Source organism: Marmota flaviventris, chromosome 4 (assembly GCF_047511675.1).
Source record: "Marmota flaviventris isolate mMarFla1 chromosome 4, mMarFla1.hap1, whole genome shotgun sequence".
Taxonomy (NCBI): Eukaryota; Metazoa; Chordata; class Mammalia; order Rodentia; family Sciuridae; genus Marmota; species Marmota flaviventris.
Window position 1 is genome coordinate 88,268,218 of NC_092501.1, and position 129,849 is coordinate 88,398,066.

Genomic DNA, 129,849 nt, shown 5'->3' on the forward strand with positions numbered 1-129,849 from the left:
CCTCACCACTCCAGTCTCTGTCTCCATGTTCATTTCACCTCACTATCAAAGTTACCTGTGTCCTCTGAGGAGGAGATTTGTAATTACCTCAATATTTAAGGATATTCTCCCCACCTCAAGCTTCTTAATTTGATCATATTGTCAAAGTCCCTTTTGTCAGAGAAACTGATACTTCCAAGTTCCGGGGACTAGGATGTGGACACAATCAAGAGCAGTTAATTAGCCCTGAACATTGGTTATCATTAATTCAGGCTAGATAGGCACTTTTCATGACCTGCCTTAAAGCAGTGTGCTTGGCTCTGTCTTTCCTCAATGTCGTGTCCATAATGTGAAGGAAGATAATGAAAGTAAGTTTATTAAATAGATAGGTACCACTAAGGTAGAAGGGACTTGCTGAATGGGAGACTCTTGAGTCCACATACCTTGCCATTTGGATTGTTAGGCTGAATCCAACTATGGAGTCTACATGGAGATCAAAGTATAAACCTGTCCTTGAGTACAAAAAAAAATCAACCTGCATTAGTACAAGACTCACATGTGCAAAGCCTCGATGGGGATTCAGAAACACAGATATCATGCAGCTGGCAAGATAGAGGCCAGGTCTCCAAGCAGGACTAAGGAACAAGAGGCCCTCCCACTCTTCCTGCACCCAAGTCTGACCCACTTGATTGTGACAAGGATAAGGAGCCACATTTTTCAAGAGTGATTCACATGCTAGAACCACTCTAGTTGAAGGCCTGACAACCAAGGGGGTGCTGCAGAAGGAGTTAGCAACATTGAGCTGTCAAGGAGAGAGCCTATGGCTGTCCTGTACAATCCATATTGTATATGGCTGCCCTATATCATCCATATCCAGGAGAAGATGCCCAATGCCTGTTGGGCTCCAAGTTGGCAAAGTCTTCAGAAAATCAGAAAGGAAGTTCCTTGTACCCACAATAGCTATCTAAAAAGAAAATACCTCAGTGGTAGTAAACCCCCACCCAGTTGGGAAGCTCTTGCTTCCAGAGGGTCCATTCTGCTGGCCTGTAGAGGAGCATATTGACTTTCCCTAAGTCACTTTACAGATATCCTCACCCACTTGGCCTCCCAGTTGACCATGATAGACAGGTGAGCAGGCCTTGCTGCCCGTTCAGGAGATGCCCTTCAAGGGACCCAACCCACTTGGCTTCCCCAGGACCCCAGACTGGACTCCTGTGCAGCCTCCAGTCATGCCCAATTTAGAATCCACAGAAACAAGGGGTAGCATCCTGATGTTTCAGTTGAAAGATCAAAGAAAGTCAAGATTTGACCTAAAAATTTATTTTAGTTCACAACAGTATGTGGAATATGTAATCAATAAGGCAGTGTTTTTAGTTAATAAGTACAGTTGATAAGGAGCAGGCTCCATGGAGGTTCAGGTCCTTGGATGCAAACTCAGGTGTCCTTCACTACATGGCAGTTACTGTCAGAGCCTAATGGGGCTACAAAGGCTGCAGAAGCAGTTCCTGCTATAGAGAAAGGCAGTTTGTGGGTGGGAAGAAGCAGAGGAGGGAGATGAGAAGAGACAAGGAAGGGTGTAGCATGAAGATCTGTCACTCCTCAATGGTAGACCCTAAGTGAAATCATGGAAGCCAAGCAGAAAGAGCTTGGCATGGTTGGACCTCACTATGGTGGAGTCCTTCTGAAAATACCCTGCATTTTGAAAACAGCCACACCAGGAAATCTAAAATTACTGGATGCTGATTGTAGCCTGAAGGGATGACCCTAAGTGGGGTTACTACGTACATTTAGGTGCACCAACACTTGCAAAGCTAAAGACTCCATTGCATAGTATCTAGTGGTTGTTCAATTTCAGTTTGTACAAGAATCACCTGGAGGTCTTATTAAAAACAGATTTGTAGGCCCCATCCCTACAGTCTCTATTCAGCAGATCAGGATGGTACCCAGGAATCTGTATTTCTAACAAGCTTACAAGTAATGACAATGCTACTGGTATAAGTACCATAATCAGAGAACCATTGTCACTCCAGAGATGCACAGTGAACAATCTGCACAACCATACACAGAGACCCTACTTACCATAAAAGTTCTCTTTAAAAACAGCTTTCAGGCCTGCATTTGGGAGAAGAGCCAGACTGAAAAAATGACAGTGAATAATGTCCATTATCCATTAGTCAGGGACAGACACAAATGTACAGGCACACCTCAGACTAATGACAGATTTGGTTTCAGACCACTACAATAAAGTAAATATTGCAATAAACTAAATCACACAAAGTTTTCTGATTTCCAAGTACATATAAAAATTATGTAATTATGCATTATTAGTGTAAACACTATGCTGCAATCTATTAAGAGTGCAACATTATTTCTAGAAAACAAAGTACAGACCTTAACTTTAAAATATTACATTACTAAAAACTGCTAACAATCATCTGAGCTTTTGTAAGCATGTTGCCAATAGACTTACTCAACAGAGTCGCCACAAACCTTCAATTTGTAAAAAAAAAAAAAAAAAAATGCAACATCTGAGAAGTATAATAAGGTAAAGCACAATAAAATGAGCCATGCCTGTTCCTGCAACCTAGATAATTCTGGGCTACCTATCACGCCTCCTTTTTAGGGTACTGTCACTCTGACATTTTTGACAGAAATGACATGTACCTTTCTCAGTATACTGCACCAAGTGGTGCATGATATGGATCTGACTTAAAATTGGTAAAGCAGACCTTGATCACTTGGTTAAGGGAGCACCTGCCACTGTAAAATTAACAACTTGAGGAAATACTTTGAGATAATATAAAGCCTGATTTCAACATTCACCCTGATTTTGGCATCCATCACTGCAATAATTACTCATATGGGGTTTACCTAGTACTGATTTTCTTTTGTTCCCTCTACATCTGTGAAGTACTGGTCACTGCTTTCCATCTGCCATAGTCTCAATGTTGTCCCACAGTAGTCTTTCAGACAACAAAATCCCAGGACTTTTGCTGACAAAATACCTAGCTTTTGTAAATTCACAGTTTACACATGCTTTCACTTCTACTGCCTCATTTGATTTACTCACATGAACAGCTAAGCAGAGAGGCCTCTGCATTCCAGGACCCCTTCAATGGGCTTTAATCACCCAACCTAAATGAAAATCCCACATTATTGTCACTAAATCATCTTGTTAAATAGGTACCAGCCCCCACTGGCTAGTTAAGTTTGGAAACTCGAAAACATCATGTATTGTATCAAGCTGGTATCCTTGGAATATGAAGTAAAGAGACTTTCTCCGTCCTTATTCAAGTCATTGATAAAATATGTTGAACAGAATAGAACCATGAACCTGTAATTTTTTAATTTCAATAGCACATTTACTATTAATTGGACTACCTAATTAATACTTAATGAATTTTTTACATAGCATTTCCTAGTCAACTTCTGCAATTCTGAAGTCCAAATCACATACATCTGCAACTGATGAAAATTTTCTACCTATACAGAATTGTATGATTTTGGTTAGTTTCTCTGGCATCCATAATAGCTACCATGTGATAAATGAAACAAAAATCTTGTTAAAAATATGTATGCTGCACCATCTTTAGTATGGAAGTGTACAGTCAGTCTGCATTATCTTATCACTCAGGGTAATTTTAGTATACTGTGTGCCTGACAAACAGTGGGGATTAATAAATACCTGTTGAATTAATAAATGAATGGGTGAATAAGTGTGAAAACTAATGAATGAATATAAATGTAGCTTATTCTGGCTATAACAGAATAACTGAGACCAGGTAATTTATAAATAAAAGAACTTTATTTGACTCCTGCAAAAGAAAAAGGGGGCAGGATTCAAAAGCCTCAAGCCTTTTCATAATTGGCATTAATCTATTCATGGGGGTGAGTCTCAGAACCTCTCAGACCCCACCTCCCAACACCATTGCATTGGAGATGAAGTTGGCAGCACGTGAACTGTGTGGGCAACGTTAAAACCATAGCAAAATATAAACAGTAAGAGGTTTAAAAACACAGGTCTGTTTTCATTCATTTTAAGGCAACATATAGCGAATGGGATGACAATTAAATGAAGAGGTTATTGCTTAAAAATGTCCAGGCAGTAAACCCATCTTGATGTTGAGAAAAACATCTGCTGAGCCGGAAAACCAATGCCATCCTTTCAGTCTGTTTGCCCACTGCTTCCAGGATGCAGTCCCTTCCTGCTACCTTCAGTATTAAGGAACTGCTCCAAGCACCATTTTCACTCAACTGGGATCCTGCTTACATCCTTGTCTCCTGAAAGTCTACTGCTAATACAGTAGCAAATAGTCAAATCACAACTCTCTTTCAATAAAACATCCCCCAGCCACTTCCTCCTCGCTCAAAGTAAAAGCTGACAGAATTCACAAAGGTCTATCAGGCACTCTGGTCTGGAGTCCCAGGCTTCTTTGACCCCTACTGTCCCTCCATTGCAATCACAGGTCCTCAGCTTGGACCATTCTTCTCCTCAAGACACCTGTGTCTCCCCTCCAGGTCTCTGATCCAATGTCATCTTCTCAAAGGGGCCTTCCCTGATCACCCAATTTAAAATTGTAGCTCCTCTCCCACCTCTTCTCAAATGTTTTTCTACCACACTTGTCACCATCCAGCGCACTGCATATCTGATTTATATTGATTAGTGCCATTCTTTCCCAATATTCATTCCCTCTCAGAGAGCAGGAATTCTGATCTACTTTGTTTACTACTCTTTTCCCAGCACTTCACATAGAGTAGCATATGGCTGGCACATAATAAGCTCTCAATAAGCACACATTGAATAAATGAATCAACAAACCATACATTTTCATATTTATAAAATATTTTGGAGGTCCTTAGATTGGAAATACTAAAAGTTATCTCATCTGGTCTTGGACTCAGCCAAAACAGATTAAACATCTATTTTGAAATAAGGACTTTGCTTACACAAGACTTCTATTTCCCATTTAATTTTTCCATTTTTTTCCCTGTTGGATGTCATTATTTCTTCTACAGAAATATCTCCAACTGGGCTGAATGACTTTTTCAAAAAGAAAACTTGTGTTAGTTTTCCATTACTATAAAAAAAAACAAAAAAAAAAACACCTGAGATAATGAACTTATAAAGAGAAAAGTTTTATCTTGGCTTACACTTTTGGAGCTTCCAGTCCATGATCAATTGGCCCCATTACTTCTGGGCCTGTGCAGAGGCAGCACATAATGGTGAAAGTACATGGTGGTCAAAACCACTCATGTCATGACTAGAAAGAAAAGAAGGAGAACAGAAAAGAGGAAGGAAGAAGATGAGGCTGGAGTCCCATAATTCCCTTTGAGGGAATGCCCTCAGTGACCTAAGAACCTCCCACAAAACCCCACCTCTTAAAAGATTTCACTGCCTCCCAGAAGCACCACCTTGAGAACCAAGATTTTGGGGGATAAATGATTAAAATGTGCATCTTCCTAATGTTCTTTTTAAAATTCCTCTTCCTGGGATATTCTCTGGATAAAGAACAGAGAAGTTCCCTGTTAAGATTCCTTCCTAGGGATCTGAGTTAATTAAATCTACTGAGAACAGGACAGGAAGGAACTGTCCCACAATATCCCTCTTCCAACATAGAATTTAATGAAAATAAATTTAAATGTTTCAGTTCTCCACCACCTCCAGTAGGTTCTTCAAATATTTCTCTCTAGTCTGAAAAGAATTTCATAGGTTTAAAATCACATAGCTCTAGAAAGAGACTAGGAGTCAGCTTCATCCAGTCATCTGACTTTGTGGAATGGGAGAGGCAGAGGTTCACAAAGACCAAAACTTTCTATCTATTCCTAATTCAACAAACACTAAGAGTCTACTACTTGTCAGGGATTGCACTGGACTGTGGAGATATGGGAGTGAACAAAACAAAGTCTCTAGGAAAAGCACTGTCTTTTCAACAAGTTGTATTGGAAAAGCTGTATATTCACATGCCAAAAAAAAAAAAAAAAAAAAACGGGGATTCTGCACATCCAATGCAAAAATTAACTCGAAGTGGATCCAGGACCTAAACAAAATATCTAAAACTATAAAACTGGAAGAAAACAGGAGTCCTTCATGACTGGATTTGGCAATAATTTCTTATCTATGACACCAAAATCTCAGGCAACAAAAGAAAAAAAAAGATAAACTGGACTTCATTAAAATTAAAAATTTTGTATATCAAAAACATTGCCAACAGAGAGAAAAGGCAGTCCGCAGAATAAAATATATATATATATATATATATATATATATATATATATATATATATATATATGCAAACATCTAACATGAGGCTAATATCCAGAATAGATAAAGAATTCAACAGCAACAGAATAACTCAACTCCTATAGAAAACTCCTACAATTCTCCAATTAAAAAAATAGCTAAATAAAATGGGCAAAGGACTAGACTAGACATTTCTCCAAAGATGAGATATAAATGACCAATAATCACATGAAAAAATTGCTCAGTGTCACTGACCATCAGGGAAAATGCAAATCAAAACAAACTCACACTTGGGGCTGGGTTTTGGTTCAGTGATAGAGAGCTCACCTAGCACATGTGAGGCACTGGGTTCCATCCTCAGCACCACATGAAAATAAGTAAGTAAAATAAAGGTATTGTGTCCATCTACAACTGAAAAGTATAAATAAAACAACTCACACTCATTAGGATGATGTGCTATAATAAGAAGTGTTTGATCTTTGTTTCCAATGCCTGGCACAGAACTCCCAAGATCTTTGGAATTTCTTGAATGAAAGGAGATTCTTACTTTAATTATAAAAAGCTCTTCCTCTTTCAAGATCATCTCTGAGTTTTCACTGATGAGGTGACTTAGAGTGGAGTTCCTGAGTAACCTCAGGATGGGGCTGGTCACTAGAAAGAAGTGTAACCACTCAGAACTTTCAAGTCCATCCACTGATCTCTGATAAGGAGGGGAGCACTAGAGATTAAATTTTATAAAAACTCTTGAACAAGGATATTTGATGAGCTTCCAGGTTATTAAACACAAGGAGGTGCTGGTAGGGTGGAACACTTTAAGAAGCACTCCCACCACCACCCCATATTTTGCCCTCTGCATCTTTTCTATCTGGTTATTCCTGAGTTGTATCCTTCATAATAAATGGGTTAAAGGTAAGTAAAATACTTTCCTGAGTCACTCCAGCATACAATTAAACTAAGGAGAAGCTGTGAAAACTATTGACTTCTAGCCAATTGGTCAAGAATATGGGAGACTATTGCATTTTAACAGTCAGAGAACAAGAAATACAGCATATTAGTTATCCATTTGTTATCAGGGGCAGTCTGTGGGACTGAGCCCTTAAACACATTAGGCCTATATGCTCACTTGGGATAACTGATGTCAGAACTGAATTGAATTGTAAAACATTTGGAGGACTCAGCAGAGGGTTTGGACATTTTATTATTTTTGTGTTCCTCATATATAATGGGACAAAATATAGGGCTATGCCTATGAACAGAGGTAATATCCAACCAATGGGGTAGGTTGAATGCCTACTGCATGGATGAATTTCTTCAAATATTATGAGTAGGTTCTTTAACTTTGCAAGCAAAGTCAATCTGCTTTGATTCCCCGACTAAAGATTGGAGACAAGGGAAGTGGTCAGTTTTCCCTCTGTTTCTTTCATTATCATATTCTCTGGAGTCCTTATCTCACCTTCAGAAACAACAAGACTTCTTAGGCACTGATTAGTGTTTGTCCCAACAGACATTCAGCTTGAGCCTGGACAATTAGAGAATTGCTTGGTGTGGATAAGCCCACACCTTTGGTGTCAGTGTTTTGTGTGTTTTTCCCAAAGATGACTAATGTAAAAAAAAATTAAAAATTAAGAAAACAACAAGTGTTTGTTGGTGGGAATAAAAAGTGATAGATCTGTGGAAAACAGCATGATGGTTCCTCAAAAAATTAAACAAAATTCAACTTCTGGATATATAACCAAAATAATTAACAGTAGGTCTTAAACAGATGTTCGTACACTCACTTTCATAGCAGCATTATTCACAATAGCCAAAAAGTGGAAGCAGTCAAAGTGTCCGTCAGTGGGTAAATAGATAAATAAAATGTGGTATGAACAAACAATGGAATATTCTTTAGCCTTATAAATGAAGGAAATCCTGACACATGCTACAACATGGATGGACCTTGGGGACATTATGTTGTTAGACAGCTGGGGTCTTTTGAGAACTGAGGCAATGTGAAGATCCATTTCCAGCCCCAATTCTCATGACCAAGTCAGAAAGATTTTAGACATGTCGCTTAGAGTAATAGGCATGAGTTTATTGAAGGGATAAGAAAAGGGAAAGGGGATATTCTCAAGGAAGAGAGTGGGTCCTCTTGGAAAGGAGAGACACGTTGTGCCTGCACTTCAGTTTTATTGGGGATCCCAGAGAAGTTTCCAGAGTCCCACTCAGGTCCACCTCTTGGCTTTTGACTGACAGTAGGGTAGCATCAGATTTTCAAGTCCCCATTGTCATGGCAACTGTAGGTCACCTTGGCCCATGCCAACTGGTTATAATTGGATTCTTAACCATACATTATTACAGATTTTATGATTAAGAGGAACTATCCTAATCTCCCATAGTTTCAGGACCTTACAAAAGTCTCCTGGGTTCCTCCCATCAACATTATTTGGGGCCTGCATTTTTGCAGCTAACAGGTAGTTTGCTGAGGAAAGTGACATATCCTGTTTGCTCAAGTCAGGCAGGGCTACAGGTAAATTGCTTCTTGGAAAAGAAAGCATATGGGAGTCAGCACAGTGGGCCCATTTTATAGAATTATTGTCTTAACCTCATGTTCACCCTATCCTCATCGGTCTGTTCCCTAACAATACTAAGTGGGAAAAAAAAACACAAAAAGACAAATACTGTATGATTTTTTCTTATATGAAGTGTCTAAAGTAGATAAGGTAGAGACAAGAAATTTAAAATTATTGACAGGTACTAGGACAGGGGATTGGGAAGTTAATATCTAATGGGTACAGAGTTTCAGTTTGGGAAGATGGGAAAAGTTCTGGGGATGGATGCTGGAGACAGTTGTACAATGTTGTGAAATGGCTAACACCACTGGCTCACACACCTAAAAAAGGTAATGATGATAAATTTTATGTTAGGAATATTTTACTACAATAACAAACAAATCCCCCTTTTTGAAGTAGTTTACATTCTACTGAATACAGACTGATGAATATACACTGTCAGGAGATGTCAGTAGTTGGGTGAGATAATTACAGCAAGACCAGGAGGTAAGATCTGAGACTCGGGTGAGTATCTACAAGAGGAACATACCAGACTGAAGCAGGAATGTGCTCAGCATTCCTGAAGAATAGCAAGGGGGCTTTTGTGGCTGGGCCATCCCATGAGGGTAGGAATGTGCCATGATGAAGTTGGAAGGGAGCCAAAGGATGATGCATATACGGAGTTTGCATCTTTTTTTTTTTTTTAATAATGCAGTCCATGGAGTTTTTAGTAGGAGAGAATATGCCTATTTACATTGAAAAGGTTCATGCAGGCTGTTATATGAGGACTAGAGTATATGGCAATAAGGATGAAAGCAAAGGGAACAGAAAAATACAATGATGGCTTGACTAGTATGGAAATGATGAGAAATGAGGAGATTCTGGATATTCTCTGGAAATAGTCAATGGGATTTGCTAACAGAAATGCTGGGTATCAGAGGGGCTGGGATTGTGGCTCAGAGGGAGAGTGCACGGCTTGCATGTGTGAGGCACTGGGTTTTATCCTCAGCCCCACATAAAAATAAAATAAAGATATTGTGTCCACCTATAACTAAAAAAAAAATATTTTTTTTTAAAAAAAAGAAATGTGGGGAATCAGAGAAGTCCAGGATAACTCTAAGGGCTTTGGCCTGAAAAACTAGATCAATGAATGACTTCAAAGGTGTTAAATCTGAGATGCTTATTAGACATCCAAACATCTATATCCATCTAATTTGGATATATCATCTGTAGTTCTGGGGAGACATTAGAACTGGTGATAAAATTTGAGAAGCCTCAGCAACCAGATGCAATAAACGACTAAGCTCTATTGCATTTTAACAGTCAGAGAACAAGAAATACAGCATATTAGTTATCCATTTGTTATCCAGCATTACAACATATCCAGCATAACAAATCATCCCTAATTTAGTGGCTTAAAACCATGATAATTATCATCTCTTCTAGTTTTCTGGGTTGGGGATCACTTGGCTGGGCAACTCTGGCTCTCACTAAGTGGCAGCTGCAAATCAGCTGGGACTATAATTACCCAAAGCTTCCACCAGGATGAAGGATTCATTTCTAAGTGTCTCACTTTTTTTTTTTAAGGTTACTATAGCTTTCACTTTAGTCATTCATTATTATTCTGTGCAGTTGATGTAGTTTTATTTTACAATGAAAAAGTTTTTTTAAAAAAAACAACATTACAGGGGCTGAGGCTGTTGCTCGGTGGCAGAGCTCTTGCCTACCACCTGTGAGGCACTGGGTTCAATCCTTATCACCACATAAAAATGAACAAATAAAATAAAGGCATGCTGTCCATCTACAACTACAAAGATAAAAATTCAAAAAAAACCACTAGAAGCAAAGTTAAAAGACAAACTGGGGAGAAATATTTAATTTCATATTATGAACAAAGGATTGCATTTCCCCCCCTCGATAATGGCGCGGCGGGGGGGGGGGGGGGGGGCGGCAGAAAGAGTCCCTAGAAATTGCTAAAAAGATAAACCACCCAGTAGAAAAGTGAAATACAAGAGTTTCTGAACAGGAAAAACAACTGGCCCTTCAACAAATGTAGAAAGTCTTTGTCTCGCTCCTGGTAAGATAAAGGCAGGTTTTTGAAACAGTCAGTCTCTTCCTAAAGATCCCTTGAAAATCAAGGTCAAACCTCTTTTTACTTCCTGGTTTAGAACCTGCTAAGGGCTACCCACCTACTCAGGTGTTTGTTTTGTCTTTGAGACAGAATCTCAATATGTTGCCAGGCTGGTCTCAAACTTAAGGCCTCAAGTGATCCTCCTGCCTCAGCCTCCTGAGTAATTGGGACAACAGGCGGGCACACATCACACCCAGGTAGGTGTTTTTATTTTTATTGACTGGAATCATATTGTAATCATATTGTATTGGCCATGTATTATCTTTTCCTCTATCCAGTCAGTTTTGTGTATCTGGTGACCCTGAAGCCCTATCTTTTGTCTTTCACTGCCACTCTTTGTTCAGTGTTTCATCATCCAGGAATGGCACTATAGTTGGCTAATCTATGAGGCTGTTTAATTGTTCATTTAACATAAACAGCCTTGTACCTGTCCCCTGGGAGAGGGTGTCCTATGAGAACATGGGCCTAGAAGTAGTTCCAAAGAAAGTGTCTTTCAGTATTATTCAGTGTATGAAGAAATATTTATAGCTCATATTATGAATATAGGATTAAAAACTTTGAACTTCACACCTAACAAGATCAAAACCATGAAGACCAAGGACATTTTAAGGAGGGGGCATTAGCTGGAGGGGAGGTTGAAACAGGGGCTAATTGTGAAGGAAGAATGCCTGAGAACAGGCAGCCAAATCCATGAACAGCTGTGCTGAGTTCCTACCTCCATGGACACACATCAGGCAGCCCCAGGCTCCAGGTGCTTAAGTTTCTCTTGGGGCTTGGGAGCTGGCTTTCACCCCAGTCAGTTCCTGGGAGCTGGCTTCGGCCTCCACAGACTGCGAAGAACCAGGATTCCAAACCAGTCCGGGGGTCCTGTGGGGCTGCAGAGAGCTCTGGCTCTGGAGTTTTGGTAAGGGCCCTTTTGCCTGTGCAAAAGCTGACTCACAGGGCCCCACCTCCTTTGGAGTCTGGGCATTGACTCTCACCACCCTGAATGTCTGAAGTCCTTCCAGGGTCTTACTAGCATACACACATACAGACCTGGGACTCCATGAGAGAGGCATACTGCAAGGGCCCTACTGACTTGGCACCTATTGCATAGCGAGCCTTTTCCAGCGAGAGCCAGCCCTTCTCCACTCGGGCATTCACTTCCAGCTCCTCCAGGTCTCTGAGCAGCTGCAAGATTAGTGAGTCTGGCTCCACCTGCAGGTTGGGCACCACCATGGGCCAACCACCAAAAGTGTCTCACTTTTGTGACTAACAAGTTGGTGCTGGCTGTTAGTGATTGGATCCCCTTCATGAAGGCATCTCCATAGGGCTACATGTAGCTGGTTTTCCCTAAAGCACCAAACCAAGAGAATAAGGCTGCAAACCCTTTCTTGACCTAGCCTTAAGAGCCACTCACCATTATATCTGCTGTATCCTTTCTATGGATTTCACAGAAGTAACCCTGATTTGATGCAGAAGGATGCTACATTAGGGCATGTGGTCCAAAAGGTCACTGAGGGCCATTGCAAAGGTTACCATGAAGACCACCCAGCAAAGGTAACTAAGAAGCAGTCATGATCTAAGAGGAAAACCAAGAGAATGTGATATCCCAGAAGCCAAGTGAAAGATGAGCAAAATAAGGCGGCAAGCTCCTTCTAGCAGAGGAATCTCTCAGTCTGGTTCATGAAGTTTCTTTTTTCCATTCCCTAGTCAACCTGAGCTCACAAGAAAAAGATCACTCTCACCTCGTATATCCCAATAACACACTCTTCCTTGTGAATGATTCTACAGAGAAGCCATGGAAGTAACCATTTGTGTCACTCTCACCCACCTCATCCGTAGTGTCCCCAACAGAAAATACACCAAGCTGTTCTTTTGAACCATACCCAAATTCTGCTGCAAACTTGAAAGGAATGTTTTGTTTGTTTGGGGGGTACTGGGGATTGAACTCAGAAGCACTCAACCACTGAGCCACATCCCCAGCCCTATTTTGTATTTTATTTAGAGAAGGGTCTCACTGAGTTGCTTAGTGCCTCACTTTTGCTGAAGCTGGCTTTGAACTCATGATCCTCCTGCCTCAGCCTCCCAAGCCTCTGGGATTACAGCCGTGTGCAGCTGCACCCAGTTGAAAGAAACGTTTTTTTGCACCCAAGAATGGAAGAAGCGTGAATGGGGCTAAAAGACACGAAGTCAGTGGGGTAAATGTTGGCAGATAGAGCAGCCGCCGCTCTCCTGACAATTTCAACTGTCCTGGACCTGCCTCCTCCCTTCCTCACCAAACTGGGGGCTGGGGCCTTGTGGTGGATCCAGAGCTGGGGAACAGACATGTGGGGGAGGAGAAGACAACTGGGGGAAGGGCAGGAACTGGTGCCCCCAGAAGCTCTCTGGGACTAAACTGATTTGCCCATCTCAGTCCACCTCTGCTCCCAGGCTAGAGGAGCTGGAAGCCAATTCTGTTGACTTCAGCACTTTTGGAGACTCCTCTGACCAAAGGAAAAAGGAGAGCATGACACCAAAGCCCTGGAGAAGGGAACGGAACTCCTTCCAACAGAAGGATCTGCTTGATCTGGTTCCAAGAGGTTTCTTGTTTCCACTCCCTGATCAACCTGATCTCCCAAGAAAAGGGTCACTTTGTACCCTTCCAGGTATTGTCTACCTCTGATGCCATGTTGACTTTTCCATGGTTTATGGTTATCTATTGCTGCATAACTAGTTACTTAAAACTTAGTGCCTTTCAATCATAATGAATATGTATTATCCCATATCATTTTCATGAGAATGGAGGCGCTTCCCTGGGTGGTTCTTGCTGGGGTGCACTATGTTAGAAGTTGGGTTGTTGGTCAGCATTGCAGTCTTCCTAAGGCTTAGCCATAGCTGTAGGATGCCCCTCAGAACAGAGTACTTACCTGTATATTAGTGGAGATCTCCATTCCAGAGACAGCTCTCAGCTCTGTCAGCACCACAATTGCTTCCCCGCCACCATCAACATAAGTGACTGCTGAAAGGAAGGAAAGGACAGCTATATGCCTAAGATGACCTCTCTGAGCCTGGGTAACATATGGATACCTGTCTGAAAAAAAAAATCTCTCTATTGAATTCTGCTTTAGTAATTCAATGAAATATTGCTGCCAGGACCCCAGAGAACACAGATTTCTCAAGGTCTGAGAATTTACCCAACTCTTTTTTTTTAAGCAAATTTTTTCTTTCTTTCTTTTTTTAATATTGTTTAGTTGTCAATAGACCTTTATTTTATTTACTTATATGGAGTGCTGAGAATCGAACCCAGTGCTTCACATGCTAGGCAAGCACTCTACCACTGAGCCACAGCTCCAGCCCTGGATTTACCCTACTCATTTTTTTAATTAATTTTTTTTAAATTTATATATGACAGCAGAATGCATTACAATTCTTATTACACGTATAGAGCACAATTTTTCATATCTCTGGTTGTATACACAGTATATTCACACCAATTCGTGTCTTCATACATGTACTTTGGATAATAATGTCCATCACATTCCACCATCATTTCTAACCCTATGCCCCCTCCCTTCCCCTCCCATACCTCTGCCCTACCTAGAGTTTATCTATTCCTCCCATGCTCCCCCTCCCTACACCACTATGAATCAGCCTCCTCATATCAGAGAAAACATTTGGCATTTGGTTTTTTGGGATTGGCTAATTTCGCTTAGCATTATCTTCTCTAACTCCATTCATTTACCTGCAAATGCCATGATTTTATTCTCTTTTAGTGATGAGTAATATTCTATTGTGCATATATGCCACATTTTTTTATCCATTCATCTACTAAAGGGCATCTATGTTGGTTCCACAGTTTAGCTATTGTGAATTGTGCTGCTATAAACATTGATGTGGCTGTGTCCCTGTATATGCTGTTTTTAAGTCCTTTGGGTATAGACCAAGAAGAGGGACAGCTGGGTCAAATGGTGGTTCCATTCCCAATTTTCCAAGAAATCTCCATACTGCTTTCCATATTGGCTACACCAATTTGCAGTCCCACCAGCAGTGTATGAGTGTACCTTTTTCCCCACTTCCTCGCCAACACTTATTGTTGTTTGTCTTCATAATAGCTGCCATTTTGACTGGAGTGAGATGAAATCTTAGAGTAGTTTTGATTTGCATTTCTCCAATTGCTAGCGATAATGAACATTTTTTCATATATTTGTTGATTGATTATATATCATCTTCTGAGAAGTGTCTGTTCAGGTCCTTGGCCCATTTATTGATTGGGTTATTTGTATGGCTCAGTTGGTAGAGTGCTTGCCTCGAATGCACAAGGCTCTGAGTTCAATCCCCAGCATTACAAAAAGGAAAAAAAAAAGATTTACCCTACTCTTGAAAGACAAAAGGCTTGACAACCTTGAGCCTGAGTCCTCAAAGCAATGGAATTACAGTGGCCTCTCTCTAGGGAAATGTACCTCCAGGCCAACTGGTGTCATGGGATTTGTGCTTTGCTGCCCCCTCTAAGGTCTGGCCTTCTGGTGAAATGTTCATTCTTTTTTCTTTCTTCTTTTTTTTTTTTTTTTTTTTAGTACTGAGTACTCTACCACTGAGCTACATCCCCAGACCCATGTTCATTCATCGATGTTATACTTTAGAACCCCTTGCCTCCAGGAGCCCTAGTGATACATTGATAATAAAAAATTAAGTGACAAGGAGTCGTCTGGAGGGAGTGTCTGTTGGACAAGAGTGTGAGATTAGTGCATGGATATTGTTACAACCTAAATAGGACCTTGAACCTCCAGCTCAACCAAATTATGATGTCCCCATTTTCAAGAGAAGTAAGCAGGGTGACAGACTCCAAACAATATTGGCTATTCTTAAGAAAGTCAACCTCAGGGCTCTGGGCCTATTGAAGAAGAGATGTGTTGATATTCACATTGACATGAAATTTTTATCATTGCACATCTCCTGCTTAAATTTGCTTTTGCTTGAAAACCCACTTCCAAAAATTACATCTATACTAAACATGTACAAACTTTTTTCTTGTCATTATTTTCCAAACAATACAATATAACAACTATATCCATAGCATTTACATTTCACTAAACATTACAAGTCACCTAGAAATGATTTATCATATACCAAAGGATGTGCATAGGTTCTATAAATACTATACTATTTGATACAAGGGACTTGAGCATCCTGAAAATTTGGTGTCATGGGGAGGGAGTTTCCTGGAACCAAACCTGTGGGTACTGAGGAGTCACTTACAGATATGAGAAAGTTTTTTTCAACTCTACCCACCAAAGGATTGTCTATTATGATTGGCAATGTCCATGGTACCTCTGCCTCCCACCCACTTCCCTTCTGTCCTCTCATAGAAGGGTTTACCTGAAAGCTAATAAGCTTGAGTTTCAAGTATCTCACTTACCTGGGCTCTTTCCAGGCCTTCAAGGGGGCGGTAGCAATATATTCAACAGTCAGATGTTCTTTTAAAATTTTTCAAAAAAATAAAAATAAAAATACTTAACAGCAATGGGTTCAACTCACATTTTTCACTTGACTCCCCAATTGCTGAGAGCCATAGCCCAGTCAGAATGACGCATGGCATTTTTGCCAGAACGGAGTGGTTGAGAGGTGACACCAGCAAGCCATTGAGATGATAATGGTTATGTTAAGCTGTGTATTCAATTGTAATGTTAGACCCCTGCTGTCCACCTCGGCCTGCTACTTTGGAGTTCTGGCGGGGATTCCGGAGAGTTCCCATTGGTTGGGGAAGTGCTGGAGGAGGGATTTCCAGTTGGTGGTTCCTGGAGGAGCCGCCTAGAGTTTGGGAGAGTTCCCAGAGCGTGTGTGAAGTGTGCTGGTGGAGTTCAGAAATAAAGTTTGTTCCTGCTTCAGTGGCTCTTGATTTGTGCCCAGCCAGACTGCGGCACCCAATCACACTTCCCTTCCTGCAGATGGAGTACCAGAGGCATCCTAAATCATTATCACTCCTCACTAAATTAATTTCCAAATAAATATTTATCTTTATTCTTAATTTTATATTTGTGCTTGTGCATTATTTTTCTTAAAGACCTTCAAGCACCACAAGCCAGGCTCCCTCTGTCGACACAATCTCTTTAATAAGACTGTCTCCAAGTTGGCTCTAACGATCTGGACAGAGTGGCACCTCTGGATCTACTCCATGGCAGACAAGCCTTTGGGTCAGAGCTGAGTCCAGAACTGCTCAGGTTTTAAGAATCTACAGGTGGCAAAAGGTCAAAAGTGGTGACTAGAGGTCTCAGCCGCCGAAGTGACAGTAGTCCCGAAAGGCCAAGCCCCTTTCGGCTGGCAGCACCGGTGAGAGGGGGCCGCGAGAGAATGGTCAGCCAGGTAGGGACAGAGGAGCCAAGCAGATGACCTGGGCTGGGCAGCGCGGCTTCATCCTGATGCCCTGACCTGAGGGCGGCTGCCTGGGGAGGGTACCAAGCCCAGCATTCGAGTTTAGACCACTCGTTGAGTCTCGGGAGAGCGCGCAACACCCGGGTTAGTGGTCAGAGCATGAGGGGCTGCGTCTGGAGGGAATGACAGACTGTGTGAACAGAAGAACCTGCGGGGCTGGAGAGCAAACCCAGGTTTCATCTTTTTCTACTGTAAGCTGTCACCATGACCCTGACAAAAGGTTCTTTCACCTACTCCAGTGGGGAGGAATATCGTGGCAAGTGGAAGGAGGGCCGCAGGCATGGTTTTGGTCAACTGCTGTTTGCAGATGGTGGCACCTATCTGGGTCATTTTGAGAATGGGTTCTTTAATGGCTTTGGGGTACTGACCTTTTCAGATGGTTCAAGGTATGAGGGGGAGTTTGCCCAGGGCAAGTTTAATGGCGACGGAGTCTTCATTCGGCATGACAACATGACCTTTGAGGGGGAATTTAAGAATGGCAGAGTAGATGGTTTTGGCCTGCTGACTTTTCCTGATGGTTCTCACGGAATACCCGGCAACAAAGGTCTATTTAAGAACAATAAGCTGCTATGGTGGGAGAAGTGTTCTATGGTGGTTCAGCGGGCCAGAGTGCCTCCAAGTCCGCCAGAAAACTCACTGCTTGATGGGGCAGTGGGCACAGCTGGAATAGTGTCAGTAAAGCCCATGACCACCTGAGATGAACAGAATAAACCAGATCTCAGATGAGATGAGGATAACCACAGAGCCGAAGCCTGTGATGTGCCCCCGTCACCTGCCAATCAGCAATTTGATCACAGAAAGTGCTAAGGATTTTTGCCCAAAGACCCCGCAGTGGTTAGCAGTTCTGTCTTTTCCTGATGCTTATTTGCTGAAGACAGGAGCTGTGTTTTCTTACTTGTCAACATGTCCTTTCCTGAGATCTGGGGTTACCCAGTACAGACTGGCTGCGGCCTTCACTCCATTTACTGCCAAGTGATTCAGAATCTCCTCATTCTGCCTATGTTTGGGGCACATGACCCTAGCCCCCACTTAGGGCCAATGCTGTGTGCTGCCCTGGCAAAATGAGGAACAAGATAGACAGTACAGTGACCCTGTGAAAGTCGGGCCAGAGCTTCTCTGTACATGAGCCCCTCATTCAGTGCAGTTTGAATCCTGGCTCCAGGCTCCCACTTTGTCTGATCAGACTAGTCTTTGTGTCTGCTTATTTCCCCTGTGAAGGATCTGGTAAGAGTGTTGTTTTCTTCTTTCTTGACTTTACAAGTCATGTTCCTTACCTGAGTTAGGGCATATAATCCAATCTCCATTTGTGTCTCTCCGTCCTTAGAGTCTATCAGACAGAATCCCTTTGTGGCATAGTCAAGAAAGAAACTGATGTAATAGTAACCTTGAAAGTTGTATTCGTTACTCACTCCAGGTTAAGGGGCAGATATATCCAGCCTCGAGGCCTTCCTGGGGAGTGGACTGAGTGCTGGGGAAGGCCTGCATCGAGGCAGTTATTTCCCTGTAGGTAGTAGATCAGACTCACCTACACCCTGGGTGTAGGTAGACTCACACCCACCCTGGGACTGCGGTGAATTAAAAGCATTGGCTGTTCCTCGCATTTGGCTTGCTATGACTCTCCCACCAAGAGCCTTGATCTTCAGGCCTTGGTCAGATTTTGGCAGGTGGAATCCCTGTACAGTTCATCATGAGGCCTCCAGTTACTGCAGGACCCAGACACACCCCCAGCTCCCATTCTCACACCGAATCTCCCTCAACAGCAGACTGTGGTGGAAATTATAACTGTGTGCCTCTATTTATTCTGTGAACTGTATTGTAGAATCAAGTGTTCATAGAAATAAACAAATCACCTATAAAAAAAAAAGTGGTGACTAGAATATCCAGCTGTTGCTTGGCAATAGTCCTACCATAATAAAGAGAAAGTGAAATGGAATGGCAGGGGAAGACAGAATTGTCATCTGTATGAGTTTTCTGTTGCTGCTGTTACAAATCACTACACATTTAGTGCTATGGGTTGGATCTTGAATGTCCCCCAAAGACCTAAATGTTTAAAGGTGTGGCCCCAGCCCATGGCATTATTGGGAAGTGGTAGAAGCTTTAGGAGGTGGGGCTTACTGAAAGGCACTTAGGTCATTGGTTTCATGCCCTTGAAGGGAATATTGGGACCCCAACTTCCTACTGTCTGTTTCTCTTTGCTTCCTAGTTGCCATAGGTGAGCAGCTTTTCTCTACCATGCACTCCTACTATAATGTGCTACCTCATCACAGGCCCAAAGGCAATGGAGCCAATTGACCATGGGTTGAAACCTCTGAAACTGTGATCCAAAATAAGCCTTTCCTCCTTAAAGGTTGATTATCTCAGCTCTTTTGTCACTTAATGGAAAGCAGACTAACACACTTGGTGACACAAAACAATACAAATATATATCTTACAGTTCTAGAGGTTAGAAGCCCATACTGAGTCTCACTGGGCTGCTTAGTGTCTGCAGGGCTGGTTCCTTCTGGAGACTCTAGGAATGAAAGGCAAGTGACTCACCCGAGACAGAGATTCAACCAAGAGATTTTATTGGGGGCTTCCCAAAGGGGAAGAAAGGAGAGGCAGAGAGAGGAGAGGAGGAGGAGGGCAGAGAGAAAGAGAAAGAGAGCAGAGAGGGGAGAGAAAGAAGAGGAAGAGGGCAGAGAGCAGAGAGGAAGAGGGCAGAGAGCTGAGAGCTTGCAAGCTTCAGCTTAAGAAGGGCGACGTGGGGTGGGTGCTGATTGGCAGGGTGACTCAGGAACAGTGAGCGGACACTGTGTCCAGTGGGGATTAGTTGAGAAAAATTTTGAATTTGGTGCTCTTCGGAGAGGAGGGAGAGGGGTAAGGGATTCCATGATGTTCTGGCAAGAAGGAAACTTAACTTCAGTGGAGAGTCTCCCACACACCCAACAAGGGAAGCATCCACTTCGTTGATTTTCTTGCTCCTAGAAGCCACTGGATTCCTTGACATGTGGTCCTTCTTCCATCTTGAAAACCTGCAATGGCTGGCTGAGCCCTTCTCATATTATACATTCAACCTCCTATCCTGCCTCCCTTTATCATTTTGAAGAACATTTGTGATTACCTTGGGTGCACACTGGTAATCTTCCTATCTTAATTTCAGTTGATCAAAGACCTTAATTACTGCTTTGCTAAGTAACCCAACATATTGACAGTTCTGCAGGTTGGGATTTGGATATCTCTGGAGGTGGAGGGGACATTATTCTACCTATCTCATCCCCAAAGCAAGCACAAAAAGCAGTAAGGGAGGCAATCTTCATTTCTGTAGTCCCTCAAACTGGACACTGCCACTTCTCAGATAGCCAACTCTCTGTTCTGTTTTGTTTTGTTTTACTTCAGTATGATTCTTCTCTCTGTTTTGAATTATTAGATGTCAGAAAAATTACATGCAGGCATAGAAAGTATTATCATTCTTAGTACGGATGTTAAACCCTTTTAATTGTCCGAACTGCTTTGGACACATATTCCTACTCATTCTTGGAATAAAAATGTGAATCCTGCCATCTCTATCTCTTTTCCCTTGCTGCAAACAAGTTTTACGAGAACTGTCTTCTTCAAAGATGGATCCAGCAGCCATGCAGCCAGAAGTCCTGCTACTCTTTCGTCCTCAACTTCTTCATTCCTTTCTTTTCTCCATGACTGTCCTCTTTCTTCTAACCTATAAACAATAAAGACCAAGCTGATGAGGTTTTGATCTCATGGAATGATTAAAGTTCACCCATGTTATATCCTGGAAAAGAATTTAACTGCATTGTGTCCATGCTCTGAGACTTTGTGGGAGGTGGAGTTTAAAAGTGATGGACTGGTTTTCCCACCTCTGAACATATTGCACTGGGACCAGTCCTTCAATATATGAGTTTTTGGGGGACATTCCAGATCCAAATCATAATACCCAAGTCTTAATACCAGCCTTAACTCTGACTTGTCATTGTCACCTTCAGAGTGAGCCACTTAGCACCTCTAACCTCAGTTCCATACTTTTATGCAGTGGCGGGAGGGGGGAGGATAGAGACTGTTGGTATTGATGCCTAAAACTGGAAAGAGGACATATTGAAGACCACTCATTCTTTCCCCTCCTTGCTTCAGGTAGGCTGGGACCAATTTTGTCTGGACCATGTCTCGGCATGCATTTGTCTGTTTTCTGTTTCTAATAACTAAAATACCATAAACTGAATAAATTATAAAAACAATGAGGTTTATTTTGGCTCATAGTCCTACACCAAGATCAAAGTGTTGCATCTAGTAATGGCCATCTTGGAGGCAGAATCCTGAGTCCAGTCAGGGCTTCCCATAGCAAGAGACAGGGAATGTGTAAGAGACTTAGCTAAGCTGGTTTTTATAGAAAACTCACTCTCAGGATAACCCATTAAATCATTAATCCATTAATCACATAAACTAATTAATCTATTTCAAAGGGCAGGGCCTTAATCACCTCCTAAATGTCCTCTGAGTCTCTCATAATGGGAATTAAATCTCAATATGAGTTTCAGAGCAGACAAACCATATGAAACCATAGCACCACCTGAACCTCATGTGACACAGATCGGAACATCAAAGAACATGCTATTAGAGAAACTCATTCACTTGCCAAGTCTGGGTAATTCTTTTATGTTTTTCAATCCACTATACTTATATTATTTTTGCCAAATGTGTTATGTAGCCATTGCCACAATCAAGAACATTTCCATCATCCCAAAATTTCCCTTGTGCTTCTTCGCATCAATTCTCCCTTACCAACAACCGCAGGCAATAACTAATCTACTTTCTGACACTGTAGATCAGTATGTTTTAGAATTTCATGTGTTTACCATTTGGATCATTCTATGAATTCTGTCTTTTTTCACTGTTTTCAAGATTCATCTCGGTTGCTGCAAGTTTTAGTAGTTTGTCTCTTTTTAACTGCTGAGAATCCCATTGTTCATTCACCTGTTAATGATTTTTTGTGTAGTGTATCAGAATTCTCCAGAGAAAAAGAACCAACAGGACATTAAGCGGGAAGAAAGAGAGACAGAGAGATAGAGATGAAGGAAGGAAGGACAAATTTATCATAAAGGAACTGGCTCATAAACTTATTGAGGCTGAAACAAACTGAAGGCCCAGTAGAGCCAATTTTGTAGTTTCAGTAGGCTTGGGACCAGAAATTGGTTGTATTTCAGTTTGAGTTTGAAGTCAGGAAAAAAACAATGACCCAGCTGAAAGGCAGGGAAGTAGCTGGACACAGTGGCACACACTGTAATCCCAGCAACTAGGGAGGCTGAGACAAGAGGATCACAAGTTCATAGCCAGCTTCAGCAATGGTGAGGCACTAAACATCTCAGTAAGACCCTATCTCTAAATAAAATACAAAAGTGGGCTGGGGATGTGGCTCAGTGGTCAAGTGCCCCTGAGTTTAATTCCTGGTACCAAAAAAAAAAAAAAAAAGGGCAACGGAATAGAAGAAATTCCCTTTTCCTGGGAGGAAGGTGAGCTTTTTGTACTAGTCAAGCTTTTAATTGATTGGATGGGGCCCACTCACACTAGTGAAGGCAATCTACTTTATTTAGTCAAATGTTACTTTCATCCCAAAACACTACATTAGTACTTTTCCATTACTATAATGAAATATCTGAGGCTGAATAACTTTACTAGGAAAAAAATATTTATTTAGTTCATAGTTCTGGAGGTTCAATGACATGGCATCAGCTGGGCTCTGATGTGGTCCTCATGGCAGGATTGTATGTAGGAACATGACGTAGAAGCAGCTATGGAAGGAAGAGATCATATGCTAAAACATTTTAATTTTAACTAAAATTAAAAAAAAAGAGAGAGAGAGAGAGAACTACCTCAGGGTTCAACAAGAAGTACCTTAATCCCTTCTGAGGACAATGCCCAAGGTAAATACTCACCTCTTAAAGTTCTACCTCCCATCATTACCACCAATGTCCAACATGAGAACCTTCAGTGAACAAACAGCCTCTAACCTATAGCAAACATCTTCACAGAAACACCCAGAGTAATGTTTGAACAAATGTACCCCATGGCCCAGTCAAATTAACACATACAATTATATGTTTTCCAGTTTGGACAGAAATAAATGAATGTTTGTGTATAATCTTTGTGGAGACATATGTTGTTGGTTCTCAAGATGCAATGGCTGTGCTGAATAGTGAGCATATTTTCATTGTTTTAAAGATCCTGTGAACTGTTTGCCCAAGTGGTTAAGAGCAGGAGAGTTTCAGGTAGAGCTGCCCAAGTCTTGGCAAATAGATAAGTTTTATAACTATAAGCTGATTCTCACTCAGATTTGCTCACTGAATTCACACCACTAGATGGACAAACCCTTTCAAGCTTAGTTGCCTTTAAGTTGTCTCCAAACTGGGAGAGGAATCTGTAAATCTTTTCTGGATGAATTACCTTCATCTTTCATCTCGAAGAAGCCCACAAAGAATTTTCCAATGAACAGCTGTGGAAGAAGACAAGAAAATTCATTTTTTACTTATACAGCTCACAGATAAAACTCATTACCTGCACAAAGAAATGAGGCTCCATGGGTGAAAATAAACAGAAACAAGAAACAGGGGAAACAGACCTGCAAAAAGTTCTGATTTGAGAATTATCAGATGCAGAATGTAATATATTTAAAGAATTGAAAGTATGTGCAGAGAGCAAGAAATTATAATTGCTGAATAGAAGTTAAAGAGATTAAATAATAATAATTGAAATTTAAAACTCAGACTTGATGTACAGCTAAAAAAGGGAATTGGTGAACTAAAAAAATATAGCTGAAGAAATTATCCAGAATGTAGCATTAAATATATGAAAAAAAGAGGTTCAGGGACATGAAGACTAGTAGGGAGAGAAAACTTCACATATGTGTAATCAATATACAAGAAAGGAAGGAGAAAGGGAGCAGAGACAGTATTTGAAAGATTACAACTGATAATTTGCCAGGATTAATGAAAAATTCTATTCATAGATTTACAAGCCCAACAAATTCCAGGTTAAAAACAAAGCAAAACAAAAAAGAACCATAAAAAGACACATTATCGTGAAAGTACAAACACCAAAATATGAAGAAAAAATATAAAAGCGATTCTTATTTCTCAGAAGTAGGCTCTGCTAACACTCTCATTTATTTTCTTTGAAGTATTTTTAAGTGTATATCTATACAAAATTAGATCTGTCTCTTCTACATTTTACTTATTATATTATGAATATCTTTCCATATTAATATATTTTCTTCAAAACCATAATCCTAAAGGTTTCATGATAGTCCACTGTATAAACATACACAATTTTTTAAAGCAGAATCTAATTGTTAGGCATTTAAGTTATTTTCAATTTTTGACTATTTTAGATAAATGTTTTTTAAAAATATTTTCCATATCACTGATTATTTCTTTAGGACAGATTTATAAAAGTGGGATCTCTGAAGTAAAGGATATAATCTCTAACACATTTGAATGCACATTGCCAAACTACTTTCCAAAAAGACTATATGGAATCCCCCACCTCTAACCCCTGCCATCAGGACCCTACAAGGGTATATCTCACTCATGGAAGGACTGCTCTTACCTAACTTTAATCAAGTAAATTTACAATAGGTTGGTGGACTTACGCTCTGTTAATTGGCTTTCATCCATGCATCCATCCCCAAAATAAAAGACTTTGATGTTTATAAACTAGTAAGAGAACCCTACTTCACATCTCACTGAAGAACGAAAGTAACCCAATTCACTCAGGAATTAAAAAAAAAAAAATGTGAAAATGCTTTCAACAGTTTCAAAGCTTTGCTTTTCTATTTTCCAAAATGACTGTGCTTCATTTACTTGAACAAAACGTTTCAAAATGCAGTTGTCATCTATTCCATGCCTCTGAGAGCCCGACAGTTTGTTTTATGATAAATGGTGGCCTTAGTTTAGATCACGTGATAAAAGGGATTCAGCACACATCCCAGCCTCTAATCACAGCCTATAATCTCGTTTTTTACATTTCTCTCTGGTTATCCTGCTTGACCCTGCTGACCCAAGCACTTTTATTGTGCTGGCTAAAAGGACAAGGGATTGAGCAGAAACAAAAGTGAGGTCTGAGAATTGTTTTTATACCATGTGCCCTGTCAAGCTCTGCTGCTAAATGAATAGAAACTATCTGGAATCCAGCCAAAGCCACTTGATGGAAAACTCTGACTTCTAAAAAGTATTCCCGGTGCTTTTTTTTTTTTTAAACCACAATTAGCTCAGGTTGAAAGAGAAAGACTCATCTGCTCACAGTAAGAGCACACAACTGGCTAGTTGGCTGATGACCCAAATTCCACAAGCCTTTTTGTAAAGAGCTAGATGGTAGATATTCTAGATGTTGTGAGCCAAATGGTGTCTTCAGCAGCTACTCAATTCTTCCTGTCATAGGAAGCAGCTATAGATAATATGTAGATAAATCGGGTATGACTGGTATCAACATATCTTTACCCAGAGAAGGCAATGGTGGAATTTGGCTTGCAGGTAGTAGTTTTGCCAATCCTCTTTGTAATCTAACTCTGAATCTGTTTCTGGGCTTGGCCCATGGGAGCATGTGGTATTTTGGATTTCTGTTACCTGGTATTGACTGATGGTAGAGCTGAAGGTAGAGGGAAAGGGGAATCTGTCAAAGGCAGAATGGCCGAAGGCAAACAGGGTCAGTGAAATGCACCAGTTGGAGGAAGGGAAACTCAAGTTTATTTCCTCTTCTCTTATGGCTTGTCTGTTAACATCCAAGTTTTTCCTCACTCTATTCCTGTTAACTTTCTGTAATTGAGATAAATCTTGCAGATCCACAGATGGAATGCACTTGTTTCTACACCATGCTGTGATGAGAGGCAGCCAATGGACCCATCCCCACTTCTGGGGACAAGCACAGGACAAAAATATAAGAGCCCAACTCTTAATCACATGACTGGTCCCTACCTCTTCATGAATTCATTTAAAGGAAATAAGAGACTCTGAAGCACCAACTTCCATAAAACTCTCAAAAGAGAAACTGAGCTTTTCTCACTCCTCCACTTTTTACTGGCAAAATTCTCAACAATGGGACTTTCTCAAGTTCCTGTCTGTGTTTTCAACTCCAAGTTCATATTGTCCACCGGACATCTGGTATCAGTTTCCCCCCCACCCCACCCCCACCCCCGCTTTCTAAGTGCTCTTCTGAGCCTCTCAGAAACGTATTTTGGGGCATTCCCCAAAGTTATGTCCTTTGTTTTTTTTTTTTTTTTTTTTTTTTACTGTAAACATTATCTTTCTGAGGTCTCATCCATTTCTAAGTCTGTATCTCACTGTGACCAACTTTAACCTCTTCCTATCTTTCCCTAGAGTGTCACTATTGCACCTAGATCCCAAACTCAACAGCAAGAGCTAGATTTAAGATTTACCTCCAAGTTGGTCTTCCTCCTGATGATCCTCTTGCAGTTTGTGGAAACTTTCATCACCCTAAACTTAAATTTTAAGAATAATCAGTCACTTCTCCCTTACTTTCAATCCTGAATGCTATCTGTTCCTCTGTCCCAATACCTCTTCTGGCAAACCCTACTTCCTACTTCTGCTACTCTGGTCTTTTAACTGTACTCTCTGCTGCAGATGACCCCTATTCAGTCATCTTGAACAAAACTACTCAGAATATTTCAAAACAACATTTTGAAGCTACTCATCTACTTAAAAACAATCTGTATTGCTATGGTTTAGGTCTGAAATGTACCCCAAAAGCCTGTGTTTAAAACACCTCAGCTTGGCACAATTTGGAGCTGGTGCAACTTTTAGGAAGTGTAATGAAGTTATGTCATTCAGGATGTGCACTTGAAGGAGGGGTTATTGGGCCAGATCTTCTTTTTCCTTTCTCTCTTCTTCCTCCACCATGTGCTCCTGCCATGGTGTGCAAAGGCAACAGGCCAACTAACTATGGACTGAAATCTCCTAAACTGTTAGCCAAAATAAACCTTTCCTCTTTTTAAGGTGATTATCTCAGGTATTTTGTCATAGTGATGGAAAGCTGACTAACACACCATTTAAATAAAGTTTCAAGGCCCTCTATAATCTGATACAAAGCTGTTGGCCAGCATTTTTCACATGATTCATTGGTGATTCTTTAAAAATTGCTCTAACAAAGCTGGGAACAGTGGTATATGTCTGTAATCCCAGCCATTAGGAGGCAAAGACAGGAAGATCACAAGCTCAAGACCAGACTCAGCAATTTAGCAAGGCCTTTAGTAACTTAGTGAGACCCTGTCTGGAAATAAAAAGAAAAAGAAAAAGAACTGGTGATGTAGTTCAGTGGTAAAGCATCTCTGAGTTGAATCCCCAGTTAAAAATTAATTTTCTCTTAAATTGCTGTAACAACAACTACAACTGGGAAATAGAATGGCAGCTCCTTCCCAATGATGTTGTACTTAAAAAAATTAAGGAAGTTATAGTAAACTGTGAATTATTTGTTTTTATTTTTGTTCTTTTTAAAGTTATACATGACAGTAGAATATATTTTGACAGATCATACATACATGGAGTATAACTTCCTATTCTTGTGGTTGTACATAGAGTTACACTGGTCATACATTCATATATAAACCTAGGAAAATTATGTTTGATTCATTCTACTGTCTTTTATCTACAGATAATTTCATATAATCAAAAATCTCCAGAGGAACTATGTAAAAATACTTGTATCAGGGAAAACATGAAAAATAAAAAATGATTGTATTTATAGGTAAATAATATAAATATATGGATAAGGACTAGATGGGGGAAATAGTAATATGTTAGGGGAAAATTTTCAGATATATTTGTTGTATTAAAATTTTTCTTCTTTGTGGGTATAGTTGTGTATCTTTATTACTTTTATAAAATAATGACTCAAAACTTTTAAAGATCTAAGGCAGAATACTTTTTATCAGAATAAGAAGTGTCCAGAAAATTGTTATTTAGAACTCCTAACTCCAAAAAGTAACTAGCCACTTTCTGCTATCTCTGACATAACTCTTTAATCTTTTGTGCTTCACATCCCTAACTTCCTGCATTTCACTAGAATGTGTTTCCACCATGTCTTTCATGACAGGTCCATTTATGGCTGCAGTTTGTTGTTGTGTGCTCATTGAAAGCTCAATCTCATGATGGTCTCAGACTTATCATTCAATAGAGTGGAGAAGCTTCTGCCTGTATAATCAGCTTCAGGGCAGAGAAGAAGAAAAAAAGCAAGAAGAAGAAAAAGAAGACACACAGAGAGAATTTAAACAGAGTTTGTATTTTATTTCAGAAGGTTTGGTTCTTCATAGAAAAGTCTCTGAGTAAAAACTCACCTAGGTTTTGAGAGCTCCAAGATTTACCACAGGACTGAGATTTCACTTATAAAATAAACCATTTCATTTATGATGCTGGTAGAATATATGGGAAGACCACACCATATGATCTTAGAAAACTATACATGAAGAAATGAAGTCATTATAATAATATTATAGAATTACATAAGCTTAGTCAACTTTCTGTATAATAACAACAGCAGCTCTTGTCATGCACCTATTGTGTGTCAGGAATTGTCATCTGCTGCAACATGCTCCCCACCAGAGCTTGATGGGAAGAGTGAGCCAGGCAGCCAGCTGTGGGGATGCCAGTCTAGTGAGGGTCATTGGAACATGGCCAAAGATAAGCTATATCTTTTCAGCTGAAAAGAACACTTGACTTTGCACAACCTCTCAGCAAGACCAAATGAGGAGGAAAGAAATGCTTTTGTCAGCCTTCAAGGCAGAAAGCAGAACCCCAGAGTTGCCTAAACCATGATAGATGGTCCCCAGTTCTGCCTTTTATGGAGGGTAGATCCAGGTATCTATTTGCTGAGTGGGCTTTGCAAACTGGGGGTCAGAGCTAACAGAGAGATCTCTAAGGACCATTAGGGAGAGGCCAACCCCTCCCTCCCAGCCTCCTTTTTCACCACTACCAACCCCAGAGCATCATCACTATTAAATAAAAACTGAGCAAATGTTGAAGAATATTATTTTAAAAGGGCACCAAATAATTAGCCCACACAGCCATCAATAGCCTCAAAACTAGCCCTGCTCCCCGTGTTTCTATAACAGTGATGCTACTTCCTTATTTACCTGTGGCTGCCTTTTAGTGTCAGACTGAAGAGCAGTTTCCAGAGCCTGTACTAAATCTCCTGTCCTTACAAGCTGGCTTACTTAGACCCACAAAATCCCAGATATCTAAATGCTTTGATCCTACAAATTCCATCTACCGCCTCCCCAGTAAGAAATAGGCAAAGTGTTAGCCAATGTCAGCACTGCACTAGTGCCCAACAGATGCAGTCTGCCTGTGCCTGCTGGGGACTGGATGATGGAGAAGCAAGCAGGACCCAAGCCCCGGGCTCTGGGTGAGCTCTCACACAGGCTGCAAAATTGGCATAGCGAGAGCTGTACTCAGGGGCTGGGATAAGGCCAGGCTGCTTGCCTGACTAGAGAAGCTAGGCTTGGCGGCAGCTGTGAAGGGCAAGGTGTCAATGTGAGATCCGTACTCCAACCTTGTCACATGGCACCTCCATCTTTTTCTCATACCAAACCATCAAGGATGCTATCTCCTTCCCTACCCTTCCTTTCCCTCTCCCCTCCCCTCACCCCCCATTTCTTGAACACCTGTTTGGTCACTTCATTCCTCTTGGGTAAGTCTCTGCCAGTAAGTTCTATGTCCCCACAGACATAATGATTGCAGTGGAAACATCTCAAGATGTCAGGCACTTCTTCCAGTCTCAGTCATGGGGATGACCTTCCAGAAAGCATTTAACACAGTCCTCACTAAACCAAATCAAACAGCACAACTTGAAAACACGTTCAAGATTGACTAGCCTACAGTAATGACAGATATAGAGGCAGGAGTACAGGAGCAGGGTTTAGCTCCACCCTCGTTCCGGTGGCCACAGGGCAAATTCTCACTCCCCTTTACAGACCTGGCTCCAGTGCTCTGTGGCATGGTCCCTAAGCTCCTCCACTAGGCTAATCTGACAGTGTCCTCTTGTCCTGCTGTGAACTCTGCCCACTGTGTGCTCACATGGGGTCATGTTAGATCATAAACCCTGTCTTTCTTATTTATCAGGTGCCTAGTAGGACTGAAACATAGCAAATCCTCAAATCTTCCCTTAATGATATCTAACATGGCCATTCAGCTAGTCACAAAATGTCATATTGAAACTTGCTCTTTTATATGTGTTTTTCTCCAGTATAAATAAATGCTTGAGATTAAGTAAAGTAAGGTAGTAGACATTTGATATTAAGACAAAGTTAGAGGGTAAGACAGAGAGGAAAGATAGCTTTGATATAGTAAATAATAAATGAAATGAAATTCCCAAAGTATCATTCTCAAAGTAATGCTTAATTTCCTCAGATTATAAATTGTTACATCAAAATTAATAATCTTTGTAGCAGAGACCCATATTTCAAATGCACCAATTTTAATAAATTTATTACTTATTGTGGTAAAAAATAAAATTTGTCATTTTAATCCTTTTCGAGTGTACAATTCAGCTAAATATATTCACAGAGCTGTGCAATCATCACCACCATTCATCTCCAGAACTTTTTCATCTTCCTGAGCTCAACTGAAATTTGTATTCATTAAACACTGATTCTCCATTTGCCTTTTCCAGCCCCTGGCAACCACCACTTTACTTTCTGTTGGGGAATTTGCCTACTCTGGGTGAATAATATTTGTTCTTTTATGTCTGGCTTGTTTCATTCAGTGAAATGTCCTCAAGGTTCACCCATGGTATAGCATGTGTCAGGATTTCCTTTGTTTTTCAGACTGAATAATATCCCATTGCATGGATAAGTCACATTTTGCTTATTCGTTCATTTGTGGATGGACATTTGGGTTGTTTCCACATATTGACTTTTGTGAATGGATTAAAAAATTTTTAAGTAATACATCTAAATTATTTTAAAATAAAGTAGTACTAGTGGGGCACCATGGCACACTCGTGTAATCCCAGCGGCTTGGTAGGCTGAGGCAGGAGGATCACAAATTCAATCCCAGCCCCTATGTCATGCATTTATAATATCTCGATGTTTATATTTCTTTGTCAGGATCCAGAAAAAAGACAAAAACCATATCAGTAATATAAATAGAGAAAATATAATATAAAGAATTATTAACTAGTAATTATGGAATTAAGTACTAAGAGAAATAAAGAGAACTCTAAATAACACAGAAATAGCAAGTTCAGGGAGCAGATGCTACTTCTAGAATGCAGGGAGAGCACAAAGGCTAACTAGTAGACTTAGTCCACAGCCTGGTAAAGTAAGCAAGGTGCTGAAGCTGGGCTGATGAGCAGAAGCCACCAATGAATTGCCAGAAAAGTTCACTGGAAAGCTGCCCACTGGGGTCCCAATGAAAGCCTGGGCCATAAAAACAAGAGGCTAAGCCTTTTGCTCTTGCAATGTCCTCTAGAGCCCTCTATGGACAATCCTTGACATTGAGACAATCATCAAAGGAGAAATGTTTACAGGATCCATCAGTTCCTGTATCACAAAGCAGAGCAGAAGGATAGATTTAGACCTGAGAAGCAATAAAATGATAACTGGTACATTATAATTATGTTTTACAATTGTCCTGAAACCCCTTCATCACCCTTCAATGTCTCTTATCTGGGTTTCTGGGTTGGATAGCTTATTTCCTAGATCCATATCTTCCTCTTTTCTCATTGATAATCTCATTTTGGCGGAATATATATATATATATATTTTTTGTTTGTTTATATGGTGCTGAGGATCAAACACAATAACTTTATTTTGTTTATATGGTACTGAGGATCAAACCCAGTGCCTCACACATGCTAGGCAAGCACTCTACCACTGAGCTAAACTTTCTGAAAATTTACATATCTGAAAATGCCCTTACTCCCCAATACTTGGTTAGACATAGAATTATAGGCTGGAAATAATTTTCCTCAGAATTTTAAAGGCATTACACCATTATTTCCTAATATCTAGCACTGTTGCTATAAAGCCCAGTGATCATCTGATTCTTGGCCTTTTATATGTGATCTGGGTTTTTTGTTTTGTTTTTTAATTTTTTCTTCTTTTGCGGAACTCTTTAGAATTTTTTCTTCATACCCAAATTTTTGAAATTTCACAATAATGTTATTTTAATATTTTTTAGTTGTCAATGAACCTTTCTTTTATTTTTATGTGGAGCTGAGGATCAAACCCAGTGCCTCACACATACTAGGCAAGTGCTCTACCGCTGAGCCACAACCCCAGCCCCGTCACAATGATGTTTTTTGGTCTGAACCTTTTTAAATTAATTAATTGCCCTGGGGACCTTATGCCTTCTCAGTCTATACCATCCTGTTCTTCTACTCTGGGAATTTTTCCTATTACTTACTTTTTTGCTATTTTCATTCCCTGAACTTTCTCTGAAACTTGTAATTGTTTAACATGTAACCTCCTGGGTTGAATTTCTCTGTCATTTTCTCAACATTGCCATCCGATCTATGAAAATTTTATTTCTGCTATCATGTTTGAGTCTTTGTGATCTACCCCTGGCCCCTGCCCACAAGTGCTCAGGATTGAATCCAAGGCCTCATGCATACCAGGCAAGCACTCTACCACTGAGCCACATTCCCAGCCCATATTTGAGTCTTTTTGATTAATATTCCTTTTTTATATCCCCTGATTCTTGTTTCCTGGATGTTTATCTAAAAAGTATAAATCTAATTCTTTAAAGGTTTTCTTGTGTCTCCTACATTGTAGTTCTTTCTTCCTCTTTCCTTTTTACTCTGGATCCTCATATTGAAAGTCTTCCTCAAATATCTTAGCACATTCTTATTCCAGGGTGAGAAAACTCCTGAAAGGAAGGTCTGTGGGCCTGAGGAGGGTTTCCTGGCTGCTGGGGTTCACAGTGAGGTCACTGTGCAGGAATTTAATGTCAGCAACTGAGGTATGGATGTCTTTGTCCTGTGTTGCTCTATGTTCCCAGAGAGGAATCCTCAGATTTTTTGCCAGATGGGCTAGAAGCCTGGCCTCAGGCCTCCTAGGAACCAGGGACAGGGGTCCTCACAGACTTACATAAAGCCCTCTGTTTTGAAAACAGCCTTCTGCTTCTGCATCAGTCTTTCCTGGTCTCTGAGTCCCTCTCCAGAAACTAAACTTCAATTCCTATGGGTCTGGATAATGACTGCATAGACTGGGGACAGCATCTTGTAAAGGGCTGAAGGGTTTCTCTGACAGACTTCTTAATCTCTTAGACCCCATCTGCGCATAATCTGGTGCTTCCAACTCCCGAGACTTTTGGGAGTTCACAAGCATAAATTACCAGCTTTAAGTTAACTTTTTTGGAGATACATGCAATTTTCTAGGCACCATAGTGATTGTAAGTGCACTCTGGAACCCAGACTACCTGTTGGAACCCTAGTTTCATCACATGATAGTTGGTGAGCTCAGGCAAGTTATTCTCTTTGTGCTTCTGTTTCCCCATCTTTAAAATAGGGACAAAAAATACAACTACGCGGTCTGGGGCTGTGGTAAAGGGTTTGCCTCGCATGTGTGAGGAACTGGGTTCGATCTTCAGCACCACATAAAAATAAAGATACTGTGTGTTCATCTACAACTATATATATATATATATATATTTTTTTTAATACAACTACCCTCTGATAGCTTATAGCAAGGGTCAGCACACCATAACCTACAGGGCAAATCTAACCCAAAGAATGTTTCTGTATGGCCTGTTAGCTAAGAATGGCTTTTACATTTTTAAATGGTTGAGGAAAATAAAACCTCATAGAACAGATAAAAAATGTTAGGAGGCCCACAAAGCCTAAAATAGTTGACCCTCAATAGAAAAAGTTTTCTGATCCTTGGTTTATAGGGTAGTTACATTAATAGAGTTAATACATTTAATACAGGTAAATACTGGAACAAAATAAGGTAATCCATTCATTCTCTAGGGTTTGTGTGTATTTTTTTCATACATGTAATGGAGTTTCAGTGTACTGATGATATTTAAAACCATTGGAACCACATGAGAACTCCAAAGGATTAAGTTAGATCAAAAAGAAGAGGCCCAAGAACTGTGCTCTGGACACCTGTGTGGCTAAGGATGGTGTCAGCAAAGAATATTGCTAAGCAACATATGAAGGAAAAAAAAATCAGAATGTAGAATACTGGAAATGTTTTTTTTTGTTTGGTATTAGGGATTGAACTCAAGGGCATTCAACCACTGAGCCACATTCCCAGCCCATTTTATTTTTCGGATAAAGTCTAAGTTGCTGAGGCTGACTTTGAATTTGAGGTCATCCTGCCTCAGCCTCCCAAGTCACTGGGATCACAGATGTGCACCACCATGACTGGTTTTGAAAGTTGAGTTATAAAAAGTGTTTCAAGGTGCTGGGGCTATAGCTCAGTGGTAGAGTACTTGCCTAGCATGTATGAGGCACTGGATTCAATCATCAGCACCACATATAAATAAAATAAAGGAATTGTGTTCCCCTACAAATAAAAAACATTTTTTAAAAAAAGTGTTTCACCAGGCGCAGTGGCACATGCCTGTACAGCTCTGGAGGCTGAGGCAAGAGGTTCCCGAGTTCAAAGCCAGCATCAGCAATGGTGAGGCGCTAAGCAACTCAGTGAGACCCTGTCTCTAAATAAAATACAAAATAGGGCTAGGGATGTAGTTCTGTGATCGAGTGCCCCTGAGTTCAATCCCCAGTACCCCACCAAGGAAAAAAAAAGTTCAAAACAGAAGAAGTGGGTTGTGGATATAGCTTAGGAGTAGAGTCTACGTTTAGCATTCTCAAGGCCCTGGGCTTAATCCCCAACATTGAAAACAAAACAAAAAGAAGTGATCTACAATTTTAAATGTTAAGGAATATGATGACTGTTACCCACTAGAGTTCACAACACAGAAGTTTTGGGTGACAATGGTAATAGTAGTCAGTGGAATGTTGGTAAAGACTTAAGTTTAAGAGACAACAGAAGAGGAGTTAAGAGACTCTGAGGACAGACACCTCTTTTGAGGAATTCTACTACAAATGGAAACAGAGAAATGGGGTGGAGGGATGTGGAGGTTAAAGATGGTTTTTTAAGATAAACAACAGTTTATGTGCTAATGCAACCAACCAAATCCTCATAAGTGGGTAGAAGAGATGGCAGAATCAGTGAAAATCTTTTTCAGTTGCTTTAAAATTGCATTAATTTGGGCTGGGTTATGGCTCAGTGATAGAGCTCTTGCCTAGCATGTGTGAGGGAGGTTCTGGGTTCAATTCTCAGCATCACATATAAGTGAACAAAATAAAGGTCCATCAACAACTAAATATCTATGTATGTGTGTGTAAATATATACGTGTGTGTATATATATAAATATATATAATTTTTTTTAAATTACATTAATTTTTTTTCATTAATATAGAGAGCAAGGTAAGCATCTTAAGCCAGGATTGGCAAACTACAGGCTGCAGGTCAAGCCTTACCTACTGCCTGTTTTTGCATGATACATAACCTAAGTATGATTTGTATGTTTTTAAATAGTTGGGAGAAATGTAACACACAAAATTCAAATTGCAATGTTCATCAAGTTGGACTGGGGATGCAGCCACATTTTTTTATATATACTCTCTACAGCTGATTTTGCATTACCAAGGACAAGGTGCAATTGTTACACAGTAGTACCCAGAGCTCCTATAGCTTTGCACTGTTGCTCAAAGCACTACAAATTGCATGACAGTATTTCAAAAGAGATGCATATTGTTTCACTGCAGCATTGCATTATTCCCTTTACCAGTGAAAACAATTAAGGTGTTGTCACCTGTTAAAAGCACAGTGGAGAATGGATTATATTATTGAATCACATGACATTGTGTTTATTGTGCACTAACACTAGAGATCCTTAAAGAACACAATACCCATTGATATTACCAGACTGAGAACTTGTCACAATATTTTCAACTCAAAGGAAAGCAATGGTCAGAAATGTTAGAAAATTTAAAACAGAATATCTCATTCCAGCAGAATTCTCTCACAAAAATGAAAAATTCCAATGAGGCTGTAATTAAAGCCTTAACCGTTATCCATAGTAAATTAAAATGTTATTTGATTGCAGCAGCTGAAGAAATATAACCAGAGAAAATAAGCTTAAGATTATTGATCTTTGGCAAGTTTATTTAAGTGTTTTTAAAAAAATTTAATACAGCAGATGCTTTTGACTTTTTTCTTCAGTTTTGATGAGTCAAATTCTTTATCAGTCCTGCTTGTCTTTCCAAGGACTCAAAGCCAAATTTGAAGTAAGTAAAGACTTAGTCTCTACCCACACCACTTTCTTGGGGAGTTGGGGTCCAACCCAAGGCCTTGCATATATTAGACAAGTGCTCTACCACTGAGCTATATACTACCAGCCGAAAGAATTAGCTTCTAATAATAGGCCTATAGGTATAATTACAAGCAAGAACATTTTTAAAGAATTTAGTAAAACCTGAAAATAGAATCTGCTAAGATGGGTGTAACTAATGTGTATGGAGTAGAAGTCCTAGTTGAAATGTAAATGTTTAAATCCTAAGGTTGTTAGTGGTACTATACATCAGCAGAAACTGATGTAACTGAATTTATCATATTCTATTGAATCAGTAGTGTCAACAGTGAACTTTATTCACTCTATGAGAGTCTATGAGGCTTCACCTGTCAGTTCCATGGGATTAGCAGTAGTTATTTCATTGCAATGTTTTGAGCTTAGGGCCAAAACTGAAATTTTTTCTTAGTGTGGGGAAACACACACACACACACACACACACACACACAAACATCAGTACTGAACACTAAATAGCTTTGGAAATCAGCTTTGGTGTAATGTTTCTTAATGAACTGAATCTAAAATTGCAAAGCAAAACAGTACATTAAAAATATAGTGCAATAAAGCAATTTCCAACTCATATGTCTTCAATTACAAGTTACATCAAGTTGTGTATACACTTCTCATGTTGAAAGTTAAAAGCAATGAGTAACATCATTTCTGCACACATTGGCAGCAAATTTTCCAGCCTCGGTTACATTTTTAACATTGTATTTTAGAGCTCAGTGCATGTGTAAAGGAATTTTCATATTTAAAAATCCAGTTATGGGGCTGGGGATGTGGCTCAAGTGGTAGTGCGCTCGCCTGGCTTGCATGCGGCCCGGGTTTGATCCTCAGCACCACATACAAACAAAGATGTTGTGTCCGCCAAAAACTAAAAAATAAAAATCCAGTTATTATGCAACTGAGATTTTCATCTCTCAATTTGAAGTGGTAAATCTGTAACATGACATGCTGAAAGGCAAACAGCAATAGAATCTAATAGAATTGTACAAATAAATGCCTTACAAGAGATAGATATGCCGATTAAAATCAAATGCACAAGGCTTGATAAGTTTTCAGTTGTATTTACTTATGTGATGATTGTGTGTTTGTGTACTGGGGCACTCTACTACTGAGCTACATATCCAGTCCTTTTTATTTATTTTGAGACAGGGTCTTCTGAGACTAGCTTTGAACTTGCAAAGCCTCCAGAACTATTGGGATTATAAGCACCACTGTACCAGGCTTGAAGTCATTTTCAAGGTAGAAATATAGAAAACCTAACAGATAAATATTTGCACTCAATTTTGATGATGGCTAACTACTTATTAGCTTTGAGCCCCAATTAATCAAAATGGACACCCACAGGCATTCCATCCATCTCATTAGTCCTGTATTAAAAAAAAAAAAATTGTTCTCAATTATTATTTCTTTCTTTTTGAGTAACTACATGATATCCTTCAGTTGCCCTTGGTCTCAAAGTCTAAAATACTGATTTGACTCTGGTCCTTTACAGAAAGCTTCCTGAGCCCTGACCTTACAGATAGTAAGTTGTTTCTTTCGAGACACTAAACTATGGAACGCCAGGTGGAATAGGCAGGGCAAGTATGGCTATTACTAGCTCTCCTTACAGCCATTTCCACTTACCCATCTGCTTTCTAGCTTCCAAGATTTTGCTGCAAGCTCATTTGTGCATCATAGATCATATTTCCAATGGTTTCTTTGTTTTGGCACATGCCTACTAAACATTTGTTTGATCAATAAGAGGAGGTTCATGAGCACATATGGGCTTAGAGGCAAAACCTAAATGTAGATAATAGCTGTGCCATTTACAATTTGTGTGACTCCAGGCATGGATTGATCTTTAAATCAGGGATAATACCAATATCTCACTGGTTGACACACAGAAAACACTCCAGTAATTGCTCTTATTCCCATGGTAACTCTTGTAGGGATGGGGGAAACCTCAAATTGAGGGCAAACAGCCAGAAAAATGGATCTGTTTATATAGTCCACACACCGACTTTGGCTAGCCATTATGGCAAAATGAAGAGCATGTATCCTCACAGTCCACAACTCTCTGAAACATGCAGATAAAGTAAGTGGTATCTGTAAACAAAACAGAGGCACAAATTAACCCCAAACTTTTCCAGTGGGGAGTTTCTCTTACAAAGTCAGGGAAGGCTTTCAAGCTTTAAAAATCATAAAAATTGATTTTATATTTTCCACCCACTGCAAAGATCTATAAAACAAGGATGATGAAAAAAATACCTTTATTATGTTTTATTCCATGCTACTCTATTTTTCATTTAAAATTACTGTGGACTGGGCTGTGGTTGTAGCACTTGCCTCTCATGTATGAAACACTGGGTTTGATTCTCAGCACCGCATATAAATGTCCACTGACAAATAATTTTTTTTTTTTTTTTACATACTGTGGACTGATTTTTGGACTGTGTAGGTCACCTTGAACCCACTCAGTGTTCAGGGAGTAGACCAGGAATTTCACAAATTTCACGTGTTAGATATGTTTATCCATTGAGCTATTACAAACCACCAGGCTCTGTATCCCAATCCCCTTGATTATCACAAATTGAAGTTTGAGGCATTCTAGAGGTATCAGTGTGTGGGGCAAGTCACAAAAGACTCAGAGGCTGGGGGCAGTGGCACACTGGAGGCTAAGGCAGGAAGATGGTGAGCTCAAAGCCAGCCTCAGCAAAGGTGAGGCACTAAGCAACTCAGTGGGACCCTGTCTCCAAATAAAATACAAAATAGGCCTGGGAATGTGGCTCAGTGGTCAAGTGCACCTGAGTTCAATCCCCAGTACCAAGAAAAAAGAAGACAAGACCCACACAGAATCAAACAAAAGAGACAAGTGCTCAGAGGCACACCAAAAAATAGGCACTTTTTCATGCATCATAGATCATATCTCCAATGGTTTCTTTATTTTCAAAGTTCTTGAACTTAATTGATACTTAGGATCACTGATTCATTCAACGAGCATATTAACACCTAGTGTGTGCTAGAAACTTTTCTAGGTACTTGGAAAAACAGCAGGGGAAAAAAAAAAAAAAAAGAAGGGGGGGAACCCCAAACCTCTACATTACATTCCAGTAAAATGTCTTGTTCTTGCAAGATACCTGGGTAAAAACTGAATGGACCAACACCAATTATTAACCTCAAAAGATTGACAGCCTTTCCATCTGGTAGATGTTCATTGCTAATTTTCATTATGCATCTATCTGCATTCAAGTAGCTGGCACCTCCCCCTTGCCAGAACAGAAAACAGGTGTAATAGAGAAATCTGAAACCACAGTCTGGAGCCAGAACTTTTTAAAGTTCTTGATAGAATATTTTTAATTTAAAAGCACAAATGATTGTCCTCAATAAGGCCCAAGGGCCCGTCTTATTCTGATTCTTTCCACCACACTCTTTTCTCCCCAGCTGAACTATGGCCCAGAGAGGAAGGGCTGGGTCTAATGTTCTAATGTGTTCCCACTACCCAGGTTCATTGCCTAGAAGGATAATCAATTTGTTAATAAATAAATGACTATAGCTCTTCTTTGTAGGATATTTATGCTACAAATGCTGAGGCAAGATGGAAAGTAAAAGAAAGCATGTTACTTGTATTTATGTGTGTTCTAAGCATTTCATGCATTTTTTTCTTAAAATCTAATATGCAAATTTTACAAGAAACCTTTCAGTTATCTTTAAGCAATGGAAAAAAAAGAGAAAAACTGGTAAATATTTTATTAAGGGAAAATACTACATCTATTCAGTTTCTTATACAGATCAGCATTTCCTTCTCAGTATTAAAAAAAAAAAAAAAAAAAAAAACTCTGAAAACCTAGTTTTCTCCTAAGTTTGTGACAAAAACTGACCTGAATGAGGTAAAGCAGTTTACTCCAGTTACTGTCTAATTTATAACTGCAGAAATAATTTTATTATGGGGTGCTGCCCCAGATGCCATTGAGTTTTTGTAATCTACAATGTACATTTCATCTTTGAAAAGGAAAAAATATGAATTCCAAAACCCCCAAGGATTTCAGATAAAGGATTATATCCTTACAGCATAAAGCATTTGAAACCTTGTGCTGTGTGCACTGTTGCCACCTGCTGGCATGAATTTAGAACTATGTAATCAAAATGGAAAGGATTTACCTTACATATGGGGTTAAGAGGAGCATACCCATGACTTAGAAAATAGTTATTTTAAATTGCCATGGAAAAAAACCCAAAATCCTTTGTAGATGAAATTTTTTAAAAAATTGAACCTTGTACATTCCACCTATTCTACATAACCTAGAAATTGGATCACACATGTTGATTCAACATAGTTGAATACCTTTTAGACTTACCTCTAATGCCTGGAGAGAGTATTCTAGTCCACCCTTTGGGTGCCATTTTTAACTACGCATGCACTGCACTGGGCTGAAAGCCAGTGATAAGAACCGATGCCATCTAAACAGAATATCAAATTAATCAGAAATGGCAGTTATAGAAATCTCATTTTACATACTCACAGGTGGTAGTAATCCATCAAAACCTACTCTAGACCATAATAATAATAGCCTTTTGGAGTACTTATGAGTGTCCACAACATTCTCTGTTCTAAATTATCATGCATAATATTCTTTATCTGTTCCCTAGGTGTTCATTGTGTTTGGTTTATCTTGTTCATACTGCCCACAAAGATGTAAGGTCTGCAACAGTAATATCTTCTTAATCTTTCACTTTCTCTTTGTCCATACCATAGAGAGCAGAAGTTCTTTGGCACAGTGGAAAAACACAGCAAATATTAAGTTTGTGATAATTTCTGTATGCTAAGTTTACTTACGCAGTTACCTGAGTTGGAATTTAAAAATTAGGTCTTACAAGCTCAGTATTAAAGCTGTTTTAGAAAAGATCCTTCCCCTCTTCAAGAAAATGTGTTTCTAAATAAATCACAAGGATTCATACATAAATCTGTAAAGTTTACTATCGACCATGCTTAATTTGAAACTCCAGAATCAGCAATTAAGGCGATACTATCATTTACAGATGAAGAAATTGAGGCCCAGACAGAATAAAGAACCTAAGTTTTAAAAAGAGCTGTAATTGTTCTTGTTACTATAACACAACAGAAAATACTCTTTAAGATTTACATCTCCTGTCGATAACACACAAAGGTCTCTGGACCTCTCTTCAGGTCTGTTAATACAGGTTAAGCATCCTTTGTCTGAAATGCATGGAACCATAAGTGTTTCAGATTTGGGATTTTAGAACATTGGCATAGACTTAAATGGTTGAGCCAAGTAAGTATGTTGGCAAAGTTTTAGATTTTAGAGCATTTCAGATTTCATATTTTTCAATGAGGGATGCTCAACTTGTATTTTATTCACGAATTAAATCTTAGCTTCTTTTGTTCTCTTTCAAAAGGCCTAAATTTACAAACTTTTAAAAACTCAGTAATAAATTAGGGTACTACCTGCCTTGATTTTAGGGATGACATTTTCCTTTCTCATTCATTACAAAGTGGGGAATCACAGCCACTATTTGAGATATCACTCTAAAACCTAATTTCCAAGTGAAGATGAAGGGAGTAGGGGAAAAAAAAACAAACTAAAAATTGGAACACCTCTACAGGCATTTCTATTCCCAACCCAGAATGATGCAGCTAACCTATTCTGGACATCAGCTTCTAAACTGGTAAGATTCTGTTAGTAGTATGATATACCCAGAAACAACACAAAAGTACTTGAAAATAGCATTTAAATTGGTCTAATCTTAAGGATACAGTAGAATGGAATAAATGAAATTATAATATTCTCTATAAATGAATGAGGAGCTTATGGAGGGGAATACAAAAGTATTATAACTTAAAGAAATTTATTCTTTAAAAATACTTTCATGTACACTTTCATGACTACTTTTTTTGAGGGGAGCAAGAAGATTTTCCTATAGTCAATATTAGCTTAAACATAACTGGCTTATATATAACAATACATTTTGGAAATAACTGGGAAAATAAAAATGTTTATAGTGATTTAAGACTGCAAGATATTTAAGATCTCAGATTAAATGGACCCACATTAGAGTAGTGCAAACCCAAACTTGAAAATTTCTGACTCCTTGATTACTATAGTCCCTAATACTATGTATGAATAAGTTATCCCCATCTGCAAATCACAACTGGTGGGGGAAAAGGAAATTCCATTAGTAAAAAAGTGATAAATTTGAATGCATGGTACAATATTCATCCTCCTATTTCAAAGTTAAACACACTGGTAACAACTCCATTTAATAAAACATGAATTACTACTTAAAGAGTATTTTTTAACAGGGGGGAAAAAAAGCTGAGTTTGATGCCTTAAAAAAAACAAAAACAAAAAAACTTTTAATATCTTATGTTACCTACTACAGAAAAAAAGTCTTTAAAAACCTGTTAATGAAGAATCAATTTGCATGGGAATTCACCTCCCTCAATATGTCTGATCACTTTTTCACTAAATGATTTTAAGTGGAAAAAAATTCTCCTTCAAGAACAGAAAAATATAGTATTTTCAATAGACATCTCAAGACAATAAAGTTATATTTACAGGCTGTTATCAATAATCAGAAATCACCAAGAAGCAAAAATAAACTATCATTTCATTGTCCCTTTTCTCAGCAGTCAGGTATGACCACACAAACTAGGGAGATCTAGGAATCAATGAAATATGTTCTAGGTGAAATAAATTTCCCAGAACAAACAATTCTCATAAAATAGTTTTTTTTTTTTTCTTTTCCCCCTGAGAATCAAGTTAATCTATCATTGGAATGCAATCGAGACAAAGACAAGATCTAAATCCTTTATCATGCTAAGATCAAAATTATGTAGTCATTTCCACTTAGGAAAGCTAAAATGTACAAATGAAGAAAATGTAAATAGCAAAAGACACAGTGCTTAATAGCAGTACCATGGTAGGAATTTATGGTATTTGGTAAAATATACAAGAAATGACATTTGGGAAGAAGTTTATTGCTCTTGATGGAATATAGCACCACTTTGAAGAATAAAAGATGGTTAGTATTAACCACCTTTTAATCAACAATATGCATTTGTAGGAAAAGTGCTTAAAGAAGTAGTTCTGGAAAAAGTTTGAGGAGTTTTTGTATTATATATTTTAAACGTTACCCATTTTTTTTCATTAGACAATTGGCAATCTATTTTAGTAAAGTAACTTATATCAGATTTTCTACTGATTATCACTCAACAAATATAAAATTGAGGGACTGAAAGTTATTCAAACTTATAAAACAAGTTAGAATATTATAAAGTAATTTTATGCCAAAAACATTTTAGATAATTATTGCTTAAATATACAGTGATTATACCTGTGAAATTTTCCAACTCATGATTGGGAAAATTTCCTTAGTGTGCTAATATTTATCCTAAAAGAGAGACATATCTAAGGGATGTGTAGATACTGCCTATGCACTGTGGAAAACAGCCCAATTTCCCCCTAAACAATTTTTAAAAACTAATGTCACCATGGTGATTCAGGATTTAGAGACAAGAAATTAACATGATTACATACATGCTATACAAAGTCAGCCAAATGATTTCTTTATGATAATTTGCAGCTAGCACTTTACTTAGTGTTTAGAAAGTAGGATTTTTAAGTAAACTTCCTTATTCTAAAATAAAAGATCTGGACAGATAAATTGCTATGCAGAAGCACAAAGGTTTTTTTTTTAATGCAATCTTCTATAAGAAGTAAATTTTTAAAAGCCAAACAATCTAACACCAAGTGTGATTTCCTCTGAAACAGACTTTATCCAGTTTTTCTTTGCTCTTCAATCATCTGAAATAATCAGAATTACTACACTGGTAATCGTCATAGTAAAAAGTAATACTATCTTATTTAAAGTAGCTTGACTTTCTATAACAACTATTTTAGGAGTGGCATTTCTAAAAATAATTTTACTTAATGTATGCATCAGTCATATTTGGAAGCAGGCACAAGAATTCTAATAAAATTGGTAAAGGTATAGAGTACTTCACAGGTAATATTGCAGCATGATCTATATCCATAACGGAAAGGGGAAGAAAAAAATTTGAATCTATTAATGAAGGGGATTTCAGATCTTAATGGTTGGCATAGAAAAAGAAAACAGAATCTTCTACTTTCATCAGACATTTTTACAAACAAAAATGTCTTAATGACCTGTTTTCAACTTATAGTCATTCTTTGTGTGTGTGTGTGTATATATATATATGTGTGTGTGTATATATATATATATACACACACACACACATATATATATATACATACATATATATTTTTAAAATTGGGGTGATGCAGAAAGCCACAAAATGAGAAAAGGACACTAAGGTTTTAATAAGGGGAACAAAAAGTTGTTTTCACCAGTATAGATTCACATTACAGTACACCAATATTGACAGCATTCTCTTGTCTATTTTTGGTACAGAAGATGGTATCTCTCTACATAACTTGTAAGGCTTCAGTAACTAAAACATAAAAACAAACAAACAAAAACCCCCCAAAACAAAACAAAAACCCAGCCTATTAGTTTACATTTTATTTTAAAAATTCTGAAAGACACTGCAAGTTCTAAACTTTTAGTAGTGCTACCCATACACAACCATCTGGTCAAGAACCCAGTAAAAGCGCCCCTTGTTGAGGAAGCTTTGCAACAGTAGAGTTGTGCAATATGGATGTTTCTTACTACAAGAAAAAAATTATACATGGCACATTCTCATTCGTATTTTGTAATGTAAAAAGTTACAAACATACCTAATCAAATAAATAATAATAAAAAAAAAGGATTTGAATGTATTTGTTAAGTATTCTAAAACCACTACATAGAATAATGGCAACTTTCACTCACAGATTATTTACATGGTAATACCCAGTGTGGGTACACTGCTACAAAACTCAAAACAGGAGTAAACTTGAAATGTTTTCCATAATGAAGATCTAGCAGCATGACTATCTAATGCTGTTTTATCCCGATTGCTTCTGAAACATTCCTTTTTAGTCTGTGTCTTCATCCAGTTCATAATTGTCTTTATCATAAATATCTTTTACTAGAAGAACCCGTACAAGCATATTTTCCAAGGTGTTTCGGTCCAGTGAAGTAGATGTATACCAGACAGGGCTATCTGTTGAACTAGAGCATTCTGGTTGCAAATAAAAAACATCCATTCTCTGATTAAGATTCTGTGGACTTTGGGGAAAAAAAGAGAAAAGGTCAATTTCATAAAGTTTATAAAAATCCCTTACTACTTTTTGTTCAAGAATAATTTAGACCCCAGAAATCACATTATTTGGTCAGATACTCTGCCTCAATTGTCTAACATTAAATATCCTGACACTACAGCATTTAGTTATTTTCTGTGGTAAAAAGATTACTTACCTACCATAATATAAACTGTATTTCACTGAATTCAAGACATCATTTATTTTAATCACTTTTTAATAGTAATAATACAAATTGAAGATGAATCAGTTTAAACATTTACCCTGCGTCAGGGATAGTGAAATGTGAAAAATGTCTTAGTATTAATGAATATGGCAACACATAAAATAAAAAACCTTATTGAGCAAAAAAATTTAAAATAAACAAGATAAGAATAAGACAGGAATTTCCACCTAATCAACAATACCATGGGAAGTTCCTGAACCTGTTGCAACTGAATGGAGCTATACTTAAACCATGGTCAGAAATACTTCTATCATTCTATAGATGATGTAAATGTTTTTATAAATTCTTGAGAACCATCCTAGGAGATGAATTATAAAGTTATTTTTATAAGGAAGTACATTCTGAGTTCATGCCTATCTTCTGAAACCAGTGGTTTCTGAAAAGTATAGTACTTTCAGAACACTACTGGTCTTTGAAAAGTACTTTCAAAACTCTACTATATCCTTCAGAACTTCCTAAAGGGCTATTTTCACTTAAATATAAGTACTTCATTTTCATCTCCAACCCCTTTATCATTTATTTTTTCTTTGTGGCACAGGAATGTAAGGGTACTCTGTCAGATATATAATCATCTGGCTTTCTAGCTCTAACACCAGAACCAAGTACATGAAATAGAGATTTGAGATATTTTTTATCTGACCTTTAACCGAAAAAGTTGTGCCACTGCTTCCTTGAATTTTTTGAAGAGGACAGCAGTAATTTCCTTAATACAGAGTAATTTCTTAACATATACGTGCTTGAATCCTGAAGTATGATGATAAGCTGGGTATTTCGTAATAATGGGACTCAAAAGTTACAACTGAATGGACTTAAGTATAAGCCAGAAGAGAAAACTAAAAAAGGATCAGGGGAAAATATCACCTCTTGGTCATGTTAAATTCAACCAACTTACACTACCATCTTTAAAAAGCTACATCTTTATTAATACTCACCTTTTAGACAAGTAGCATTCAAACATTTTCACAGGACATCTAGAAGGATTGGATGTGTTTTCAATTTGCTCAAACACTGGCTCATCATCTTCATGTTTTCTTTTTCCAGTAGTAATTTTATCTTTAAAAAAATAAATAAATAAACCACCTAAAGCCAATCTTGAAGGAAAGATACCATACACTCTTAGCATCTAGTTAAATGGGAATACATGCCCTTTAGCGTTCTATGTTGTAGATTCTGGTAATGCACAATTTTTCAAACAAATGGACCTGAGATGACATAAGATATTATAATTTGTCTTATTTTATGAAATGACAATCCTTAGGTTCTCAACAAGTGACACAGGTGGGCTTTGGTAAAATAAGGTTTAAATAAACCCACCACAGGTAATCTCAAAATAAAAATCTGTTACACTACCTTCATTATCTGTTCCACATAAAGAAGATACTTGGTATCGAAGACATGCTTTGTTTTCCATTGTTAAAGGATTTTTTTTCCAATGCCTAAACACAGTGCCAAAGGAAAGTCTTAAGTGTTGTTCCACTGTTTTGAGGCCAAAATACTTAGTGTTAAAGTAGAACAGGGTATTCAAAAGAGCTACTGGAGAGTGTGATCCTAGTTGTTTTATCCTCCAGAGATAGTCTTCTTCAACTCGAGAGAATATTGACCCTTAAATAGAAAGAACTACTTTAAACAGAAGTATCATAAATAAAACCATGTACATTAACATTACAAATCATCCATAAATAAAGGTAATTTAAAACAAACCTATACCAAGTCTCCATTCACACCAGATCAACTGGAATGAATTTCAGAATTATCCATGTAACTCTTTAGCAACACACAAATTAGAAACATAGCAATCTATGGAACCATCAGCTCTAAAATAAGGAACAGTTCCTCTAAAATAAGGAACTGCCCTTTGGTAGGACAAGCAGATAGTCAGAAAATAATTTAACTATGTGAAAGGCTTGGGGAATAAAAGGTAATTTCCATATATACACATTTTCTTCACATCACAGTGGTAAAAAAAATTTACATCCTCACTGTAGGGTTTTTGACATAAACATTCAGCTTCATAAAGTAGGTCATATTCTTACAGAGCTCTTCATAAACACTACTAACCATATTCATTTCTAGTTCAACAAAAAATGAACAGATAAACTGATGAGTAAATGCTCTAAAAATGTCATCTGATTTATTTGCTAATTACACAGTTTCTGTAAAAATAACAATCCCAGTATCAAGTTATCGATACCTATATTTAAAATAACATTACCATCTGGAAGTATACTTGGTTGCCAACTTCGTAGTATTTTATTCAATTCTTGCTCAAACATCTGGTATCCTGGATCAATAAATATGTTGTCCTTTCGATTACTACCACACAAGTACTTAAAAAAATAAATAAATAAACAGAATATATTACACATCATATTTCTTAAGAAAAAAAATTTTAAAAAGCTTTGTGTATAAGAAAAGCAAGCATATTAAAAATGAGAGATTACTGGCTTTATGTGTATACATACAAAATTATCAATTAATCTGTGGCTTAAAACACTCAAAGCTATACACTCCGGAATCACAAATACAAAAAAAAGGAATAAGAAATCTTTAGTTTATCAACCAAAAAAGACTCTCTGTGTTTATTATATAATTCATGGAGAAAACTAACAATTTTAAAGAAAGAGTAAGTTAAGATTAAGGAAAAATACTAAGGGGTAAGGATGGGATGAAATTTTACTCTGGCTTTTAAAAGCTCTCTTCAAGCACTCTGACTTTACTAGGCTAACTTTCCCCCACCCCTTACTGTCTCAATATGCTCAACTATCTCTGTATGTAAAGGCCTGTGAGCCAATATAAATTTGCAAATCTTACACCTTCCTATGACAAACCTTTATTTTATTTTATTTTTTTGGTGGGGGAAGGGCTACCAGGGACTGAACCAAGGGGCAATTATTTTCTGTATAGACAGGGTCTTGCTGGGTTGCTTAGGGCCCCACTAAGTTGCTGAGGCTAGTAGCTTTGATCCTCCTGCCTCAGCCTCCTGAGCTGCTGGGATTACAGGGATGTCCTACTGTGCCCTGCCAAGAAGATAATTATGTTGGGATGGCACTGTCCTTCCTTCATCCTTTCTGTCTAGTAAATTTCTACATGTATTTCAAAACTCAATTCAAAATGTCTTCTACATTTTTAGATTTTTTTCATATTATACACTTAGATAAAATTAATTCATCCCAATTCTGTGCTACCAATATACCATGAGTATAGTATCATGACTTTTCAAATATTATTTGTCTATATATTTCAAATCCTTGAGCAGAGCATATTACAGTGGCTTTTAAGTCAAACTGCTGGCGAGATTCAAAATTTATAAGGTGTATAACTTGGGCCAATTGACTTAACTCTACTTCCTCATCAGAAAATGGTGATAACAGTAGGTTGTTAGGAGGATTAAATGACATGTCCTACACTTAGCACAGTGCATGGAAAGCAGTAAATATTCAATAAATGTAAACCTTTAACATGCTACCTAAATCTCCAAAGCCCACTCTGATGTCCAGTAAACAGGCACTTTACTGATTTTTGTGGAATTAACCATTCACCTCATCATTGCTATTAAAAAATAAAGCAAAATCCTGAGGTCCTATAGACAGTTTAAATTTAGAAATGTTATGTTTATTTTATTTTATTTTTTTAGAGAGAGAGAATTTTTTTAAATATTTATTTAAGTTTTCGGTGGACACAACATCTTTGTTCGTATGTGGTGCTGAGGATTGAACCCAGGCCGCATGCATGCCAGGTGAGAGCGCGCTACCATTTGAGCCACATCCCCAGCCCTATGTTTATTTTTAATAGAAATATTTAAAATTATCCATTTACACAGCATCATAAGTGAGTTTACTATATTTTTAAAAATTTAGTAAACAGAGTTCACTCCTCTTAAAAATACACATTCCTACCGATAAAAGATTTAACATGTAAAAAAAAAAAAATCAAAACCTGGAGGGAATATTTGTGAAAATGACAAGAGTTACTATCTAGAACAAATAAGAAACTCTCACAAAATGAAAAGGTTAATGAAAAGAAAATCATATTTCTTTTCAACATTTTCTTATTACTATTGTCAGATGTGAACAAAACCAATAAAATATGAGAACAGAAAAATATGCACAATCTTCCAAAACCAGCTTCTAATTCTGTTTATGTACTTGAAGTAACATTTGATAGCACTGATTTCTGGAAAGTAGTCTAGAAATCTTTATACTGAGTTTTAAATAATTTTTTTAAACTGCTTACAAATACCAGTCTTTGCAAATGCATCCAATGAGACTACTATACAATTTTTAAAAATTGTATTAAATAGATTCAAACATAAAATTTACCATCTTAACCATTTTTAAGAATATAGTTCAGTAGTAAATCTTTTTATGAAGAAACATTTATTAGTACATGAAAAACCCAAGAGAAAAGGTTGGGGGTGGGGGGTGGCTTCTGACATATCCTAAATGAAATAAGCCAGAACCAAAAAGGACAAGTGTATAGTTATACTTCTATGAAATAAACTTATAGAAACAGCAAGTAGAATCATGGTTGCCATGGGCTGACAGAGAAAGGGAGTTTTTTTTTAATGCATACAGAGTTTCTGTTTTGCCAAGATGGAAAAGTTCTAGTGAAGGATGGTAGTGATAACACAGCAAGTGAATGTACTTAATGCCACTAACCTGTACACTTAAAAATGGTTAAAATTGTAGATTTCATGTTGTACATATTTTTATCACAGTAAAAAAAAAAAAAAACAGTGGAAAAAGATACTAAAGATAGTAGTAATATCATAATCATTCATTATGCAATCCATTTATTTGGCCCTCATAGTATTTAGAGCTCTAATATTTAAAATAATCCATTCAACAAAAAGCAATATAGAGACTCAACTTCCCATCATTAAGTCAAGGAAAATATAAACACAACATACCAAAATTTGTGGGATATAGGTAAACTAATTTTAGAGAGACATTTATATCTTTAAATGTTTCCTTGAAAAGAAAATAGTTCTAGGGCTGGGGCTGGGGCACAGTTGTAGAGCACTTGCTTAGCAATTGTGAGGTTCAATCCTCAGCACCACATTAAAAAAATAAATAAAATGAAGATATAAATTTTTTTTTTTTTTTAAGAAAATAGTTCTAAAAGTCCACGATCTAAGTTTCCATCTGGGGGGTGGGGAGGAGGGAGGTTCACACAAATTAAGAAATTATAATAAAAAACAGACCCTCAAAAAAGAGAAGATAAGACAGGTATAACTGTAGCTAGATAAGCTGTCCAAGCAAACTATAGCTCTAGCTTCACTGGGCCAAATTCCAGCAACTACCTATTTTTGTTTTAAAAGCTGTGAGCTAAGATTTTATAAATGTCTATAAATGATTTTATTTAAAGCAGTTGTCTAAATAGCTATATAATATCCTAGAGCTTTGCTTGTTGGTCTACAAAGTCAAAACTATTTATGATCTTTCCCTTTAAAAAAAAAAATTACTGGGCTAGGGTTGTGGTTCTGTTGGTAGAGTGCTTGCCTGGCACATGTGAGGCACTGGATTCGATCCTCAGCACCACATAAAAAATAAAATAAAGGCATTGTGTCCATCTACTAGACAAAAATATTTTTTAAAAAATTGCTGATTCCTGAGTTGGCCTATTCAAGAAACAAAAAGCACAAATTATCAATACTAGAAATGAAAATATGGTTACATTCTATATTTAAATATAAAACCAGCCTCAGCAACTTGGCGAGGACCTAAGCAACTTAGCAAGACCCTCTCTCAAAATAAAAAAGGGTTGGGTATGTGGCTCAGTGGTTAAGCACCCCTAGGTTCAATCCCTGGTATTAAAAACAAACAAACAAAAATCTACATATGGCATCATATTTAATGGTGAAAGACCAAAGACTTCCCTCTCAAGATTAGAAACAAGACAAAGGATTCAGCTCTCACCACTTCCTTTCAACAATGTTCTACAGGAGGTGGGAAAGAGGTTATCTTTAATAGTATAATAAGGAAAAAAAAAATGCATATTAGAAATAATGGCTGGGGCTATAACTCTGTTGGTAGGTGTTTGCCTCACATACACAAGGCCATGGGTTCAATCTCCAGCACCACACACAAGAAAGAAAAGAAAGAGAGAGAGAGAGAGAGAGAGAGAGAGAGAGAGAGAGAGGGAGAGGGAGGGAAAGAGAGAGAGAGAAAGAGAGAGAGAGAAAGAAAGAAAGAGAGAAAGGGAGAAAGAGAGAAAGAGAGAAAGGGAAATAAAACCATGTTTATTCATAGACAACATGATTGGGTATATAGGAAATTCTAAGGAAAAAGAAAGCCACCTACTAGAACTAATAGTAAAATGGTACAGAATACAAAATGAATATATAATAATCAACTGTATCTCTAACATGTGAGTAATGCCAGAACTTGAAGAACAAAAAGTATCTGCATGAAGAGAGAGCAACTAGATGACAAAACACAGGGCTGGGGTAGGCAGAGAAACCCCCATTTTGACCTCTGGGTCAAATCTGTAGTATTTGTTCAGAGCTGGAGGTCATTATTTCAAGTTGATCTTTGTGTTTATTGTGGGAAACAGACTCAGATTCATAGACATGTGGATAGTTTACTTCAAACCCCTAAAAGATTGCCCCTTTTTACGATATATTCCCAAAGAATTAGTAATCAGGAACATATCATGAAACAGACCTTTTATACACAGAGCTAAGACATTTTTTTGTACACATATAGATCAGCATGGGTCTATAGCCAGAATTATGTGAATTCATTTATTTGTAAAAGAAATAAAGTCATCATAATTATCACCTATACACTGTGGCAAATATACAACTTTGTGACTAGTGGTAAAAGATGCATGAGTTTAAGCCTATCCATACCCTATTTTTTCCATTAATTCTTTTTGGTACACAGTCCTGGAGAACTTGAAAAGTTTTAGGAATATATATATACTGTGTTAGAATACAAACAAAAAAGTAGATGGAAAAGTCCTTTATAATATCTTGGTATTTCCAAATAAAAAATTTCTTTTTCATCCTTTCCTGTGCTGGGGATCAAACCCAAGGTCTCATGCATGCTAAGCAAGTGCTATGCCCCTAAACTAAATCCCTAGCTTTTTTTAAATTTTGAGACAGTCTCTCTCTAAGTTACCAAGACTGGATCAGCCTCTCAAGTAGCTCACTTAAATGCTTATCTTTCTTGGTAAGCCAATAAAAAAGTTAACAGAAAACTATCCTTAAGGCAAATGTGGACTTTAGGCTCCATTATTTCATGACTTTACATAAGCCATCTCTCAATATTCTGGAAGCACATTTTCTCTCCAAAAACTACAACAATAACTTTCCTTATAAATGTTACATTTGAAAGGAGCCAACAAATTACTAACCTCCTGTATTCCAAGGCAGAGATAATAGATGCTGTCAGGTGCATAATTCTCTCCATTTGGTCGTCGGATCTCATTGACAAAATGAGCTAACCCATAGTTAAGCTCAGCTGTAGTATGAGACAGTAGATCTTCTTTTAACTTTACTGATTTAGCTAAAAAGAAATAAAAGTCAATAATTGTTATTAATTCTCACATAAGGCTAAGAAACTTCCTGAAAATGATTTATTCTTTAAAAAAATGCATTTTAGAATTGTTTTGAACTACTTTTTTTAAATGAAAATCAAAAGTTCAAATAGGACTTAGCAAAGTAAAATCAAACACTTACAAGATTTCAGCTCATCTAATACTAGAAGATCTTCATCAAGTTGCCTAGTTTTGACCCAGTGTTTCCAAGCATTCACACCATATGTGTATTTGAAAGGAAAGCTGCATTCTGAATTATCAGAACTATCGTCATGAGACTGGTATCCTGATACAGCTTTTCTCTTGGCTCCCTATTAGGAAGTAAAACACATGGCAAATGCGGACTTAGGCTCCATTATTTCATGACTTTACATAAGCCATCTCTCAACAAAGGCAAATTTAAAAAAAAAAAAAAAACATACTTATTTGCTTTAGAATTGGCTGAAATTCCTGAATCCGACAATAGATAGAATTCCATTTCAAGAAAGGTAACTAAGAATGTCATATTTCTAAACAAATCACTTTGTACAACAAAATCAAATAAAATATCCATATGGCCAAATGATTCTAAGTATTAACTGAAGAACTTTTCAACAACTACCCCTTATAGGGAAGGACCATTCAACTTCTTTTCACCTTTTTCCTGTCATTAGGAATTAAATCCAGGGCCTCATGCATACTAGGCAAGTGTTCTGTCACTAAGCTACATTATCAGTTCCCTCCTTTTCTTTTCCTTTTTTTTTTTTTTTTTTTAAATACTGGGGATTATACTCAGGTACACTGCCTATGAGCCACATCCCCAACCCTATTTTATATTTTACTGAGAGACAGGGTCTCATTCAGTTGCTAAGTGCCTGGCTGTTTTGAGGCTGGCTTTGAACTCGAAATCCTTCTGCCTCAGCCTCCCAAAGCCACTGATATTATAGGCGTGTGCCACTGCGCCCAGCAACTTTTCACTTTTTGATGACAGTTTGCAATACAAAGTTCTTCATTTTACTTCAGTCCAATTTAATTTTTTGTCTTTTCTTTCTTGTACTTTTGGTGTAGATGCCTGCTACAAAGTCATGAAAACTTAGACCTGTGTTTTTTTCTTCTAAGAGTTTCATATTTTTAGTTATTGTGCATGGGGTCATATAAGAGTTCACCTACACCCTAAAATAAACAACTCCTTTTTCAGTTTTTTCTCTTTTGTGGGAAATTTGTGAAAGCTATCTTTGTTACAGTGTCTTTTGATCTTGCCTTATGTTGTAAATCAGAAACTTGTTGATACGAACAATTACCATGTACATTAGTTTACATGACATTTAGTTTTGGTTTACATGAAGAATCAAGTGTCCAGCATGTCTTTCTCTATGTTGGCATGCTTAAAAGAGACCACATACCAAAAAAACCTGACTCTCGTCCTTGTTAATTAATCTCAACGAAAGTAATAGTAAAAAAAGGAGTTCACTAGAAAACAGTCTAAATTCCTCTCAAAGAACTGAATTTACTTCGTTAAACAACTAGTTTCTATTTTGACCTTATGTCAAAATAAATTTTAAAAGAAAATCTAAGTAGTCATAATATTTGCTCTTCTTATATGACATTGACACCGCTATTACTTAGAAATAAATTTGTTAGTCTTAAACCTAAAAAACACTCTTATCATATTCTCAAGCACACAAAATGATCACTATATCTTATGTGCCTATACAGATATTAAGTAAATGCAAGAATGATATTAAATTTTGTACCTTTTTTTTAGATCGAGGTCTGGGCTGTTCCTCATATTCTTCTCCAAAAACAGGTGGTAATAAAAACTCATTTTCCATATCAAGCTCCTCAGCAGCTGACAATTAAATCAGAAAAACTTATTTCAAATGCAAAGCCACAGGTTTCTGTTACATAAACACAGCCAACAAAGAACCTCAGAAGGTGAACAAGTATTCACACATGGAGATAAGCTGAGTTGGGATGGGGAGTAGAAGAGTTGCTGTACCTAACATGATCTCTGAGTTGTGATAAACGCTGTTCAGATTCCTAAAAAAACATATATATAAAGGATATCAACAGGAATTTTCAAAAATAAGTACAAAATCAGAAAAATTATTACAACCTGAAATTCAATTAAAAGATCTAAAAAGTTACAGTGTAAATGTTTCAATCTATTAAATCTTTCCCAAAACAATGTTTTATACCCTACTCAATGTGTTCATTAGTCATTCATACATTTAGAAAATAAATACTGAAAAATGGAACATATTTCTTTTACAAAAGACCTGAAGTAATTTTCCCCTTAAAAGTGAATTTTCAAAAAGTCTTAAGTAGAATGTTATTTGTACTTTTTAAACACATAACTCTATTCTTTGCTCTATCTTCCAGACTTTCTATAATTCCAGAATTTTTTTTTTTAAACTCAAAGGAATCACTTTTATATCCCTACAACTCAATTCTATGCATTATTTTGAAAGCTAATTGTTAAGTTTTATTTGGATAGAAAAGAAAAAAGACTGGGGATAGCATAGCTTAGTGGTAGAGGGAAATTCTAGTATCAAAAAAGAAAACATAATTATGAACAATAGGACAATGACGTGAACATTAAAAAAAACAACAATGATTACAACTACAGTTATAATCAGTTAATTCAATAATCAAAGTATTTTGAGTACCTCTGGGAAAATCTATCTCAATATCCAAATCTGGTTCATACGGTACATCAGGCATGTTGGACTGTGTCTCTGAGTCAGAGCTTTTAATGAGATCTGAACCAATTATATCACTTTCAATAATTACACCTGTAATTAATCCAGAATTTCATTAGAAATCAAAATAGAAAACTGCAACAGTATCTATATTTAATCTGCAAAAGGGAACTCATTTAATTATAAATGCAATACAAAAATACTTAAAGGAAAAGGCATATAACTATTTTAACATGTAAAATACTGAAAAAACTAATTTTAACTGCATGAAAACTGTCAATGTGATAAATCTGAGCTGTCCCTTTTCAAAAGTTAATAGGTGTGCTCTGATGGTAAAATAATTCCAATATGTACTGTGAAAAATCTCATCAGAAATACACTAATGAGGGGTAAATAATTGCAATTTTCAGCTAGGTGTGGTGGCGTACACCTGTAATGCCAGTGGCTTAGGAAACTGAGGCAGGAAATTCAAAGCCAGCCAACTTAGCAAGGTCCTAAGTACTCCTCGGTTCAATCTTTGGTACAAAAAAATAAAAACAAAACAAAAAAAGAAACCCTGCAATTTTCAGATACTCTTTTTGAATTCTGACCTAGAAATCTCCATCATTCAATATATGCTTATACACAACTTCTAATGTTTCAACTGCTTGAAGTTTTTGTGCTGTAATCAGTAATGCACAGAAATGTATTTTATCCTGCACATACTACAGTATGATTAATGGTGGAGGACAGAAAGATAAATAGACACATGCACACAAACTGAAAACAAAGGTTTCAAAAATCATTTACCCACTCTATAAAGGATTCATTGATATTCACCCCCACTTTTTTTTTTTTTAAAACTGGGGACTGAACCCAGAGGCTCTTTACCACTGAATTACATCCCCAGTCACTTTTACTTTTAATTTTGAGAGACTTTCACTAAATTGCTTAGGGCCTCATTAAGTTGCTGAGGCTGGCGCTGAACTTGCGATCGTCTTTCCTCAGCCTTTCAAGTTGCTGGGTTTTCAGGTGTGAGCCACTGTACCTGGCTCCATGTCATTAAAAAAAAAAAAAAAAGAATACTGCTAACAACCCACTAAATTAATCTCACAACAACTTATCACAATGCTTCAAAAACTACTATAATTACAAAATACACTCTACATTTCGATTGTTCTCTAAGGTAAAGGGAATTAGGCATCTCATGATTCAAATAGAATGCTGGGTGTCACGAGAGGGATAAGGACAGGAATAAACTGTACTGTTCGAACAGAACTACACACAATACACTCACATAGAATCATGCTTACCATGTGGCAAGCAGTGTTCTAATAGAAGGTAATCGACTTATCTTAAAATAATGCAAATTACTTTATTAAGAAGAAATTAAAACAAAATTGGGGATGAGAGTTTGTATCATTTCAAAAGCTTACTGCAGATTAGTTTTATATCTATGCTGCTCTATTAACAATCATGAGTCGGTTCTAATAGTCAAATCCTGTTATAATTAAAACAGGGAGCATAGGGCTGGGGATGTGGCTCAAGCGTGCTGGCCTGGCATGCGTGCGGCCCGGGTTCGATCCCCAGAACCACATACAAAACAAAGATGTTGTGTCCGCCAATAACTAAAAAATAAAAATATTAAAAATAAAATAAAATTTTAAAAAAATTCTCTCTCTCTCTCTCTCTCTCTCCCCCCCTCTCTCACTCTTTAAAAAAAAAAAAAAAAACAGGGAGCATAAACCAAGTGCAATATGTGCTTTTAGCAGCTACTTGGTAGGCTAAAGCAAAAGGATTAATTAAGCCCAGGCATTTGAGCCTAAGCTGGGCAACACAACAAGACCCCCATCATCTCAAAAGCAAATCAAAAATATAAAAATAAAAACAGGAGCCAGGCCTAGTGGCACACACCTGTAATCCCCGTGGCTTGGGAGGCTGAAGCAGGAGGATGGTGAGTTCAAAGCCAGCCTCAGCAATAGTGAGGCATTAAGCAACTCAGTGAGACCCTGTCTCTAAATAAAATACAAAATAGGGTTGGGGATGTGGCTCAGTAGTTGAGTGCCCTGAGTTCAATTCCCAGTACCCACCTCTCCACCCACCGACCCCCCCAAAAAAATCCCCAAGAGGATAAAAATTCCTGCATTGGAGATTGGGCTTGGCAGAAGAGGGTACTAAATGTAGATGAATGGTGCTAGATGTAGAATGGATCTCTTAATATAAAACACATTCTTGTTATTTTTTCTTTACTCCCATATCAAGTTGAAGTACAGTAAGACACGAAAACCCATGAACCACATATTGACATATTGTAGCTCACTATTGATGTTGGATGTCTCTGTTTTCTCCTCATCTTCATTCATCATATCTGTCATTGTAAGCAACTCTGTATCAAGAGGATCTGAAGAAACTTTGCTTTTTAGCTCCTCAACTGCAGCTGGAATTTTCTCAGTGCTATCCAATGGAGCAGGCAGAAAAACAGGAACGGGCACCTAATTAACCAAAGCATTTAATGTTAACGTTAAAACATTAAAAGGATCTCCCCTGCCCTCACATTCACTTTGCTACATCATCCATTTTACAATGTCATACTGAATAAAAGCTTTGCAAAGAACACATGTCAAAACTAAGATGTTACTGTAACAGGAAAGCCCAGAATATAAACATCTACTTTTTGAAATAAAATTTTGGAGAAAATAATTCTTTAGATATTTCTGTCTCCCAGGGTACAGCCAAACTCGACTGACCAGTGTTTTAAGTATTAAAAGTAATGTGAGGTGAAATATAATGTTATTTTATATGAAACTGATGTTCCAGTTTTAAACTTTATGGCTTCACAAATATTCCTTTTGAAAATGAACCCAAATATAAAACATAAATGCACAGAGCAGACAGAGACATTTGCTAAACATAAACATCTCTCTCACGGATGCGTATACATAGATTAAACAAAAAGTATGATTACCACAAAGATTCAACCAAATCTAATTGTTGAAGAAAGGTAAACATAGTTTAACCAGCTTCATTAAGCTAATAATTCCAACTACATTACTTTCCCACCCATACCTGATAAAATCTCAAAAAAAAAAAGAGCTTAAAATCTGACTTACAGGAACAGGAACTGTAGTAGGAACAGGAATATTCTGGCTGTACATGTGCATAGGTACTGGGATATACACAGGCACGGGAATAGGCACTGGAACATATTCTGTCTTCCAATTATCATCTAAAAACAATGCACATATGTAAAAAACAATATTAACTGGCACTTAATCACAGCTGCTCAATGTTAAACTAATTAGACAAAGAAAAATTTAACTATCATCCATTTAAAAGAAATTCCTAGTTTTTATAAGATTGCTTAAAAACAACAAAACAGAAACCATTTTTAACTTAGAAAAAAGAGAAACTATTTTGTTTCATATTTGGTGAAAGAAAGAAAGAAAGAAAGAAAAAACTTTAAAAGCAATATAAATCCAGGCACTCTACTAGCCTGTCCCTGCTGTCCCCACCAATTAAACAATTAAAATATAGACTACATAGTAAATTTGATGAAAAAATATATTTTTTGATTATTTCATTTCTTTCTGACAGGAAAGAAAGTTACCATTATAGACCATAAAGAGATGACTTCTCAGAAGTAACAACACAATTTTAGCAGGTCCAAGAAAATTTGTTGTGGTATTTTTTCACTTTTGATGTATCAGCTTGGTTAGTCATAAATTATTTTAAATGATGCTACATTCAAAGTAATATTCAAAATTAGGTAAGCAAAAATCAAAATAAAACAATGAAATGACCCAAGATTTTCTCTGTAGCCTATCATTTCGGGGCAGGGGGACATATCATTCAAGTGAGTTTTGAAGTATAAGGAAGCATATAGGTCAAAATTTAAGTTACCTGTCTGACAAGATTTGGTCTGCATGTGAGGCTTACAGTAAGTAGCTTTTGTCATTGTTAAAGGTTTGCAAAGAACTGCTTTGTTCTTCATCTCTTTGTTTGGTGTTGGAGAAGGGGGTGGTGCTGAACCCTAAATAGAAGCAAAGAGAAACATTTCACTTTTTCCTCTATTTTTCATTACTCCTGAGTTAATGAATATCTGATTTCTACACCCAAAGATGGAACACACAAAAGTCAAAGGGGATAATGAAATTATACCATTCATACTAAGTTCACAAGTTTTAATCTGGGAAGATCAATGCGAATCTATCCTAACAACTGATAAAGTTATAGGAATTATTAATTCTGTAGGTCTCACTTTCAAATGATATCGTCAGCAAGCTTTTAGGAAAATATGAGAAGACAACACTACTTGAGGTACAAGAGGTACAAAATCATAGCTGTAAACCTATACTGTGAAAATAATTAAGACTCTTCAATATATCTTAATAAACGTTCTCACAGTTATAATGGCTGATATTCTAGCTCCTTCTAATTACACAAAAGCTTAGTATGATACTAAATTTGAAATGTAAGAAAAACAATGCGAAGAATTACCACAGGAATTGTCAAACTTTAAGTTGTATATTTCCCAAGAACTGCAATGTTAGAAACTACATCTAAAGATCTACCCATAGGGACTAATGGTAAAGTATTCTTCATACCACCTATATTAAGGAGGGAAAGTAAGTACAGAATACTTATGCAGCCAATCCTAATTATTCAGGGTACTTATGTTCTATATAGTTGCCCTGAATGCTGAATTGGTGAATATTAAACTGCTGCTACAAAGAGGAATGCAAGGTTACCAAAGCACATTTTCATTAACTATTCAACACTTAACCTTGCTTAAAGACACTTTAATATGGACTAAGGCATTATCCAACAATAAAATTTTGAATGCAAAGTTTTCACCGTAAGACAGTGTTCAATTTCTAGAGTGAAGCAGTTGTGGAACGAATCCCAAAATACTTCAGACACCATCCATGCCTTTTCATCCTACCTTCTATGGTAGGACATACAACTCAAGTTTTCCTCTTGAAGTGTTTTAACCTCTGTATGTCATTGGGGGTTTGTACTTAAAAGTTGTTCTTGGCATTGGTGCACAATGGCAAAGTTGTACAAAACTGAATTATTTAAAGCCAAGGGTTTTGAAGACTATTTTCAGGTTTGTTTGCCAACAACCTTGTTAAAAAAACAAGCCAGTCTCATTAGTATTGAAAACTAGTTCTCCCACATAACCCTTATACTGTATAACATTTAGATAATAGATGTAGTGTACTGATCCCCAGAACCCACCTCATCTTCAAGTTCAATTCTTAACATGTTTCAAACTGAAAAGCTCACGATGTTGCAACAATGTTATTTGCTATGCTTTTTGTAATGGGTCATTATCTCATATATCCACAAATTTTGTTGCAGTAGGTGTTACTTCAGCTTTTGGAGTGATCGGCAAATTTGTTCTTCCTTTCTCTGGTTGTACTGTTGATTCATTAATACTGAATTCATATTAATTGCATTCTAGCTTATGCCTGAATGAGACTTATTATCTAATACACATATTTTCTCCATAACGGACATTACAGCTTTCTTGTATTCAGGGATACTTGATAGCACTTCCACATCATACTTGTGGACCCTGGGAAATAGCAAAATTACAAACAAAAAGCACCAAAAAAATAAAGCACTAATTAAATTGTAAAAAGGACATTTGTGCACAACATGAGAGCTGAAATGGGAAGGCACAGCATTGTCTTGATCTATCTCAACTGGAACACATGTATCAGGTGACTTAAAAATTTTTCTGCAAATGATTCTCAAAGGACACTACATATTAATTTAGGATTACAAGAAAATTCTGCAAAATAGACAAATTCACAAATACAGAACCACAAATAATGAAGATTGATCATATTTAAATTTTTTTTATCTGTGACTTCTTCCAGCCCTCCTAGAAGATCTTTGTTACTGCGGACTGAACCCAGGGGTGCTTAACCATTGAGCCCTTTTTATTTTTTTGAGACAGAGTCTCACTTAAGCTGCTTGCTTAGGGCCTTGCTAAATTGTTGAGTTTGGCCTCAAACTCGTGATCCTCCTGAGTCACTGGAATTACAGGCATATACCACCATGCCCCACTGTGAGGGTTTTGGTGTTTTTTTTTTTTTTTTTTAAGGTATGGAAGGTAGAGGATAGGAAAGGCAGCAGAATACAACAGACACTAGTATGGCAATATGTAAATCAATGGATGTGTAACTGATGTGATTCTGCAATCTGTATATGGGGTAAAAATGGGAGCTCATAACCCACTTGAATCAAATTGTGAAATATGATATATCAAGAACTATGTAATGTTTTGAACAGCCAACAATAAAAAATTTAAAAAAAAAAAAGGTATGGAAGGATGTGAACTGTTTATATAGCAGGTAGCCCATTAGTTACAAATTAGTTACAAATAATATATATGACCAAGGAGGCTGGCACAAAGATGAATTTATGCCAGATTTATCAAATGTACTAATCAGATCTAAGAGAGTTCTGTACAAGGAGCTAGTGAACTTGGTGCTAACACTACTGCTGTGGAGACCTGGGGCAAGTCAACCTCCTTGAGCTCTTTGATTTTATACTTGAGAGGAAAAACTTACCAAAAGTATTTACTATATACCAGGCACTGGGTAAACTTTTTCTAACTGAAATAACAGGGAAGTCCCAAATCACAAATATCCTAGAACTGCTTAATGTTCCACCCTTACCATTCTGCAAATATTACTTCATATCAATGAACTATGCTACCTGATGAAAAAACATAAGACTCCAACCTCTGCTGTAGAATATATTTTGCTTTACTGCTTGTCAACAAGTGGGATCTATAGCTACTTATGCTGAATATGGAAGGATCCAAACTAATGAAAATTATAATGACAAAATCTACCATCTGTTGAGTGCCTGTTATGTGTCAGGAACTATGTAAAACAGCAAAATCTTATTTCATCATTTTAAACACTGCAAGAGGCAGGTCTCTATCACTACCATTTTAAAGATGAGGAAACAGGGAATTAGGAGTTACATAATCTGTCAAGGGTCACAAAGTTAAAAAGTTCTGAAATTAGAATTCGGATAGATTCATCTGATGTGAAAGCCGATGTTATTAACCACCATACATACTACTACTATGAGGTCTATAACAAAACAGCTACAATGTTCAGTATTAGTATGTGACAAACCTGATGTGGGTACAATTTTCATCTTGATCTTACAAATAAGGAAACATACAACAACAGTAAAATAACTGGCCGCAAAATTATCTAGCTACACTTTGAGGCATATGGGTGCATATTCCAAAGGTTTACAAAGGAAAAATGGAAGGGCACTTAATAATACAAATGCAATAGTCACAATGGCACCCTGACTTTCCTTCCTCTTCAAAAATGCACCCCCCATCTCTGTCATATAATGCAATTTAAACGCTGTGGGCAGAGAATGATGTTTAACATTGTGCTGGGAGAAATCATTTCTTGAAACCTTGGTCAAAACCTTGCACCTCTGAAACAGGGTTAAAGAAGTGCCTAATTGGCTGACTGCACAAAGATAAAAAATAAAAGCTGAGCAAGGTAATCCTAGCAAATGAGGTAGGCTAAAGCAGGAGGATCACATGAAAGTTCAAGGCCAGCCTTGGCAACTCAGTGAAACTGCCTCAAAATAAAAAGGGCTAGGAATGTAGCTCAGTGGTAGAGCACTTGCCTAGCATATGCAAGGCCTTAGGTTCAACCAGCAGGACCATTTAAAAAAGGAGGTGGGGGAGAGGAAAAATCATTTTTATATTCTTTATCAAGGGTGAAAATACCTGGTGTTAACACCAGATAATTCAACTGAATACTTTAAGTTCTTCTGATTCTCTGACTTAAAAATGTTATTTCACAAAGAGTAGAAAGGGGAAAGCAAAGAGAAAAAAGCACCCTTGCTTTTCTAGGACTACATCCAGTTATTAATATCAAAACAAACACCGAACAGAATGAATGTAAAAACACTGATCTTTCATCTATAGTCATCCTTTAGTATGGTGGAGGGGGCTGATTTCAAATCCCTTATATAAATATAAACTGCTCTATTTGTCTAAAACCTAACACACACATCCTCCCACGTACTTTAAATCATCAAGACACATGGTATTATTTCTCAAATTTAAAAACTCACAGTTCCTAACACCAACATAGAGCATCAGATCTCTACTTTAAAAATACATTATCTGGTTCAGTCTATCCTTTCAGTCTCACTTTCCATCATTCAATCAAACATCCCCTTCCAAGGTTGGCCCCAATGTATAGTTCTGTCAAATACATGTGTGCTGTGCACATTACTATTCCTCCTACTTTTCATACTATCTACCTGAGAATCTCCTATCCATCTGTTTGCAGTCAGCTTATTCATTCTTTGGGAACCATATATAGCCCATCATCTCAAGCATATATTATAAGAACTTCAACTCAAATGCCATTGATATGTCTATCTTCCTCATATGGCAAGAGGCTGGAATTAATTCCACTTCTGTTTCCTAGTATGTATGAAAGTCTCTGGTATCAGCTGAATACTTCCAATGTCTCAACAAAGGAAATAAGAATAGCTTATTATTATAATCACATTACATTGTCCTAATTATTTTTCCCTAACATTATAATATCACAAACTGAACACTCTATTTAAGCAATACTTACTGTCATTTTGGTTCTGGATGTCTGACAGCCCTGATCTAAAAAATAAACAAACAAACAAAAAAAAAAACTTAAATAAGACAAATATCATTTTAGAATTAAAGATGTTACTGAAGAAAATATTTAAAATTAGTTTAAGAATTTAAAATTTAAGTAGAAAGTATAGTAATACAGATTTACTAGGTAGTTAACTCTTTTCTCATTTTTCCACCTCTGAATATAACTACTTTGGGGAAAATCCTGTTTGTAGATGTAGTTCTTAAATAAAATAAAAAGTAATAGCTTCTAGAGGGATTTTGTTCCATTCAGCCTACCCCAGGCACATATAATTTGATAAACCTGTTTTCATTTAAAGTTACAAAATGCCACGTGGTTGATAGGAGATTTTTTAAAATTTTTGTTATAATTTTATTCAGCTTCTCTCTGGTCCAACTAGGCCCTATTTTTTTCAACTAGCAAGAAAAAAACTGTATCTATTAAAATATCACATGGGGTTCCTCCTTCTAGAGAAACCATGGAATTTAAGTTGCTATTAAGCCATCTCCAAAATCAACTATTCATTATCAGTGCTTTAGATTCATTCAACACTAAGAAAATAAACTGATTCACAGGATTTTAAAGTTCCCACCTAAATTACTACATACCATAATGTAAATTTTCAGGTCCTTTCTGAGTTGTCATGTTGGGCTCATTTTGTTGACAATAAAAACGTAACAAGCAGTGTTGATCACAAAAGTGTTTCATTTCCCCACGCCACTGCACTCGCTCTTTAAGAGTTCCTTGAGATTTACAACAGTCACACCTTGCAGCCTTAAATTAAAAAGAAATGACTTCAGATGTTTCGAATCACAATATTTAAAATACCACACATATAAATTTATCAATGATTATTGTCAAATGTGACAAAATAATATCTGATAAAGAAAAAATATCAGGTCATACCAACAATAAAATTCTCTCTCTCACACACACACACAAAAAAAAAAAAAGGAAAAAATTGGAGTCATTCTCTAACTGATAGTAAAGTCCCTACATTTACCATAAGTCAAGACTAGGATTATAAAGATGGATAACAAACATACCAAATTAATACAACCCATTTCATTATTTTTAAATAATTTAGAGGGCCTTATTAATAGATTAGTAAATACTCCTATAATTATATTTATTTGAAATTTTCTAATTAGTTAACAGATTTCCTAGCTTATTTGTACAAGACCAGAGTAATTTTGAAGTAAGCTCTTCTGATGGGAAAATTAGAAATGTTAACTTTAAGTATTTTAGTTTTTTAAGTTTAATGAAAATGTAAAAAGTTAACATACTGATATAATATTAATAACAAGATCTTTATTTTTAAAAAAACAACTAAATAGTTATCTTTAAACCAGCCTGATCTACATCTAGCAATCAGCCCCACATGGTTCACAGTTTAACATAAAAGGGGGGGGGGGGGGGAACGGGACACACTGAAATTCATACACAATTACACTTTATAATGCCGAGTCCAATAATCTAGGGACAGATATTTTTACTTTTATTTTATAAATTTATCTCTCGATTTTGTCCATGTTCATACTTAACAAACATCTTCGTCAATAAACGGACCAAAAGATAAAAGTAATTAATTTCAAATATGGTTCTTTTCATACTTGTTTCTGATGTAGAAATAAATTACTATAAATTTTAAAACTGATCTCCAGTTTAACTAATAACTAAGAAATTGATAGAACAACAAATATTAAATATTCTGTAATTCCTAATAATTGTGGCTGTGGCTTTTCATGATTGCTTTAAATAATCTAGAGTTTTATGCTGTGGGTTTTGAAATCTGACTTTGTTTCAGATGAAGTTCTATAAATAAATATTTTATTAAAATTCCTAGTCAGGAGGGCTGGGGATGTAGGGTCAATGGTAGAGTACTTGTTTAGTATATGTGAGGCACCTAGCTATAAAATAAATAAATACAACCCCCTGTGCTGCTAAATAAACACATATATACAACATACTAAATATTGGAGAGAAAGGTACATTTGTGTGCATAAAACTAAGTTTACGACCCTCAAAGAAACATTTTATTGCACAAATACTACCTACAATAAGAACAAACCACTGGTTTAGATCCTTACACAAATGAAAGTGACACAATGTTTGTGACTTTGTCCTCTCTGTATTTCTAATATTTGAACCTGAACTTGAAGAATTCATTCATTCAGAAGCAGGAGTAAAATAATGAAGTAATTTTTTTAAAAAATACACCAAAATTCTCAATCATTTTACCTCTGACAAATTATCTTCCTTTTTATTCATAAAATATCAGTTAATTTGGTTTTAGATATTCAATCATTTTAACACTAATCAACTTTCATAATGTGAACTAAATAACAATTTTATTGTTTGTTTCTGTAGAGATATCTATCACAATTTTGAAGTCATGGTATCTATCATCACATGCAGCTGCACATGGAGCTTTAGCATTGATATGGCTTTCCATGTTATCAACACAGGAAAATTAATAATTTTTTCTTGGTTAATATCCAACCACCCAAGTCCAAATTTATATTCATTTTCTTATACACACACACACAAAAAAAAAAAAAAAAAAAGAAAAAACTAATATAGTGGGCCAAAGGGGACTTAAAGTCTGACTTTTTAAAAGTAGATTTTCATACAAATTACAGTAAATAATTTTTAATATCAAAGAAAACAGTAGATTTTCATAACACACACACAAGAGTTGGGGAATATTATGCCAATCCCCCAAAACCAAATGCCGAATGTTTTTTCTATTATAAGGAGGCTGATTCATAGTGGGGTTGGGAGAAGGAGCATGGGAGGATTAGAGAAACTCTAGATAGTGCAAAGGGGTGGGAAGGAAAGGGAGGGGGCAAAGGGGTAGGAAAGATGATGGAATGAGATAGACATCATTAGCCTAACTACAAGTATGAAGACACAAATGGTGTGAATATACTTTGTATACACCCAGATATGAAAAAATGTGCTCTATATGTGTAATATGAACTGTAATGCATTCTGTCATATATATCAAATTTGGGTTGTGGCTCAGTGTTAGGGCACATGCTTAGCATGGATGAGGCACTGGGTTCGATCCTGAAGACTACATAAAAATAAAGTCACAGTGTCCATCTATAACTGAAGTGTGTGTGTGTGTGTGTGTGTTTATTTATTTATTTGTTTGTTTATTTATTTATTTATAATGCTATACCAAGTTATAAAGAACTGAAATGCAAAATAATGTTTTGTTTTGTTTGGCAGGGAAGAGTACTGGGTATTGAACCGAGAGGTGCTTAACCACTGAGCCATATCCCCCAGATATGAGACAGGCTCTCGTGGAGTTGCTTAAGGCCTCGATAAATTACTGAAGCTGCCTTTGAACTTACAATCCTCCTGCCTCAGCCTCCTAAAATGCTGGATTACAGGCCTGCACCACCACACCTGGCTGAAATGCAAAATAATTTTAATGAAAAGTATCCAGGACTGGGCCTAAAATTTGTAGATTTTAAAAACAAATGTTACTATATTTATAATTACAATATTTATTAAGGTAGTTTGTTAAAAAACTGGGCAAAGTCTGAATTTATTGCCAAAGTAATAAAAATCTAGATTTACTTGCCTTATAGTACCAATCCTGAAATTTTTTACAGCAGTCTTCACTGCAGAAATCTCTCACAACACCATCAAGTTCTTTAGTTGCTCCCTTCTTACACAGCTGAGAACAATAGTTGCAGGTAACACACCTTAATCCTAAACGCCTTGCAAAATCCTGTTTGTATAATAGTTTGCAGCCTGAAAAATATAAGTTTTAAATATTAAAACAAAAAACACATGAAAAGTAGATCATTAGTTTTAGGAAGTATCTAATAAATTCACATATAAGTCCTTTCTCTCCCAGTCAAAACTCTAAAATCTATCAACACCAACCTGTAAAAACTGGAACAGAATATGGAATATTCTATTATTATAATATTCTATTATTCAAAAACATTTAATGTGTTGGTTCAAACAATACTTTAAGACATTAAAATCTAGTAATATCTCAGAACTATTTTCTAAAATTTTTTTAGTTGTTGATGGATCTTTATTTTATTCATTTATTTTTACGTGGTGCTGAGAATTGAACCAGTGCCTCACACATGCGAAGCTCTATCACTGAGTGCTCTATCACTGAGCCACAACCCCAGCCCGGAACTATTTTTATTTGCTCCATTAAATAGAATCTAAGTATCACAGAAAGCAAAACACAAACAAGCATTTTAGAGAAATGAATAATGCGGAGTGCTAACAGGCTCCAAGTAAATTTACAGACATGTTCAGCTAGCTAGGTAAGCATTTTAGTCAAATTTTCTAGCTTACCTGTTACCCTACATCAATCCTTCCAAGAAGTACAAATGGTTTACTGACTTGTCCAGAGAAAATCCAATTATCTATTCTCTTAATAAAATAACTTCTTTTATTTAATGCATATAAGTATTAAGAATTTTCACAAATCTAATAAATGCCCTATAATATCTGAGGATTAAATGATCTTCCATATTGTACTCATGACTGTGCTACGTAAGTAGAATGACTTTTTATTCATTTATGTATCTAATGAAATCCTACCCATCCTATAACAACAAGCACAAAGGACACCTCCACAACAAATTGTCCTCAACTTAGTTTTAAATTATCTTTCCTACTTGTGAACATGAATTGCAATTTTTTTTGTTTTTTGTCTTTGGGGTTTTCTTGTTTGGGTTTGGTTTTTTGTCTCTTGTTTTTTATTTTAGGTACTGGGGATTGAACCCAGAGGCATTTAACAACTGAGCCTCATTCACCCCCCACCCCCCCGCTTTTGTGGATAGGGTCTCACTAAATTGCTCAGAAGCTTGCCAAGTTTCTGAAGCTGGCTTCACCATCCTCCTGCCTCAGCCTCCCAAACTGCTGGGATTGCAGGTGTGCGTCACCACACCTGGCATGAATTGTAGTTTTTTATGTAATAAATTTTCAATCATTAATGTATTAAGACTTTTCTGTTATTTTTGAATTACTTCAAAGTACTTTTAAAAATTTACCTTTATTTACTTTATCTACTTAGATTTTGGTGGTAATACTAGGTATGTTACTTCTGAGGTTTGAGCAGAAAACTAGGTGGAGTAAGAGAAAGCAAAAAAATGGCATTTCACAGGGAAAAAAAACACATCCTTTTTAACTTCTTATTACCCATCTAAAATCTTAAGTCCTTCCAATAGAAAATTATGCTCTTACATGTCAATCATCAGTCTGCTACTCTCTAATAATTTTAGTAAAATACATATGAAATATAAGTTCATTGACGTATGTGAACAATTAACATCAATGTGTTCAGACCTGTGAACCAGGAAGACTGTTATTGCACAAAAACTTAGGTGTAAAAAGAAAAATTTAGAATTAATCTTAATATTTTAGGATTTATCATTTTTCATTATACCTTTATTCTTAAACAGTAGTAAAACATGGTTGCCTTTAATTCTAGGTGAAATGTACCAATTAAACCTAAATAGAATGCCTTATTTTATATATAGTACCTTCTTACAAACATAAAATATTAGATGTGAAAAGTATATATAATTGGTGCCACTAGTTGAATGGCCTCATAAATCTTACTGACTTTTCATTCCCTATTGCTAGCATCAAGAATTTTCCAACCTTTCTCTTGCCCCAAACTAGTAATAGAAATCCACAGAATAAGTAGATCTAGAAAAAAAAAATCATCACTGGAAAACAATAGGTGAAGATAGAAGATAGGAAAGCTAAAAGCTCAGTGACTTGAGCCAAAGACAGAATAAAAAGTGAAAGCCAGCTTAGAATAAGAATGTGACATTTGAGAAATACATGACAAGAGCACAAAAAACCCACAGCTACAATCCTGGTTCATATCTCTGGAAAGGCAGGTTTAGAGTTCATTTCTATAATCTGCTGCCTGGCACCAGAGCAGCAAAAACTAAAGAAGAGAAGAAAGGAAATTCTTGAATATGCCTATAACAGAACCCAGAATATCTCCCAGGCAACCCAAATTAAAAACTTAAAATTTTCCCACTGTAATGCTGTTGCTGTAAAAATGTGGATTTTTTTCTCTCAGATTAAGTGTTCCTTATCTGAAATACATAAGGACCAATTGGGTTTTAGGTTTTAGAGTTTGTTTGTTTTACTATTCTCAGATTTTACTGAGCTTCTCTAATACAAAAATCCAAAATCTGAACTACTCCAAAATCCAAAATTTTAGGAGCATCATGTTGACACTTAAAAAGTTTTGAATTTCAGATTTTCAGATTAGGGATGTTCAACCTATATATTGAAAACCTTTGAAGGCTAGGCAGTAAATAAAAAAAAAAAAGCCAGGTAGGCACATGAAGCTAATGAACAACTGTTCTAATTCACTTAGAAAACAAACTTTCAGGCCACAATGTATAGGTTCAGAGATGGCATGGTATCATAATGCTTATATTTGAGTCTCAAAACTTGCTTGTAATGAAAAAGTGGTTACCAACATTTTAGAGAGAAAACCTTGAGGCCCAGAGGTCTAAAATACATATAGAATATAACAAAATAAGTAAAAAAGTAAATTCAATTTTTTTTGTTCAGCTATATTAAAAATTGTGCAGCTGGACATAGGTACTCATATATTTTTAAAAATACTTTGGCAAAAAAAAACATTAAATATCAATAAAGTTATGAACAACACTGTATATACACTTGCCTTCACTACAGAAAGGTCTCTTAACGCCAGAGAAATTTACTGTTTCATGAAGAGTCTTCTCCTCTTGACAGTATTCGCAATATGTAACTATGCAATGCAACTTCTTATAGTCATCTGAACAAGTTTTGCTGCAGAACTGATGCACTTTGTTCTAAATGCACAATGGGAACCTTGGTGAGTATATGACAACCACCTCAATAACAAATTTCAGAAATAAACAAGCTACTTTTATAGAAACAAAGTTAAATCATTTACCTATTTTAATATAGTATCCTTGGGTATACATTTCCTATAGGCCACAGACACCTAGTTTAACCAATTCACTGCTAAATATAAAACAGCTCTACAAAATTCAACACCATTAATCACGCTGAAACAGTGAAAGTATCACTATAATAAGATGGCAATCTGATATTTCTAACAGAATTTGATAAACAGGAAGGAAACAATAGAACATGAGTAAGTTACAGAAAGATGAGAATTATGGTACTGATAACATTTTCAGTCAAAAAGAGATTTGTTTTTTGAGTAGATTCAATCACCTTTCTGTCACACCATGATACATTCCTGTAACAGATCTATCACAGCCAAAGTATTCAATTTGGTGCTATCCCATTGTGTGCTGTGAAACTTGAGACTGAGTTGGTTTTTCCTTGATTAGAACACGATTTACTAATTATTATTTATCCTGGCCCCAAACCCATAATAGCCAAAGCTACTTTTCAAATACCCAGTCAGGTAGTTATAAATAAACAAATGAAAGCTACCTAGAGGCAGGTTTTTTTTCCTCCCATTATTAGTGGAGGATACAGGTTACATCTAAAACATCTACCTAAGAAATCTGAAGATCAAAATAAGCAAGGTGAAAGAGCCTAGGTATAAACTCAAAATAGTTAAGATAATCATCCATGGAAAGTTGCACCCCACCTCCCACCAAAAACAAGTTGCCCCATTATAAATATGTAACTCATAAGAGGAAAAAGGCAACAAAGAAACCACAACTGCCAACATGGAATAAGTAGCAGCAAGGGGAACTGAACTCTCAACATCCTGAAGGACAAGACAAGCTCTCCTTCAGCCTGCTTTCAACACTTGCATCCATGTAAATAAAAGCAACACACCAAGATTCCAAAAGTTGGGGAGCACTAACAGGTACATGGTGGGAAGGACCTCATTTTCATCTAGTATTAACAAATTCGATCTAAGATCTTCATGTCCTAACTGACAATATTTTATGTGCTTACTAATTGCTTTCCTCATTCCCTCATTCCTTTATTCTCTCTTCTTGGGTCTTCAACACTTTTTCTGCTATTACTTAAAGAGGGTATTAATGCTAAAAATCATCACTGGATGCCAACAACAGTCTCAAAAAACCAACTGATTTAAATGCTCTGGAGAAGCACCAAACAAAATAATAAACTAAAAAAATTTCTAGGCACTGAAGTGATGAAATTTCAGATTTCCAACTACTTTAGAAATCACAAAGTTCAGTTTTCGGTACCACTTTTCACCTAAGACTTCAGATACTGAGTGACCTGCCAACAATTACTAGTAAATTTTTTCTCAAGGCAATCCGTTGTTAGTTCTAAATCTTGTGCAACATTTTACTACCACCTTCCACCCTATACTGTCCTCAAAAGAATGAAAAGAAAGGAAGACCAAAGGTAAGCTTTGCTCAAGAAACCAATGGGCAACCACAGCAGCTTTGTCCATTTATCCATCTCCTACTGCCCCTTATGGAAATAAAAATCATTCCCGGAGGTGCTAATGGCAAAAGGACACAGGCAAAGTTAAATTAAGTACACGGATAAAGGTACCAGTGATAAGGAAGGGAAAATAAAGTTAATGTTAAGACCCATACTCCTCTATTCTTTTATGGAAACAATTCATACAACATTAAATGACAATGTGGTATGACTAACAAATCCTTATTTTTATAGGTACTGACCAGAATGTATTATAGCTCTGAGTTAATATTTATGAGACCAAGGAGAAAAATAGAAAGAATTGTCATACAAGATGCTCTAGGTAAGCAACTAAACAAAGGAGAATTCTGTACTCTCTTATGGGCATAATATATTGCAAATATGACATCAAAAATTTTTGCTTAACCCATAAAGAAATAGCTTGGGTTGATTCTACTCCCACATAAGTACATAAGCCAATCATCACAAAATCTGAAAAACATGCCTACTAAGAAATAGGTCTTCTTATGAAAATACTAGTTATTTTACTTAATTTTCATTTTAGCACTAGATAATATACATAACAAAATGTGACTTGCCTCCCATTCCAGGATTTCTGGTTTTGAACAAAAGGAATTTTTACAGTAGTTGCATTTCAACTGAATATCACTTGGTGCTACAAATTGGCCATTTGGAGATGACTGCATGCTTAGAGCCTAAAATAAAAAATAAAATAGACTGAGCCTGGCGTGGAGAATTACTACTTATGATTACTATGAAAAATCTAATGTGTATAGAAAGCCATATATATCTGTTAAATATTGTTGCAGCACACAAAACTATATTTCTGAATTTTGTTTTTAAAAATTATGCTAACACACTGTTTTATACAATTGAAATTTATTCTTTTTATACCAAAGGATTACTATTTACCTAAAATTTTAAAATATATACAGGAAAAAAGAAAATACAATTCAATTATGGTTTATCTTCACTTGAAAATGTAAACAATAATATTGAGGTTAATTGCTCAAGTTCTGAACTAGCAAATAAAAGAAACCAAAAAGCCACAAAATTAAAAAAAAAAAAAACAGGTCTTGTTTTCTCCAAATATCTAATTTACTAATGATCTGTCTCACTGCATCACTACCTTAATTTTCATTTCAAGTCCATCAGTGATGTTACAACCTATGTTACTATTCACACTAGGAATTTATTTATTTTAGCTTTTTTACTTAAAAGAAAAAAAATTTTAGTTGTAGATGGGACACAATCCACATACTTATTTATTATTTATTTATTTATTTAAAATGTGGTGCTGAGGATTGAATCCAGTGTTCCATGTGTGCTAGGAAACACTTTACCACTGAAGCTACAACCCCAGCCCCTTATTATTTTTCTTACAGTTAAAACAACTTACAGATTAAGATAGGACACAAGCATAGATGTTTTTAAACATTATTTTCTAATTCTTAATCTGAGTGGTAATTAAACTGGTATATAATTAACATTCTTTTGAGCCACATCACATATTACACATACATATTATATATAATCTGAAGGTACAGTGGAGGGAAAGATCTTTTTCATTTTTAAACATCTGTATGCACTACAACACAATTAAAGTCTGTAGAAAAAAATACAATATAGCAGATTTAAGACATTAGTATCAGGTGAATACTAAAAGTAAAATGAAAAAAAAAAAAAACATTATCCTTAGAGGTACCAAAAGAATTGAACCTCCTCAAGGTTAACTATTCTTTTAAAACAAATGGTGTACATTATGGTCTGAATGTCTACAATCCTCCCAAACTCAGATATTGAAATCCTAACTTTCAATGTGACAGAATTAAGAGGTGTTTGGGCCATCCTATTGATTTTGTTAGTGCCTTTAAAAACCATCTAATAAAGGAGCTTGTTTACTCCTTCAACCACATGAAGACATATGAGAAGACACCCCACTGAGAAAAGGGCCTTCACAAGACAAAAATCTACCACAGCACTATCTTGGAATTCCCAGCCTCCAAAGCTGTGAGAAATACATTTCTGTTGTTTATGACCTATGCATATTTTGTGATATTTTATATATATATAAAAATATTAAAATATTATATTTTGTTATAGCAGCCAAAGAATACTAAACTGTTCTCTTTCAAAAGGAAAAACACCTAATAAAGACACAAAGTTCAAATACATGGTTTGCTTTCAAGATTAAATTAAAAAAAAAAAAGTCATCTTTCTGTTTAACAACTTTTTATTATTCATATGCCAACAGCAATAAGGCTGTATATAGAATTATCTGGACGCAATCTTCAAAATTAAGAGCCTAAATTAAGTATTTCTTTAAAATATACAAAGACAGGGTTATATCAAATCATATAGTTTCAATTAAAAAAATTAGTTAAAACATTTTCAATTACCAGTTCAGTTTACCCAACATCAAAAAGACAGTTTAACATCTGACAAGCAGCATGCACACTGTCCTTTTCTCCTTGAATTAACCATTATTCCTTAATTTCTAGTTAAGAAAAGCTAAGCAAAAAAAAATTACTAAAAGAACTTATCAAATGGCCATGATCTCAACTTCTAAAATAAAAGTTTAGTCTTGAATGTGACTTATCATCTTAATTTAGTGAGTATATAACTTAACAAAAACATTCACTTGGCTGAATTCAAAGCAACCTAAAATTAAATGAGTTTATAACTGTTGCAGTAACTATTGTAACATACTTAAGTGACTATATTTTCAGGTTAATAAACATAGAGCACAGTACCTGGAATAAAGTAGAATGTTGGATGAATTAACTCATGAAGCATGGCTTTATGCACTGGTTTGAATCTTTGGGCAATACCCTGAAATTTTCACATACAACAGGTAAACCTACTAGTACTACCTAACTAATGCGTGAATCCCCTCTAAACTATGCCTTTCTTTCCAGTGGTCAACAAGGTTAAATCAACACTATCTCCTGAGATTATCCGTATTCCAACTCTGAAGAACTATGTCAGAAAGTACATTATATTTACCAACACAAAATATGGCTCCCTGAAATTGATCCTATATTACATTTCCAAGCTAAATAAACCTACATACTTCACTCATCACAGAACAGAATTCCCCTTCAGATTCACATTTTATTCAAACCATCTAATAGGAAAATACTGTACATGGAGCAATGAGTTCAACTATATTAAAATTTCTTTTCCTTTAAAATGAGTTCAACTATATTAAAATTTATTTTCCTTTCTATTATTGTAACAATTCAAAAGTCAATCACATTCTTGTGGGTGAAAGAAACTGGTAAAGCCAAGTCTTCTATGACTCATTCTAGAATCTTCACCCTCCCATTTGATCCTCAAAAAATCTATATAAAAATTAACAGATAACAAGGATAAAAGAATATTGCACTGATTATTTTCTATGCGTATTTAATTGGGGTTGGGGGTTATGCAAAATAAATAACAAACCTGAAACTTAGCCACACAACTGGAATTGCAAAAGTTATACAGTTTTCCATCAGGCATTGTGGCTTGGTATTGAGGTAAAGAGTTTCGTTTACAAAAATGGCAAATAATTCCCAAACCTAGGAAAGAAAAGGTACATATCTGATTTCTTTATAAAGTAATAAAAGTTTTTTTTAAACTTACAAATGACATTTAAAATCCTAAAAATAGAATCTCCTATAAACTATTTCTTTTATATTTGTGCCTTAAATATTCAAGATTATTTTTTAAAATACTGTCATAAAAAAGACTGGTATTATCTCTCAAACATACACATATACATCAAAATTTTTGTTTTAGATAATTTTTGGATGGAACAACAATTTTAGCTAAGACAGATATGAAGAGTACTTCAATAAACTGGAATGATCAAATAATTACAAGTTTGCAGTAAATGGTATGATAATAATAAATTTAAGTTCAAAAAAGTAGTTTAAAAACAAGTATAAAATCAAAATTATAGAGCAGTTACTTTTTGAGGAAAAAAATTAAAGTTCTTTAACTTTTCAAATACCTGAAACTTACTTTGTGATTTTGCATATTTTGTCTTGTGACTATTCATGCAAGCGGTTGAACAATATGGCTCCATATATCCATTAGGACCTATACACTGAGTCATATCAAAAAACCTGCACTGAGTTCGGCATCCAGTACAAGTTGTCAGTTTTCCATATTTCTAAAATGTAAAACATAAAAAGGTCATTTTTTTAAAACCACATATGAACTAAGAAAAACATAGTCCTATTTCTCATTACATCTTTCATCTCTATAAAACACTTTTGTTAATCTCTTATCAGTTTTAGAAGTCTTCATCTGGATTCAAAGAATTTGCTGCAACAATTGCTATATTAGGTTCAAACCAAGAATGATTGTTAGGTAACTGTTCTTCAAAAATGTTTTCACTAACTTAGTTTAACAGAATCCCTCCATACAGACAAATAAAAACTGAAAATCTAGAAAAAGCAGGGTTTTTCTTTTTAACGCTTCTTTTATTATTTGACAGAAGAAATTAAAGACTTAATAATCAAAAGTACTTCAAAGCAAGAATTTGAAAACTTTTAAATCCTTTTTCCACTGAGCAACTATGGTTCCAAGTTTTGTTTTTTGTTTTTTTTTTTTGGGGGGGAGGGGGTGACGGAACGTAGCTTAAAAAACGATTAAGCAGCCAGGCACACTGGCACATGCCTGTAATCCCAATGGTTTAGGAGGCTGAGACAGGAGGAGGATCCAGAGTTCAAAGCAATTTAGTGATGCCCTAAGAACTTGTCACTAAATAAAAATATAAAAAAGGGCTGGAGATGTGGCTCAGTGGTTAAACGCTTCTGGTTTCAATCTCCAGTGTGCACACACACACAAACACACAAAAGATTATAATCATTTATGTATATGTAAAAACCTCATAGGTCATGGTAACATAAAAAAATTTTAAATGAAAAAGTTTAACATTCAAAATGATTTCTTATTATTAAAGTCAATATAATCAATTAGTAGATTATAACACTAATATTTTTGGCATGGAGAACTGATTGACAGTGAAGTAACTTGAAAGAAATAAGATAGAGTAGGAAAGTAAGACCAAAGAGGATACTTCAAAAATTACCAGGACAGGGGCTGGGATTGTAGCTCAGTGGTAGAGCACTTGCCTAACATGTGTGAGGCACTGTATTCAATCCACAACACCACATAAAAATAAATAAAGGTATTATGTCCATCTACAACTAAAAAATATATATTTACATTTAAAAATTTACCAGGACAAAAGAAATACTGTGAAAATACATACAGTCTTACAAATATACAATTCAGATAAACTGGTATGTCTATATTAAAAAAAAAAAAATTCACAATCACAATTAAAAAAAACTATGGAGCTGGGCATGGTGACACACATCTAGTTTAGCTAGGAAACTGAGGCAGCAGGATTGCAAGTTTGAAGCCAGCCTCACAAACTTAATAAGACCATCTCAAAATAAGAAATAAGAGACCCAGTATCAAAAAAAAAAAAAAGGAAAGAAATGAAACAAAGCAAACATGAAAAGCAAGTTTTTAATCCATTTTGTCCATCGTCCCAGATGTGGAACACCTATAGAAATTGAGCAACAAATACACCACTTATATATATATGTGAAACTCTAAAATAATGTTTTTACAGTTCTAGTCTCTTAAAAAAGTGAATGATTTGATCATTTGAAACTATTTTTAAATTCATTGTGAAAATGCTTAAACATTACTGAAAAAGTTACTTCTAATGTTGAAATGAACAAAATATTATGTACACAGCTCATATAATATAAAAATGTATTCATGAAAGTATTTTCTAAAATGATATTATCATTTTATTTCAAGGAATGCATATATTTAAAATTATCATGGGGCTGGGACTGTGGCTCAGAGGGAAGGCGCTCGCCTTGCATGCATGAGGCACTGGTTCGATCCTCAGCACCACATAAAGATAAAATAAAGATATTGTGTCCACCTCATAACTAAAAAAATAAATATTGAAAAAAATTTAAAAAATAAAATTATCAATGCTCCAAAACAGCTGTTCTATAAATAGGAGACTGGGACAATGTATACTGCACAGTTATGTGTGATGTACTGCACTACTGCCTGACAAACTATGTGTTCCTACTTGTGGTTATTTGTGCTTTCATACATAAATTACCCTCCATAAGAAACTACTGGTCAATTGATGAAGATTTGGGTATATCTTTCATTAAAAATGCAGTGTCAAGGGGCTGGGATTATGGCTCAGCAGTACAGTGATCATCTAGCATGTGCGAGTCCCTGGGTTCGATCCACAGCACCACATAAAAATAAATAAACTACTTCTAAAAAATAAATATTTAAAAACTTTTTTTAAAGAAGATGAAAAGATCATATACTTTTCAACAATAATGAATGGCAAGAGAACACTGAAGATAATGGTCTTAAAATTCATCTTCTAATAAATATGATTTAAAAGTCATGCATGAGGTCTGGAGATATAACTCAGCAATAGAGCATCTTCCTAGTATGTACAAAGCCCTGGGTTCAATCCCCAGTACCAAAAAAAAAAAAAAAGAGTCATGCATGAAAGTAACTATTTTGAAGTATGTCTGACGGTGGATAAAATGATGTCAGATATTCCAAACACAATTCACTCAAACAATTTATAGGAGGTAAGTCCATAAGATTTGGTTATAATTTCTAAACACTGCAGTTATTGGGATATTGCTATAACATTAACTTGTACTGTGAAAAAGTGCTCAAAAAAGACCCAACAATGATCTTTTGCTTGGAAGTAAGGGTGTTCTGCTGGAGGTATAGCTCAGTGATAGAATGCTTACCAAGCATGAGGTTGTGGATTTAGGTCCCCAGAAGCCACCAAAAACAAACAAACAAAAAGCCCACACAAGCAACTTCCATCAATATAAAGAGAAGAATAATTTTCTTAGCATGCATAAATAGAACACGTATGAGAAGATAGTTGCTTACATGGCAGTAATGTCCTTACACACTTAAATATCACCTAGAGAAGACCTAAGTTTTACTTTCCAAAATGGAAATTAACTCATTCTTCAATCTCTAAGCCTCAAAAAGAAACTTATTAACAGCAAAGAAATAGTAACAAAGAACAAATAAGAATGGCTATATAGACTGGGGTTGTAGCTCAGTGGCAGAGCACTTGCCTAGCATGTGAGGCACTGGGTTCAATCACATAAAAATAAATAAATTTTTTTTTTTTTCTTTAAAACAATCTAGTGTTAAAAAAGAAAAAATGGCTACAAAGATATCTAATTAAGATTCTATCAACAATACAAGGACATTAGAGAAAAATGCTTTGGTTTACTTCCTGAAGTCTATTTGATGACTTAAATATTTATGTTAGGCAAAGAACAAAAGAAAACAGATGGATACAATAATGGAAGAAATTTATTTAAACCTGAAACCACTGTACAAACTAAAAATACTAAAAATTAAAAAACCAGGACACTTAAAAATATGTTAAAGATTATATTGAGAAAACTAAACCAGCTCCCCCTAGACAGATATGCATGTGAGGCTTCCACATATCAGCACCTATGAAGAATCCTTTAACCAATACAAATGAAGCCCAACTATCAAATCTTGGCTTTGATGACTTTTTTTTTTTTTAGCAAAGTAGACAGTCATCACTGGATTTGTGATCCTGACACTGATTTTATTAGCAGAATTATTAATAATAGCTTTAAGACATCAAGTATACAAGGAACTAAGCAACTGTTCCATGTTGACAAATAGTACTTCTTATTCTCTTCAGAATAACACATAAAATGGATAAACTCAGAAAGATAAAATTGTTAGTATTAAGATTTCAACTCTTGTCACATTTTTTCCAACACTTGTCACTAGTTACCACTGTTCCAAAGACAAAAGGATCCTTAATGAGAGAACACTGGCACAAAAGGATATAAACTTTCATGCCATGTTTTCTTGGCTTCAATGTGAACAATCAAAGTAATCTATGTCTTGCAGACAACAGAAACATTCACTATTTGATATAGCTCAAGTTCATAAATTTTAATATACTTCAAATGGCACATGATTTTTTTCATACATATTAAAGATATTAGCAGTGCTTGAAAATATGCTTAACGTGAGCCTTAAACCCCCATCTGCTTACCTCAGGCTGCATTAAGAAAGAATCCTGCATGTGATCACGAACCTCCTTCAGGAAGCTTGGATGGCTACCTACCTAAAAAAAAGATTTTAAAAGGCTTTACAAATACATATAAAGACTGCTAGACTAGATGGTAAATGAGAAATTTATAAAAGTTTCTTCTCAATTGTGACTTATAATCTCATTCCAACTCTAAAAAATGTGTATCGGTCTTATTCAAAGTGGCTATCCAACTTACAAGAATTATCAAATAATTTAATTCCTAGAAAAACTGATAATAAGAATATAATAATGGAGTAAGAAATTAAATATAAACACTTGAATTTGACACCTCTAATTGAGAAATATTTCTCTTAGATGGCTTAAGTGTATTCCAAGATCTTTTTAAAACATGCTAACTTATAATGAAATCTCAGTTTTCTAAAGTAAGTAACCTGGAGATTACAATTTTCATCATTTGCAAAATGGGTTGTTTGGGAAAACCTCTTTAAAACACATATGACAACTTCTAATACATAATGCAAATTTAAATCCTTATTCTTACAGAAAATAAGGAAGAATGCAGGTTCCCTGCTTTCCATGAAAGCTAAAACACTATGGTAGAAGAGGGAAACTATTAAAAGCAAGTCATAAGTCATACAGTTTCCATTTCCAGGTTCTACATTACTAATTAAATATATCAGAATATTCCAGAAACCAACTGAACAATGAAGACATAAATAAACAACAAAGGCAGGAAAATTAAATGCTGGAGACAAAGGTCAAAGATGGAAAATAAGAAAAGATTATCATGTAATTTTAGTTTCCAGGCTGTAGGAAAAGAAAATTCACTGGTGCTTCTCATGGAGTGGTCTCCCAACCTGTCAAATTGGGTTCCTTTATAAGTAAAAATGTATGCAGATTCCTATTTATTTATGAATTATGAACATATAACATATGATGATAAAATATATGCAAACAATATTCTAAAGAATAAAAGATGGAATTCTATTTTTAAATAATTTTTATTTTAATTAATGATGGGGATAGGGGTTATAGTTAGGTAGTAGAGCATATACTTAGCATGCACAAGGCCCAGGGATCAACTTCCAGCACCAAAATGATGATGATGATGATGATGATGATGAAGAAGAGGAAGATAGTATAGAATTTTTCTGTATCTACTAGAATAATTTGGTAATCATTGGAAGCCAGAACTCCCACACCCACTTAAAAATAATAAGAAGCTACCCAATCTTCTATGCTGGAACTTTGTCAACAAAAGGTTTAAATAAAGATACAGACCCCCCCCCCAAAAAAGAAAACCCAAAATGTTCCAAGTTTTAATCAAAACTCACTTATACCCAAAACTAGAAAACCACAATTTAAATTTAAAAATACAATAGACACCAACACCAAAAGTACACTGATTTTAGAATTACGTAACAAAGATTTTAAAGCAATCATCATAAAATCTATCAATAACCAAAACACACACACTTGAAAACAAATAAAATAACAGAAAATGTCAGCAAATAGAGAATATAAAGAAGAACAGTTAACAAACAGTGAACTGGAAAACAGAATAAAAGAAATAATCCCATTTGAACAACAGAGGGGAAAAAACTGGGTAGGGGAGGAAGAGGTGGGGGGAGAGGAAAACAGGAGGGGCAAGAAAAGGAGGAAAGGACTAGAAAAGTCTACAAAAGAAAATATCTCAAACTAGGCAAAAGACATAAATACACAGATAGAAGAAGCCAAGCAAACTAGAAGTGATAAACACAAAGAATACCAAGATATATCATAAATTGCCGAAAACCAAAGACAAAGAGAACGTTTTGAAACCAGCAAAAGAAATAACACACCTATAGAAAAAATATAATTGGAATGGCACCCTAGAGAAATGGAAAACATGGACAATAGCCATGTTACTAAAACATCTGTCATTAAAATGGTATATGAAGGTTGGGGATAAAGCTCAGTGTGGTAGAGGGCTTGCTACCTAGCGTGCAAGAGGCCCTGGATTTGATCCCAAGCACTGCAAAGAAAAAAAGGAAAAAAGCAAAAACACCACACAATAGTGTGGAAAGAGAACATGAATTTAGAATCGAAGCAATAGAAAAAGTTGAGAAATATTTACATAGAAATATGATGTAATATACAACCAAAGTAGCATCTCAAATCCCTGGGCAAAAGGTTAAGTAATTTTTACTTAATTATGTTCAATCAAGGAGAGACATTTTGAAGCAGTTAAAATTACCCATAACTCAACTATATTCCATAATGAATTTCAAATGTGTTCAAGATTCAAATATTAAAAATGAAGATTCCATACAATATCAAGAAAGAACCTCACTACACATTAATGCCATTTACTTTAAGTTTATAAATAAGTCAACCTATGATGTCAGAAGTCAAAGACAGTGGGCCCACTACTTTTGAAAAGAGAAAAGGGGATAATAAAGAAAGAGTTGAAAGGGTTAAAACTAAATATTCTGTCTTCTTGAAATAAAACATGAAAAGCACAGGTCTGATTTTTATAACACTATGATACAAGGATTAATATATTCCCCAACTTTACATGTGATGAAAAAAGACACAGGGAGGTTAAGTAATTTCCATAGACCACACACTTGTCAACAAGCGGGACCATAATTTTAACCTAGGCCAAGTAACTTTAAAGTCAGCACACTTAACAAACTTTCCAGGTGTCAGAAGTTAAATGCAACATTATCAACAACATTAAACAGTATGGTTAACCTTGGGGATTATAGTTTGATCCTTTCCCCTATTATATGGTCTTCCTTATGTACAAGAATTGGAAGAACACCACTGTAGGAAAGTTAATGGTATGAAGGCAGTAACTATGTCTGCTTCCTATCTCAGAATATTACACCGAGCATCCAGTGCAGCATCTGGAACACAGTGACTGGTGAATAGTATCACAGACAAATTTACTTTTTACATTATACATTCAATATAATGGAAAAAAATTAAAGAGATCAAATAGCAAAAGATACAAACAGTTCACAATAAAGATAGCTCTGAAATAAAAAAAAAAAACTGCTATCGTTCCTAGTAAATGTAAATTAAAATTACACTGAAGATACCATTTTCAATCAGAATAAAATGTTAATATTCCCTGTTGGTGAGTTTATGAAAAACATATTGCAGGGCTGGGGGCTGTGGCTCAGTGGTAGAGTGCTTGCCTAGGACACATGAGGCACTGGGTTCGATTCCCAGCACCACATCAAAAATAAATAAATGAATAAAGGTGTTGTGTCCATCTACAACTAAAAATATTTAAAAAAAAATTGTGATTGTGTGTGTGTGTATGGGTGTGTGTGTGTGTGACATATATATATATATATATATATATATATATACACACACACACACACACACACACACACTAATGTGTATACACATACATACACATATTTCCATACAATAGATGGGAAAAATATCCCATATGTTACTGAAAAGAAAGCAAACTGATAGACTCCGACAGAGGGGTTAAAATATCTAAAAAACTTGGGCTGGGGTTGTGGCTAAGTGGTTGAGCAGTTGTCTAGCATGTGTGAGGTACTTGGTTCAATTATTAGCACCAAAAATAAATATTTTTTTTTAAAAAGGCCCATCAACAACTAAAAATTTATATATATAAAACAAACTGACATTTACCAATCAGTCTTTCTTCTAAGAATCTACCTTCAATTCATACATTTTCAAATGCAAAGAAAAGTAGATACCATGTTATCCATCATCCACTATTTGTAACAGGAAAAGACTGAACATAACTCAAATACCATCAACAACAAACTGAACAAACAACCAGGTATTATCTTACATATGATCAATCAAAGCTCTTAGGGGTGAAGAAAAACGTATTTACTTAATTTTAAAAAATAAGAAACATAACATTAAAATTAAAAATATTTAGAAAAGAAGCACAGGAACCACAATTTGCTGTAAAAACACTCCCACTATGGCCACCTAAGGCTACCAACATGGAATTGGAAAGAGATATACACAGAAGCACACAGTTCTATATAATATTTCCATTATACAAATATATTGAATAGTACAAAACCTTAAAAGCACAGATAATACTAAAATGGAATAAAATTAGAAGAAAATGTAAGTTGACTATTTTTAGTATTACTAAGGACTGAAATATGTGTGGTCCCCTTCATACCCACATAATTCCTATCTTAAAACCCAAAAATCCAATTTCTTAGAGACAGGATCTTTAGGAAGGTAATTAAAGTTAAACAAGGTCATAAGGATGGGCCCTAATTCAATAGGACTGGTATCCATTCAAGAAAAGTCACCAGAAGGCTCTCTCTCTCTGTCTCCATTCATATACAGAGGAAAAACCATACAAGGACAGAGCAAACAGGAAGGCTGTCTCCAAATAAGGAAGAGGCCTCAAACTGATGAAAAAAGCAATTATGATATCATCTCTTTTTTTTAAACATTTTTTAGTCATATATGGACACAATATCTTTATTTTGTTTGTTTTTATGTGGAGCTAAGGATTGAACCCAGTGCCTCACGTGTACGAGGCAGGAGTTCTGCCACTGAGTCACAACCCCAGCCCATATGATACCATTTTGATAACGTCTTTCAGCCTCCAGAACTGTGAGAATATAAAATACTATAAACTCACTCCATCTGGGGTATTTTGTCATGGCACCCCTAACACTAATACAAATAATTATCTATTAAGTTTCTATAATTTTTAATAATGGACTCAAAAAATTCCTATAAATAACCATGCTGCTATAAAAAAGAATGAGGAAGAACTACCTATGTTATTGATAGTAATTGATTTCCAAGATACACTATGAAGTGAAAAACGGAAGCCGAGAATATACATATACTAAGTTATCTTTTCTACAATAGAAATATTCTAACAATGAATTATGTATTTCCTTAATTTTTTTAAAAAAAGTAAGAAACATAACATTAAAATTAAAAATATTTAGAAAAGAAGCACAGGAACCAAGAGGAGAAAATAAAATTGAAATCTAAATTTCTCTGGAGTATATCTTTTTATGTACATTTTACTTTTAACCCCCCCCACACACACACATACATATACACACACAAATTCAAAAATAAACTAAAGACTTTAATATTCAAGTAAAAACAAGATAATCATTCCTACAATAAGCTTTAACAATTTCAAAATTCATACTTCTAACCTCTTTCCAACTCCACAAAAGAAATTCAAAAGAGAAACCCGGCATGATAGTACACCCTGTAATTATAGGTTCTCAGAAGGCTGAAGCAGGAGTATACCAAGTTCCAGGCCAGCCTGGGCAATATGTTGAGACCCTGTGTCAAAATAAAAACTAACATAGCTGGGGCTGTAGCACAGTACTACCCTGGGTTCAATCACCAGTACTGCAAAAAATTTAAAAAGAGTAATCATACTGCTGACTGGAGTTGTAGCTCAATGGTAGAGGGCTTGCCTGCATGTTTGAGGCACTGGTTCAACTCTCAGCACCACACACACATAGATAGATAGATAGATAGATAGACAGACAGATAAAAGTCTACTGACAGCCAAAAAAACCTTTTTTTTAAAGAAGAGTAATCATACTAACATTTACCATTATAAATAAAATCATAAGTTTATTTATAATAATCTATTTGTATTTTTGGCATCAATTTGAGGCAGACTGTCATCATGATGACACAATAGTGGAATTAAGTGAGATTCCAAGATATATCTGGTTAACAAATGTAACGACACTATAGCACTTTCAATACATTACAATGAATACCCAATTTTTAATAGTATATGAATTACCTGTTTGTATTCACTGACACAACTTTGACAGCAAAATCTTTTCTGCTGACCATCAATCACCAGAACATTATTTCCAGCACCTTTACTGGGCAAATATTCTCCACACTGTTCACAGCAATTCATTATTAGACCATTGGCCATTCTGTATCTATTAAAGCAGTGGTCACTGCACAGTTTATGAGTCATATTTTTAAAGCTAACTTCATGGCGAATCTGAAAGAAAAATAATAAACAGAATTTTAAAAAACAAACTCGTAAACCTTGGTCATGTTCCTGGAGCAATGTTTGTCAGGTTCCTACCCTGAAAATTTAATTTGCACCCCCCAACTCCCAATTCTCCATGGTACTCTTTAGAAGGGATTCACTATGCTCAGGCCACAATTAAGTGCCAATAAAATGATGACTGTAGTGCAGCAAATTAGTATGTCCCTTATCTTACATTATCATCCATTTTGTTTGTGTTTGTGTGGCAAGAGCAACTAAAATGTATTAATTTAGCAGGAATTACAAATACAGTACAGTTTTGTTGCCTATAGTCCTCATGTTGAATGTTTTTAGCAGACTGAGGTCTCTGAAAACTGTGAATGCCAAATAAAAATTTCTTCTTCCTCAAAAAAAAAAAAAAAAAACTCGTAGGCAGGCACAGTGGCACATGCCTGTAATCCCAGGGACACAGGAGGCCTGAAACGGGAAGATCAAAAGTTCAAAGCCAGCCTCAGCCTTGGTGAGGCACTAAGCAACTCAGTGAGACTCTGTCTCTAAATAAAATACAAAATAGGGCTGAGGATGTGGCTCAGTGGTGGAATGCCTCTGAGTTCAATCCCTAGTACCCTTCCCTGCCCCAAAAAAGCATACTCGTGTTCAAGTAACTAAATAATAAGATGATCCAACAGAAAAAAAAGATGACCCAATAAGGCTTGTTTGGGGAAAAGGAAAAATAAAATGCATTTCTTTAAAACTATTTTTACATGCCCAAGAACACATATATAGCACTGAAGAAGAGAAATCCCACCAGTAACATCACTATAAACTTTTCTAGACCTATATTAAAATAACAGAAAATAACCAAGATTGGATAGTGTTGATACTAACAAACATACTAGGAAATTTCAAGTGACTCCAAAAGAATTGCTCTAAAAAAGGGAGGAGAGAGAGAACCAATTATTATGAATAATTCAAATGAGAAATGTATCCACAGTTTTCTTTTTATTTAGTATCATAATTAACAATATTAATTTACAAAAAAATATTTCCTTCCAGTTGGGGAAGAGGGCACATACTTTAATCCCAGTTATTTAGGAGTCTGAGTTGGAGGATTCCCTGAGCTCAAGCTCAAGACCAGCGTGGGCAATAGTGAGACCAGTATCAAAACACAGAAAATATTCTTCCATTTTTACTTCCCAGCAAAAGTATTTACTGTCTTTCCTGTATAGTCAGACAATTTGTTTAACTAAACATGTTACTAGACCAAAACAAAATAATCAACCACAATACTTATTTTTGTCTGTGACTGCTCCCAACCTCAGGAAAAAAAATAGGCAAGTAACATAATTTTTCCAAAGTCAGCACCTTATTGAAGAATGGGATTCTTAGATAATATACTCAATCTCAAGGAAATATACAGTTGATTTTTTAAAAGCTATATAATAGCTACTGGAGTTTAAAATAGTCCCAGCTAAAGTATAAAGTATAAAAATACAAACCTCTGTTAGTTTACCACAGATTGTACATCTTGATTTATTTAGAGTTCCTTTAGTAGGATTCTGTTTGTCTTCATAAAGAGACAAACAAGATGTACTACAGAATTCCTGGAAGGACTCACTTGAATCTACTTGAGCAACAATGGTTCCTTTCATCGTAGTTATATCTCTGAAAAATAAAAGGTACAACTTAAAGTCAAATTCCATTAGAAAACTGATGTTTTCATTTCCATAGATTGAATCACAGAAATCAAACAACTTTTGTATCCAGGAAGTCACTTTTACTACTTATAAATTATTGGCAATAAAATTTGAAAAGTGAAAACATCTTATACTATTAAATTCTTGCTACTGTGCAATTTTCTCCAAATTTAGTAGCAAGGCATTTAGATATTGGAAATAATAAAAGTGGCTATTAATTACATGGAATTAATGTCAAGGACTAATTTATTGAGACTTAAGTTTATATATACTTATTGAATTATCCTCCCTCGGGTAAGTAGAAAACATGAGACAGGAATATGACATATATTCAAGAGAAGTAACTGCAATCTTTTTTGCTTAAAGGCACAACCCCATTCTCCAAATAATGTTATCCACCATTCTACATAGCTCTCCCACTGCAATTAGAAATATTAGGAAATAACATTATCGATGAACCTTCCTTTAAAAGGAGGAAAATCTGAATTCCAAAACCCTCCACTGTAGTATTTAAACCTACTACTATGAAGAAATATAAAAACTATAAATTAATTGTTTCCATATTTGAAGTTATTAAACATGTGCTGAGCACTGAACCCTTTTCCAGAGTTCCAAGATCTAAAAATAGTGTCACAGTCTTAGGCTGCACTAAGAAATGTCAATGTGGCTTTACCTTGTATATAATATACCATATTACAGTTATCTTTAATTAGTAAAGCTAGTTTAAAAAGGGAGGAGAGGATCCTGTCTTTCCTAGGCTAACAAAAATCTAGTACCTGAATCCAAAAACTATGATGATTAATGTGTTCAAAAGAAACACATATAAAACCCAAAGGTTTATAGATTTTTATTAATCTCAATCTAAATATACTATAAAATTTGACCCATTTTAATACAGAACTATTCACACGTTTAGCTTATTTTGGGGGGGGCGGGGGGAGCGGGGTACTGGGGATTAAATCCAGAGGTACTTTACCAATAAGCCATATCCCTAGCCCTTTTGTTTTTTGAGACAGGATTTCATTAAATTGCTTAGGGCCTCACTAAGTTGCTACGATTGGACTTGAAATTTTGATCATCCTGCCTCAGCTTCACTGGGATTATAGACATGCACCACTGCACAACAGCTTGCTTAACATTTTTATCTGCCAAAAGGAGCTAAATTCTTATAATTAATAATGTATTCAGTGGCAGAGTACTTACTTAGCCTGTGTGAGGCCCTAGGTTTGATCCCCAGTACCACAAAACCAAACACACAAAAATTTCAAAATAATGTAAATAACCATGTATGTTTACAAATTCCAGGAGTCCAAGTAATAAACTGTATTTATAAGCCACCTGGGCTTGATGGAGAAATTTCCAAAGCTGTTACAAATCTGAGCTTGATTTAAGATTCAAAGTAGCTTACCAATTCTTAAAACATAGCAATTCACCTTCAAGACTCACTGAAAATTTTCTTAAAATTTTACACCATCAATATTCAACCACATGGAATTGTGCTGAGAGATAAACCTTACTTTTTACACATAACACAGAGTTTCTTTGGAGCAGGCTTGTGGGAGAAGGAAGAAAGGCAGGTAGTAGAACAAAAGAGATGAGCTGATCCTTTTCGTTGATAAGCTGTCTGTCCCTTCTGTAAAGGTTTTTTGCAGTTTGCACAAGTAACTTTAACTGGTTTAGTGGGTTGCTGCTGGGCAGAAGGCTGAAAAATCTGTTTAGGAAGTGAGGCCACTGGTGATAAAGAATCCACCCCTGGTTGTTTCTGATTACGGGGAAATGATGCTGACTGGGAGATCCAAGAATCTGAAAAACAAAATGCACAAGGATGATTAATAAAATAGGTGTTTATACATATTGAAATTTACATCAGAAAAATAGTTTTGACTTCCTATTGTATACAAGTTTAAATGTTAATGAAGCAACCATCAAGTCTGACTCTTATGAACAATGCTTAGTATTCTTGAAAACTGCTAGTAATTTTAAGTGTTTCAACAACAACAAAGTATGTTAGGTAACATGTTCTTTAATTAGTTCAACTTCACCACTCCACAATGTACACATATTTCAAAACATGATGTAAATGCTAAAAAATATAATAATTTTTGTCATTTACAAAAGACTAGTTCATATTCCAGCTCCATTACTTGTAAAATTGTGATGCTAGTTAAATTATGTGTCTCACTCTTCTCTAAAATGGAAATGGTACCAACCTCATACAAATGGTAAATAGTAAAAGAGATAATACATGAAATAAAGCATAATGACCAGCATAGAGGAAGCACTAAAACAAATATTCATTAGTTATTAGGAAGGAAGTATTCATGTATTTGTGGAATGTTACTTTATATAATGAAATTTTAATCAAACAGGACCTTTAACAAATGAAACACAGGTCTGACAAGGCTTATATAATTATTTTCAAACATTTCTTTTGAGATGGGGGCAGGCTTTGACTTGATCGCCTGGCCCCAAGCAATCCACCTCAGCCTTCCAAGTGCTGGGATTACAACTATGCACCAACACACCCAGTTTCCAAACATCTTTATAAGAACAGTTTTGCCACACATTTAGTTTCATGACCTCTAAATATACCACAAAATCTCAGAAGTTAGAGGATTAACACAGAAATTTTGGAGTTAAGCTTATGTATAATGACCAATCCAATAACAAATTACAACTACAAAGGTTCAACAGAGAACTGAGTTATGTGCAACTAATAATACTAGATGAATGAATTAGTCAATTCATTAAAAATCATTCAATTTTCTCTTTCGTGCTAACCTTCTTTAGTACTCCGAAGGAAGTCTCCAGCTTGCCACACTAGGTCCTGTTCCAAATCCCTGTCATAACACAACCAATACTATAACCTATCTTCAGTTCGAAAATGTTAAGCTATCAATTCTAATTGCTACTATTTTGATCTCTCAAATTCTTCCCTTCTCATTCTTTCTGAATTTTGAACTTCCATACATACATACAAGCTGTACTTTCATAAGAAATACAAACATAAAAAGAGCTTGAAGACACTCCAACCCATTCCATCAACCTAATAGTTTCAAGCGACTACACATTGCCATTCAGATTTTAAGTCTACAACAACCCTCCAAAAAAAAAAAAAAAACCACTTTTATTCAGAGTAAACAAGTACATTCTGGAATCCCAAGACTATCTTGCTACAATCAAGGTAACTGACTAATTTTAACAAACAGGCAAAAGTACTAATCAACAGAAGAAAAACAAGCAATAAAAGAACGGGGAATTCCATGTTTACAGAGAAATCAAGGCCTTCAATCAAAAATTATGCTTTAGTGCATGCTGGAATTTTGCACGCTTATCTTTTAATACATACCTTAAAAAGTTTACTTAAACTTAAGGGTATCTACTCCCTTGATTTTGGAAAAAATGGCATTTTCGGTTTTTTCAGTTTAGCTGTAAGCCCTGTATAAATAATAAAATGGCTTCCTTTATCTACATTTTAGCCTTTACATCTCCCCTACTTTCACATTTTCACCTCCTCCAGCAATAAAAAACAATTTTTAAAAAAGAAGGAACATAATCTTTGTCTAACCCCTCCATTCCACACAGAGACAAAAGGGAATAGCAGATAAATTTGTCCAAGTCACAATTTGTCCAAGAATCAGTACAAATAGCAAAGATTTTATAACTCTTAATTTATTATTCTCTATTAGGAATAAAAACAGCCTATAAATGCAAGAGCAAGAAATATATTTGTATACATTTTTCTCATGAGTATTTCCTTATATAAGAGTTTGAGCAATGCTGGGCACAGTGGCGCACACCTGTAATCCCAGAGGCTCAGGAGGCTGAGGTTCAAAGTCACCTCAGCAACTTAGTGAGGCTCTAAGCAACTTATTGAGACCCTATCTCTAAATAAAAAATAAAAAGGGCTAGGGATGTGGTCAATAGTAAAGCATCCCTGGGTTCAATCCCTGGTACCAAGGGAGAAAGAAAAAATGAGTTTGAGTAAATAGGAACACAATTCTATTTTTCTTTTAAACATAATTTTAGTTGTAGATGGACACAATACCTTTATTTTATTTATTTGTTTATGTATTTATTTATTTAGTGGTGCTGAGGATAGAACCCAGTGCCTCACACGTGCCAGGCAAGTACTCTATGTCTGAGCCACAACCCCAACCCATGAATACAATCCTTATGATGATATTGGTCCCTTTTACCCAACAATATTCCTAAAGAAAGAAATATCCCAAGATACATGTATAAGAATATTCTTGCTGGGCATGGTTGCACACACCTGTAACTACTGGGAGGCTGAGGCAGTTGGATCACAAGTTCAAAGCCAGTCTCAGCAACTTAGCAAGGCCCTAAGCAACTTAACAAGACCCTGCCTTTAAATAAAATAAAAAAGGGCTGGAGATGTGGCTCAGTGGTAAAACACCCCTAAGTTCAATTTCTGGTATCAACAACAAAAAAATCTGCCAGCCTTCAAAAATGAAAATAATTAGCAAAATGCTAATTAAAGTTAAAATTAGGCAGTCAAAAATAAATATAAGGACTAATCAAGTTGTATAAATATGTGCAATCAATAGCCCCTAACAATGGTTTAAAAAAATTAATGAGGAGGAGGATATGTGTTTGACTTTCTCCAAAAGTTAAGACAGGAAATAAAACTTTAGCCAAATCTTTAAAAAACATGAATAATAAAAACACAGAGAAAATAGAACCAAATCTAAATGCAACTTATCACACAATTGTTCTTTAAGGGTGTTATTAATCCTTCTGTTGCCTAATTTTACATATTAAGTCATTAGTAAAAATTATTAGCAAATAATACATAACAAAGTTTCTAGCAAATAATACATAAGATGCCAAAGGCAAAGGGTATTATAATCTTTTAAGCATAAATCACTGATTAATTTTCTAATCTGCAAAAAAATACTTGACATGGTTTTACAACTCTTATAAGTTAAAATTTCAAACTTAAAAGAACAGAATTAACATATTTTACATGAAGAATCTAAACAAGGTAGTACCAATTACAATAATAAAAAAAAATTAGACAAAAATTTGAATTCATTTACATGAGGTAGAATATCACTCACTGCTTACCAGGATTATGATGAGTTGCAGATTCTCCATTCTGAAATACATCTCCTGCCACATTCATTCTACCAGGATTAAAAGGTCCTACTCCAGTCTTGGTCTGTGAAGTTAAAGATGGGGTGTATGTTTGTATATTAACACCAAAATTACTTGTCTGCAGTCCGTTAGAGACATCTCCCAAGTTGGTATTCTGCAGTGATGTTACATGTGTAATCATTAAGTTCATATCTCTCCCGTCAGTATTTTCTAATTGGCCATCATTCACAGAGCTTACACCTGTTTCTAAGGTGGTAACATTAGCAATCTGAATTTCAGAGTCAGGTTCTGTGGTGATACCACTATTACCCATTCCTGAATTTACCTTACTTCTTGAAAAACTGGAAGTAGAGAAATCCACATCATTGGTTCTATTTTTAGTCTCAGAAGGTCTCCGTTCTATAAAATTGGAGGAATTTTTTTCTTGCCCTTGATTTGTTTCCATGTCCTCTTCGTCATCGATGACAATTGTCTCACTTACACTTCCCTTCTGAGAAGCCAACTCTTTTGAGGAAGAAATAATTTTGGAATCATTTCCTTGTAATTCTTCATTTTTTGATGAAGTAAATGTTATGTTTCTTTGATCAGTTACCACTGGTGCAGAAGGTGGGGGAGGTTGTACAGGTTCAATAAAAACAACATCATCGTCGTCTTCCACTGATGAGTTTTGAAATTTATTAGATCTAGACACTAAAGGATTGGGTGGACCACTAAATGAATTTCCTACATTTGTGAGACCAGTTGCCATGGCCGTACTTCCCAATAAAACAGGAGTCTGCTCAGTCAGTTCTAATGCTCCCACTGAACTTGTGTCCATGCCAAAGAACCTGTTGGAAAAATAATAAAAACATCAGACTGTGACCTTAGTTATTAAACTAAAACCAATTTTTTGGTGGGGGGCAGAGGAATTACTGAGGTGAACCCAGGGGTACTTTAACAATGAGCTACATCCCTCTTTTTGGGGTAGGGTACCAAGGATTGAATACAGGGGGCATTTAACCACTGAGCCACATTCCCAGCCCTTTTTTAGATTTAATTTTGAAACAGAGTCTCACTAAATTGCTGAGGCTCTCCCTATTGGGATTACAGGAGAGTGTCACCATGCCCAGCAGGAAATCTTTTTTTTTTTTTTTCTTTGTTTTGGTGGGAAGGAAGTACTGGGGATTGAACTTGAAAGCACTTCCACCACTGAAACACATCCTCAGCCCTATTTTGTATTTTAGAGACAGGGTCTCACTGGATTGCTTAGAGCATCACTTTTGCTCAGTCTAGCTTTGAACTCCCAATCCTCCTGCCTGAGCTTCCTGAGCTGCCTGGGATTACAGGAGTGCCCACCACACCTGGCTCTAAAACCATTTTTTAAAGGTACTTGCCCTCCCCCCACCCCCCGCCAGCCTCAGTTTGGGGACTGAACCCAAGAGGACTCTATTACTATATCCAGCCCTTTTTAAATTTGGGGACAAGGTCTCACTAAATTGACAAGGCTGGCCTTGAATATTTGATCCTTTGCCTCAGCCTACCAAGTAGTTGGGATTATAGGCATGCACCACCAAACCTGATTTATCTTCTTTTTTTTTTTAAACAATACTTTTATTTATTTATCTTTATGTGGTGCTGAGGACCGAACCCAGTGCTTCACCCATGCTAGGTGAGTGCTCTACCACTGAGTCACAACCCCAGCCCCTCGCTTATCTTCTTTATAAGTGAAAATGCTCACAGAATGATCCATTCTGTGATCTTCTCAATTAGCCATTTCATATAGCTTATGTGTCAACTTCTACAGGAAAACAAAACAAACTATCTAATTTTCTGTAACCATGTGTTAAGTCCTACCACAACTATCTCCTTTCCAGGGTACACATTTACTCTATATCAACTTATTACTGAAAATGTAGGGGGCTGGGGATGTGGCTCAAGTGGTAGCGCGCTCGCCTGGCATGCGTGCGGCCCGGGTTCGATCCTCAGCACCACATACAAACAAAGATGTTGTGTCCACCGAAAAATAAATAAATACATATTTAAAAAAGAAAAAGAAAATGTAGGTAAATCATTCCACAAATTAGACCGGGAAAACAACCAAAAACTAACAATAAAAATAATCCTTCAATACACATCTATCCCATTTATCCAATGAATAAAATATGATCTAATTCCTCACTTCCCTTATCTCATCATCTTCTTTTAATTCCTTTTTCTTGTATTCCTTAGCTCCCATGTAACTGCACAGAACAATCTTTCTGAAAATTTGAAATTTCTGACTAATAGATGACGAGGTATTAAAAATTGTTAACTAAATGTCATAGCATTTTTCCTACTTTATGGACCACATAATTTATCACAAATTTTTAAGCAACCTTTTTTCTTTTCTAATAATGCTGGGGATTGACGCTAAATTTAAAATTTTTAAAAGCAAAATGATAACAGAAGTTTGATGATCAGAGAAACAACTCTTTAAGCAAATGACATTTACAGTGAAATCTGAAATAGCAAGAAGAATCGAACTATGGGAAAACCAGGCCAAAAAAAAAAAGTTCCTGCAAGATGAAAAGAGAATAAGGTTGCCCGATTCAAGCAAAAAAAATTGCTATTGTTCGGATATTGAATGCCCCCCAAAGCCCATGTGTTAAAGCCTTGGTCCCCAGTCCCTAGTACTATTAGGAGGTGGTGGAACCTTTAGAAAAATGGAGCCTATTAAAGTCATTGGGGGCCCATGTGTTGAAGCCTTGGTCCCCAGTCCCTAGCACTATTGGGAGGTGGTGGAACCTTTAAAAAAAAAAAGGAGCCTATTAAAGTCAATGGGGTACACCCTTGAAGGAGACGCTAAAATACAGGCCCTTCCTTGCTGTTTTTTCACCTCTCAGGCACCAAGAAGTGAGCGGCTTCCTCTGCTCCACTTTCCCACCATGTTATGCCTCATTCATCATGGACGCCCCCCCAAAAAAATGGTCCGACCATGGACTGAAACCTCCAAAACCATGAGCCAAAAGAAAACTTCTTCTCTTTTGAAATTGATTTATCTCAGTATTTGTTATAGTAAGAGAAAGATAACTAACAAGAGTAAAGCCAATGTTGCTACAACTAACTAGGAGGGGAACTGGGCACACGCCTGTAATCCCAGTGGCTGGGGAGGCTGAGACCGGAGGATATTGAATTCAAAGCCAGTCCCAGCAAAAGGGAAGCACTAATCAACTCAAGTGAGACCCTGTCTCTAAATAAAATACAAAAGGGTTGGAGATGTGGCTCAGTGGTTAAATGGTTAAATGCCTCTGGTACCAAAAAAAAAAAAAAAAAAAAAAAACCTAGGAGGGGAAAAAGACGAAAGGAGGCACAAAAATAAGCAAAGAACAATTCACCACAGCAAACAAGCTGATTCATAATTACATTCAACAGATTTACAGAGCACCTATTATGTATCAGACTGTTTTAGGTACCTGGGGAAAAGCTGGTAAATAAAACAAGTAAATATCCCTGGCCTCAGAAAACATGGCAGATGTGGGGGCACGCCCCTCTAATCCTAACAGCTCAGGAGGCTGAGGAAGTAGGTTCACCAAGTTTGAGGCCAGCTTCAGCAACTTAGCAAGGCCCTGTCTCAAAAAAAAAAAAAAAAAAAGGTCAGGAGCTGGGTATGTGGCTCAGAGGTTAAGCACCCTTGGGTTCAATTCCTGGCACCAAAAACAAAACATAGAATTCTAAAATAAATGTTTGCATTTTACTGTAGCAGGAAACATAGCCAACATAATCTATTGCTTAAAATAGGTTACTGAGCCAAGCGTGATGGTGAACACCTATAATCCCAGTAGCTCAGGAGGCTGAGGAAGGAGGAATGTGAATTCAAAGCAGACTCAGCAATTTAGCAAGGCCCTAAGCAACTTGGTGAGACCCTGTCTCTAAATAAAATACAGAAAGGGCTGGGGATGTGGCTCAGGGGTTAAGTACCCCTGGGTTCAATCTCTGGTACCCACCCCCCCAAAAAAAATAAAAGTTCTCAAAAGTGAAGAAAGCTCCCCAAGACCACAGCCAGGAAGAATAGAGCTCAGGATTTAAATTGTCACAACATGCAATTAAGTATTGAACAATAATATAAGCCAATAATGCAGCTCTTTTAAATTTAAAAGATGTAGCCACTCAATGAAACAATAACCAAATCAATATTCAAACCACACAGGCTTCAAAAGGAAGAAATATCAAGCCCAACGGACCTAGCCAAAAAGAGAGTTTTAAAAAATAATAAACTTGTAGTTGACATTCACTTCATAAGGCAGGAAGTATCTTGACCAACACAGCATTTTCAGAAAACTGAGACTTAGCCTAAATCTACAAATATTATGATATGTAGGCTTTTATTGTGTAAGTTATCTGGATCCTTCAATCCTTTCTGTGTTTCAGCATGCCTGAAACAGAATAAACCAATTTCTGGAACAGAAAAGTTATAACTGACCTAATGTTACCCTCTGGTGGCTACTAGGAGAGTTTAGTCTCCTCACAACAGAGACACAGAATAGATCTTTCCTTACCAAACAGTTAATTCTCTACAATTATATACTCAAAACAACATAACTGGGCTGGAGTTGTAGCTCTTTGGAAAGTGCTTGCCTCACACATGTGAGGCACTGGGTTCCAATCCTCAGCACCACATAAAAATAAATAAATAAAACAAAGGTATCATGTCCATCTAACTTAAAAAATTATAAAACAAAACAAAAAACATAACTCTGAAAGGAAAATCAAATCTTGACTGCAAATAAATCTAGTCACTGCTAAATGTCATTGAGAGTATGTCCTAAAACAACAGTCCAATTAAAAGTTGACCATCATTAACCACACAGAATCTACTATATTTAGTCACTTTTCTTTCTTGTGGTGCTAGATATCAAACTCAGGATCTTCAGCATGCTAGGCAAGCACTCTGAGTTACCTCCCCAGCCCTTAGCCACTTTTCTACCTCAATTCAATTCTAATTACCTACTTAACATTGAGCAAATCACTTCTCTGAGCTTTAATTTTCTCCACAGGAGGGAAGAATGGTTTACAGGGCTGTTCTTAGAACTCAAAGAGATAACTGAATGTGAAAGCCACTTAGCACACTCCTAAACAATCACTTATCTCCTGATAATTACCAGGCAACTTTTGCCTGTACCTTAGAATTTCAGTAACTGTCCAATTAATTTTTAGTTTCTTTATAATATTTCATCATCATCGTGCTTTCAAAGTTTTACTTGTTCTTTATTTTGCTTCAATGAGAATCAATTAACACAAAATTGTTCTCATGATACAACAACAAAAAGGTAAGGGTTAAAACAGAAATACTGACATATTTATAAAAAGAAAATCTGAACACTTGTTGATAAAAGCTTATGAACCTTCAAAGACAAAAATCACAAAGAAAGTACTTCAAAGTGCTTAACATTTATTAATCACTTTCTCACAGCCTATCTAAAAGCTTTGTTGGTACCATAAAAGAATTACAAACGAAGCTAAGGTGAATTCTTCTGTATAGCAAAGAGTATTATTCAATATGTTTGCGGCACTATATTAGAGTTCGGGTCTTATGATTTTAGTTTAACTTTGGGGGGGGGCAGGTATCAGGGATTGATCAGGGGCACTTAATCACTGAGCCACATCCCCAGCCCTAGTTTGTATTTTATTTAGAGACAAGGTCTCACGAGTTCCTTAACATCTGACTTTTGCTGAGGCTGGCTTTGAACTTGAGATCCTCCTGCTTCAGCCTCCAGAGCGCCACTAGGATTATAGTGGGCCAGCGCACCCAGTTTAAAAATTCTATTTTTATACACCTTTATTAGCCCTCCTAATAAGAATAAAAATTCCTTAAAAAGGTACGAATAGACTTATATATAACTAGTAAACCAGAATATACCAAATTTAATGGGAAATACTAAAAGCATTATTATTAAACTCAAGAAAAAGATGACAGATGTGGTGGCACATGCCAATAATCTCAGCTACTCAGGAGGCTTAGGCAGGAGGATCTCAAGTTCAAGGCCAGCCTGGGTAACTTAGTAAAAACAAAAAGGGCTAGTGATGCAGCACAGTGGCAGAGCACTTGACTAGTATGGTGCTAGGTTTGATCCACACAAACCACAAATCCACAAAAACAAAAGAATATCCTTGTCTTTTTTTTAAGTGCTGGGGATAGAACCCAGGGCCTTTGTACATGCTGGACAAGTTCTCTACCACTTAACTATACAGCCCAGCCCAAAGACTTTCTTTTATTATTACCATACAGCACTATTCTGGAGGTACTTGCAAATGCAAATACTCAAAAAGGAGAGTAATATAAAATTTTGAAAGGAAAAACATCATTATGTGAAAATTAAGATTCTTTGTCTCAAGGATCTAAAAGAATTTCCTGGGAAACTAATGAAATAGTTTAATATTAATTATATAAAAAATTAATATGTAAAAATTAACAGAATGGTCAACTGAATATAAAATTGGTTCCATCCAAAGCCAACTAGACTTACTGAACAACCAAACTAAACTTACTTACTATAAGATTAAAAAAGAGAGAGAGAGAATTCAGGAGCCTAAATTTTGAAAGGGAGAAAGCACAGAAGGATGGTTGTAAATGATTTCAAAGGCCTGAAAAAGATAAATCCTGGATCTACACTAACAAAAGTTCTTAAATGACCCAATTACAAATAAACTGAACTTACAGTTAACATTCACTTCTCCAGTATCAAAACTGACATAACAATTTTCAGAGGAATGAGGCAATAGCTCAAAAAAGAATCCTGGATAGGTTCAGAAACCAGCCGCATTTTCTTTGCAAAGGAGATGTGTATACCTAAGAAAGCTAAACTAACAGAACTGAGCAAAAGCTACTAGAAAAACAGGTAACTAGATTCCTACCCCATTCAAATAAGTCTAGACATTTAATCATGTGGAAAAGTACAAGACTAACTTTGAACAAGACAATTTCAAATATATAGTTTAGTACTTAACTTCCTATAAATATGGGGTATAAATTGAACCTATACATAGTGCTGATGCTCTGAACTAACTCCTACCTAAAACCCTAGCCACACATATATTCACTTTTCCGGGAAATAATATGATTTCTATTTAACAAAGACCTCAAGATACCAATAATGGGAACTGCCAAACAAACAAACAAACAAAAAAAAACACGGAGATCATCCACAAAGGAGTATAATAATAGTCTAACTAAGGCTCAGCATATCCAAACTACTTGTAGATACCCATTCTTGTGTGTGTGTTTGTGTGTGTGTATATGGTGCTAGGGATTGAACTCAGGGCCTTGTGCATTCAAGGCAAGCACTCTACCAACTGAGCTATATCCCCAGTCCCTAGATATCCATTCTTAGTTATCAACACACAACCAAGGATTACTTAATAGAAAAAAAACATGAAAGATATATTCACAATGACAACATACGGGATGAAATAAACAGAAAAACTCAACTAAGTGAAAATGATAATAATAGAGGGAAGAAATCTTTTAAGAAAATCATCATTAAGCCCAGCACAGTTATGTATACCTATAATTCCAGCAACTCCAGAGAATGAATCAGGAGGATTCCAAGTTTAAGGCCAGCCTCAGGCAACAACTTAGTGAGGCCCTAAGCAATGTAGTGAGACCCACTGTTAGCAGTGAGAACCTTTTACCAAAATTTGTGTACTATGCATTTGGATTAGTCAAGAGAAGATATTTCTCTTGGTTTTACCTCTCTGGACAGCAATAACTTCTCCTGTGGCACCAGAAGACTTACTACTGAGACTTGATGCATTTATTAATTTTTATTTTCTCATCCAGACACTTACAGAAATCAGGTCACCACTTCTTCACAGCAATAACAGAAGAGAAATTCCAGTAATCACAAACAAGAAAAAGTCTGTCAAACCAAGAATTCTATATCAAGCAAAAAAATAATAATCATCATCTGCAAAAATAAGGAGAAATTAAGACATTTCCAGATGAGCAAAAGTTGAGGAAGTTCATTTCCTACAGAGCTGCCCAATATAAAATACTAGAGAGAGGCTTCCAAGCAAAAAAAGAAAATGCACTGGTGGCACATGCCTGTAATCCCAGATACTCAGGAGGCTGAGGCATTAAGTGAACAAGTTCCAGGCCAACCTAGGCAATTTAGTGAGACCCTGTCTCAAAATAAAAAGGGATGGGGATGTAGATCAGTAGTAGAGTGCTTGCTAGCATCCTCAAAATTCTGGGTTCAATTCCCAGTACTCCCACTCCCCCACAAAAAAGGAAAAACATAACAGATAATAACTCAATACTATAAAAAGAAATAAAGGATACAAGTGAAGGTAACTACAGAGATCAACTAAAAAGCCAGCTTTAGTGTCCTTCAGGTTATAATTTTTTTTTCCCCTAAATGACTTAAAAAGCAAAGACAAAAAAATTATAAATTTATGTTAATGAACACAACATATAATCTGTGACAATAATAAAGAAGAAATGTGTAGCAGTACATACTATTCAAATACAATTGGTATTATTTGTAACATACTGTTATAAATTTAAGACATATACTGTTATAAGTTTAAGACAATCATTTTAATCCCCATGATAACCACTAAAGAAAATAATTTTAAGACACAGAAGGGGAACCATGATGGTATAACAACAACAAAAAATTAACACAAGAAGACAGTAAGAGGCAATGAGAAGTATGACATTAAAAAAAAAGAGACACAGCTAAATCCTTATCAATATTTAGCATAAATGTAAATAGAGCAAATTCTCCCCTATATAAAACAGAGATGGCACACTGAATTTTAAAAAAAAAATGTTATATTCATATACTGTCTTCAAGAGATTCACTTTAAAGCCAAAGAAGTTGAAAATATAAAAGATGAAAAGGATGTTATATGCAAATATTAACTAAATGAGAACACTAGACAAAACAAAGTTTAAACTAAAAAAACGATAGGAGACAAAGAACACTATATGTTGATAAAAGATTCATTCCAGCAAGAAGATTTTAGACAATTTTAGACAAAGATTTTAGAACAATTTTAGACATACAGACATTCACCTAACAATTGAGCCTGAAAATACATGGAAGCAAAATTAAAAGGAGAAATGACAATTTTATGAAAATAATTGGAGATTCCAATATGCCACTTTTTTTTTTTTTTTTTTTTTTTTTTTTGGTATCAGGGAGTAAACTCAGGGGCACTTAACCACTGAGCACAGCTCCATCCCTATTTTGTATTTTATTTAGAGACAAGGTTTACACTGAGTTGCTTAGGGCCTCCCTAAATTGCAGAGGCTGGCTTTGAACTCTGGATCCTCCTGCCTCGGCCTCCTGAGTCACTGGGATTATAAATGTGCACAACACCCAGCTCAATATACACTTTCAATAGTAGATAAACAACCAGGCAGAAGATCAGTAAGGAAATAGGATTTGAACAACAGACACATATTCAGCACTCTACAATAGCAAAATACACATTCTTCAAAAAGTGCACATGGGCCGGGCGTGGTGGCGCACACCTGTAATCCCAACAGCTCAGGAGGCTGAGGAAGGAGGATCACGCATTCAAAGCCAGCCTCAGTAATTTAGCAAGGCCATAAGCAACTCAGCAAGACCCTGTCTCTAAATAAAATATTTAAATGGGCTGGGGATGTGGCTAAATTGTTAAATTCTCCTGGGTTCAATCCCCAGTACCCCCCCCCCAAAAAAGTGCACATGGTACATTCACCAGAATAGACCATATGTTACCCACAAAACAAGTCCTCATAAGTTTAAAAGGAACAAAATGATACTGGGTATCTTCTCAAATCACAATGGAATAGCAGGGAAAAAAAACCCAGAAAACTCACAAAAACATGGAAATTAAACAACAAACTCTTAAAAGAAAAAATGGACCAGAGAAGAAATCACAAAGGAAATGAGGAAATACTTCAAGATGAATGAAAACAAAAACATGATACAGAATGATAAAGTAAAATCAGGGATCAGCATGAAACTAAGTCAGGGGAGGAGGTTAACAAGAGCTGGAGGTCTAGAAACCAGAGGGCTTATTCATGAATACATACTGTGGGAAAACACTTCAACAATTGTTAAAAAAACTCATACATGAATTAATATATATCCCATCAATTTCACTCCTAGGTACATACAAAAAAAAAAAAAAAAAACTGAAAACAAGGACTCAAATGGATACCTGTAAACCAATGATCAGAGCAGCATTTTTCACACTGGCCCCAAAGAATTAGAAAATCCCTAGTCTCCATTAACAAATAAACAAAACAAAATGATGGTGATCTATGTATCAATTAAATAGTACTCAGCCATAAAAATCAATGAAATTCTGACATATATAACATGGAACCTTGAAAACATTATGCTAAGTTAAATAAGCCAGAAACACAAGGATGAGTACTAAATGATTTCACTTATGGGGTACTTATAATAGGCAAATTCATAAAGACAAAGATAGAATAGAGGTTACCAGGGGCTAGGAAAAGGAGAGACTGAGATTGTCTAATGAGTAGTTTTTCTTTGGGGTGACAAAAAATTTCTAGAAAACAGACAATGATTTTTGCCAAACACTGTGAATGTACTTAATGAAGCTGAACTGCATACATTTAAAAGTGGTACCTGTGTATGTGCGCACGAACGCACACTCAATACTAGAAATCAAACTCAGGGCCTTTAGCATGCTACATAAATGCTCTACCACAGAGCTATATTCCCAGTCTTTTTTATTTTGATACTGGTTCAAAATTCCCCAGGCTAGCCTCAAACTTGTGATCCTCCTGCTTTAGTCTCCCAAGGCATGTGGCACTAAAAATGATAAATCTTTTTCCCTTTTTATTGGCACATTATAATTATATATAACAGTGGGATTTGTTATAATATATTGATACATGTGAAAAATAAAACAGTATAAATTTGATCAATTTCATTCCCTAGTACCTCCCCTTCCCCCCCCCACCAACCTCCTCCTGATCCCCTTCTTCTATTCTACTGGTCTCCCTTCTATTTTTTTTTTTTAATTTGTTCTAATTAGTTATGTGCAACAGTAGAATGCATTTTGACACAATGTACACAAATGAAGCACAACTTCTCATTCCTCTGGCTGTACATGGTACAGAGTCACACCAATTGTGTAATAATATAGTATACAGGGTAATATATATTATATATCTCATTCTACCATCCTTCCCATCCCCACAGCCCCAACCATCCCTTCACTACCCTCAGCACAATCCAAAGTTCTTTCATTCTTCCCTATCCCCCCACCATCACCACTATGAATCAGCATTCACTTATCAGAGAAAACATTGGACTTTGTTTTTTGGGGACTGGCTTTTTGGGGATTCAGCATGATGTTTCCGAGTTCTAGCCATTTACCTGAAAATGCCATAATTTCAAAAAATGATAAGTTTTATATTAGTATATAATACTGGATTTTTTTTTAAAAAAAAAATAAGAAACAAAAACCGAAGACAACTACATAGGGGAGGGAGGAATACTACAAACATAATAATTGAGTTAATGAAATAAAAACTAAAGAAACCTGTTTCTCCTATACTGTCACTTAACAATCAACACAAAATCTGTGACCAAATGTCTGGTGGAATCAGGGTTCCACACACCATCGGCAACCCTCTGATTCAGTGTACTATATACCCAGAGATAGCATCAGATCTCATAGGTCAAGGGGAGACTCAGTCCCCAAAACTGCCACCCACCACTTTAGATGCCAATAACAAGCTGTATGGGGCTGGGGATGTGGCTCAAGCGGTAGCGTGCTCGCCTGGAATGCGTGCGGCCCGGGTTCAATCCTCAGCACCACATACAAACAAAGATGTTGTGTCCACCGAAAAACTAAAAAATAAATATTAAAATTCTCTCTCTCTCTCTTTAAAAAAAAAAAAAAAAACAAGCTGTAGGTTTGACTTACTTGTACATCTGACTGACTAGCTATAAATTGTAGTTGCCACCATCCCCTCCTCAGGTGTGACTAATTTTCTAGAGAAACTCACAGATCTCAAGACAACACTTTACTTACATTTATCAGTTTATTCTGAAGAATATTACAAAACATACAGATGAAGGGTTGCACAGGGCAAGGCATGCAGAAAGAGCATAGAGATTCCACACTGGCACTGGAGTGGCAAACCCAGAAGGTCTATAGATCCTTTGGGGGTTTTATGAAATCTTCATTAAGTAGTTGTGACTGATTAAATCACTGACCATTGCTGATCAACTTAACCTTCATCCCTCTTTCCCCTCTCAAGATGGGGGAGAATGGGGCTGAAAAGTCTAAAGATGCCTTGGTCTTTCCAGTGACCAGCACCACCCTGAAGCTACCCCTAGGGACTTCCAACCACTAGTCAACTCCTTAGTGTATCAAAAAAAAAAAAAAAAAATCTTTTGGAAGATTCCATGAGGTGTATGCCAAGAAAACAAAGATCCAAACACATATATTTCATAATATAACAATAATCAACTGCAAAACAAAAAAAAAATTAAATACAATAGCAAAAAAAGAAAAAAGAAAGAAAGAAATATTACTTGGGAGGCTGAGGCAGGAGGACTACAAGTTCAAAGCCAGCCTCAGCAACTTAGCAAAACCCTGTTTCAAAATAAAAGGGCTGAAAATGGTAAAGCACCCCTGGGTTAAATCCCCAGTACAAAGGAAAAAAAGGGTAAAATCAAAAGATTTAAAGAACCTAAATGATTCTGTTTTGTTTTTTTTATTTTAAAGATAGTCTTGCTAATATGCCCAGGCTGGCCTCAAACTCACAATCTTCTTACAGACTTGCACCATCTCAACCAGCTAAGTGATTATTAACAACTAGTAAAATTAATGATGACAAAGACAAAGAAATACAATGAAGGTTTGGAAACAATGAAGAAACTGGAAATATGAGAATATGGAACAATCTCATATACAAATTTAGTTCAAACAACACGGTACAAAACAATGGATAAACAAATATATAAACACTATCTCTGGATAAATACCCAAGAAAAGAACAGAGGTTGGTCTCTAGGACACAGAACTGTGTGGATGAACCAGAGGGAAGGTAAGTCTTCCTCACAAGGTTTCACTGAATTTAGATTAATCTGGAGAAAAAAAATTAATGATTTTACATTATTACTGCCTTTCCATTCATACACATGCATATCCTTTCATTCAGGTTTTCTTGTATCCCCTACAGTACTGTTTTATAGTTTCCTTCCATAAAGTCTTACATATTTCTTATAATTATTTCTATTTCTTGGAATACTGAAATGAATTTTCCCCATTACATTAAAAATGTTAACATAACAAACATATACCATAAGGAAGGTTTAAAAACATGAAAACTGAGAAGGGAGGGGGACGAAAAACCAGAGGTACTGAGGAATTAAATCAACCAAATTATGCTATGTGTATGTATAACTATATCATAATGAATTTCACTTTTATGTATAATACACTAGGGAAGGAGGAGGAAAAGGGAAAGTTCCAAGGAAATAAAATGGAGCAAATTATGTTATATCCATGTATAAAAACGTTGCAATGAACCCCACTATTATGTATAATTATAATGCACTAACATAATAGAAAACACAAACTGAAAAAATGTTTTCGTAATAAATATAACAAAGAATTGATGAACATATTTTAATAAAACACATTATTAAATATGGAAAAAATTAGCTATTTGATGATATGCAGTGTTGGGAAGAATGTGAAGAAACTGATGAACATTCAAAATTAATATGCATATACTGACTTAGCAATTCCTACTTTCAGAATCTTCCTTAGAGAACATGCACATGACTCAAAAGAAATAAGTATACTTCTTGCAGCTTTGTAAGATATAACAAGTGGGAAAAAATAAACAAGTTGCATAAAAATATGTATGGTATACATGTTTTAAATTCTACACACTAGGGGCTGGAGTTATAGCTCAGTGGAGAGCACTTGCCCAGCATGTGTGAGGCACTATGTTTGATTCTCAGCACCACTTATAAATTAATTAAATAAATGTCCATCAACAACTAAAAAAAAAAATTTAAAAACCATATATACACACAAAATTACTACATATTAATACATGAAGGAAAAATGACTTGAAATACTAAACACTAACATGATAATCTCTGAACAGTGGGGAAAAGGATCAGTGGACCAATAATAGTACAAACAGATTATGCCCTCACACTGCTTACGATATAACCACAAACCTTTTTTCCAGTTGTAGGTGGACATATTTATTTATTTTTATGTGGTGCTGAGGATCAAACCCAGTGCCTCACACAGGCCAGGCAAGCACTCTACCACTGAGCTACAACCGCCACAAACTTTTTTTTAAAACATATCTTTAAGAGATAACTAAAACAAGCCAGGCGCAGTAGTGCATGCCTATAATCCCAACAGCCTGGGAGGCTGAGGCAGGAGGATGAGAGTTCAAAACCAGCCTCAGCAACAGCAAGGCACTAAGTAACTCAGTAAGACCCTGTTTCTAAATAAAATACAAAATAGGGCTGAGATGTGGCTCAGTGGTTGAGTGCCCCTGAATTCAATCCCCCATACCCTCCTCCAAAAAAAGATAACTAAAACAATCCTACTCAGGCTTTAGAAGCAAATAATAATCATTTAATTCATGTACACTTAGCTAAAATCCACACAAGGGTTATGAAAGAATCTGTAAAAAAAACTCTTTGATCTAAAAAGTCAATCAATTTATTCAGGTATCACTAAGTCATAGACTTAGTGATATTAATATCTTAAATAACCCTGACTCCTTAATTTACCCCAAAATATTTCGAGCTCCAAACTTCCTATTCCCTCTATTTTTTCATTAACTTGATCTCTTGCCCTGTATCTTCACCTATACCATTTTTTTACATTTCAGAAAATTATATGTCTAGCTCCACCAAAAATCTGAAGATCATTCTTAATTTCCTCTCCTTTCTTCAACTTCAGCTCACCAACACCAAGTACTATCTGACCTCCAAAATAAATCTCGAAACTATCCACTTTTACCCATCTCCTACTAATACCTCTTTTCATTGGAGAGCCATCATTTTTCTGTTGGATTACTGACATTACCTTCTATATTCCCCAGACTATCTAAAAGACTTTTTTTTTTTAATTATATCAGACTACATCATTCACTTTCTACATGGCTTTACAGTGCATGTAGGAGAAAACCTGTAATTCTTCTCCAAGTGTTAAGACTTCTATTTGATCCCTACCTACAATCCAGGCTCACTTTCAGCACTCTTCTTCCTCACCTTGTTTTTATTAAGCTTAGCTAAACTATTCTTTCTTTTGAATTGTTGATGGATCAAAGTTCCTCCCATTATCAGGACCTTTAAACTTCTTCTGTCTGAAAGGCTCCTTTCCTCATTTCTCTAAGTCTCAGCTTAAATGTCATTCTCAAATATCTGTGTCAAATACTCCATGTACACATCACTGATAAAATCTGATCTCCTCATTACACTCTCACATTATCATACATATTTCCTCAGCTGCACTTAACCTAATTTGTAATACACTTACTTATTTGTAATCTGTATTCCCCATTAGATAGCATGCTCCATAAAGACAAAGACCTGTATTCTCATTGCCCTCATTACGGCTCTAATGTAGTATTTAGCCAATATTTACTAAATGACTATTTTTTCCATAAAAGAGATAACAACCATTTAAGGTAGAGTTTTTATTGTTCTTTGTTTTTCAGAGTTTATTGTTGTTGTTTTGGTTTGAAGTTAAGTCCTCCCTTAATCCCACTGAACTCTCTTTTCCTTCCTCTTGGCTATAAGATAAGCACTTCACCCCAGAGCCTCAGTTTTCCCATTATAAAAGAGGAAATTAGAATAATTTCCTTAAAAGATAAGCTAAATTAAAAATATCTGTATCCTATGTCTTTGGCCATGATTTTTTATTATTTCTCTATAAATCTACATAATTGTAGTTAGTAACATGACCTTAATCCATGGTAAAAGGTTATTATTATACCCTGTCCATTTGTTCCCCTCAATCCAACACGTTAAACCCACATTGAACTCTCCAAACATAGTTTAGAAACTACAAGTAATTTCAACTTGTTAATTTGGAAATAAACCATCAAAACATTTATTTATTCTTAAGATCATTTGGTATTACAAATCCATATTCTGTTTTTTTATTACAATTTTCCCTGATGTTTAATTAAACATGATGGTGTTGAGGGCTTAAAAAAAAAAAAAAAAAAAACTTTACCTTCTTTATGTGACTTCGAATGTTCCATGATTAAGACCTCATCTAACCTAAGGAAACAACAATACTTGCATCAATAAGCAAATGAGATCACAGATTTAAAAAGGCTAGGCTTTCGTATACTAAAAATCTATTTCTCCAACACAAATTACTTCTCCAATACAGATTACTATTATGTAAAAATCTATTGCCTCTGATTCATAAGACTAAAACAGTTTTTGCCAGCATTTGTTCCTCAAGTCACATTCTTCAGATATTTCACTGCTTTTAAAAATCAAAGAAATACAAACAGAATATAAACTAAACCAAAGAAAATAATTTTTCCTTTAATAAACAAATTTCAGTATAGAAACAATCCTACTTATTATTTACAATTCAATGCAGTTTGTTTAATTATCCAGTAAATACTTAAAGCTCTTTAAAATGAACTTGAAGCAGACAGTTAAGTCATTTTTCACTTACCCCTTTTATTCAATCTCTTCATGTCTTGAGTTTTACTTTTCAAGAGTTTAATGACAAGTCATAACAACTACCATTTATAAAAGATATGCTTGATACCAATCTCATTACAACTACCTTGAAATACATGTTGTAAGTGCTAATTATATTATTATTATTATTATTATTATTATTATTATTATCCTATTATGCAAGTAAATAAATTATTCTCTATAATAAAGTAAATCTCCTAGGGTACACAGCTCTCAAGTGGCAAACTCAAAATTTGTACCTAAAATCCACGTTCTTTCACTAAACCACATTATCTCCTAATCAAATAGAATTGAAACTTGAGAGCTACTCTAACATAGCGGTCATTTTAAAATTGAACCATCAGTTGAAAATGTTTGTAACATGAAGGCGATGATTACAAGAATGCAAGACCGTGTCATATGTTATTAAATGTTGATAGTTGACAGTATATATGAAAAATATTAGTACAATGAACATGGAAAAACACCAAAGAATATATTTAAAAATCTTAAACACAGGTCTCAAGAAGAATGGGATTATGCGGGAACTTACATTTTCTGTCATATACTCCTTTTACTATTTCAGAATTTTTAAAGGTGTTTTATTTTTATAACCAAAATATCAAGAACTGTCCTTTTTATGTGGATATAATTGCTCATTTATGCATACTGATTGTTATACTTCATTGTTTGGGGGGTTTTGTTGTTTTTTTGCAGTGTCAGGGATTGAGCCAAGGGCCTCCTGCATGCTAGGCAAGCACTCCACCCCAGAGTCATATTCCCAGCCCCACTTTGCTGTTCATATTCATTCATTCATTTACATGATTCTCTCTCCAAAATGGGCCTACCTACCTCCCCCCCAACACACTTCCTAACAGAGTTCTCTTTTCTTTCCTTTGGTGCTAGTGATTGAATCCAGAGCCTTGCAAATGCTAGGCAAGCACTCTTCCACTAAACTTTGTTACCAGCCCAGATTTCTTTTTTTTTTTTTTTTTTTTTTTTGTACCAGGGATTGAACTCAGGGGCACTTGGACACTGAGCCACATCCCCAGCCCTATTTTGTATTTTTTTATTACAGAGACAGGGTCTCAACTGTGTTGCTGATCACCTCGCTTTTTGCTGAGTCTGGCTTTGAACTTGAGATCTTCCTGCCTCAGCCTCCTGAGCTACTGGGATTATAGGTGTGCACACCCAGCTAGAATTTCTTCTTTTTAATGGTTTTAAAGTTGAAGCTGTACGTATTTTGTTTCACTTGCCAACACAAATCCCTCAACTTCTTCCAAATAAGTAATGTAATAAGAATGGACTTTAGGAAAAATTAATCTGGACTAGAAGAAGAATAGGAAGAAATTATGTTGTAAATAAATTCCTTGTTTTCTAATACAATGGATTACAAAGTTCAAGAGGAGAGAGCGAAGAAATAAGGGCATTAACAACATTTGAGAATATAATGAAGTGAAGGGAATGGTCAGAAGTATGAGATTACATTAAAATTCAAAGTTCTAGAAGTCAAAAGAATTTAAACATTAAACTTCAAATTTGAATGTTAAATCTAAAACATTAAATTTCAAATGTTACAGAATTAAGACCAAAATGCAATAACTAAAGATCTAGCAATTAGGTCACTAATGACTTCAAAAGAGTAGATTTGGTATATGTTGAGAGCGCAAATCTGAGAATGGATTTCTTTCAAATAGTATGGGGAAAAGAAATTTTTTTTGTTGTTGTTTATTTGGTGCTGGGGACTGAACCCAAGGCCTTGTGCATTCTAGCCAAGCACTCTACCAACTGAGCTATATATCCCCAGCCCTAAAGAAGAAATTTTTAAAAAAGGAAGAGGAAGATTCTAAGTTTGAAAAGGATGCAGAAATTTTGAAAGACAAAGCACTTAACCATACATTCAGACTATAATAAAGGAGCAAGCAGAGGGAAGTTGGAGAAGATGTAAATCATTCTAGGAACTACCAATAGAGACACTGTAAATTTACTGCATCAGAGATACTGTAAATTTACTGCATCAGTGGTGGCAACAAATTCATGATATTTGGTTAATTGTAGTCGCTATTAATTGAGTATTACTGATTAGTCACCTACTACATTGTTTTCCAGTTCTGGGGACAGAACGCAAGGCAAGCACCGTACCACTCACTGAGCTACATCCCTAGCTCCCCATACTATTTTTATCCTTACCTCAGCAATCTCAGGAAAAAAGGCATTACTCTATTCATTTTCCAAATGAGTCAACTGAAGCTCAGAGGTTAAATGACTTGCCTAAAATTACCAACTGGTGTTAAGAGTAAAATTGCTTTTTAATAGTTTTATTGAGGCATACTTTACATTGAGTAAATTTTATTTAAGAGAACTTTGTGGGGCAGGGGGTGTAGTTCAGCGGTAGAGCTCTCACTCGCCTAGCATGCGACAGACACTGGGTTTGATCCTCAGCACCACATAAAACTAAATAAATAAAATAAAGGTATTGTGTCCAACTACAACTAAAAAAATTAAAGAGAGAGAGAGAGAACTTTGATAAATTTTAGTATATATACACTTATAGGCCCATCACCTCAATCCAGTTCAGAACACTCCCATCACCCCAAAACCCCTTCATAAGCAGGGCATATTTTATCTTGAATCTGTCTAACTCCAAACAAGTCATGCTACAAATCTCTTAGGCAATATTCAGGCTTTTTAAAAAAAAAAAAAAAGATTTCTTTTTTAGGCAGAAAAACTACAAAAAAAAAAAGTTGTAAAAGTTGTTAGCCTTCCAATCTTCTTAGGCCTCACTAGTTCCCTTTCCACATGAAAGGGAACATGTCTCTAGAATCCTATTGTCATCCCATGATCTCATAGACTCACAAAATTTACTAAAATTCACAAATATTCTCTTTCTAAAAGCACAGCATAATCAGATTTAAGAATTTAGATGCTAAGCACCAGGAGCAGTTGTGCAAGCCTATAATCCCAGCAACCAGGAAGACAGAGGAAGGAGGGTCTTGAGTTCAAAGTCAGCTTCAGCAACAGCAAGGCGCTAAGCAACTCAGTGAGACCCTGTCTCCAAACAAAATACAAAATAGGGCTGGAGATGTGGTTCAGTGGTCAAGTGCCCCTGAGTTCAAATCCCCAATATCCCCACCACAAAAAAAAAAAAAAAAAATTCGATGCTATTATACCTGTATTCTTTTTTTTAAATGGTAAGGAAGTTATGAAAGAGAAAGGTAAATGAAACTTGAAGTCCAGAAGAAAAGCAAGATGAATACAGCTGGGTAAGACCATTTGAGATGAAAAATGTGACATACTAATAGATAAATCATAGAATTAAAAAATCAGGAGTTTGTTTCATGGGGGATACACTAACCAAGCAGAGCTTTTCTTCTATAAGAAATGTAAAACTGTCTGGAGACACAGGGTAGAGTAACTTCATAGGCAATAGTTAATACTTGTTTGTTAACTGGACTATATATTAAAACAAACAAGTTAAAAAACAAAGTGCAACAATACTCATACAATCAAAGGTACTTAGCTAAAGTTAGATATTTTATAGTAATGAAGTTATGTAAATTTTTAAAATGGCAAATTTTTCATTACATCAAAATCAAACACTGGGGCTGGGGCTATAGCTCAGTGGTAGAGCACTTGCCTAGCACATGTGAGGCACTGGGTTCAATCCTCAGCACCACATAGAAATAAATAAATAAAGGTACTGTGTGTATCTACAACTTTTTTTTTTAATTTTTTTTAAATCAAACACTAAATCATGAACATATAAGAATTGAGATCTAAGATGAATAGCCTTTATCTGAAATGCTTGAGACCTGAACTGTTCTAGACTTTGGATTATTTAATGTTTGCATATACATAATGAGATAACTTGGGAATGGGATCTAAATCTAAACATAAAATTCATTCATTTCATATACACCTTTATAAACATACCCTGTGTGTAACTTTACACAATATTTTTAGCACACCTATGTTTTGACTTCAACCTATTGCAGGAGGTCAGATATGGAATTTTCCACTTGTAGTAGCATCATCTCTGGGCTCAAAAAGTTTCACATTTTGGAGCATTTTGGATTTCAGATTTTCAGATCAGGGAAATTCAACCTGAACCATTTTGGGACTAGAAACAATTAAAATAATTTAATTAAAATAATACCCATTCAAGCCTTTACTTATAAGTCCTACAGAACTAGAAACACAGTTACCAATCTGATAATCATTAAGCTTAGCCAAAAACTTAGAAATTCCAAATAGGGTCCTAGAGCATAGCATCAGAAATCTAGATGACAGAATCTAGAAGCAAAGAATCAAAGAAACTGCTAGCTTACTGTTAACAGAATACAACTTTTATGACTATTTAACATATAGGTGTTCTAATACCCAACTTGTTAAATAAGTGATTTCTATAACACTTTGATTATTACTCTGAACCATCTGGCCCAGCTAAACACTGCAAGGAACACTGCTCTTAGTAGGCAAAAGACATGCCTCTTTGAAGCAAATGAATATAAAACTATCCCAGTATCTTTTTTAATGTTTTTAAATTAAACCAAAATTTACCTCCAAATTCTTACACTATTTCAATCAAAGTTTGGGGTGAATATAAGCAAAAGTCATACACATGTGCATTTCCATAAACCAAAAAGACTGAAGAGTTTGTCACACTTTATTATAATCGCAAGTTAAAGAGTATTCTGTCTTTAAGCTCTGTGTATCACAATTTTACTTAAATTAGCTACTTATTTTTCTTATCCAACCTAAATGTATGGTTAGAAAATAACTAGTTGGAAAGTAATTACAACAGACTTTCCCAACTTCTATAATTTGAAGTTGTAACAATTAATTCTATTATTAGTAAATTCATCTTAAAACTTATAATTTAGTGTGACTTTTTTTTCAACTTAACATTGCTTTTAAAATCAACATCAAATTTAAATATTCAATAATTTAATCCATTATGTTGCATCATTTTATATATAAGACACCTATTAAAACAAGTTGAGCAATTTTATAGGTGTCCTATAAAATCTTACAGGTTTTTGTGTGCCACATGTATACAGGACAATGGGGCAAAATGGGTTAATGATAAAATCTTTTCAAACCCCTCAGACTAACTTATTAATTCACAAAAACAAATCCAATCTTCAAATTCACTAAGGAGAAAAAAAAATCTAAAACCCTGTGGACAAATAAAAGAGAACCTGGTGCTTGGTAGCCAAATGATATTAAAGAAGATGATCCAAACTCTCTTGACAATAACATGGTACTGTTTCAAGCATAAAAACAAGATAACCTGTACTATGAAACATAAATATGCATTTTTTAAAAAAAGACCTATTAAATAAATATTCATTACCTATTTCTCCTAATATCCAAAGTTTTCTCTTAAGTCATTTCTTTAAAGAGCAAACATTAATATTTAGAGAACATTGATCAAATCAGTAAAAATACCAACAGTCATGCACTTTTTCAAATTAAACACCATAATTCTTCCCATTAAAAATAAAACAGAAAAAAAAGGACAAATCCCAATCTAGTCCTGTGATTTTGATAACTAATCACTATCGCAACTCTAAAATAGTTTTTTCAATAGTTTACAAATATTCTGCAATTTCAGAAATGCTCCAAGTATTGTATTAAACTCCATTAAAAAATTGATATATTTTAGAATAAAACAATATATTCAAATGCATGGTAATCCAAATTTTAACACACCTTAATTATGAAGACTAATTCATCATGTTACCAAGTATTTGGTGCCCCTAAAGATCTTCTCCTATTTTAGTGAATTAAAAAAAAAAATTTAAAAAAAAAAAAAAACTAAAATTACAAAGTGAGTTATTGTAAAAAGTTTGCAAATAAAAATTTGGAACTACAACCATGTAAAACAGAATTTGGGGACTGGTACACAACCAAAATAAAATATAAAAATAAACTGCAATTGTTACCCATAGCTCTATAGTTCAAATTTCTGCATTTACCCAACAGAAATTTTTCTCAGTGACAAGTTTTAAAGTCTTACATATTAGAGTTCTGCATAAGAACACTTAGATTTGAGTAAAAGTCCTATTCAATCAATTCTACATCCATATTCTATGCTCTGACAGGTCTATCCCTGTCAGAAAATTAACCAACTGCAATTTTTTTTAAAAAAATGAAAGCAAAGAAAATGCAAAGTCTAAGCAATCTACTTTCTAACTTGAGATATTCTACAAAAAATACAGTTGGAAATCCAATGGAGAAACCACTTTAGTTTGGGCCCTCTTTGCATTCCCTAAACACAGGAAGCTGAATACGCCATTATAAGGCGGCTGCCTTATAATAAATGTCATTTAACATAATAAGGCATATGTTAATAACACTGTCAAGTGAAATGAGGACAGATTTTATGCCTAGAGAGACAGAATATATAAAACTTCCACACCTTTTGACAACAGTTACAGAATTTTATACATATTCTTTCCATCATAGTAATACATCTGATTAAAGGCAAAGATTGAGTTTGTCATAATAACATTGTTTGTGCACTTTTGTACCTCAAACAAGAGCAGAATACAATAAAATAAACATATAAATACTGTTATACAAAGACAGTGTGACAAGTTCCATAGCCAACCAAATCTAAAATGTTAAAAAGTCAGCTTTTGTGGAATACCTGAGTGATTCAGGGCTGTCCCCCGCTTTTTTTAGATTAAAAATCCAGCCTATGTATGAGATTATGTAAAAACAGAAAATGTGAAAGGGGCCACTTTATCTTTCTCCCAACTATTTCAAAGGGTAAATGGTGGGGGAGTAAGTACTAAGGAAAAATGTCACAAAACTATAAAGTATTTTAACTATTAAAATACTTTGAGCTGGGTATGGTGGCACATGCCTATAATTCCAGTGGCTGAGGCACGAGGATCACAAGTTCAAAGTCAGCCTCGGCAAAAGCAAAATACTAAGTAACTTAGTAAGACCCTGTCTCTAAATAAAATACAAAATACAAAATAGGGGTGGGGACATGGCTCAGTGATTGAATGCCCCTGAGTTTAATCCAGGCACTCCCCCACAAAAAAAAAAACTTTGAAACTATATACAAAAGCATCTAACTCACATTGAGTACTCAATAAATATTAGTAGAACATAAACTTATATAGGCAAGGTTAATCAAAATTTGTCAGGTTACCTTCATCTTATTAATGTCTAACACATTATAGCACCATTAGTTGCTGTTTTTAAATAGACTTTTTAAATTCTGAGCTATATCATTAAACAAAACAAGAACCACATTTTGGTATTATTTTTAAAAATATCATTGCTTTCATTAGCATTCATTTGTTTTAGCATCAAAGAAAATCCTGATCTGTATGCTTTCTGTGTCAGTCATCTCCAAATGACTATCAAACATAACTAATTATCAAGTTCCCCCTATTAACATGATAAAAATTGTAGAAATGGAAATTTTTTGTAAAATTATACAGTAATAAGCACCACCCACCATGATAAGTACCACCCATCTATCTGAAAAACCTGCTCCTCGATCCATCATATTTGAATGATCTAATGACTAAAGAGCTTAAAACTTATCATATAAATTACATTCATTCAAGTTACAGTATTCAGGAGACAATATGGACTATAAATTGTACAGACACTTTGAAAAACATAAATTCTGATCCAAACTCACCCTGTTAGTTTTGAAATAAGGGAGTATAAAAAGCTAATTGATAAAATAAGTAGGAGGAAGACCAGTAGAGAAAGGAGAAGAGAAGATAATCGGGAAGGGAAAGAGTAAGTATTGGGGACTGAAATGGAGCATATATGAATATGTCAAAATGCAACTCAATATTATGTATAACTACAATGTACTAATGAAAACATTTTTTAAAGCTAATTGATAGCTATGATTCTCTTAATTTTAAAAAAGGGTACTCAACAAGATACAAATACTTCTGTATTTGTTTACACACTTAAGGAAGAAAAGACCATGGATTAGGAAGACTGATCTTGAATATTTTTCACTCTCTTGAAATCTGAATTTACAAAATGAGCATACTATGCGTTTTTAAACTGTACTGCATAATTGCTGAACTTAATCTCTGTAATCAAACTGCTTAAGTATAAACCCTTGCCTTACCAAATACTACTAACTGGGTTATCTTCACATGCCTGTTTCCTCCTCTGCAAATTTGGAATTAAAAACAATATTACATCACTGAGTTGTGAGGATTAAATTACTTAATATGTTAAAAATTAGTTTGGACATTTTGCATTCATAATTTTAGAATTTAAATGATGGGTACAAAGAAACTTAAAAAGTTTTCACAGTAAACTTTTTTTAAAAAATGAGAATTGGACTGACATATATGGGCTCAATTAATGCTATTTGTATTATATCTTTATTCCCCTGCAGACTACTCGCTAAAGATTAAGGGAAGTATTCCATGAAAATGTCTTAACATTGTGCCTAGAATTAGAAGTGTATCATCCTTCACAATCCATATTCAGAAAATCCTTACCTCCATTATTTTTTACCCCCTTTGGTCTTAATATTTAAACAGAAGATCTGACACTTATGACCCACCTCTAACAGAGTCTATAGGTTACAATATCAACTGTTAATGGACTCAAGACAGCAAGAGATACAATGTGTCCACAGTGTTGATTTCACTGATATTTTATAACTATTTTCAATTGACTAAAGGAAATGTTTGGTTATTTTTATTTCACCGTCCTGTCATAACAAGATTGCCTTAAAAACCTCAAATTACAGGCCTTTAATATAATTCCCAGGTTACACATTCAATAAGACTTTTAAGTGAGGACTAATCAACATTGGAGGTGGTAGACTAAGAGTAACTAGAGCACTAGGTCTGGTCAGCATTCTAGGTGGTGAGGTAAGAGTAGATTCTAGAGGAGTGGACGTCATCACTTTGCTAAGCAAAGCCACAGAAAAAAAAAGATAGAGCAACTCTAGAGCCATAAAAGTCAAAAATTTGTGTTTCTGATGAGACAAAAAGGTAAATAGTTCTCTCTATGCTTCCAATCCTTTAATCAATTATCCAATGTGAAAGAAGAAAAATGTTAAAAATGGTTGTATGCATAGCATTTAAAACGAAATACCGTTAATTCCCACTTTGGAACTCTAGAGGGCACCAGAAATATGCCCTCCTTAGCACCACCCCTCCTCCCCGGTAACGTGAGCAGCTGCAGAAGCCCGTCGTCTGGTTGCTGAGGTTGGTATTGCAGCAGCAGGAGCGATGTCTGCAGCGGTGGAAACAGCAGCGCCCACTCCCAGCTGCCTCACCAACCATTACCCGGGCTTCGCCCCGAGGGCAGCTTCCACCCAAGGGAAAGTTCCTCCCCTCAAAACAACCTGGATGGCCAAGTCCCAGACTGAACCCCTACAACCTGACAATGTCCTCCATAAAGAGCAACACATTAGGGGCAAAGGACTCACAATCAGGGTTTTTCCTTCTCACTTTCTGCCAAAGATGCACCAAACAGGGTTGAAGGCAATTTCTGGTCCTGGGATTAAAAAGAAAAAAGAAAAGAAAAAAGAAAAATTGATCAAGATCAGCCAACCTGGTGGGAGCACTAAGGCTTTTCTTCCAGAAGAAGGGAATGCGAGGTCAAGGAGGTTTGGCCCTTCTATTATTACCCAAAACCCGGGCAGCCCCCTCTTACCAAGTGGAGCAAAATAACTAAAAACATGTATTTGGGGCCAAAACCCAGGTGAAAAGCAAAATCTGGAAAGGAGGGGGCCTAAGGGCATCAAGCATGCTACTGGGAAGGAAGGGGGGGGAAGGGCAAACATTGCCCCGACGCCAGCAAGGGATTTGTATTCCCTCCTAAATTTGCCCACCTAGCGTCATCCCCGTCAATCTCGACACTAATTTGGAGGTAAGGAGGGGCTCACGTCACCGCTGGGTGGATAACGCCCATGCTTGCCCCAAGCAGTTGCCCTGGGCCCGAGGTTTGCCCCCCCCTGCAGTCGGCGACCGGCAGCGCTGCCTCCCCGTCCGCCATTAGAGACCCAGCCAAACAATACGTGAGGAGCCAGAGCCGCGCAGCGCAGCCACGGAGAACAGAAGAGCAAAAGAAGGAACCTGGCGGGGCATAAGCAGGAACCCTCGCCCGGAAAAACTTGGGGACCCCGGCTCGGGCGGACAAGGTGGAAACGCAATCTGGAGAGCGGGAGAGCCGGCCGGCCCGAGCGCCCCTCCCCCCGTCCCCCCCGCAGGAAAGAAAAGAAAATACCCCTGGACCTCCCGGAGGCCCGCCGCCCCCGCCCCCGCCCCGGCGGCCCCGTGCGACCCCCGCCCCTGGCGGCCACCTCACCCGGCCCGCCCGGCCGCGCCCGCACTCCTGCAGCCCTCGGGCCGCACGCAAAGACGCCTGTGACATGAGCGCGGCCCGGAGCAGCCCCCGAGGCCCCGACGCCGCAGCGGCGACGGCGGCCGCGCCGTGGGGTATTAAGCCCGGGTCGGTGGGAGGCTCCGGAGGCTGCCCTCACCCATCTCCGCCTCCCCAGTCGCCTCCGCCTCCGCCTCCTCCTCCGGAGGCTGCGCTGCTCCCAGCCACCCCCACACTCAGCGGCCCTGGATTGCAAAGACAGCGGGGATAAGCCTCACCCGGTTCTGGCTGCGGCTCCGCGGAACGAACCTCCCCTCCCCCGGCCCACCCCCCTTCGGCGACACGCACAACTCCACTCGGTCCAGTCCCGGCTTTAGCGCTGGAGAGGAGGAGGAGGAGGCGGAGGCGGCGGTGCGGCCGAGCCCCGGGAGGCCCCGCCCTCCGCATGCTTATTGGCTGAAGGCGGAGGCGGGCCAGAGCCCTTCGGGCACATCCATAGGCTACACCTGCTTTCCTTCAGGACCCCCCCTTGGTGGGGTGGTCCATGCGACTGTCCGTCAGTCTCGGGCCACACCTCCGGCTCTGCCGTTCCACTCCCCCCTCCGCGGGTCTTCGGCTTCGGCCGCGTCCCCTCCCCTAGCTGCCCCCGCCCCTCCCCGCCCCCACCCACCAGGTCCGCCAGGGTCAGGAGCCCAAGTTGTCTTGCCCGCCGAACCGGCCTCGGCTCCGCTCGGGCCCCCGGCTCTCAGGAACAGGATAGCAGGAGCGACTGAAGTGGGGCTGCCTGCCCTCGCTCGGGCCCGGGCCTGGGCGTCCAGGCGGTCGCCGCGGCTCCCAACGAATCCGCCCGAGGAGAGACGCGGCCTCGATGCCCCAACGTCCACCCTGTCCAGTCCCTGGAAGGCACCCGCGAGGGGAGAGGCCGGGGGGCACTCGAGCGAGGAGAGGGGGAGGTCGGGAACGCGGCTGAACTGGGTACCTGGGCCCTCTGAGGGCCGTGGAGGAGCCTCCACCCTCGCCTCGCCCCCGTGGGGAACAGTCCCCCCACCTCCCGTCATGGCTGCAGCAGGAGGAGACGACGTCCTCCATTTTGTTGGAACTGCTGGGGGAACTTGGGACCCATTCAGAACCAAACCCCGTGGGACTGGGAAACTTGTCCCCGAGCAGCCCCGACTGGACTCTGGTTCGGCGGAGGGAATGGCTCCCGATTTCATAGTGCGAGTCCGCGGGGCCATGGTGGGCAGTGCGACCAGGGGATGACCCGGACGCCGCTGCCCACTTCCATCAGCCAAGATGGAGGGAGTTGCGGGCTCCCCGGATCGGGGCTTCTGCCCGCCAGAAGGACCAAGCTGTCCCGGGGCGTCTTTCAGCGTCGCCGTCGCCATCGCCGGCGCGGCAGCCCAGGCGTTGGCCCGCCCACACCTCCACCATCTCCTGGTCCTCAATGGTTGATGGAGGCCCCACTCTATCACCCGCATCATCACTGAGGCCCGTGGAGCCCTGCTGGGTTCAGACGGCGCCGTGTGCCCCGGGAGGGTGGTCCAGCACGAGGATCTTATCTTTTGTTCCTTGTCTACACCTACGTCTTCGGTGGACGTCATGGTGTTGATTTCCAAGACTCCACGTAAAGATGGAAGTGATGCCTCTCGCGTCTGGCCCTGGCGGTTCTTACTGGGATTACAACTGATGGTTGTTGGATACTTCCCCACCAAATGGATGGATGAATTAGACCTCTCAATTTCAAAATTGTGTGACAACCCTGTCTATTAATAAGTAGACATGTGATATTACAATATAAAGCTCTACATAATGAGGAACATGAAGTTTTTAATGAAGTTAGCTATCCATAAAGGACTCTTAGAAACTGTAAACTCCAATAGACACCATTTACAATTAGGATAATCCTGTAGAAACTGAGATGCAGTCATTATCTGTAAGAATTAATCCTTCCATCCGAGGCTAAATGCCATATGCTGCATTATTTTATTAGTTGAAAAATATCCACAGTGGCTTTTAAAAACTATCACTCATTTTACAGGATCATAATTACAAAATTTCTCAGTTTTCAATAAAAAGAATATATCCTGTGAGATTTTTATATGACCCAGTACTATTTTACACTGGCATGCTTAATGTCAGTTGTCACAACGGAAATGTCCTATCTTACTAAATGTGAAGTACATTGTAATCTGAAAATGTACATGATTTTCTGCTACCATGTCCTACTACCATGTTCTAAATCAGCTAGTTGAGTTTATAGTTAAAACACTAACTAGGAATACTTCCAACTAAGCTATGTAATAGGCTTTAATGATAGACCTAGTTGTCATATGCTATTCAATTGGAGGAAGCCATTCATTGCCATCAATTCTCTAACATTAATGCTATTTTGTAATTAATTAGAAACCACATTAATTACAGGAATGTTTTTTATTCACTCATATTCATTCAGGCCTTTTTGTTCATAAAACTTTTCACCAGCTTACAGGCACATTATCATGAGAATTTTAGAGTTTAGAACAGGTTGAAAAAATAGAATTTTTTTGTTAAAATTTAATTATCTTCAACTTCATGTAAAAGTACTTAAAAATAGACATCCAACTATTCATAATAGTATTATTCATAATTTCTAAAAGGCAGAAACAACCCAAATGTCCATTAACTGATGAATGGATAAACAAATATGGTATGTCCATTCAGTGGAATATTATTCAGCTGTAAAAAAAGAATGATGTTCTGATAAATGCTGCAACATGGACAAACCTTAAAAGACATTATGCTAAGTGAAATAAATCAGACCCGGAAGAGCATATTGTATGATTCCATTTTATTGGAAATGCCTAGAATAGCCAACTCTCTAGTAACAGAGAAAGATTAGTACTTGCCTAAGGCTGGGGATATGGGAAGAAAGGAATGATAGCTAAGAGCTATGGTATTTCTTTATGGAAAGATTCAGTGGTAGAGAACCCCTGGGTTCAATCCCCAGTGCGCGCGCGTGCGTGCACACACACACACACACAAACACACACAGTTATACAATTGATTAAAGTGATTGTTGTTTTACATCTCTTGAGTGCTGAAAACTGTTGAACTCTACACTTTAAATTAATGAGTTGCATTGTTTGATTTATTCTTAAGCTGTAACTAAAAAATATAAAAATATGTGTATATATTTCTGTGTGTATGGAGTTATTCTATACCAATCACAAAGGCATACTAAGCATTATACATAAGAAAGATGAAGAAAATACCTGAGCAGAAAACTAGTATTTCAAATAATTTTTGGCCACTCAAAACCTTAAAGAAAAAGACCCTGTATGAAATTTTAAAAATTAAAATGGGAGCTGTATCTCAGTGATAAAACACCTCTTAATTCAATCCCTTGTACAAAAAATTAAAAGTTTCCTTTTCTCTGAGACTTCAGAAAGTTACTTTTTCTCTTAGCCTTTCTCCTCTGTTACAATATAAGGGAATACAGCATTGGTAAAACAACTTCTGTGAAAGTGAAATGAAAAGGTATAATTGCATTTTTGAAAACCAAGAACTCACCATTAAGATGTGATATAACACTGATTGTGAGCACATATTGCTCAAGTCTGAATTCAGGCATTACCCACAAATAGGTAAGTGATTTTATGCATGGGTTAACCTCTAATTCTCAGTTTCATTATGTGTAAAATAATGATGATAATTCCTCTCTCATTGAGTTTCAGGGGGATTAAATGAGCTACACATATAAAACTTGCACATTATACATGGTAGACCTCAGTAAATGTAAATCATTTTCATTATTCATAATTGACTCAGTAGAATATACAAAAATTCTTCGTAGTTTATGAAGGCCACAGTGATAATTCTACCACCAATATTGTGCTACTACATAATCCAAATAATAATAATGATTTCAATAAACAGATCAAGTAGACTTAACAAGCTTAATGTGACTGATTATTATATAAAAATAAAACCCTGAGTAGGGTGTTTTGCAAAGGTTTATAATAATTTTAAACAAATGTTATTTTTAGCATGCTTGACATTTATTAATTTGTTTATACTGATATTAGGTTTACAGCAATCAAAAGTCAATAATTCATTTGACCATTGGAGAAAATGGGTGAAATCCCAATAAATGAGTTAATTATGCAATTTATATAGCAAACTGCATGTATAGTACTATATTCCATGAATTATTCTGTTTGTTATTATCTTCTTAACAACTCTATAAAATAGTTGATATTACTTGTCCCATTTTGACAACTGAGGAAACAAGGAAATAAAGGTAAAGGATCTTGCACAAGGTAATAGTAAGAAAATGATTAAGAGGGTCCTATAATTTGGAAGTGATTTGTACCCCAAAAATTCATGTACTAGAAGCCTGGTCCCCACTGTGATGGTGTTGAGGTGACAGAACCTTTAAGAGGTGGTGCCTACTGGAAAATAATTCAGTCATGGGGCTCCACCTTCATAAATGGATTAATGTTAGACTCTAGGAATGGATTAGCTCTCTTAATAGTGGGTTGTTACAATATGAGGCTACCCATGTGCTTCAGCCCTTCTTCATGAAGCTGGTTCCCTTTACTTTTCTTTGCCATATTATATTGCAGCCAGGGAGTGCAATATTGTTTGGACTCCCACAGCCACCAGAATCATCAGCTAAATAAACCCCTTTATTTTATTTTACCCAGCCGCAGGTGTTTTTTAGAGCAACACAAAATGGATTAAGACGAGAGGAATCATGAACCTAGGATTTTTGGCTCTAGAGTTTGCTTTTAGTCACCTCATACCCCTGCCTCTCTAGGATAGCTTTCTCCTTATTCTTAACATTTAACTCTTAAACATATCATCTAGATAACTTAAAACAAAACTATATAACATATTCGAAAGCAGTGGCTTATGAACTTTTTTTAACAACCACAAGGATATATTACAAGGATATACATTGTACATTGAGACCCAGTACAAACCCACCTACCTGCATAATTATATAACTAAAACACAAGATTCACAAAATCATTTGCTTCACTTCCTTAATGCATTTTCATAGTCTCTGTTCGAGTCTATGTAAGTCTAATCAACACCATTCTCTTTTAATAAATAGTAGCTACAGCCCACTAAACTGATTTCATGGCTTACAAAACATTGTTTGAAAAACTATACTAGAAAAGCAAACCATGGATAAGTTTAAGTTCTAAAACAGAAGGAAAGAAAACATATTACTGGAAACTGAGGTAAGCTAGATGTACTATAAGTTGCAAAATTTTTAAAAGAAGAGATATTATTAATAAGAAACAGAAGCCAGGCATGGTAGCACATTCCTGTAATCCCAGAAGATCAAGAGACTGGCAAGAGGATCAGAAATTCAAAGCCAGCCTCAGCAACTTTACGTGCAAGGCCCTGTCTCTAAGTAAAACATACAAAGGACTGGGGATGTTGCTCAGTGGTTAAGGACCCCTGGGTTCAATTGTGGTACAAAAAAGAAAAAAGAAAAGAAAAGAGGTGGGATTCCATCAAAACAGAAGAAAGATTAGAGGAGTAGAGGAAGGGGATTGAGGGACAGGGAGGAAGGACAGTGGAAATGAATCTGACCTAATTTTCCTAAGATTCACCACAGTGAATCTCACCACTATGTATATCCACAAGACACTAATTTAAAGAATAAAAACACTAAGTAAATAGTAGGAAGATCAGTAAAGGGAAAGTTACAAGGAGGGGGAGAAGGGGAAAGAATGAGGAAGCACTAGGGCACTAGGGACTGAATTAGAGCAAATTGTATTCCATGCTTTTATAATCAAAATGAATCCTAATGTTATGTATAACTAAAAAGAACCAATAATAAGTAAAAAATAAGAAATTTAAGTTGCAGTTCTTCCTAAATATTCCTGTCTAACACCATGCTTTATACTTCATGAAACTGTAATGCAACTGCCATGGTTTGAGTGTAAACCCCAAAAATTCATGTGTTGGAAACTTACTTCCTCAGTGTGGCAGTGGGAGGTAAGGCCTAGTGGGAGGTGTTTGGGTCATGGGAAGAGAACTCTCATGAAAGGATTAATACCTTTCTCATGTAGTTCTTACTCTCACAGGACTAGATTAGTTCCCAGAAGATCGTTATAAAGCAAGATTGCCTTCTCATATTTTTTCTTTTGCATGAACACCTACTTGACCTTCTGCCTTCTGCTTTGGGTTGAAGCAGCAGGAGGCTCTCAACAGAAGCCAAGCAGATGCAAACACCCAATCTTGGATATCCCAGCTTTCTGAACTTCGAGTCAAAAGAGGCTTCCTTTATAAATACCAAGTCTCCTATATTCTGTTAATAACAACAGAAGACAGACTAAGAAACTGATTAGCAATGCTTCTGGAGTATAGGGGCTGGGGTTGTGGCTCAAGCCTTAGCGCGCTCTCCTGGCATGCGTGCGGCCCAGGTTCGATCCTCAGCACCACATACAAACAAAGATGTTGTGTCTGCCGAAAACATAAAAAATAAAAAGGACGTAGCTCAGTGCTAAAGCTCCCCTAGCTCTCCTGGATTCAATCCCCAGTACGAAGGATTGAACCCAGGGGCACTCAACTACTGAGCCACATCCCCAGCCCTATTTTGTATTTCATTTAAAGACAGGGTCTCACTAAGTTGCTAAGTGCCTCGCTAAGTTGTGAGGCTGGCTTTGAACTTGAGATCCTCCTGCCTCAGCCTCCAGAGTCACTGGAATTACGGGCATGCGCCACCATGAGCAGCCCACCACTATAATCTTAACAAATATTATTCTTCGCTCCTACTTACACGCCTATGAAGGCTAATTTTTTAAAACTAAATTTATTGGCAAAATAATTGTATATATTTATCATGCACAACATGTGTTTTGAAATATGAATACACTCAAGATGGCTAAACCAAGCTAAATGACATATTAAAATCTCACATTTTTTTTATTTTGTGATGAGAATACTTAAAATCCACTCTTAGTGATTTTCTTTTTTCTTTTTTTCTTTGTTTTGGTGGGGGGTAATGAGAGATACCAGGGGTGCTTTACAGCTCAGTCAGATTTGCAACCCTTTTTATTTTTTATTTTGAGACAGGGTCTCGTTAATTATTTAGGGCCTTGCTAAATTGCAGAGGCTGGCCTGGAACTTGTGATCTTCCTGCCTCATCTTCCTGAGTCACTAAAAGAACCACCATGCCTGGTTTTCTTAGTGATTTTCAAGAATTCAATATATAGTAATAAACCATATCCACCATGTTGTAATACGCATCTCTTCAATTTATTCCTGCAATGTAACTGAGATTTTTAATTCTTTGACCAACTCTCCCCACTACTCAAACATCACCTCATCGCTTGGTAACCACTCACTTCAATGTGTTCAACTTGTTTATTTTTATTCTTTATTTTTTATGCCGAGGATTGAACCCAGGGATGTTTATCCACTGAGCCACATTCCCAGCGTTTTTTTTTTTTTTTTTTTGAGACACGGCTTGCTAAGTTGCTGCTTTGAACTTGCAGTCCTCCTGCCTCAGCTTCCCCAACCCCTGGGATTACAGGCATGGACCACCACACCGAGCTTCAACTTTTTTAGATTCCATGTGTAAGTGGGATCTTACAGCATTTATCTTTCTATGCCTGCCTTATTTCACTTAACATAATTCATTCAAGTTGTCATAAATGACAGATATCCTTCTTTTTGAATAGGTGCTGGGGTTACAGCTCAGTGGTAAAGGGCTTGCCTAGCATGTGTGAGGCACTGGGTTTGATCTTCAGCACTACATAAAAACAAATAAATAAAATAAAGGTATCATGTCATCTACAACTGAAATTTTTTTTAATGTCAATGTTCTGTATTTACAAATAAGACTAAATAGTATTTCCCATTTTTTTTATTGATGGACACAGGTTGATTTAATATTTTAGCTATTGTGAATAATGCTATAATTCTGAACCTATGAGTGCAGGTATCTCTTCAACATACTGATTTCATTTCTTTTGGATCCATACCCAGCAGTGGAATTGCTGGATCATATGGCAGTTCTATTTTTAGTTTTTTGAGGAACTTTCATACTGTTTCCCATAATGACTGTACTAATTTACATTCCCAACAAGAGTATGCATGTTTTCTTTGCATACTTGCCAGCACTTGTTTTGACTTTTTAGTAACAGCCATTCTAACAGGTGTAGTGAGGTGTGTCTCAGCGTAGTTCTAATGTGAATTTCCTTGATGAGTTGCGATATTGAGCATCTTTTCACATGCTGTTGGACATTTGTTTATTTATTTTGGAGAAATATCTATTCAACTCCTATGGCCATTTTTAATAGGATTATTTGTTTTCTTGATATTGAATTGTTTGAATTCCTTATATATCTTTAATATTAACCCCATATCAGATATGCAATTTGTAAATGTTTTCTCTCATTCTCTAGGTTGTCTCATCACTCTGTTGATTGTCTCCATTGTACATATTTTTAGTTTAATGTAATGCCATTTATTTATTTTTACTTTTGTTGCCTGTGCTTTTATGTTT

General features: G+C 36.3%; 1 protein-coding gene and 1 pseudogene across 3 annotated transcripts; one reads left to right on the plus strand and one right to left on the minus strand.

Annotated features, from left to right (window-relative positions):
* Positions 1–17,422: 17,422 nt before the first annotated feature.
* On the plus strand, positions 17,423–17,916 carry LOC114097573 (MORN repeat-containing protein 4 pseudogene; annotated as a pseudogene).
* Positions 17,917–44,949: 27,033 nt separating this feature from the next.
* On the minus strand, positions 44,950–121,465 carry Zmym2 (zinc finger MYM-type containing 2). Of its 3 annotated transcripts, XM_071611349.1 has the most exons (27): positions 121,326–121,465; positions 120,445–120,512; positions 110,536–110,582; positions 94,643–95,144; positions 94,288–94,381; positions 90,714–90,999; positions 88,999–89,164; positions 87,296–87,508; positions 81,499–81,570; positions 77,379–77,529; positions 76,818–76,933; positions 73,949–74,065; positions 71,665–71,815; positions 68,560–68,732; positions 65,573–65,738; positions 64,932–64,966; positions 60,184–60,313; positions 59,394–59,509; positions 58,604–58,775; positions 56,272–56,397; positions 55,357–55,451; positions 53,766–53,934; positions 53,441–53,592; positions 48,294–48,408; positions 47,432–47,683; positions 47,014–47,134; positions 44,950–45,823 (listed from the first exon to the last, which is right to left on the minus strand). In XM_071611349.1, exons 4-27 carry the CDS (start codon positions 95,132–95,134, stop codon positions 45,631–45,633), a joined length of 3,873 nt encoding a protein of 1,290 aa, XP_071467450.1. In that variant the 5' UTR covers positions 95,135–95,144; positions 110,536–110,582; positions 120,445–120,512; positions 121,326–121,465; the 3' UTR covers positions 44,950–45,630. The 3 variants fall into 3 exon arrangements, with proteins under 3 accessions (XP_071467450.1, XP_071467449.1, XP_071467451.1); XM_071611348.1 differs by having other exon boundaries at positions 94,288–95,144; XM_071611350.1 differs by lacking the exons at positions 110,536–110,582; positions 120,445–120,512; positions 121,326–121,465 and adding an exon at positions 97,749–97,769.
* Between the last annotated feature and the right edge of the window lie 8,384 nt (positions 121,466–129,849).

Coding starts and splice junctions, on each gene's coding strand:
- Zmym2 (XM_071611348.1), bottom strand. CDS start 95,134: ATGGACACAAGTTCAGTGGGAGCATTAGAACTGACTGAGCAGACTCCT. Junction 53,593..53,765: donor ATTAGATGAGCTGAAATCTT/GTAAGTGTTTGA, acceptor ATTTCTTTTTAG/CTAAATCAGTAAAGTTAAAA. Junction 47,135..47,431: donor ATGTGGAACAGATAATGAAG/GTAGTGTAACAG, acceptor ATTTTTTTAAAG/ATAAAATTACTACTGGAAAA.